Source organism: Gallinula chloropus (assembly GCF_964237585.1).
Source record: "Gallinula chloropus genome assembly, chromosome: 21".
Lineage (NCBI taxonomy): Eukaryota > Metazoa > Chordata > Aves > Gruiformes > Rallidae > Gallinula > Gallinula chloropus.
In genome coordinates this window covers 5,498,630-5,633,284 of record NC_140106.1, presented here as the reverse complement: position 1 = coordinate 5,633,284, position 134,655 = coordinate 5,498,630, and the positions used below count along the sequence as shown (strand labels likewise).

The window sequence follows — 134,655 nt, the reverse complement described above, 5'->3', positions numbered from 1 at the left end:
TTTCCTCTCCCTGCTCCATTCCTGCTGGGCTTTCCCATGGAGACCCCCCCTCCCCACCCCCTGCAGCCCCTCCACCCCGGGCAGGGCTCGCTGCTGGTGCCAGCCAAAGGCCCATCCCAGGATGTGTGTTTTGGGGTGGCACTGAGCACCCCTGGGAAGTGCCCAGGGGACAGGCAGCGGGGGCCACAGGTCTGGCTGAGCCCTGGGCAGGGTTTTCCCTCGCTGAGGGCTGCAGGCAGGGTGGAGGGATGCTTCCCACGGGCAGGATGGGCTTGTTTACCAGGGGCAACTTTTATCTGCACAAACAGCCCTTTGGGCAGGCGAAGGGGATGTGGGTTTGTCCTTATCTCCCCTGGCAATCGGGTGGGGGGGGAATGTAAACACGGATGGAGTGGAAATGCCACAGCACAGGGACATCCTCACCCGGGCAGGATGGGGGGCAGGGGGGTCGCTGCAGTGGGCAGCAGCGCCCTGAGGGACATCACCCCATCCCACATGGGGCTGGAGCTGGGTTTCCCAGCCACGGGAGGGGCTGGAGAGGAACCATCCCGCTGGGGAACCCACACAGAGAGGGAGAGATGAGGGGTGGGGTAAGACAAAAGCCATCAGTCCCGCTGCCCACCACGCAGAGGTTTACACATCCCCTCCAGCTCCCAGTTTATTTTCTTCCTGCCTGCAGCAAACTCATCAGCAGCCCCATTAGTATTGGTGGAAGTGCCCAGGGATGGGCAGGAACTGCCCCTCTCTGCCCGTCCCGGGGGGCTGCTCTCACGCCAGGAGCCGCAGGGCAGGAGGAGGAGGAGGAGGAGGAGGAGGAGGAGGAGGAGGAGGGGGGGGGGGGGGGGTGTGGTCCCTGCTGGCAGCTCCTTCATCACATGTGCCGCGTGGAATTGGGCATTTCATGACTTACAGTGTGTTTTCCAAGAGCCACCAGGCACGGGTCCCTCCCTGGGAGCCTGTGAGGGCAGCAGGGGCTTCACACAGAGCCACCCCCCGCTCCCCCGGGTGGGGGGATGAGCACCCCTCCTGCTCCCTGAGTCCGTAACCTCCAGTCACAGGAGGGCAACGAGCTTCCCAGCCCTGGGAAAGGGCAGGTAAAAGGCCCTGGAGACGAACACAGTGGAAGGAGCTGGTGCTGGCAGCATGAACACTGGGGTGCCGATGCCTCTTCCTTGCAGGGAGCACCAGAGAGGCAAGAGCTGGTGTTTGGGAGCATCTCACACCCCCCTACCCCAGCCAAGAGCATCCCTGGTCCCCTGTGTGCTGCTGGGAGCACCAGTTCCACTGGGACCATGGCGCTGTGGCAGGGCTGGGGTCCCCACATCCCCCCCATCTCTTTTCCCAGTGGGTGTTGGTGCTGGTGCTGTGCACAGACCCTCAGACGTCCCCATGAGAGGCGGCACAGGGGCCCTGCCCCCTCCCCCCCAGAGACATGGCTGACTTGTCTCCTGGGGCTGGTTGTTCCCTGGCCCTGGGGCCAGGTGGGTTCCTCTTTCTCTCTTTCTTTCTCCTTGCTCTGTTTTCCCAGTCTCCAGCCCGTGTGGGAAATGGGAGCCAGAGATGGATGAGGAGGAAAGGCTACTGTTAGTGCTCTGGGCTGGGCATCCCGCACCAGCTCCCCCAGTGCCAGCTGGTTCCTGGGGGTTGGAGCTCTGTGATCCTTGGGGTCCCTCCCAGCCCAGACCAGTCTGGGATTCTGGGATTCTATAAGGGGCTGGTGCCCTGAAGCAGCATCTCCAGAAAGGGCATTTCGTGGGATTTTGAGCACATGGGATTTTGCAGCCAGTCCTTGCCCACACCCTGATCCAGCACACACACCTCACACCCCCCCACACCCCCCCCGGGCACCGAGGGCAGAGGCTCTGATGAAGCAGAGACTCCTGCCCCCCCTGCTCCACCCTGGCCAGGATGTGCCCTTAGACCCTGACCTCCCCCCTCAGCTCCTTGACCCCGTAATGCTCCATTCTCTGGGAGGAGGAGGAGGAGGAAATGGCAGTGGACCTTTTTATTTGGTGGCAGCATGCCTTGCTGGGCTGGGGGTCACTGCTGATGTCATCCAGTGAGGCCGGATATGTTATTTTCCTGCCCTGGTAATCGATCCAGCAGCTGGCACAGGGCAAGGGCTCCCTGCCTGGCACTGCAGCCTTTCCAGGGTCCCTGGGGGTCCCTGCCTGGCACTGCAGCCTTCCCGGGGTCCTCGGGGCTCCCTGCCTGGCACTGCAGCCTTCCCGGGGTCCCCAGGGCTCCCTGGGGAGCAGAGCCCTCAAAACACCCATCCCCACACCGCAGCCGGGCAGGACACCACTGCCCTGGCCACACAAAGTTTGCCCCTGGAGAAAGGGCTCAGAGCCCCTCCAGGACCCCCCCCCAGCACCCTCCCCCACGGCTCCCCAGGACTGAGGTTGGTCCCCAGGGCTGGGGCAGTGCCCAGGAGCTGGGTCAGTCCCGGCTGGATGGGGATGCCCGAGCCGGGGGGGGAAGGAGGGAAGGGGGCGAGGCTGTACCCGCCGAGACCCCGGCCCAGCGCGCTGTGCCGCAGCCCGGGGGGGGGGCTGGGGGTTTGGCCAGGGCAGGGTCCCAGCGGCAGAGCGGCCCCAGCCCCTCGCCGGGGCCCGTCGCTCCCGCAGCCCCGGCCGCGGCTCCCGCGCCGCCGGCAGGTGTCGGGCTCGGGCCGGGGCCGCGGCGCTGCGCGGGGCACGGGGCAGCTGGAGGGCTCGGGCCGGCGGTGCGGGAGCAGGGCAGGGCCAGGCCCCCGCTGCCTTGTGTCGGGAGCGGCGGCATTGTTGGGGTCTGCCCGTTCCCGGCTCGGGGAGACCCTCGCCCCCCGTCCGGCAGGCAGGGTGGTCCTGGGGGTGGGGGGAGCCGGCTCTGCCCAAGGCTGCTCGGAGAGACCTAGTGCCGGGGCTCTGTCCGCAGCCACCTGCGCTCTGCCCCCCACCCAACCTGGGGGTCCCGCACAGCGAGCCCACCCGCCCAGCCGGCCTCCCTCTGTGCTGCAGCTGCTCTGTAAACGTTTTAGATAGTAAAGTTTTAAGGAAAAATAACGAAACAACTATTTTTTCCCAATGCCTCGAGGCTTGGGCAGCCCCGTCCGGAGCAGCCCCGCTCGGGGGGGTCCCGACACCCCACCCGGGCCCCGGAGCAGCCCCGCTCGGGGGGGTCCCGACACCCCACCCGGGGCCCCGGAGCAGCCCTGCTCGGGGGGGTCCCGACACCCCACCCGGGGCACGGCGTGGGGGATGCCGGACATGTGTGCGGACGCTGTGTGGCCCCCCCATCATCCCGTCCGTCACCCCCTTGCCCCGCCCCGCGTTTGCTTCCTGCCTGCCGCGGGGGTGGCAGAGCCATTTGGGGTGGGGGTCTGCCTCCCGGGCGGGCACATCTGTCCCCGCAGGGTTCACACGGCGACCGCCCGCGACCACCCACAACGGCCACCCGGCTGCACGCCCCCGCCGTGGGGGAGGCGCTGGGACCCCCGCCGGGGGGAACCAGCCCCCTGGGGTGGCTGCAGGGCGCCGGGTGCCCTGCACGGGGAGGGGGCAGGGAGCGACGCCCCCCACACCCCGCGGGACCGGGGGGCACAAGGACCCAACGTGCGCCTGGCTTCGCCCCGCCCCTTTCCCCTCCAGGCCACGCCCCCCCGGCAGCGCCCTCCTCCGGCATTTCCCGTGGCGCCCCGCGGCGGAAGGGGCGTGGCTTGTGGCGGAAGCGGCGGGCAGGGCGGGAGCGGCGCTGCCGGTGCCCGTGCCCGTGCCCGTGGCGCTGCCCGTCCCGCGCCATGTCGGGCCGCTGCTGCCAGGGCCAGACGCCCAGCTGCGCCATCCCGGGCCCCGGCAAGCGCCTCTCCCTGCCCGACGGCGCCCCGCTGCCGCCCGGGGACTACAGCACCACGCCGGGGGGCACCGTCTTCGGGACCACGCCGGGCGGTGAGCGGCGGCCCGGGCCGGGGCCTCGCCCCGGGGGGCGGCTCCGGGGGGCGGCGGCTGCGGCCTTGCTGGGGGCACAGGGCGGCCAGGGGGGCTGGGGGGGTCTCATTTGGGGGGGGTCGCTCTGGCTGTGCCCGGGGCTCGGGGGGGGTTGGGGTCTCCCCCTGGGGCGGGGGGCGGCCCCTCCTCCGGCCGGGGGGCTGCAGGGCACAGGCAGGGTGTGAGGGGGGGCTGCAGGGCACAGGCAGGGTGTGGGGGGGGTGCAGGGCACAGGCAGGGTGTGGGGGGGGTGCAGGGCACAGGCAGGGTGTGGGGGGGCTGCAGGGCACAGGCAGGGTGCGGGGGGGGGGGCTGCAGGGCACAGGCAGGGTGTGTGGGGGGGCTGCAGGGCACAGGCAGGGTGTGGGGGGGCTGCAGGGCACAGGCAGGGTGTGAGGGGGGGGCTGCAGGGCACAGGCAGGGTGCGGGGGGCTGCAGGGCACAGGCAGGGTGGGGGGGGGTGCAGGGCACAGGCAGGGTGTGGGGGGGGGCTCCGCGGGGGGGGCGGCAGCAGCTGGGGGTGTCCCGGGTTCGGTGCTGCCCCTTTGCTGGGGGGGAGAACCGGGGGGTGGGGGGGTTCCCCTCCCAAGAGCCGTCCGGAGCCCGGCGTGTGCCCCGGCAGCGAGCTGGTGGTGCTGGGAGCAGCCCCGTCCCCTGGCTCGGGTTACTCATTAATTCTGGCCGCTGACATTTGCAGTTTCCCCGGGCACTGAGCACACCCTGGGGCCTCTGTCCTCGCCCCCAGCTGCCCCGGCGCGGGCTGGCGTGGCCCTGCCCTGGCCGGGAGGCCGGCGGGGCTGGTCCTTCCCCCTCTGCCACGCTGCCGGGCTGGATGGTGTAGAGATTCCCTCTTGGGGAGTAACCTGAGAGCTGATCGCTGCCTGCCGGGGAAGAGAGGGCTGTGGGGGGACCTCACTGCAGCCTAACAGTCCCTGCAGGGACCCCAGGAACAGGAGGGGAATGGGCTTGTTAAAGGGCAGAGACTGGCAGGACAAGGGGCTGGAGTGGAGCTGGAGGAGGGAAGGGGGAGAGGAGAGACTGGGGGGAAGTTCTGTGCAGAGAGAGTGGTGAGGGGCTGGAAGGGGCTGCCCAGAGAGGGGGTGGGTGCCCCGTCCCTGGGGGTGTTCAAGGCCAGGTTGGATGGGGCCCTGGGCAACCTTGTGTAGCTCCAGGCTGGAGGTTGGTGTCCCTGCCTGTGGCAGGGGAGTTGGAGCTCTGTGACCCTTGGGGTCCCTCCCAGCCCAGCCCAGGCTGTGAAGCAGGGGGGCTGTGAGTCCACAGCCTGTGAGCTCTGTGTTTATGGCAGCTGCACCTGAAGTGTCTCCTGCCCCCACGCAGCAGGGATGGGACACACAGAGCTCCCAAAAGGGCTGGAAGGCTCTGCAGCTCCTCAGCTGCCTGTTTATGTTGGGTACTTTGGCTTTCAGGACAAGTGGCTGCTGTTCCAGATGGTGGCATGGGGTGAGGGGTGTGTTCCAGCTCCCTGTCCTCCCCCTTATCAGGGCTTTGAGGTCATTTATTATTCTTTTTCCTGCACCTTTAAGAACCCCCCTGCCCTCCCTCCCCATGCTGCTGCTACACAAACCAGCCTTGTGAGCAGCTGGGGTGATGAAACTGTTCTTGAAGTGCAGCCAAAAGAACAGGCTCAGATGGGAGGAGGTGGGTGACGTGTGGTTCGTCCCTCTGACCTCCCCAGCCCTTCAGCACGCGGCACTCAAAGGGTTAAGCATCGGAGGGAAGGGGAAGTTTCCTCCCTGAGTCACTTGCTGGGGGGTTTCTGTTGTGCTTGGGCTCTAAAGCTGGGCTGGGGAACCCAAGTTGTTGTGTTGTTCTTGCCAGATGTTCTGTCTTCCCCACGCTCCTGACTAGCACCGGGGTAACTCCAGCCTGGAGGAGAGGAGAACAGCTCTGCAGGCTCCACTCCTCAGCCGGGAGGAGCAGGAGAGGAACGACCCATTAACAGCAGCTTAATGAAGCTTTCCAGGAGTCCCAGCTGGTTGTGTCTGCTGGGGAGTTAATGAGTGGCCCGGGGAGCCCCGCGGGGGGTGTTTGCTGTTGGGGTGTGTTTGCTGTTGGGGTGTGCAGTGTGTGTGCAGCTGGCACAGCCCACAGCCCCCCCGTGACTGCAGCCTGGCTGGGCACAGCCCGTGCCCCAGGGGCTGGCTGCCTGCCCTCAGCTCTGGGCTTTGGGTGCAGCCTGTAACCCCCCAGTGACTTTGCTCTGGGGTGTGTTTAGGTGGCTGTGTGGAGGACAGGCAGTGTGTGGAGCCCACTGGAGGTGGCCTGAGCTTTTCTGTGTGTTTAATCTGGAAAAAACCCAAACCCTCAGGAGACAGAAGCGAATGGGGTTTGTTGTGTGAAGCTTCTGACTTGTTTTGGAGGCCAGCTCGGGGCTGTCACCTCTGCAGTCCTCCCCGTGGCTGTAGCTGGGGGTGGGAGTGATTGGGAAGAGGGCTCAGTGCCAGGGCTGGAAACCCCCAGCAGCGGGGCTGGGGCACTGGAGGCTTCTTGAAAGGTGGACTCCACAGCCAGGGTGTGCAGAGGGCCTTTTGGAGGCACTGCTGGCTCAGGCTGGGGCTGTTGGAGCTCTTGGTGGGCACTGCTGGTGGGTGCTGAGCTCTGTGCAGCCAGCAGCCCCGCTGGGTCACTTGGCAGGAGCAGGGGAACACTCACTTTGCAGTCACTCATAGGTCAGCTTTCTCCTTGACTCCTCCCTCTGCTCTGGCCCTGCTCCTGCTGACCAGACCCTCAAGCTTTCCCCCCAGGGTGCTCCCCTGAGCTGGAGTTGTGGGGCAGGTCGCTTTGGAGCCTCCTGAGGGGTGGGCTGGTGGGAAGGGGCCCTTCCCAGGGGGCCACTCCTGTCCTGTGATGCTCCAAACCCCCTGATCCCTGTGGGGCTTGTGAACGAGCTTCCCTTCTCTGTGCCCTCTGAGACAGGGTTTGGTGCCAGCCTTGATTTTCCTTTTCCAGGCGCCTTCCCAGATGTCCCTGGGCTTTGCCATCCCCTCTGGAAGGGATATTGGGGTGATGAGATCCCCCCTCTGCTGCCCTCAGAGGCAGGAGCTGTTCTCCCTGCAGCAGTGGTCTAATAACCCCCCCCAGCCCCAGCAGAGAGGGACAGATCAGGGTGATGCTGTGTGACCTTTAAGCAGAGTCTGTGCTCAGAGCTGCCTCTGTGCCTCTCCTGGCTCCTTGCCTGCTTGCCCAGGGCACACTTACACGTTGGCTTGGGGTGAAACCCACGTGTGGGCAGTACCCAGGGAGTCCTGGCTGAGATGCCCAGCGAGCACTGGGGCCTTGTGTGGGCACTGCTGGCTCAGAGCAGCACAGCCACGCTGCCTGTGCTCCTCTGGGGAGCAGGGAAGGAGTGAGGTGTGCTGGATGCTTCTCCAAACCTGGTGTTTCTCCCTGAAGGGGGGACTCAGCCCAATTCTCTCTGGGCTTTGACCTGGGCAGGGAGGTGCCTGGGGTGGGGGTGAAGCCACGGTGTAGCTGGGGTATTTTAGGGCTCAGAGCAGTTCCCACAGGGTGGGGTACTTTTCCTCCTGGTTTAAGGGACAGCTTTTGGTGCAGACAGGGTTTTGGGTGTTGGGAGGAGCCCCTGCTGCCCTGGAGCTGTGCCTGCTGGCAGCCAGGGCAGCGTCCTGCTTCGGGAGCCTGGGGGGTGTCTGCTTCCACAGCACCTGGGTGTGTGACAGTCACAGAGGAAGGGGAACCAGGCATAGAAGCTCTTCTCTGCCTGAACTGTGCTCCAGATACCCAGCACACCACCCCCCCCAGTTCTGGGAACCTCTGTCCTCACCTCCCAGGAATTCAACCTTCTGCTCCCAGACCAGTCGCCCCCCCGCCCCGTGCTGGGATCCAGCTGGTTGGTGCTGGGTTTGGTCTCCCCCTGGATCTAGTGAAGCAGCTGAAACCCAACCTCTTTCAGTGAGAAGGTTTCTCAGGGGGGTTGGCAGCTCGTGAGCAGAGTTGAATTGGAAGGTGATGTCACAGAATCCCAGACTGGTCTGGGTTGGAAGGGACCCCAAGGGTCCCAGAGCTCCAACCCCCTGCCACAGGCAGGGACACCAACCTCCAGCCTGGAGCTACACAAGGCTGCCCAGGGCCCCATCCAACCTGGCCTGAACACCCCCAGGGATGGGGCACCCACCCCCTCTCTGGGCAGCCCCTTCCAGCCCCTCACCACTCTCTCTGCACAGAACTTCCCCCCAGTCTCTCCTCTCCCCCTTCCCTCCTCCAGCTTCACTCCAGCCCCTTGTCCTGCCAGTCTCTGCCCTTTAACAAGCCCATTCCCCTCCTCTGCTTTCAGATGAAGCAGGTGTAGCGTTCCCAGGTCCTTGTTCCTCTGCATGTACCTCCCTCCAGCTCTAGATTTTTGGGCAGGAGTTCCCTTACCCTCTTGCTAGAAGGGGCACAGAGCAGGGGGGGCTCGTCCCCCGGAGGAGACGTGCCGGCTGCCCCTTGGGAGAAGCAGAAGCCTGGTGGTTCTCTCAGCACTCTGGGCTGAGGCTGCGGTCTGTTTGCAGGGATCCCTCCTCCTCCTGTGGCTCTTGAGCTCTTTCCAGCACAGTTCCTTTCTAAGGAACGGGCTGTACAGTGGTATTCCTAGAAATCCCTGCCTGGAGCCCAGCTCTGTTCCCTCAGAGGCTGGCTGGGATGTGCTGGAGTTGGCTTACTCCACCTAGGGCAGGGAGAGTAGGTCTGTAGCCATTAAACAGGCGTTAACAGCTCTCCCCCTTGTGTAACCCTGCCAGCAGCCAGCGCCTGGCAGAGAAAGGAGGAGAGGAAATGGCTTTAAAATTGCCCCCGGGGAGATTTTAGGTTGGATAGCAGGAAGAATTGATTTACCAAAAGGTTTGTCAGGAATCAGAACAGGCTGCCCAGGGAGGTGGGGGAACCTCCAGCTCGGGAGATGGTGGGATTCTCTCTGCACACAGGCGTGTTGCTGTTACTTGGTGTGTGCCTTCTGTGCTGCAAAGGGCTGTGGAGATGCTGAGGGGACTGAACATCCCTCTGACACAGAGGGGCTGAGGGACTCGGGGCTGCTCAGCCTGGAGATGGGAACCTGAGCAGGATCTTCTAGTGCTGAGAAACCCCTGAGGGGTGGGCTCAGGAGGAGGGGTCAGTGTGTGCTCAGGGGTGTCCAGGGACAGGACAAGGGGCTGTGGGCACAAACTGGAGCAGAGGAAGCTCCACCTGACCCTGAGGAGGAACTCCTGTGCTGGGAGGGTGGCAGAGGCTGCCAGGAGAGGTTGGGGAGTCTCCATCCAACTCCGGGGACATTCCAACCCTGTGATCCTGGGTGCTGCCCCGGGCAGCCTGCGGGAGGGGACCCTGCTCTGGGGGGGGCTGGGGGATCTCCAGAGGTGCCTGTGAACCCCACTGCTCTGTCAGTCTGTGAGCTGCCAAAAAGAAAGGCCCCAGGCTTTCAGTAAGGCAGCAGGGAAGGGGCAGCAGTGCGGGGCAGCAAGAAGCCCTCCCGGCGTCCCTGTGCGCTGACAGCGCTGTCCTGCCCGCCAGGCACCAGGATCATCTACGACCGCAAGTTCCTGATGGAATGTCGCAACTCGCCGGGCGCCAGGACACCCCCCTCTGACCTCCCAGACATTCCAGGGGTGACCAGCCCCGGCGGGGAGGAGCCGAAGCAGGACAGTGGCCACGTCCAGCACTGCGAGGAGAAAGCGAGCGCAGGTGAGAGCCCGGGGAGCAGCCCCAGAGCGGGCTGGGCTGGGAGGGACCCCTGGGGTCACACAGCTCCAGCCCCCTGCCACAGGCAGGGACACCAACCTCCAGGCCTGGAGCTACACCAGGCTGCCCAGGGCCCCATCCAACCTGGCCCTGAACACCCCCAGGGACAGGGCACCCACCCCCTCTCTGGGCAGCCTGTTCCAGCCCCTCACCACTCTCTCTGCAAAGAGCTTCCCCCAGTCTCTCCTCTCCCCCTTCCCTCCTCCAGCTTCGCTCCAGCCCCCTTGTCCTGCCAGGCTCTGCCCTTTAACAAGCCCATTCCCCTCCTGTTCCTGGGGTCCCTTCAGGGATGGGGAGGCTGCAATGAGGTCCCCCCACAGCCTTCTCTTCTCCAGGCTGACCCAGCCCAGCTCCCTCAGCCTCTCTCCATAGGGGAGCTGCTCCAGCCCTCTGAGCATCCCCGGGGCTCCTCTGACCCCTCTCCAACAGCCCCACATCTTCCTTGTGTTGGACTCCAGCTCTGGACACAGGACTCCAGCTGGGGAGGGCAGAGCAGAGAGGAGGCAGTGGGATGCTGGTTCCCAGCAAGGCAGATGTTTGCACATGGGATGGAGCCTGGAGATCCCTCTGAGCCACCCTCAGGACTCTGACTTCTTGCAGCACCAGTGTGCTTGAAGTTACAAGGCAGTTAGCTGCGTGTGGTTGTTAGTAATGTGACTTCTTGGTTAGCTGAGTGTAACTGCTTCTAATCACTTCATTGTCTTTAATTTAGTCTTTGGGGAACTGCTACTGGGTTTGTAGTCCCGTGGTGAGAGAAGGGGTGCAGCTGCTGCTGCCTCTCTGTCCTGCACCACTCAGCAGCTGCTTTCCACTGCTGAAACCGATCAGGTTACAACTCTGAGTAGGGTTGTGGGGAGGAGGGGGGGGGTTAGTATCAGCCTGAGTTGTAAATTCCTTCAGACTTGAGGGGTTTATTTTTGACACCTGAAGCTCCTGGTGCCCAAGTGACGTAGCTGGGACCTCACACCCAACTTGTGCGTGTCGGTGATCCCAGCCACTCTCTTGGCTGTGCGGGAGCTCGTGGGGGTGTGTGAGAGTCCCCAAGGAGATCTCAGGTCACTCCATTCCCACCAGCCCTTCACTAAAGGCACCATAGCAGCACCAGGAGCAAGTGTTACTCTAGAACAGGCTTGGGTTTTTTCAAGCTCTTGAGATTTGCTTCTCAAAGTGACCTGAAACTACCAAGTGTGCTGCTTGACTTCTCTAAAAATAGAGATCTGGGTGCCCCTTGCCCGCCTCCGAGCTCGCCCTGAGCAAACCCTTTCTGGACTTTCAACTCAGAAGGGCGATGGGATCCTGGGCTCCATCAGCAGAGGGGTGGCAGCAGGGACAGGGAGGGCAAACCAGGGTGCAGGCTGGGTGCCAGGGTGGTGGTGACTCTTCCCAAGCAGCCCTGTCCTTGGGAACAGCTCATCGCTGCTCCCGCTGGCATCCCGTTGGCATCCCATCTCCCTGCCTGAGCTGCCCCAGCAGCTGCTCCCATCCAGACTTGTGAAATGTGCATTTGCCTCTTCAGTAACACAAGCTCAGGGTGATTGTCATCACCATCAGCCTTCACATTCCTTTTTATGAGGAAATCCAGGGGTAAAAATAAGTTATTTAAAGGGCAGCCCTGCTTCTGCTCTGGTCTGTCTGGGAGTGGGATCCCTGCTGTGGGTTCCTCACCAGGCTTTGTGCCCCAGTGTGGATTTTTTTTAAGTCCCAACTGCCACAGCTGTGGAGAGCAGCTGGGGGGTGGTTCCTCAACAAAACATTTGCTATTTCAGGTGCAACTCTGAGGTCTCACCCCCTGTGTTTTGTCCCTCTGCCAGGTGAGGAAGAGCAGTTTGACATGGACATCTAACACGTGTGCCCGGAATGCTTTCCAGTGAAGAACCAGGACCTTCTCTTGAGGATTCCCACCAGCCAGGCTTAAAAGCAGCCCATGCCTTGAGTGCCTTCCTGATTCCTGGGAAAGGCAGCCTCTCCCCTTCCAAGAACAGCTCAGTGTCCTGCTGTGGGGACAGAGTCTCAGCCTCTCCACGTGCCTGTGACTACCCCAGCGCAGCCCCTGCTGCCCATGGGCCCTGGAGTGCTGGAGGAGACACTCTCACTGATTGGTTTTCTTTTCATTTCCAGATAATGCTTTTGTTAATCATTTTAATACTGTAAAAGTTACAGAAATACTATCTAAGGGAGGAATAAAAATCAGTTTTGTTGAGTCTCCTGAGAGGGAGATTGATGCAATAAATCCAGCTGGTGTGCCTTATTCATGGTGCTGAGGCTCTGCTGACACGCAGGGCAGGGTGGCTCAGGAGCAGTGGGGCCAGCAGGCCCAGGGAGGAGGTTCTGCCCCCTCTGTTCCACGCTGGGCTGGTCCAGCCTGGAGAAGAGAAGGCTGCAGGGAGACCTAATTGCAGCATCCCAGCACTTCCAGGGGTCCTACAGGGGAGTGGGAGAGGGGCTGGTCAGCAGGGAGTGCAGGGCAGGACAAGGGGAATGGCTTCAAGCTGGAAGAGGGCAGGGGTAGGTTAGACCTGAGGAAGGAATTCTTTACTCTGAGGTGGGGAGGCCCTGGCACAGGGTGCCCATGAGAGGCTGTGGGAGCCCCTGGATCCCTGGAGGGGTTCAAGGCTGGGTTGGATGGGGCTTTGGGCACCCTGGGCCGGTGAGGGTGTCCCTGCCCATGGCTGGGAGCTGGAGCTAGATGATCTCTGAGGTCATCTAAGTGTTCTGGCCCTCTAAGCCTGGTTTTAAGAGGAAAGCTTTCCTCTGGAGAAGTGATTTTTGCTGTGGGGATGTGTAAGTTCAGTTCGAGGAAGGAGGATGCATATTGGGGCAGGGCCTGAACCTCAGACTTCCTAAAACACAATGAGTTGTCTCTTCCACTCACCCTTGGCAGATAGCATCTAAATACCTGCTAATTAAGCTCAATTGTGGCATTATGATATGCAAGCCTTTAATAATGAGTAACAGGAGAAACAGACACAAAGCAATTGCTGCAGATAAACCTGCGTTTGGGGGGGAGATAAGATGAAGTGTTTCTCTGAAACCTTAATGGGAAGAGATTCGAGTTTAGTGCCCTTGGGTGTCACCTCATGGGTCTGCAGGGTGTCACCTCATGGGTCTGGCAGCTCCTGAGCAGCTGCTGGTCTTGCTGGGGTGGGTGTCCTGAGAAGAGCTGCTGGAGTCTGTGCTGTGCCCTCCAGCTGCCTCTTTCTTGCTATCAGGAGGTTTTCAGATGGGGACAGCTCTGCCCCATCGACCTGTTGCTGGGCCCCAGGTTGGATTTGGGTGTCCTCAGAGCCCCCCTGCTCTCTGGCCATCGCAGCAGAGAGGCTCTTACAGAGCTTTACTGTGGTCCAAAGCTGTGCCAAGGGGGGGGTGGGATTGAGAGCCAGCAGCGTGCCCAGGCAGCTGGGGGGGACACCAGCATCCTGGGGACATCCAGCAGGGCCAGGCCAGGGAGGGGACTGGGACTGTCCCGCTCTGCCCTGCGCTGGGGCAGCCCCACCTCCAGCCCTGGGGGCAGGTTTGGGTGCCACAGGACAGGAGGGACAGGAAACTGTTGGAGAGTGTCCAGAGGAGGGCAGGGAGGATGGGGCAGGGTCTGGAGGGGAAGGCTCCTGAGGAGAGGCTGGAGTCCCTGGGGTTGTCCAGCCTGGAGAAGGGGAGGCTGAGGGGAGACCTCGTGGGGTCTGTGGCTGCCTGCCGAGGGAGCGAAGGGGCAGCGCCGATCTCTCTCCTCTCTTTGGGGACCAGGGACAGAACCCCAGGGAACAGGGTGAAGCTGCCCCAGGGGAGGGTCAGGCTGGGTGTCAGGAAGAGGTTCTGAGCTGAGAGGGGAGTCGGGCACTGGCACAGGCTGCCCAGGGAAGGGGTCACAGCCCCGGGCTGAGGGCAGGAGGGAGCTGGATGATGTGCTCAGTGCAGCTCTGACTGGGCTGGGCTGTGTGGGGCCAGGAGTGGGACTGGATGGGCCTGATGGGTCCCTCCCAGCTCGGGAGATTCTGTGATTCTCCAACTTTAGACTAAAAAGACCCCATGACAGAGTTAGGGGTGGTGTTGGCAAGAACTAAGTGTCAGCTCAGCGCTGAAGCTCCTTCTCCTGCTCTGCCCCAACCACAACGTTCCCAACCATCGCTCCAGTGGGCAGGGGTGTCTCTGTGTCCCTGAGACCAGCACCCACTGCCTGCCAGGCTCTGCACCGAGCTGGCTGTGGCCTCGTGCCTCTGACTCATGGGGCTCCAGGTGTGAACCAGACCCTCGTGGTGCTGGGTTCAAGTGCCGGTCCGAAAGGCGACTGCACAGGGGGTTTTGGGAGGGAGTCTCAGCTATTGCAAGCCAGGCTTGTAAATTCTGTTCCCTCCCACCCCCCCTACCCCACGTCCTAGAGGGTAACAAGTGTTGTAAGTGTTAAAGTCTCCTCTCCATGCCTGCCCCAGCTTTGCATCGGTATCTGCGTGCTTATGTAGATCCCAGGGAGCATCAAAGCACCAGGTGCCTGGGAGAGCAATTCATAGCTGATAATTCTAAAGGAGGGCGAGCACCCTGTGAAGCACCCAGCCAGGTGCAAGGAGGGGGTCCGGGAGGGTCAGGGCTCCTGCTGGCTTCCCAGCACCCGGGGCAGTCGCTGGGAGCAGAGGGAGTTGTGTCCCAAACCTGTGCCTTGCCCTCCTCCGCCTGTGGCGTGGGGCAGCGTGGTCTCAGCATCACCATTGCAGCCCAACCCCCTCCCTGACAGCCCCAGCTAGAGCCTCATCCCTCAGCTCAGCGTTTCCAGGGCAGATCCCTGCCGGATCAGGGTTTGTTCCTCACCCAGCTGAGAGCCTTTCGCCAGGGCTCAGCCCGGCAGGAGGGGATGAAGCGGTGGGTGGCTGCCTCCCTCGGCTGGGATGCTCCAGGGGGGTCTGAGGGACAAGTGTTGGCTTTCTCATTGCGGTTTTTTTGCCGTCCCTTCCCCTTTCCATCCCACCCAGGCAGAGCAGCAGGCCCAACCTGCCTGCATCCTGCTCCACGTCCCGGTCACGGGACTGCCCAAGCTGGCCTGACCCAGCTCGTGCCTCAACACGCCGCCTGTGCAAACATCACCCTGGGCCTTTGATAAGCCCTTGGCTCTTGTTTGTTCTTGCATGTTCTTTCCTCCCGTGTCCAAAGTAAACCGTGCCTGTGCTCCTGTGCTCCCTGCCTGACCACGTGCTGCTCCCGAGGTGTGGGCACCGGCTTGGGCACAGGCAGGTGGCAGCCACAGGTCCCTGCGCCGCTGCCAGCCCCTGTCCTGTCCCTGCTCAGCACAGGCAGCGAGAGTGGGGTGTGAGGGTCTGGCCTGGAGGGAGCCAGGAGGCAGGCAGGGCTGCAGCAGGCAGGACAAGGGGGCTGGAGTGAAGCTGGAGGAGGGAAGGTTTAAATTGGATATTAGGGGGAAGCTCTTTCCAGAGAGAGAGTGGTGAGGGGCTGCCCCTACATCCCCCCCACTTGCACGCACTGAGGCAGAGCTCCCATTACAGCCAGGGTGCTTTTCCTGCCAGAAACCCTTCCCTGCACTGGGAAGGCTCCATCCTGCCCCTGTTGAGGCGTTAAGGATGCCAAAGCCAAGGCAGCCCCTCCGCACAGAGACACCCCCCCAGCTCCCCAACCCTGGTCCCTGCCCGTGCAGGGTGAAGCCTCCACATCCCCCCCCCACCCCGGGCCCCCCCCCTCCCCATCCCACCGGCCCGGCCCTGGGATGCTGAGGGGTGGTGCTGCTCCCTGGAGAGGTGCAGAGCAGGGGGGTGGGTGCTGTCTGCAGGAGGGCAGGACCCCCATGGCAAGGCTGGAGCTGTGTGTGTGTGTCCCTCCCCTTTATTGCCCTGCGTGTCTGGGCTCCCTCTGTCCCCAGGCTGATGTGTATTGGGGTGCCCTGCTCAGATTAGGTCTCCACTCACAGCCCAAGCCTAACAAAGCCAGGCTTGCTAGCAGATACCTTGCCTGAGCACAGGGTGAAGCTTTATTGGCATCGTCCACACTTTGATGTTTTCCTTACTGTCTCCTTGGAATCTCAGCCTTTATTTTTCCTCTTGGCTCTTCCCAGGGAACTGGGGGCCTGCCTCCCCCTCTCCCTCCCCTGCTGCCTGCCCCCCCTGTCTCCCCCCCGCCTGCCCCCCTGTCCTCCCACCCCCCTGACAACTTTTGAACCCACTGCTGGGTCTCAAACCGGTTGATGGAGGGGCTGAGATCACAAAGATACAGCTTCCAGAGGCTGGCGGGTGGGGAGGGGGTCTGGGGGGGGTTGGGGGTGAGGGGGTCCCTGGGGAGGGGGCGGTGAGGAGCGTGGGAGAGACTGAAACCCGGCTGGGGGGACAGTGCTTGGAGAGGGAGCATAAAACCTGCCGAGGAGGGGGAGGGGGGGGGAGTTTAATTTTCATTTCACGGAGATTCCGGAGCTCTGGATTCCTGCCCACATCTGGCGGGGTGAGCCCCTCGCTGCCCTTGACAGGTCCTGCAAATGACCCTCTAATGCCGGGCTGGTCCCAGTGTGAAACGCTGTCGGAATATGTAAGCGGCACAGGGGAGGGTCTGCGGGGAACCAGACACGCTTTGTTTACCCCAGCGCTGGGATGTGGATTGGGGATAATCAGGCTGGGCTGGGATGTGGAATTGCAGCTGTTGGTCCCAGGAGGGGAGGGACAAGGGATGACCCTGTCCTGCACAGCCCCCCCGGGCTGCCTGCTGGTGTCCGGATCGGTACCCGGGGTCCTGCTCATCCCCTCCTGCTCAGCCCAGCAACGGGGGACCCCACGTGTGTGCTGTGTCCCCCATCCCCAGCAGTGGGAAGGGGCAGCTGTGAGTGTGGGGGTGCCCGTATCCCCGTCCAGGGCTGCAGCAGGGGCACTGACCCTCGTTGCCCCAGGAAGAGCATCCCCAGGGGCACCCACGACTGTGGGCATCGTCTGCAGCTGGAGCTCTCCTGCTCCCAGCCCCAGCACCCCTTTGGGTGGGTGACCCAATCAGGAGCTGCCTTCTCCAGCTGCCACACATGGCTTCAAGTCATCCCCAGATGGGATGGCCCTTCCCCTTGTCTCCAAGGGGCAAATAGAGGTGCAAGACCCCTCAGCCCTCCTCCTCAAAGGCTGCAGGTGCTTCCCTGCTTGCTCTTGAGCACCCCCTCATCAGGGTGGGAACAGCTTCTTCGCCCTGTCACCCCAACTTTCCTCAGCTCACAGAGCTGCTGAGCATCTCTTGCATCATTTGAGGGGACCCCCCATGCTGTAGCACCCGCTCTGGGTGTTACTGCCAAGCACCACTGGCTTGGCTGGCACGTTGTGTGGCAAAGCTGGTGACAGCAGCCAGTGAGAGCGCTCAGGGCAGGCTGCACCCAGGTCCCCGGGCAGGGAGAGCCCCTGGGTGCTGCCATCACAGAGGGATGGGGAGGGGAATGACGCCCCAAGAGACCATTCTACAGCAAAAAAAAAAGGGGTGTGGGAATCAGCAGAGTCTGCAAAGGGGGTTAAATATATATATATATATAATTTATTGATGGATTAAACAACCACGAGCCCCATCCAGCAAGTCGTGGGAAAGCTCTGAGCCAAGCTCTGGTTTTATGGAGGACAGCAGGGATGTGCAGGGGGGGTAGGTGGGTTTTGGGGGGGCTCAGAGCCACTGAGACCGACTGTGGGGCTGCCTTATTTCATGGAGCATCTCTCCTGCAAAAACCTCCTCGGCTCCTGGTGACTGGGTGATGCTTTGGAGAGGGATGCAGGAGCCCCAGGTCCATGTCTCACATCACTCCCTGCGTGATCCAGGGCGAGCAGCGTTATGTGATGCAGGTCGCTGCCTCCCCTCCTGCTGCCAGCTGGTTCCTCCTGGGTCCATCCCTCCCAGGACCAAGCTGCTGCTGCTCTGGCCACAGCTGCTGCCCTGCTCCAGCAGCACCAGCCCTCAGCTGCCCCAGCACACAGGGAGGTGCCTGATGGCCTTCCCAGCACTGAGCCTGGATCCATCCCTGTACCACAGCCCCGTGGTGCCACAGAGCTGCTAAACACCTGGGCACCCCACTCCTCCCCTGGCACAGCCAGAGCTTCACCAGCCCACGGGCACGTAGCATTCGGAGGTGACTCTGTGTGGGGGGGCTCAGTGATGCCCCAGACTGGCTGCTGGTCGTGGGTTTGGGTGGCCAGTCCCTGGGGATGCTTTCTGGGCAGAGATGTGCCCCTTGACAGCAGGGGAGGAGCTCAGTTGCAGCCACACTCCTCGATGATCATGTCCTCGTGGTGCCGGACGACGATTTCGCCTTCCTCATAGTAGAGCATGGAGAGGGGACTCATCCTGACCGGGGAGCAGGCGGGACAGGGCACCTGGTTGGGCTTGTAGAGCTGCAGCAAACTCTGTGGGGAGACACGGGGAGGGCAAAGCATCACCCCGCTGCCACGGGCTGGTGGGACCGGGGGGTGTGGAGGGAGGGGTGTAGTGACCCCCTTACCTGTATGTAGGCGTGGTTGGTGGGCTTGAAGGTCTCATCCACGGGTGATGGACACTGCCCCTCGCACCGGTAGGCGTTGTACTTTTTGGGGTAGACGATCCAGCTGCCCCAGCCTGTCTGCTCGAAATCCACCATCATGTCCACCCTCCTGCACAGGGACCTGCCCTCCTCCCCCGGGACGGCGGCAGCAGCAGCAGCAGCATCACTCACTTTGATCCTTTGCTTCTCCTTCCGATTCCTGCGGTGCCGGCGGGTCCCTGTGCCCTGGGCGCTGCTGTCACGCATGACGTGCTTGGACGTCTCCGCTGTCCTGATGAGGCTGTGGTCTCCTGGAGACTTGTCCGTGGAGAAGACGAGCAGCAGGACTCTGTCGGTCAGGTCCTGGGGCAGGGCTGGCTCCCTGGGCCCAGCATCACTCCAGGTGGGCATGGTGGAGCTGGCGTCACCGGCATCCCGTCTCTCTCTTCCCAGGGGCTCGTGATGCCCAGGGGCTGTGGGTTGGTGCAGCCAGGACCGGAGCAAGCTGGTGACCTCAAAGACTTTCCAGGAGGCTTGGGTGGAAGAGGGGCTGCCAGCCACGGTGCCCAGGAAGAGCTGGTGGGCACAGGTCCCGGCACCCCGGCACCTCTGCCGCCGGCTGTGGTAGATGTCCAGGGAGATGTGGTGGGATGGGGAAAGGCCGGGCAGGCGGACACGGAGCTCGGCCAGACTCACCTCCTGGCTGCTGGAGAGGGAGGACATGTCGAAGGAGAGCGCCCAGCGGGAGCCGTTCTGCCGGGAGCCTGGAAGCCAAAGGGCACGGTGAGGGGACCGCTGGCTCTGCCAGCGACTGCCAGAGCTGGAGGGGACGGTGTGCCTGGTGCTGCCAGGCACCACCCCTGCGCGGGAGCCCGAGGGTTGGAGCACAGAGCCAGAGACAGCCCCGAGGGCTGAGACCCAGCAAGAGCACTGGGCAGTGCTGGTCCTGGGGAGAGGGACGCTCAGGGACAGTGCCGGTCCTGGAGACAGTGTGCGTCCGGGATACAGGGATACCAGGGGATGGTGAGGGTCCCGGGACAGGGACGCCCGGGGATGGTGAGGGTCCCGGGAATGGGATTTCCGGGGACAGTGCAGGTCCCCGGACAGGGATGCTCGGGAACAGCGCAGCTCCTGGGACAGGGATGCCGGGGACGGTGTGGGTCCCGGGGCAGGGATGCCTGGAGATGGCGTGACTCCCAGGATAGGGATGCACAGGGATGGTGTAGGTCCTGGGACAGGGATGCCCGGGGCCGCGGCCCCACTCACCGTGCGGAGACAGGCTGAGGGCAGCGGCGGCTGCGGCGCGGAGCGGGGCGGGAGGGGAGCGGAGCAGCTGCAGCATCAGCGCGGGGCAGCGCGGCGGGACGCGGGGCGCTGCGCGGGTCGTTGCGCGGGGCGCTGCGCGGGTCGTTGCGCGGGTCGTTGCGCGGGCGGGTGCGCAGCCCAGGCGGAGCAGGGCGAGAGCGCAGAGCGCCAGCGCGGGCGCGGAGCGCAGCGGGTCCCGCATGGCTGCAGGGGCCGCCCGCAGCCGCCCTATTTGTACAGCAGCCCCGAGCGCCGCCCCGGCAGCCCCCTCCCCGCGGCCCCGGCCCCCTCCCGCCCGCCCGCCCTCCCCTACTTCTCCCCGTCCCTCTTCCATCCCTCCGTCCTCGTCTCCATCCCTCCCTCCGTCCCTATCCCCATCCTCCCCCGCCTCCACCCCCCATCTGCCCCCCGCTACCCCTCCCTTGCTCCCTCCCTGCTCCCCATCCCTCCCCCCCCCGCAGCCCTATCCATCCCTGCCTCAGCCCCCCAATCCTTCTACTCTTCCCCGTCCCCATCCGCCTCTCCCGGGCTCGTCCCTAACACCAAGGTCCCGCCTTGCCCCGGGGGGGTGGCGGCCACCCCGTCGCTGTGCGGGGACACTGCTGTCCGCAGCACCACGCGCTGTCTGGGACCCCTGGGGACGGGTGGCCACGGCACATCCCCCACCACCACCACCCCCCGCCTTGTTTCCCCTTCTCGTAGCGCCCGGAGCAGCACCGGGGGGGGGGATGCTGAGCAGCCCCCGACCCTCCCCGCCGAGCGCACGGGGTGCGGGACAGGCCAACGGGGCTCGTGCCGCCGGGCGCGGGGCTCGGGGGGATGGATACCGGCCGGGCAGCGCAGGGAGGGCGAGCGGCAGCATCCCGGGGGGCGCCTGGCCCAGGGACCACCCCCGGGGGACCCGGCGTGGCTGGGGCAGCGGAGCTGCGGGACCAGGCTCGGGGATGCGACAGGTGAAGCCTTTGGCCTTTGATGCTGCGGGGCGAGGGCGGGCGGCGCGGGGGACACATGGCTGCGTGTCAGCGCCGGTGACAGCTGTGCGCGGCCACCGGGGCTGTGAGGAGCCGGGCTGGGGGGTCACCGCCTCCGCCGGGCCTCCCACCAAGAGGCTCGTGTCGAGCTGCTGTGTGGGGGGGACGCTGCGGGGGGGAACGTGCGGGTCCGGGGCGAACGCTCCGGCCACGGACAGGAGCCTGCGGGGAACGAAGCTGCGTCCGGCAGCCCCCTCCCCTCCTGCATCCCCCCGCCGCCGGCATCCCCCCGCCCCTCCGGCATCCCCCCCCGCCGGCAGCCCCCCCCGCCGGCAGCCCCCCGCCCCGTCAGCATCGCCCCCTCTCGCCGGCATGGCCCTGTCCCGCCGCCGATATCCCCCCGCCCGCAGCCCCGGCTGGCCGCCCCCGAGCTCTCGGGGCAGGGGGTTGGGGGGTGTGTGTGTCTGGTGTGTGCCTGGCTGCGTGACGTCACGGCGGGGCGGGTGACGTCACGGCTCCCGGAGGCCGCCGGCAGGTGGCGCTATCCCCGCGCCCGCGGGGGCTCGGCGGCGGCGCGCGTGCGTCTTCTCGCGAGAACGGCGCCGTCTCGCGGGGGAAGATGGCGGCGGCGCCGCCGGCTGGGGTCCCTCCTCCCGTGGCCGAGGGCGCCGAGCCCGCCCCGGAGCCTCCGGCCGCCGAGCCTCCCGCCCCGCCCGAGCCGGGCGCTGCCGACGCCGAGACCGGGTAGGCCTCTCCCTTCCCGGCGCCGCAGGGCCGGGCCCCCGCCGCCTCCCCTGGGCGCCGGGCACGGAGCGGGGCCGCCCCGCCCCGCCCCTCGCCCCGCAGCCGGGCGGGCGCCGGCGGGGGGGCCCGTTCCGCGCCCAGAGCCGCTCCCTGGAACCCGTTTGTGCTCCCGCAGGGGAGATGCCGCCCCGGGGGATGTCAGCGCCGCCGTGGAGACCGAGTCCGCCAGCGGCAAGGACCCGCTGGTAGGTGCGGGGGGCCGGGGCCGGGGCGCTCGGCCCCGCAGCACAACCCGTGCGGCGCGGGCCGTGGAGCTGGGGCTGCGGCACCCGGGCTCCGGCCTTCCCCGCCGGGGTCGCGGCGGGGCGCGATGCTCGGCCGCTGGGGCCCGGTGGCCCGGCTGCTCCTTGCTCCCGGCTCCCGCCCGGGGGCTGCCGTCCCATCCCCTCGGGCGCTTTCCCGAGGGATGCTGACTGGGGCGCGCTGCCTGGTGCCCGCGCAGGTGGCGGGGGAGGTGCAAGGGGCTGGCACAGCCCCTGCAGAGGGGCGAGCACCGAGGGGGCTCTGGGGGAGGGAAGGCGTTTCTGTGTAACAGAGAGGTGCCCAGCAGCAGCTGGTGTGCCAGGGGTTGGGATTGATCATCCTAAAGGCCTTTTCCAGCCTTGTGATTCTGTGATGAGCACCCTCAGTTTTCCAAGGGCGAGGGGAGGACGCTGGAGGGGAGCAGGTAGCTACTGAGAGAGCAAAATCTGTGCCTGTTCCCGTGGTTGGGGGGAGAAGGACTTTCCGTTCCCCTGGCCCCAGTTTGGGTTCTGCAAAGAATTAGTCTGGAAGTAAAATCACAGAACATCAGGAGTTGGAAGGGACCTTGAAAGATCATCCAGCCCCACCCCCCTGCCAGGGCAGGGTCACCCAGACTAAATCCCCCAGGAACACATCCAGGTGGGGTTTGAATGTCTCTGGAGAAGGAGACTCCCCATCCTCTCTGGACAGCCTGTCCCAGGGCTCTGTCACCCTCACAGTGACAAAGTTCCTCCTTGTATTCACACGGGATGTGCTATACTCAGGCCTGGCCTATCCAACTAGTTGTACCTAACTACAGAATAGCTCCAGCTCACAGCATCTGTCGGGGTGGGGGGGTAAATATTCCCTCTAAACTCTCCTGTCTTGACAGGTTACTGCACAAAGCTTCTGTCCTGTCTCATTCAGTCAGTCTCTAAGGCAGCTCCCAAGTCTGATCTCTGCTTGTAGGAAGCAGCTGGTGACAGCTCGGAGGTTTTGGATGCTCAGGCCGGCTCAGTGGACGAGGAGAACGGGCGGCAGCTCGGGGAGATAGAGCTGCAGTGTGGCATTTGCACGAAGTGGTTCACAGCAGACACCTTTGGCATCGACACCACGTGCGTAAGGGCTGCTCAGTGCTGGGCACCAAACTTGGGGGAGCAAAAAGACTCCGTTCCCCAGGAGCAGGATCTGGCTCCTTGGACGCCTGGAATCCAGCGTGTTGTGGAAGCCACACGGTGGGGGAGTGTTTTCTGTTGTGTTGTGGGAAGAACATCGAGCTTTACACAGCTGGCAGTGTTTGTGTTTGCAGGCTTTAGCTTTAAAAACGTCTTGGTTGGAGCTCAGGACTGTCAGAGCCCCTGGATGTAATGCCTTAGTGGCTCACAGTGCTCTTGCAAAGCTTTTGACAGGCATTTTTGGTCATGGTCAGCAAGAGAGAACATCTTCCTGTCAGTGGAAAGCAAAGCCAACTCTCTTTCCAGAGCCTGCAACTGACTTCAGAATGCTTAGAAACTTAATGTCTTCTGATGCACTGTGTCCCTAACTAATTCATTAACTCAGGTGGAGCTCCTTGTCTCCAGAGCTTCTGGGTTGATGCCTCTTAATTTGCTGAATGAATTCCAGGACTCCTCTGAAGTGAGGTGACACTGAGCTTTGATTCCTTTGCAAGAGCTTCGTGGCTTTTCTCAGTGCCAACCTGATTTGATGAAGATATCATTGAGCCAGTAAAATGTTCCTGGTTTTGGAGAGAGAGAGAGTTTATTATTTTCTTAACCTTGGAAGAATTGATTCCTTAACCTGACACCATAAGGTGTACACAGGGACCCTAAAAGCCAGCATGCTCTCTTCCAGGTCGTGCCTGCCCTTCATGACCAACTACAGCTTCCATTGCAACGTTTGCCATCACAGTGGGAACACCTATTTCTTAAGGAAACAAGCCAGTAAGTATAAAACCACTCTTGTTTTGGGGGAGTGTTGCAGTTTGGTGAGGCTGTGCTGCTGAGAAGGGTTTTTTAAGCAGCAGTTAGAGTTTTCTGCCAGCCTAAACTATAAACAACAAGCAATTCAAGGCCAAAGTCGTGGCTAGGGATGGTCACAGCACCTCTGAGAATAACATATAGGAGAAAACAACCTGCAAGCAGCTGCATTTTGCCACTGGAGGAGGGAGGGAGAAGATGTAATGAGCTGTGCAGACACCAAGGGCAGGGGGGGAGGTGACTCAGGTGCTGGAGAGAAAGATGCCCCTGGAGAAACCCATGGAAAAGGAGACCCCACCTGCAGCCTGTGGAGAGGATCCACGCTGGATGGAGCAGGTGGAGACACAGAGGGGATGCTGTGACGTTGGAACAAGCCCCTGCCAGCACTTGCAGCCATGAGGAGAATCAGAGACACAGAGAGGAGAGAGAAATATCTGCATTGGAATAGGTTTGCTGGGGGAGGCTTGGAATCCCGTGGAGGACTGGGACTGAGAGACACTGTGATAGAGAGAGAAAGCCCTGTGGGAAAGGACTCACATTGGAGAAGTTTGTGGAGGCCTGTCTGCTGTGGGTGAGACCCCAGGGTGCAGCAGGGGGAGGGGGTGCAATGAATCTCTCCCCACCCCAAGCTGAGAAGGAAACCAACTTGCAAGGGACTGACTGAAGCCCCATCTGCCAGTCCCTGCCCCCCTGTGCTGTCATCGGGGGGAGGAAGGGAGTGAAATCATGGCTAGAGTGAAGTCTGCTAAGAAGGGAGCAGGGAGGGAGGTTAGAGGTGTCTTAAGATCTGGACAAGGAAAACAGCTCATGAGGAATTAACCCAGAACCCCATTTTCCCCAGTCCCTCCCCCCTGTGCTGCCATCAGGGGGAAGAAGGGAGCAGGATCATGCCTAAAGTCTGCTAAGAACTAAGAAGGGGAGTAATAGACTGACTTTGGTGGGTGTCTGGCCTCCAGCCAGGGCTAAACAACCACAGGGAGGCAGTCCAAGAGGCTTCATTTTATCTAAACTCATTGGGATGCTTCTGAAACTTACCCATAATCACCCAAAAATACCAGCAACAAGTGTGTGTGTGGCTTTTCCTGATGGTGTTTTGCTGCTTCTGTTCAGTGAGAGCTGCTGGGTTGGGATAGAATTTGTGAGAGTGTTACTCAAGATAGCAGGGGTGTAGTAGGTGCTGAGTACTTGAGGGTGTTTGGTCTTCCCTGTGAAGCCTCACTCAGGCTCTGGTCTGGTTTTGTTTTGAAGATCTCAAGGAGATGTGCCTTAGTGCTCTGGCCAACTTAACGTGGCAGTCGAGGACCCAAGATGAGCACCCAAAAACCATGTTCTCAAAGGATAAGGTAGGGCTGGTGTGAAAAAGTCACTGTGAGTTTAAGTTAAACTGCGACTTCATAGTAGAAATCCAGACAAATGCCAGCAGCAAGACACTGTTAAGACTCAGTTATTTTAATTTTACAGGATATTATCCCGTTTATTGATAAATACTGGGAGTGTATGACCACAAGACAGAGACCTGGGAAAATGACTTGGCCAAATAATATTGTCAAAACTATGGTAAGTATTCAGAGTTCAGTTCCTGGAGGATTTTCTGTGGAAGATCTGGTTGTTTGCTGAGGTCTGGACTTAGAGCTAAAGGGTGAAGGTGTACTTGATGTGCAAACTCCATACTATCAGTAAATGCCCTGGTTTAATGAGCTTGATGTGGTCTTACCCTGAGCAACTTCAACTTCTCTATTTTAGTGTAAAGAAAGAGATGTATTCTTGGTGAAAGAGCATCCAGACCCAGGGAGTAAGGACCCAGAAGAAGATTACCCCAAGTTTGGACTTCTAGACCAAGTATGTCATCAGGGGTGAAGGGGAAGCATGACCTGGGCAGTTGGGGGAAGGGGTGTGGGCTCTTTTTCCTGGTGGCTTACACTCACTCAGTGAGTAAAACAGCTTCAGCTGAGACTTAGTGTGAGTCTGTGTTGTGGCAAGTGCTGTGTGGGAGCACTCAGTGCCTGCAAGTGCTGTGCTCAGGCTTTGAGGGATAAATCCAGCTGAATCTCCATCAGCAGAGGGGTGGCAGCAGGGACAGGGAGGGGATTGTCCCTCTCTGCTCTGCCCTCCCCAGCTGGAGTCCTGTGGCCAGAGCTGGGGCCCAACACAAGGAAGATGTGGGGCTGTTGGAGAGGGGTCAGAGGAGCCACGGGGATGCTCAGAGGGCTGGAGCAGCTCCCCATGGAGAGAGGCTGAGGGAGCTGGGCTGGGTCAGTCTGGAGAAGAGAAGGCTGTGGGGGGACCTCACTGCAGCCTCCCCGTCCCTGCAGGGACCCCAGGAACAGGAGGGGAATGGGCTTGTTAAAGGGCAGAGACTGGCAGGACAAGGGGGATGGGGTGAAGCTGAAGGAGGGAAGGGGGAGAGGAGAGAGTGGGGGGAAGTTCTGTGCAGAGAGAGTGGTGAGGGGCTGGAAGGGGCTGCCCAGAGAGGGGGTGGGTGCCCCGTCCCTGGGGGTGTCCAAGGCCAGGTTGGATGGGGCCCTGGGCAGCCTGGTGTAGCTCCAGGCTGGAGGTTGGTGTCCCTTTCTGTGGCAGGGGGTTGGAGCTCTGTGACCCCAGGGGTCCCTCCCAGCCCAGCCCAGGCTGGGGTTCTGTGAGTCTGTACAGCAGGCAGGTTTTTCATGCCTTTCAGGATCTTGCCAATATTGGTCCTGCGTATGACAACCAGAAGCAGAACAACGCGGTGTCGACGAGCGGGAGCTTGAATGGCAAGTTCTCTGACCTGGTGGTTTTGGGGTTTGGGGACTAAGCCCTGGTTTCCCAGCCCTGCAGATGGGTGTCCATGCAGTTGTGTCCCTTGAGCTGCTGTGGCTAACCCTGTCACGTGGAGGTTATGCTTATTGTGTGCAAAATAGGTTCACCTGGCCTCTCTGTGCCTTCCTATAGAGACAGGTTAATCCCACCTTGTTCAGCTTGGTCCTTCCTGGCAGCAACCAGCTCCAGCAAGATGCTCCCAGGAAAGCTGAGCAAGTTTTCCTCCAGAATGACTTTTAATTTACCTACTTGTGTTACTCAGACTTCCTATTTCCCTCACTCCAAGGCTTGAAAGCACTTGGGGGGGCAAGTATTTATACTACTGGGCTTTGTAATAGCTGCTTGAGTCTCACTGTCGTGGCTCTTGGGGGACTTATGGCTGTCAAACAGCTGTGCCTGGCTCACTGGGGTTGGGGTGTTTTATTCCTTAATACCTGGAAGACTGACAAACATGTGGTGCCACTTCTGTTCTTGCAGGTGGAGCCTCTTTGGGAGGTGAATATTTAACCTTTTTCAGCTTCTAAAACTTAAGTATTATTGTTTGCAAAGCTTTTTTTGCTCAGTTGGCTGAGGAGCTAAAGTCAATTACAAATCAAAAGCGTGCCCTGATGCAAGTGCAATAATACTTTAATACAGAATGACAGCACTCTTGTAATCTTCAGTAGTTAGAAGCTTTTAATGATCATATTCTGCCCTGCTTGACTGCTTTGAAGTTCTGTTTTTGCTTATATTTGGTTTTACTTTGTATATTTTGGCCCAGTATTGTAGTTTTCAATCTTGATGCCTAAATAAGCAGCCTGAATCTATGAGCTGATGTGATATTCTGGTCATGTAGGTAAATAAGTGGTGACCAACCAGACTGTTTTGTCCACACTAAAACTACCAAGTGTGGCTGAGACCGTGTCAGGTTTGTGCAGAATATGGTGTTCCTTCAATGTTTGAATCCCTTAAGCTGTAAGGAGGGATGCTGGTAATTTAAAAGCTGACTGTATTTTGAGTTACAACCCAGGGTGTGTGGTTTGTGAAGGTGTTTATCTTCCAGTGTGTACAACTTCCACCCCTTTCCTTGCCAATTAGCAGCGATTCCTTTTCAAACCACTGATAACTGAGTGCTGGAACACAAAGTGACAGTGCTGCTCCATCACAGCCTTGATTTTTTTCCTCCCACTGAAGAGAAACACCTCAACTGCTTCTCATTTTCCCCTCAGCTTAGGTGTATTTTGTTTTATATAGGTGGGGAATTTTAATGTTAAGTGTTTATTACTGGCATCAGAGCGTTTCTCCAGCGAAGCATGTCACAGGGATGGTGACTTGGCTTAGAACTGCCTAGTGTGTGCTGTAGGTTTGGTTTTCCTGCTCCTCCTGCAGAAAGCAAGCTGAACTGTGACTGGAATCTCCACCAGAAGCCCCCTAAAAATGCTTCTGAAGCAGATCACCATGCTGCTCCCTGTTGATGGCAGAAAAGATTGGTCACCTTTTAAGTTTAGCTGAGCTCATTTTGTCCACTTAGCTTCCCCTCCAAATGGAGACACCTCAAAATTCAGCCAGAAGCTGCATTAAAAGGTCTGGATTTTGCTGTGCTTGCTCTGAGTAAAATCTGGGTTGGAGTAGGAGAGAGGTGGTACCTGAGCTGCTTTTAGTTTGGCTTTTTGTGCCCCTCTGGCTGTGGAGATGCTGTGCTCACAGGCTTTGTCTGATCAGCAGCTGCTCAGTGCCCTGTGGTTGTGTGTTTAGGGGGAATGGCTGCAGGAGGCAGTGGGAAGGGCCGGGGAGCCAAGCGCAAGCAGCAGGACGGAGGGACCACAGGAACAGCCAAGAAAACCAGGAGGTGAGAGGAAAGATGATGTGCTGGCTCAGTGCTGGCATCTCTAGCTGGGTGGGGTGGAGGGACAGCTCTACTTCTCCTGCTTTAAGCTGCTTTCGGTCTGTTTGGAAGGTATAGGGGGAATTGTGGTGCAGGGAGGGGATGTTTTTTGGCAGCTCACACGCCCGAAATCACTTGAAATAGGTGTGAGTGTGCTCACGTCCCTGAGAGCTGTGGTCCTGGGTCAGCTCCTGACTGAAGCAGCCACCACGTGTCGCTGACCTGTCCTCTTTGTGTTCCCCAGTGACCCCTTGTTTTCAGCCCAGCGCTTACCACCCCACGGTTACCCCTTGGAGCACCCCTTTAATAAAGATGGGTATCGCTACATCCTGGCTGAGCCTGACCCCCACGCTCCCGACCCGGAAAAGCTGGAGCTGGACTGCTGGGCTGGAAAGCCTATTCCTGGGGACCTCTACAGAGCCTGCCTGTATGAAAGGGTGCTCCTGGCACTGCACGACCGAGGTATGAAGCATCCTCATCGTATCCACCTTGTACCACCAGCTCCTCTTACAAGGGGCTGCCTTTTATCACCTCTAATTAGCCATTATCAATATTTCCCCACTAATTACCTTAAGAGGTACAGATGTTAAATCCACTGCCCGGGGGGGGGTGGGGTGTGTTTTGACATCACTACCCATTAGACATCCCAAATGAATTGCTTGTCCTCTCTCCTCTGCAGCTCCTCAGCTGAAGATTTCCGATGACCGGCTGACGGTGGTCGGTGAGAAGGGCTACTCGATGGTACGAGCCTCGCACGGCGTGAGGAAAGGAGCCTGGTACTTCGAAATCTCCATGGATGAGATGCCTCCAGACACAGCTGCCAGATTAGGCTGGTCACAGCCCCTAGGTAAATAATTCTGCCAGGTATTTCTTAGGCTCTTGGATTTGTTTCCCAGGTAATTTAGACATCTTCTCTGCTTTTCTGAAGGGGAAACTCTTTCTGCAGGGGATCTGTCGTACGGGCTGGACCCTTGATGCTGTTGTGTGCTTGGTCTTGCTTAGCTTTCTAATCAACCCATTTGTACTAGTGCTGCTCTTGTTTCTTAATTAGGTGTAATCACTGCTCTGAAGTGGGGTGCACAGAGGTGCCCCTGCCATGCTGCGTTCATGAAGAAACATTGGTGTCTTGCAGGGAACCTCCAGGCCCCTCTGGGATACGACAAGTTCAGTTACTCCTGGCGCAGCAAAAAGGGAACCAAGTTTCACCAGTCCATAGGGAAACACTATTCGTCTGGCTACGGCCAGGGGGATGTGCTGGGGTTTTACATCAGCCTTCCAGAAGATACTGAGACTGCCAAATCCCTGCCTGACACTTATAAAGACAAGGTGAGGTGTGGAGTTTGCTGTTGGGGAGGCGGATGAGTGGAAAACGGGTCGCTGTGGCCTCATGTTTGTCCACTTTGAGTGTGTCCCCTTCCCATCCTGCTGCTGGGACCTGGAGTTCTGCTCTTAGGTTGCTTGATAACAGGTTTTCTGCCTTGTTTCTGAAGGGATGGGTTTCTCTTCTTTCAGGCTTTGATCAAATTCAAAAGCTACTTGTACTTTGAAGAGAAGGACTTCGTGGACAAAGCAGAGAAGAGCCTGAAGCAAGCACCTGGGAGCCAGGTGAGTTAAGGGGTGGGAGGGTGCAGAAGCCCAGGAAGAGCAGCTCACAGTGTGTATTAATCACTTGCATTTAACAAGCTCCAAGAGAGGCTGATTATTACTTTAATAAAAAAGAAGAATGCTTTTATGAAAGCAACACTAAACCTGGACTAACAAACGGGGCTACACCCTTTGCTTGTAACATCAGTAGTTACCTGGCATCAGGGAAAGGGGAGAGAAGGTTAAGCTGCTCCTTCAGGATAACTTTGTACCTCACGAGTAAGGCCATGAAAATTAGCAACAATAGGGGGAAAAAAATCCCTTAAAATGTTTCTTTTCAGATCATATTCTTCAAGAATGGTGCCAGCCAAGGGATTGCCTTTAAAGACATCTTTGAAGGAGTTTATTTCCCTGCTATTTCTTTGTACAAAGGCTGCACAGTAAGTAAGGTTATTGATTACTGGCTTGGAAAGGTCATTTGGAACTCTGGTGTAGTTTTAGTGGGTGCTCTGGGAGCGTGTCAGGCAAGCAAAGAGGCTGGGGAGGAGTTGGTGTAGTGAGGTGACTCTGGGATGGTGCTGCTCCTCCCTTGCCTGAAGTAGCTTCACCACTTAACGAACACTTGTGCCAAGGGTGTTTGTTCCTGGGGTCTTGCACAGGGTGCAGGTAGCAGGGGATGAAGGGTGAAGACTCCAGCAACCTGCCTGTTGTTCTGGAGCTGGTGCCAAACTCTGTTCTCCACAGGTTTCTATAAACTTTGGACCCTATTTCAAGTATCCACCTCGGGATATCACCTACCGCCCGGTGAGTAATAACCAAAGGGTTTTACCCCCCTGCTTTGCATTTCCAAACAGTATGTAAATAAGAGGGGGGGGTGGGGTGGGAGTTGATCTGGACCAAGCCTGTGTATCTCCTCTGCAGTCTTTGGACAGTGTAGCCGAAGGGATTGTGTTTAAAATTACAGCCTAACACGTAGCTACATCTTACCTGAGAGCAGGTGCTGTCCTGTTCCTCCTGCGGGATGTAGAGCCCCTGTCCCCACCTGCTCTGTCACTGAGAGGGTTGAGATCTTGTTGAAGGAAACATGGGCATCCCCCCACCCCACCCCAATGTCTCCAGGGGTAAACAGCCCTGGCAGGTGGCTGTCCCCTTTGTCCTGAGCCTGTGCTTCAGGTCTCAGGCTGTCTGTCTGTCTGTCCCTTTGCAGATGAGCGACATGGGCTGGGGAGCAGTGGTTGAGCACACGCTGGCAGATGTCCTCTACCATGTAGAGACAGAAGTTGATGGCAGACGAAGCCCACCCTGGGAGCCGTAACCGACGCGGGCGGCGCGGCACCAAAAGAAGGACAACAGGCATCCAGTCAAGTGGCTTTTATTCTGGAGGAACATGCATCACTTGGAACCATCACCCAACCAGCAGACACACCAGAGCCCCTGATGCCAGGCACTCTGTGTTTGTCACCTGCTGAAGAGCCACACTCTACCACCACCACCCCGGAGCCCGAGTGAACGCAGTTCCAGTGTATATTGTGCTATTTGTTGGCAGCTCTTGGAGTCTCCAGTACCTTTTCCAGTGTAGCTAGCTGAAAAAGCAGCGAGTTCTTGTCTTGAGGTAACTTCTCACATGCTGTGCAGTCGTTTCTTCAGTGAGAGTGGGCTGGAGTTGGACCGTCCTGCTGTGTGTCCCCTCGCAGAAGCAACGCTGACACTTCTGCTCAGTTGTAAGCAGCAGCTTCCACCCAGGAGGATTGTGTTGTAACAAGACTACTGCATGTAAGACTGAAATTGGGGCTGCTCTATTTTTTTTTTTAACCCACTCCCCCCAAACTGGAAACCAGTTTAAAAAATAAAGCTTTTTAACTCTTACTTCTGTTTTGGGGTTGTTTTTCGTCACATGCCTTGTTGTAAAGGGGAGTTTAAACTCAAGAGTAGCTAAGCTTCTGAGATCTCTCAGGCTGAAGAGCTGCTCCCTGCAGTGACCAGTTACCACTGCAGAGCTCTGAATGAATAAATAATGTGACACTTTGTGTGTCTAATAAATTAGAGCTGGTTCAGAGGGGGGGAGAAGGAAATCAAAGGTTCAGGTAAGTGCCCTGTGCCTGTTTTGGGGGAAGACAGGGAGGTTATGCCTGGTGTCTGCCCATAGCTCATTAGTCAAGGCTTTTTTAATTAAAGCTTTTTTATTTAATTGAAACTAAGGAGTGAGGGAGGCCAAGGGGGCGAGTACAGGATTTGCCTCACCTCGGGCCCCTGTGACCTCCCTCAGTGCTCAGTTTCAACACTCAGCTACTGAAACTACGTATTAATTAGGGGTGATGCTACTAAAGGCCTTGGCTAATGAGCACAGGCTCTAGTTAGAAGGTGTCTGACTTCCCCCCCCAAGGCCAAGATTCCCTCCTCTCCCCCAAACAGGAGGTTCCTACGCCTGCAGTCAGCAGTTCACAGCCACAGTCCGGGCCAGGCGCTCCCGAAGGTGGTTGGCAAAGTCAACCTGGGTCTGGGACAGGACCTGGTTGATGATGGCCTTGGGCAGCCAGCCCTGGAGAGGAACAGACAGAGCCCGTGAGTGGAGCCTATGGCAAACCCAAACCCTGCTTTCTACTCCGAAAATAAGCACTCCTCACCTTCAGGTCGATGCTGAGGAGCCAGGTCAGCTTGGTTTGGGAGGGGCAGCCGGCCAGCGGGCGCAGGATCATGCACGTGGGGCCGTTCTCCGCCCTGCGAAGGACGGGAGGGCAGGGGTGAGGAAGCAGCTGGCGGCTCCTCAGCCTCCCAGCCCTGCTCCAGCACTTACTGGGGGACTCTGTTCCTAAGGACTGAGCCCAGGCCAGGAGCCCCTGCGTGCTGGTGAAGGTGCTCACCTGACAAAGCCCTCCTGCTCGGGCATCGCCCCGTACTGGGTGGCCATGCCGGCCAGCACGCAGGTGGAGCCGCGTCGCTTCGCGCACCGGACGCTCACAAAGTCCCTGGGCCCGACGATGTTGCCAGGGGTGGCTGCTGCCTTCTCGTGGGTGATCACCGTGTCCTTCCCGATCTTCTGGAGGATCTGGAGGGTTCGAAACACCAACGTTTGTGCGAGGGAGTTACTGGGGAGCCGGGTCAAAGCTGCTTCTGAGTACTGTGTGTGTGAGCAGGTGTCCCGCAGCGCTTCCAGGGAGGGGAATGGCCAGTGTACCCAGGGGATGGCATGTGAGCATCCCTGGCCTCACTGGGACCGTGTTTCTCCTATTCCACACAAGCTGTGGAGCAGCAAAACATTCTTTTCCCCTCCCCACATGTAGTACAACACCACAAGCTCAAGCAGAGCTGGCCCACGACCTTGTGAGGCTGATGTGGAGCCCTCCTGCCGCAGGCTCGCTGCGATGCCAAGCTCCATGTCTGCAGCAGGGAGCAGACAAGAGATAGTCGGGCTTTGGCTTCCCCATCCCCAGGGAAAGGGGGTGGGACAGCAGCTCCATCACCCCCCAACAAAACGGTTCTTTGCCCTTTTAGCAGCCCTAGGAGCATCAAGAACCAGCTCCGATGCGCAGCTCCCACCTTGACTTCTTCCACGTTGGGATTCCAGTCTCCCATCTGCTCCATGTTGTCCACCAGCTCACTGTAAACCGTGTCCAGGGGCTGGTCCACCACCACCTCGAGTCGGAACACCTTGCCCACGTCCGGGAGCACCTTGCTCAGCACTTTGTCTCCATTGCCCTGCGGAGAGGAAGGTGAAATTCACACCCCTGAAGTCCTTCCAGGAGAACTGCACCCCCCCCCCGTGACGCTGAGCACCTACCACCACTGTCTCTGTCTTCCAGCCGTCCTGGTCCTCAAGGATGCTGAGAGATTTCTGGAGGGCTTCCTCTCCTTGCTTGATGTAGGACATCTCCATCTCGCTGAAGGGCTTCTCCTCCAGCCTCGAGCCTGCCCAGGAGCAGATGAAAGCCAGAGTGAGCTTTAATCTACATGAAATCTCCGTGCCCTGACCCATGACAGTCACCACCCTGGGTGAGGGGGGAGAGAGCCCGGACCCCCATCTGCTGGTCACTTACTGAGCAAGGAGCTTCTCCTGCGGACCTGGCTGATCCAGGCGCTGGGTCCTGCGCTGCGGCAGGCGAGCCTGCTCAGCTCCTGGCTGAGGGCCACAGCAGCTTGTCTTCTCAGACCTGAGAGCAGAGAAGCATCACTCACCGGGGGTCCACAGAGGGCTTGCTATTTGCGGTAGGGGGTGGAGGGGGGGGGGGTGGGGGGGTCCATTTAAACACACTGCGTCCAACAGGCCTCTGCTTTCCCCCTTTGCCCCACAACTTCCCTGTCTCTGCTCCAGCCCTGAGCCACACATGGTGGTGAAGATACTGAGGAGCAATCACATCCATGCCCAGGAGAGGCACAGGAGTGGGGTACCAGACCACAGATCCCTTGCAGGCAGTGGGAGCGTTGCCTACTGCACCCCTCCCCATGCAGCAGGGGCACATAGCCCCCCCCGCCCCCCCCAGGACCCCAGAAAGGAGTTGTGGAGATGGGAAAACACAAACCCCAGGTACCAACCCAGCACAGGGCGAGGAGAGCATCCCCGCAGCCTCCAGCCTTCTCCTCCCCCAGCCCCACCAGCGCAGCCCAGCGCAGGCAGCCCACAGAGAGGGGCTCCCCCAGCCCTGTCCCCCCCTCCCCATCCCCTCACCGGTCATGTTGCGCAGGTGCCGGTAGGAGATGGCAGCGCAGAGCTTGAACGTTGCAGGCATCATCTCCCTGGTCTAGATGGAGCTGCTGGGCTACGAGCCGGGTGTCTCTGCGGCGAGGGCTCCTCTCTGCCCCGTCCCTGCGAGCGCTCTGCCTTAAGTACCCGTGCTGAAGGATGCTGGCTTGTCAGCAGCGAGATAAGAGCCATCACTTACGGCAGGGCCCTGGGGGCCAAGGCCAAAAGCGCAGCTCCTCGTGCATCTGCCGGGGCTGCGGGGTCACTGCTGCTGCGCCCGGTGAGCAAACACACACGCAAGTGTGTTCGTGCATCGTGCTGGCACCATGGAGCCCAGCCAGCCCCCAGCTGGGGGGGCACAGGAGGGCAGGGGAGCAAGGTGCAGGGTCCCTGCCCGGCTCCACAGTGCTTCGTGGGCAGGCAGGAGAATCCTGCTGTGCGTGGACCTGGGGACACAGCTCCTCAGCCACGGGGAACACCGGGTAACGATGGATTCTGATGGGTAACAACAGGCAATACCAGCACCATCTCACCCCAGAACAGCCAGGCTCAGCCCAAGCTCTAAGGACACAAGAACTGAGGCAGCCTATATCCATCCCCCTGCACCAGACCCCTGCAGTGGCACGCTGCACCCCCCACCGAACCCCAGGGGAGCAGAATGGGACCTCCCAGCATTGCTGGCACCCACCAAGGTGTGTGGGACCGGCGCAGCAGGGAACGTTAAGGACAATTCCCACACGTGCCATGGACGAGAGCGTTTGGGACAGCACACGGCCCTCCCCTCACCCCGTGCCAGCACCCTGCTAGGGGGCTGGGAGCCGGGGGCAGCCCCGTACCCCCAGCGCAGGCCGGTCTGTCCTCGGCGGTGCTGGGCGCGGTGGGCACCAGCGATAAGGCTCAAGGATGAAATGACATCTGCGGGATGAGTTACGGCCCCAGAGCCCGGCGCTCCCGAGAACCCGTGAATCACCAGCTGCTTCCTTTGACGTCAGCCCCCTGCACCCTCCTGCCAGGAGCCTGACCTTCCTCCCCGCTGTCGCAACCACTTGGCCAAGGGGGAGGTCAGCCGCTCGCTGTGCCGCCTGCCCAGCCCTGGGGAGCCCCCTCACCTCCCCTCCAAGCCCCCCCCCGCCCCAGAGATGACTTGGGTCCTACCTGCCACCCGGGACCGGTCCCCGCTGCTCCCCAGGGTGGCTCCTCTCCATCGCCTGGCTGCTGCTTCTCCATCACGTGCAAGATAAGACCCCTCAAGGTGCAATTAGATGGAGGTACCGGGGTGGGGGGGATGCCAGCAGGAAGCCCAAAGCTGCACCATCCCCTTCCTGAAAGTTCACTGGGAAATGCCCACAGTGGCCAGGCACCCACTCACCAACTGGTGCTGCAGCCCTGTGTGGGGACACAGCCCAGGGGCCCCAGCGCTGCTCCCCCTGTTTCCATGCCCAGACCTGACATTCCTGTATGTGGAAGGGAGGAAAAAAAAATCATGGGGGCTTGAAATCCCTGCCAGGAGCTCCTGACCCCCACCCTGGGGCTCCCAACCCCCAGCCTGCAGCTCCCACCAGACCACATGCAGAGTACGTGGGGACCCTTTGGGATGGTGTGTGCACTCCCACAGACCCTCACCTGGCCAGCAAGGTGGCCTGAGCACCCCAGCCAGGGGATGCAGCACTGGGGACCAGGGTGGGGGGGAGATCCCCTGCCCCCCTCCCAGCTGAACCAGTGAGGCCTGCTGTTATCCCAGCTGGAGCAGCCGCTCCCAGGCACAAGGCCTCGGCACAAGGACGCGCTGTTGTTTGGGGGAAGAATCAGAACATCCCCAGCTGAGCTGCCCCTCTGGCTCCAGGCTGGGGGGGGGCACAAGCTGCTCTGTGCCCCTCAGGAGGGGACACAGGGACAGTCACCAGAGGGTCCCTGGAATGGCAACACCAAGACCCACAACCACTTGTGCCAAACACCCGGGACCCTGAAAAGTCCTGGCAGGATGAGGTCCTGGATGCAGTGCCTTGGACCCTTGGATGGGGATGCTGAGCTGGGTCCTGCAGAGGTGGGGGTATGAGGGGAGGGGGGGAGCATAGTTGCATCCTTCACACCAGCAAGGGGATGTCCTGCCCAGGAAGATGGCATAGCCCCACTATGGGATGGGCACCCAGCACCCTCCCACCCATGTCCCATGGGCAAGAGAAACCTCTGCAGGACGTAAAACAGCCAAGAAACCCCCCCACAACCTCCCTGACCCCCAGGAAGCGCCGCCCCACATCCCCCTGTATGGAGTCACCACCACCACAATTTGGAGCTTTCAGCTTAAAAATTTACACCCAGGTGCTCGAGGTACAAATATTTACAGCTTTTTACAGATGTACAAAACGGGATCGAATGTAAACCAAAGGTGCTGGAGGCAGAGGGTCATCAGGGCCCAAAGGCGTGGGGACAGACAGACAGACCCCAGGCGCCCCCAGCATGGCTCCCCCCAGCCTGTGTGCGCTCCCCCTCGCTCGCCCACGGGCACCACCTTCCCCTCACACCCCCAAGCCCGCGGGCGCTGTGCCCTTGTGCACCCCGTCATCTCCAGGGGGCAAGGCTGGGACACCCCCAGGCTCCCTGAGCTGGGCGGAGGGAGCCCCCCCCCCCCCCCCCCTCCACCCCCTCCCAAACCAGCCACATGGGAGACAATTCCCTTCTCCGGGCCCGTTTCACATTGCGGTGGCCAGAGCAGGGAGGGGGAGGCTGTGTCCCCTTGGGGAGGGGGGTTGTATCGGGCAGAACCCCGTCTCTCCCACTGCAGGGACCCCGCAGCATGGCTGGGGGCGGGGGGAGCCAGGGACACCCCCCCCGCTCCAAGGCTGCCTTTGTTTCTATTTGGAGAGCAGAGATAACCCAGAGCCTCCCCCTGCGCCCGCAGAGGTCACACACTGAGCCAGCGATAAGATAACGGGCTCAGACGCTGCAGAAAAAGGTCCCTCCCTGGCCCCTTCCCCGGGGGTGGGGGGGCAGATGGGGGTGTCCTGCAGCAGGAGCCCCCCAAGAACAGGTTGGGCACACCATAGGGCTGGGAGAAAGGGGGCTGCAAGGGTTTGGGTCGGGCTCTGCTCCCACCCCGGTGCCCCCCGGTCACTCCCTGCCCACGCCGGCCAGCCCGTGCCAGCATCCTGCATCCCTGGAGCGAGGTAACCCTGAGAGGGTAACGGGGGGAACTGGGGGCTGCTGGGCCCCAGCAGGTCCCTCGGGATGGTGAGACGGGTCAGGATGGTGCTGGTGCTGTGGCTTGGCTGGAGGGGTTGGCTGCTGGAGGCTGGGAGTTCACTGCAGCCGGGTTGGGGGGCTGGATGGCGGTGCCGATGCTGTAGTCAGCTGGCTGTGAGAGACAGGCAGGGAGTCAGAGGGGTTTTAGGGAGACTCTAAGGCACCCCCTCACCCCATTTCCCCCCCATCCATCTCTTACGTGGCGTCGGAAGAGCCTCTGCAGAAGGCTTCTCTTGGGGGGCTCTGGCAGCTGCCTCCAGTCCAGGTCAGGCGAGCGGGTCCCGCTGGGTCCGAACACGTTGAGGTCCTTGAAGCACTCGGTCTCGATCATCTGGGATGGGGGCGGGGGGAGTCAGGACATCAAGGGGACAGGAGTGGGGCTGGACCCCCCCTCTCCCACAGTGCTCCACACCCCCCCTCCCCGGCACCTCGTTCTGCCAGGGGATGGAGACGCTGCCGGTGGCAAACTTGGCATAGAAATGGTTGTCAGTTTGGTCCAGGTTGACACCCTTCACCGTGGAGAACTGCTCGATGTCCAGCACATCCTTGCAGTAAACTGCCCGGGGCTGCAGGAGCCAGAGACACTCAGGAGGTGGGGGAGGGGGGGGCTTCCCCCACCTCCCCCCACAGCAGGAGCCCACCCCCTTACGTCTGGCACGAAGGAAGGTGTCATGATGCCGGCTTCCAGGCGCTTGAAGTTGATGGATTTGAAGAAGGGATGGCGCTTCACCTCATCCGCCCCATCGGCCCCGCAGCCCAGCCGCTGCCTGGGGTCCTTGGCCAGGAGCTGGGCAGGGAGGGACGGGTGGTGACCGTGGGGTGGGGGGGGATGGAACCAGCCCAAATCACACCCCCCTTGCCCAAAACCCCAGGGTCCAGCCGCTCACCGTCTTGCAGATGGCCTGAGCATCCTTGCTGAACTTGTCTGAGTAGGGCTCCTGGTCCTCTCGCACCCGCTTCTCCACCTCCTCCCTCTTCACCCGCTCCTTGCGCGCGCGGAAGGGCGACTGCCCCTCGATCATCTCGTACACCAGGCAGCCCAGGCCCCACCAGTCCGGGCTGAAGCTGTACCGCTCATTGTTGATCACCTCTGGGGCTGTGAGGGAGCCCCGAAACCCATCAGCAGCCAGGCATGATGTGGCACTGAGACACCCCCTACCCACCCCCCCAGCCCTGGGCTACCCAGCTGGTGCTCAGGCCCCACGCTCACCCATGTAACCGACGGTGCCCACGCGGCCACGGATGGTCTCACCCTCAGGGATCTTGATAGCCAGCCCCAGGTCGGAGATCCTGATGTGGCCTGAGGCAGGGAGGGGGCTGAGGGCATCACCCCCCGGGGAAGGTGCCCTGCATGGAGAGCATCACCCCAGGGAAAGACCATCCCAATCCCCACCTACTGCCCCCAAAACACAGCCAGAGACCCATCCCCAAAGCTACAAGGCAGAGCCAGATCCCCTCCTCACCATCATCATCCAGCAGGATGTTCTCTGGCTTCAGGTCCCTGCAAGGACAGACGGACGGGACAGCTCAGCACCGAGCGGTCCCCACCCAGCCGCCCCGCCAGCCCCCTGCCCGTCCCTCACTCACCGGTAGACGATGCCCTCCTGGTGCAGATGCTGGAGCCCGCAGCAGATCTCAGCTGCGTAGAAGACCACACGCTCGTCCTCAAAGCCCGGGGTGCCCATGTTGTAGATGTGGAACTTGAGGTCGCCGCCGTTCATGATGGTCAGCACCAGGCACAGCGCGTCCTTCGTCTCGTAGGCGTACGCCAGGCTCACCTGTACACCCACCCCCGGTGTCAGTGCCAGCTTCAGGACCACCCCCCCCACCACCACAGCCCCCCCAGGAGAGCGTGACACCCACCACGAACCGGCTGTTGACCTTCTCCAGGATCTGCTTCTCGTTCAGGGCCATCGCTTCCCCTTTCCGCTTCTTGATCCGCTTCTTCTCCAGCTTCTTGCAGGCATACATCTTCCCTGTGGCCCGCACCTGGCAGGCACACACCTTGGGCGGGGGGGAGCAGTGATGGGGTGAGCCCTCCCCAGCCCATCATCACCCCCCTCCTCCTCTCCCCATGGCTGTACCTCTCCAAAACCACCTTTGCCCAGGATCCGGTACTGCCGGAACGTGTCCTTGGTGATGGACTGCCTGAAACACACAGCCCCGGGCACGTCAGCCCTGCCACCCCCCCAGGCCCCCCACCAAGACCCCTCAGACATCCCCCCCCAGACTCCCCTGCTCACCTCTCCAGGTACTTCCACTGCAGGAACCGATCGAAATACATGCTGACCTGGTAATCAGCAAAGGGGTCCCCGCTCAGGTACTCGTGCAGGGGGCTGCGGGGAGGGGGGAGAGGGGATGGTCAGCACTGCCTGCAGCCCCCCCCATCCCCAGGATGCCCATCCCCAGGCAGGGCACTCACCGCAGGCAGCAGCTGAAGAGATCCTTGCAGGGGCTCTTCTGCAGGTCCTGCAGGCACCGGCTGGCGTGGGGCTGGCCGACCTCGGGCAGGAAATCAGGGGACTGTGGAGAAGAGCAGGAGATGCACACCCACACCCTGGGTGCATCGCTCCTGCATCCTGCCCGTGATCCCACCCTGCTGATGGGGGCCATTGGGATGCCAGGAGGGCAGGGATGAGGCTCTGCGGTCAGTAAGGGACTCCCATCTCCATCCCCATCCCCATCCCTATCCCCATCCCATTGGCCTGTGGAGGGGAAAAGCCCCCCCAGGACTCACCTCCTGCTTGAGGAACCGGCAGATGATCTCCTCACCCATCTCTTTCCGCTTCTCATCCGGGGACAGCTCGTAGTCTGCCTGGGATGCCCAGGGAGAGGACAGTGATGCAGACGGTGGCACAGGGCACAGCTCTGCCCTTGCATCCCCCACCGAGCCCCCTCCCCATCCCAAAACATGGGACTGGGCAAAACCCCAACCAGCCCCATCCTGGGGATAACACCTCTGGCATGTCACCATCCCCGAGCAGGGCCGGCAGGGTGGCACCCCGTGGGGTCCCTGCGCGGGGCCGGCAGGGTGGCACCCCGTGGGGTCCCTGAGTGGGGCCGGCAGGGTGGCACCCCGTGGGGTCCCTGCGCGGGGCCGGCAGGGTGGCACCCCGTGGGGTCCCTGAGTGGGGCCGGCAGGGTGGCACCCCGTGGGGTCCCTGCGTGGGGCCGGCAGGGTGGCACCCCGTGGGGTCCCTCACCACGGCGTCCAGGAAGCGGATGCAGCGCAGGAGCTCCGGCCGCGTCTCGCAGAACTGCCGGAAGAGCAGCCGGCCGATGGGCTGCTTCTGGCACAGGCTGCTGTAGTCCTGCTCTGCAAGGGAAGGTGGGATGTGCCAAGCACGTGCCATGTCCGGTGCGGTGCTGGGGGCCCCGTGAGCCGGTTCTGCCGGTTCCCAGTGCCATTTCCCAGTGCCCTCCTGGCTCACCCAGGCCCTTGCGCAGCTCATCGCACTGGCTGATGTGTGGGAACCTCAGGATCTCCCTCCACTTCTTGCTCCTGCCTTTCCTCTTGCCACCACCTCCTGCAGTGGGGAGGGAGAGGTGAGGATGGGCATCACTGCCCCAGACAGGGTGGGGGAACGGATGGCAGAGCCCCAGTCCTGCAGAGCCACCCGCTTTGGGGTTTCCCCCCACCCCCAAAACCCATCGCCCGCACACCGACAGCATCAGGGCTTTGGGCAGCTCACACCCGCAGCTCTGGAGAGGGCAGTGACCCCAGTGGGGACCCCTGCCCCAACAGCCACGGGGATCCCCACCGGACCAGGGCTCCCAGGGCAGGAGTGGGATCCCCCTGGCAGCACCCAGTGCTGGAGGAGGCTGAGCTCGGTGGGCACAGGCTTCCCCCCCAGGCCACGCAGCAGGCTTGGTGCCGCTCCCTCCCTCTGCTTTCCTGATCTCCCCACCGAGCTGCTCCCCTGCCATCCCACACGAGGATGGGGGACTCTGGGGGAGCAGAGGGGATGTATCCCACAGCAGATGGATGCTTGGTGTCTGAAGCCATCCCTGCAGGGACCTGACACCAGCGTGGCTCCGAGCTGGGGGCCGGCCAGCGTCACCCCTGCCAAGCCCGGTGACTCGGGGGCCGGCCCGCGGGGCGCTGCGGTGCTGGGCTCCGGTGAGGCCGGTGTTTGGGCCGGGCAGAGCTTCCTGCCCTCGCTTCCTCCAGCAGGAACAGCCTCACAGCAGCCTCGGCACCGGGAGGGCGTGGGTCCCCAGGCACCACGGGGCTCACCACAGGGACCAGCTCCTGAGCACTCAACGCCTGAGGAAGAGGAGCACCTGCTCCTCTCACCCCACAGGGCCTGGGTTGGGCTTCCCTGGCCAAAGGGGGGTGGGGGGATACCCAGGCAAGGACTCTCCTCACACCCCTGGCAGCCCCCCAGCCTCACAGGGATGCTCAGAGGCTGTGGCTTCGTGCTCCATAGCACGCTCCTCATGCAATTCCCACCTCTCCCACAGGCTCTGCAGGGACCAGCCCCTGGCACCCTGCTCGCCACCTGCACCCCAACACGTCTCTTGCAGGGATGCTATCTCAGTCGGGCTCTGCCGAAGCTCGCTGGGGGCTGGGCAGGACCACCCCAGCCCACACCCCATCTCCCCCCACCCCAAGGTGCTGCCCTCTCCTCGTCTTCCCAGGATGGAGCTGGATCCCAGCTGAGTCGCACTAAAGGCTGGCAGCCCACCCTGACCCACCATGGGGCTGCAGGTAGGGTAGGGGGCTCAGGAACAGCCCCCCAACCCCACCAGCATGGACCCCTTGGTGCTGGGCAGCAGAGCATGGACAGGAATGCCCTGGAAGCATCCAGCCCTTCTCCTGCAGCATCCACAGGCTGGGAGCAGCGGGCAGCTCTGCCAGGGCATCCCACCTTCTTCCCTCCAGCACCAAGCGAGCACCAGTGTCCTGCCAGGCAGCGGGATGCAGCAGGAAAGGTACAGCTCCCCCTGCAAGCGAACCCACACTGGGGACCCCCCCAACAAGGATTCTGAGCCCGGGTACCAAACAGCATGGTGCCCACAGGCAGGAGCAAAGCCCCACAGCAGGCAGGAGCGTGACCCCCAGGCCCCCCAGCACCGGCTGGCGTGCGGTGGGATGGCACCGATGCCCAGCTGGGTGTGGGTCCAGCTGCCCCCACCTCCCTGCCAGCCATAAAGCCTTACTCACCACCTGTTATCATGCTCCTGGGTTTTTATCCCGGGCACTTCCGTGGGTGGGTGAGTCTGTCTGGCTCCCTGAGCTCCAGGAGCCCGCGGGGGCACCAGCTCTCCCTTGGAAGCTCCAGCTCCTCTCCAACAATCGAGACCCCAAACCCAAAGCCTGACTCATGTACGGGACCACCAGCACCCCCAAAAGCACTGGGGGCACAGGCTGAGCCCCCCCTGCCTGCCCCAACGGCAGATTTGGCCAAACACAATTACAGCTGCTCCGGGGTGCCGGGGTGCACGAGGCCAGCCTGCAACCCCCAAACTCAGGGACCCCCCAGCCACATCTGGCGGGGTCCCAGCTCCCTGCTGAGGTGGCTCCAGCGTTCCCCACGCCGCCCAGGAGGGAAACAGCCACCCAGCCAGAACCCTGCCCTCATCCCGCTCTGCTTCCCGGCTTCCGGCGCGGCCGTCGCACACCGACATTAACCCGTTTGGCACCCGTGACACCAGACGCTCCTGAGGCCCAAACCCCCCTTCCCGCCAGCTCCAGCTCACAGGGGTGGGCAGCGCGTTGTCCCATGGGACCAGGGCAGGGCCCAGCACCGGTGCGAGACCTGCAGCTGCCACAAGCTCCCAACGCCCAACCTCTCCCTTCCCGGCCGAGGCACCGGCACCTCTCCGTCCCCCACACAGCTGCTGGAAGGGGACCACCACGGGGGAAGGATCCCCTTAGGAGACAGGCTGTCCCAAAACACAGGGGGTCACCGCTGCACCGCCCTGGCTCCCGCCGAGCCGGTGACTCCCAGGCCGTTTGTGTGTCCGGTCACAGAGTGACGAGGGCGACGGTTTCCCAAAGGAAACCAAAAGCAAACAAAGGCGCCTGCGCTGCCCCAGGAAGCCCTTAACCCAGCCTGGCTGCTGCTGGGGTGCCGACACCCGCAGCCATGCGGCCCCCCAGGCCTCACCCCAGCTGCCGGCACGGCTCAGGCCGGGGCGGTGGCACCGGAGCGGCCGTGGTTGGATTCCTGGCAGCGCCTGTTTTCGCTGGGGCCTGCACCCAGCTGTCCTGGCACGGGCAAAGTTTCGCTTGTGAGAGCCCCGTTCTGTGACAGACATGCCCTGCCAGCACGGACAGACGGGTGGACAGACGGACAGATGGATGGACAGGCGGAGCGGCTCTCGGCTGACCCACGTCCTGAGCCCCGGGGTGGCTGGGTGGCAGGGGCTGCTTGGGGAAAACACACCTAAATCGCTATTTTAACCCTCTGCCCCACAGCCCCGGGTCTGCGGGGTGGGTGGGACAGACGGACGGACGCGTCCCGAGGCGCTGGGTACAGGCAGCAGTCCCCTCCGAGGGACTCGGGCGACGCCGACCACCACGAGCCCACCCGGCCACCCAGCACCACCCAACGCAGAAGGGTCCGCGGAGGCGCCCAGGGAGGGGTGATGGAGCCGTCGGGAGCGGGAACCGGGATGCAGCGTGGGGAAGGGGCGCGGGGGGAGCGCGGTACCTTCGCGGGCCTTCAGCAGGACCGTGTTGGCCACGATGTTCTCCAGCTCCATGGCGCGGCGCGGGGCGCGGGCAGGGGGCGGCGGAGCAGCCCCGCCGCCCGCACACCATGCCCGGTGCGGCGCTGCCCCGGCCGGCGGCGCGGGGCGGTCCGGGCGCCTCCCGCCCGCAACCGGCCGCCTCCGGGGGAGGGGAGGGGGGTGTGCGTCACTGCCGTGACGTCACGGGCCGCCCCCTGGCGTCACGGGATTATGTAAGGGGCAGCGCCGCGCCCCGCCGCACGGGAGCGCCCACCCGCCCACCCCCCATCCCGGGGCTTCCTGGGCGGGGGGGGGGGGATGCGCCGCCTCCTTACGCCCCCTCCCTCCATGGGTGTGGGGGCTCTGACACCCCCCCAGCAGTGGGCTGCGTCACATCAGCCTTCCTCCACCTCTTCCTCCCCCCGCATAGCCCCCCACAGACCCCAGACCCACAGGGCAGGGAGCTCCATCCCCCCCAGCACCGCCGGGCTGAGCCTGCGGGAACGGACCCTCCCCCCCCCCCACCCCACACACACCCCGCAGCCACGGCACAGCCGCCCCCCCGCTCCCCAAAGCCCACAGCACCAAATCCAAACAGGCTGTTTCCTCCTGCAGAGATTCCCCAGCTGCAGGATCCCCCTCATCCCCCTGCCCCCCCCCCCCAAACCTTCTGCTGTTACAGTGAGGAACCCCATTTCCCTATTTACACCTCCAAACCCCCCAACTGCCCCCAGCCCGCACACCCCCCAGGGAGAACACATTTATCTCCCCAAAAGGGAGCAGCCCCCACCACAGGGTGCAGGGAAATGCCTCTGGGGGGGGCTGGGGATTTTGGGGGGGGGGGGGCAGGGGGCAGCCCTGCCTGTTTGCTTTCCAGGAAGGCTGCAGTCAGACCTGTTCGCACTCAGGGAGCAGAGCTGGGCTCATCCTGCAAAGAAACCAGCTGCTTTCAGAAGAGAAACCTCACTCATGGGGACGCCCCCCTTCCTGCCCACGCACCCCCACAGCCCCCCTCCCCTTCCCTCCCTCCTCAGCACAGGCGTTTGGCAGGGAAGCTTCCCAGGGACGTCCCTCTCCGCTGGCTGCCAAGGTTCCCTCTTCCCCCTCTCTTCCCTGCGTGCAGGAGGCTCCCACAGCCTTGGCAGCAGCCCAAAGCCAACCCAACCGCTGCCACCGCCGCGGCGCCGGGAGGATCCCGCCTGGCGCCGTCACCCAGCGCCCTGAATGGGGCTGGGACGAGTCCTGATGTGGAGGATTCTCCTACCTGCTGCGGCCAGGCTGGCTCCTCCAGAGCACCAGGGTGAGGCGATGCTGCTGACGCTGCCGGATGCCCCAAGAGCCATCAGATGCCCCAGGATGCTGCTGGATACCCCAGATGCCCCAGGATGTTGCCGAATGCCCTGGATGCCCCAAGAGCCACCGCATGCCCTAGGATGCTGCTGGATGCCCCAAGAGTTGCCAGATGCCCCAGGATGCCCCAAGAACCACCAGATGCTCCAGGATACTCTTGGATGCCCCAGGATGCTGCCAGTCCTGAGCCAGCCCCGCTGTGGCAGCTCTTCACCAGCAATGGGATCAGCTGCTGGGAAGCAGCCCCAGCTGAGGGGAGCCAGCCCTTCTTGGGGTGAGGGAGTACCCTGGTCCTGCTCCCCATCCCAGCAGGAGCGATATCACCACACCCTAGAGCAAGCCTCCCCCACGGCAGGAACCCAGGGTCCTATTTCCCCCCGGGGTACAGCACCCAGTGGGGATGGGAATCAGCACAAGGGTGGTTATCCCAAGAGAAGAGGAGAGCACCAGGTCCTGGAACACAGGCAGAGCCGTTGAGATGAAGGATTTATTTACACATCAAGGGAAAACTCTCATCCAGAGTCACGTGAGGAGGGAGAAAAAAATCAAACCAACCCAAAGGACCAAGTGATTTGTTTCCTGAACACAAATGTTCCTGCTCCCCAGAGCACCTGGCCCCCTCAGAGAAGGGCCAGCCCCCTTCTCTGCTCCACGGAGAAGCCGAAGGCATGGTGTCTTTGCAGTTACCTGAGTCACAGAGAGGGGGGGAAACCCAAAAAACAACCCAAAACCAACCAAAACCAAATTCCTGCCTTGCCAGAGATGCACCTGCAGGCGGGCAGGTGACAGAGCAGCCCCTGGTCTGCGGGGAGGGAGGGTCCGAGGGGCAGCCGGCCTAGAACTCATCCAGGGTGTCTGCCCGCGGCACGGAGAGGCCCCGCTCCCGCAGCACCTGCACCTTCAGCTTCTCCGACTCCTGCTTGGCCTGCTGCTCCACCCGCTGCTCCTCCAGGATCTCCTCGATGGAGACCTGCTGCAGGGGTGTGTCACTCTCCTTCTCCAGGTCCTGTGAGACAACAGCCCGTTCAGCATCGCCAGGGTGGGGCAGCTCTGGGGTGTCGTGTGTTCCCCCCCCGCCCAAATCCATCTGCCTGGGCTTTGGGGATGTCCAAGCACTTCCTACCAGCTCCCAGCTCCTGGGGAGAGCAGGTATCACTGTGCCAGCTCTTGCCAAAGCTGTCAGTGTGGGACAGCCACCAAAGCAATCAGCAGAGCTGTGGCAGGGCCTGCTTCCTAGCTCAGAGGCAGCCCAGGGGTTTGGCCCCATCCACGCTGGGGTCCAGGGCCACAGTCACAGGTTCGGCCCTACAGGCTTCCCCTGACAGCCCACGCTGTGCTCTTTGTCCCAGAGCCACAGCTCCAGGATGGCACCTCCATCCCTCCTCCTCCTCCCATGGATATGGGGTGAGGTGTGCATTTTTGTGATGCTCCAGCCTGGCCCAGGCCTGGGATGGGGCTCAAGGTTTACCCCCCCCAACAGGACAGCAGCTGGACATCACAGTAGGCAGACAAACCTCATCTGCCTCTCCTCAGCGGTGCTGCTTGGGGTCACAGCACCACAGACACCCCCAGCTCGGAGCACAGTGCAGCTGACATCCCTGGCAGCGAGCAGGAGGAGCCGTTACTCACTATTTCCCCGAGCAGGACGACGTTCTCCCCTCTCACCACGAAGATGCCTCGAGGGATGTCCCCATATTTCTTGCCCACATGGATGCGCTCCACGGTCTGGTGCAACACCAGGTTGGCTGCAAGAGAGAGGAAAGAGGGAAAGAAAACAACCTGTGTGGTGCTGGGGTTCTGAGCTGCCAAAAGCATCTTGTCCCAGCGAGGAGGGTACTACAGCACCGAAGGCACCGGCTGTCTCCACGGATGGGGCCGCTCCTGCATCCCGAGGCAGCCTCTGCCCTCCAGCTCCCACAGCCCGCGGGAGGAGGGCAGCGAGCGCAGCCACCGGGCAGGGCAGCACGGACACACTCCTCCTCCTCCTCCTCCTCCTCGCCAGCCCCCCTGCAAGCCGCCCGGCACCAGAGTGAGTGCAGAGCCCGGCCTGACCCTTCGCAGCCCCCCCAGGCGGGGACGTACCGAACTGGTCGATGCTGCGCAGGTACCCGATGAGCGTCCGTCTGTCCCGCAGCAGGACCAGGTGCTTCTCTGCGGGGAGAGAGAGCGAGAGGAGGGGGCCGGCCAGGCACGCGCCAGGGGATTCACACGCCCCGCCCTAATTACAGCCCGGGGGGTCAGCCGCGGACACGCGCGGGGCCGGCAGGGCGGTGCGGCTGCCGGCCCGAGCTGCGCCAAGGGGGGCGAGGATGCCTTCGGCGGGGCCCCCGCAGGACTGGTACCCGCGGGGGCGGCTCAACCGCCCCACGGGGAGCGGCGCCCGCAGAGAACGGGAGGCCCAGCGGGGATGGGGGGGGAGGTCTCCAGGGAAAGGAGACATCCGAACCCCCTGCCCGCCGGGTCAGCCCCCCGGGGACCAGCCACCCCGCGGGGGGCGGGGGGGGCAGGGGAAGGGGGGTCGGTCCCAGCCGCCCGCTGCGGGCAGGGCCGGGCGCCCCGGCGCACTCACTGTCGATGTCCTGGATGAGGCTAGCCGTGCCGGGCATGTAGTTCATGGTGCCGCCGCGCCGCCCCCAGCGGAACCGCCGCCATGCGCCGGAGCCGCCGCCGCCCCGGAACCGCTCGGCCGCCGGACGGGACCCGCTAAGGGTGGGGCGTTGCCCTTTTAAGCTGCACCGCCCGTGCGCGCAGGGCGGCCTCTGATTGGTCAGCGCCGGTGGGGCCCGGCCGCCGATTGGCCGCAGGGCGGGGCGGCGGCCATTGGCGGCGGGGTGGGGCGGGGCGGCGGCCATGGAACCCCGCGACCGCGCCGCTGAGCTGGGCCCGGTGTGGCCTCCTGGGTCCCCCCGCCCGCCGGTGGCGGCGGCCGCGCAGGTACCGGGGAGGGTGGCGGGGAGGGGAAAGCGGCCGCCCCGGTCCCGACCCGCCCGTCCCCGGAGGGGCCGGAGCAGCCGCCGCCGCCCTCCATCCGCTCGGCCTGCGGCGGGGCCCCGGGGCGCGGGCCCTTGCCGGGGGATGCTGCGGGCTGCTCGCCGGGCCCGTCCCGCGGCGGCAGGGCTGGGGGGGGCAGGCAGCGGCTCTGCGCACCCCCCGCTAGCGGGCGGACGGGTTTCGCTCCTCCCGGCACCACCGGGACGGTTCCGCCCCCGGCCCGGGGTGCGGCAGCAGCGGGAGGCCCGAGCCCGGCAGCGGGGGGAGGGGGTGGGGGGTCTGTGCAGCCCCCGAGGGCGCCCGCGGCGAGCGGCCGGGGACCCTTCGCCTCGTCTCGTCCCTGCCGGCCCTGGCGTGTCGTTTGTCTCCCCGAGCCCGGCTCCCGCATGAGCTGCCCCGCCAGCCCGGGGTTCCGAGGGGATGAAGCCGTAGAACCGGCCAGCGGGGCCGAGTCTTACCCCCTATCCGGGTCGAGGTGACGTTTCGAGGCCGTGTTACCCTAACGGGGGCAGCACCGGGCCGGTGCTGCCATCCTCCGAGGGCCGGAGCTGCGCATCGCCAGCCGGGCCGCGTCCCGGGCCGGGCTCCCCGTCCCTCCCTCCACCCGCACAGGGCGCTGCCTCTTGCCCAGCGTGAGCGCGGGGCTTGGGGGGCTGATCCCGGCCACGTCCCCCTCTTCCCAGGCACTTAGTGCCCAGAAAGCCGCGTTGGAGCAGGAGAGGCTAAAACAGGTCCAGGGCTGGAGCAGCTCCCCTAGGGAGAGAGGCTGAGGGAGCTGGGCTGGGTCAGCCTGGAGAAGAGAAGGCTGTGGGGGGACCTCACTGCAGCCTTCCAGTCCCTGAAGGGACCCCAGGAACAGGAGGGGAATCAGCTTGTTAAGAGGGGAGATAATGGCAGGACAAGGGGGATGGAGTGAAGCTGGAAGAGGGAAGGTTTAAATTGGATATTAGGGGGAAGCTCTTTACAGAGAGAGTGGTGAGGGGCTGGAAGGGGCTGCCCAGAGAGGGGGTGGGTGCCCCATCCCTGGGGGTGTCCAAGGCCAGGTTGGATGGGGCCCTGGGCAACCTTGTGTAGCTCCAGGCTGGAGGTTGGTGGCCCAGCCTGTGGCAGGGGGTTGGAGCTCTGTGACCCCTGGGGTCCTTTCCAACCCAGACCAGTCTGGGATTCTGTGATTAGCCTGGGATGAAGGAACCCCGTAACTAAATCCCGTGGGAAGGGCCGGTCCCCATTCCCTAGTCTGCTGCTGGGCTGGACCGGAGCCCTGAGCTCTGTGCCCCAGCCCCATCTACCCCCTCCCCTTTCCTCTGCTCTTCCCTCCTCAGGCAATGGATTCTCCCTATGCGAACGGAGCCTACAGCCCCCCGTACCCTCCGGTTCCCAGCGCTGCTCCACACTACGCTGGCCTCCCGCAGACCCGGGGGTACTACTGCTCCGGGCCCCCGCAGCCCCCCTACCCTGCAGAGTCCACCAGCATGTACCGGTCCTCGTCACCTGTTCCCCCCTGGAGCTACACCCCGCCGGACTGTCCCACTGAAGGCTCCTCGCTCAGGAGGCAGCAGGTTCCTGGCTATTCCCCACCAGAGGTAAGGGGCTGAGCACGGGCCACAGTGATCCCCAGCCCTGGTGCTGGTGTGGATGCTGAACTGGTGCTTCCCAGGGCACCTGGAATTGTTTTATGGGGATGCAGCGGAGGGAAAGCCTGCAGAGCTCCTTCTGAGGGATCCACCAGGTCCTGATGGTTGCTGTGCTGAGGGCAGCTTGCCCTGCCTGGCTTTATCCATATAAAAAGTGGTGGTTATCCCATTGTTTGGACTCCAGCTGGAAAGCAGGAGGCGAGGCTGACGCTCCCAGGGCTGCCTGGAGGGAGCAGTGCTGGGAGTAACACCTATTCCCTCTCTTCCTACAGACCCCAGCGATGCCCATCCCACCCTATCCATACGGAGACAACCCAGGGGTCACACCTCAGGGACCACCGCCCCAGCCCAGGCTCACCGAGGACACGTGGGGTCCCCCCACCCTCTACGGGGCGCAGCCGCGTTACGCCTGGGCCGCTGCTTCGGCGCACGGGACCCCCTTCGCCTCCGACCCGCACCCACCCTGGGCTGGCAGCGGGGCTCCTTCCCACGCCCCCACCTGGGACTCAAAGGTACAGCTGATGTTCTCACCAGGAGCCCGTTGTGGGGTCCTGGCTGTGGCTCGATCCCCCCAGATCACACAGCCTTCCTTAAAACCCCTTTCCCTGAGCGCGGCCGGTGTAGGTAGGGACGTAGTGCCAGCTGCATCTCTTCACCTCCAGAAGACCCAAATCCACAGCTGTAATTCCAGAAAGGAGCCAGAGAGGCCAGGTGTCTCAGAGCAGGTGGGTCAGACCTCGTCCCTCTTGCCCAGCTCTTCTCTCAAGCACCAAACGCTGTCAGAAATCCTCCAGCACGGCGTGGCAGGCTGCAGGCTCTAGCATCCCTCTATGAGGGCTCAGTTTGGGTAGGGGCATCCTCTCCTGAGGACTGCTTTAAGCCCCCAAACCCCCCCCCCATCCCCTAAAAAATCTAAGGAAATGATGCTTTTGCTGGGGTCAGTTCATCTTGGTTTCCTCTGGGTTTGCTTGGGGGTTGGATAACTCTCAAGTGCAGGATCAGAGCCCAAGTCCCCTTCCCACCCCATTTCCACCAGCAGGAACCCCCTTAACACCCTTTCTCTTCCTCCCTCTGGCCGTAGGATGTCATTGCTTACGACAAACCCGAGCCGAGCACCAACCACCACCACGACTACTATCCTGATGGTGACCACCAGCCCTCAGGGACACCGAGGAGCGAGCCCAGGCTGGCAGCTCCTCTCAGCACCAAGCCTCAGCCTCCCAGGGTGCAGTACAGCGCCCAGCCCCAGCTGTACACCGCTGCCTCTCGCAAGCTTTTGGCTGGGAACCGGGAAGCTGGTGGCTTTAAACCCAGCCACCAGCTTCCAGCTCATTCCTCAGCCGTCCAGCCAGAGATTCAGAGAATCCTCCACGTCATGGGGGAGGCTGGGCAGCTGGAGGAAGAGGTGGATGAATTTGTAGGGAGAAAGACAGATAAATCCTACCGGCTTCTGGAGGAGATGCTGACCAAGCTGCTGTTGGAACTGGATTCCATTGAGACTGGTGGGCAGGACGCTGTTCGACAGGCCAGGAAAGAGTCTGTCCACAGAATTCAGGCCATACTGGAAAAACTGGAGAGAAAGGGATTGTGAAAGCCCATCCATCCCCCCTCCTGCAACACACAGCTGCTTGTTGAGGTTCCAAAGGGTTTCAGCTCTGTCCATCTCAGCTCTGAGGCGTGCTAGTGGCAGTGGGGCAGCAATAAGCCCCCAAATACCCGGAAAAAACCCAACCCAACCAAAAAAGCCAAAAGGAAGCAAAACAACCCCCTCCCCAGCACACCAACCGACCCAGACACCCAGCCCCACAGCTCACCCGGCGTCAGATGCATGGAGAGGGGCCTGAAAAGGGAGAACTGAATGGTTGGGTTGTTCCAGCCCCACCTGAGGTACTTGTGGAGGTCTTGGGGAAGAAGGGGGGCTGCATCCTCTTCATCAGCAGGAAGGAAATCGCTGTACATAGCTCCCCAAACTGGGTCTGATCTGGAGCTGCCTCCGGATGTGGTGACTGCAGTGTGTGGCCACCAGCTGCGACTCCGGGCTGGGCAGTCAGCACCACACACATCTTCAGCTTCAGCTTCCTCACCGAACCCACCTGTGTGCCCTCCTGGGCTTCTGGGTGGCTTCAGTGTGCCGGAGGAGCGACGTGGCAGATGGGAAAAGCCCATCCCTGGTGTCACCATGGAACCCAGCCTGGAGACATCAATCCTGCCCCTGGAAAGGCTGGGATGCAGGAGGAAGGATGCTTGGAACCGCTTCCCAGGTCACTCGGGTAAAAGAATCCACATCTTAATCGTAACGTCCTTCTGCACCAAGCTTTGTGTCCCCTGGGGCTGTGCTGGTGACACTGGGTGGTGTGGAGGGAGGGGACCAGCTCGGCGTTACCCGCCCGGTTACACCACCTCCAGCCAGTCATTGCTGTGTGTGGTGAGATAATAAACCCTGATGACTTTTAAACCTTGCTTTGTAATTAAGAGGTCTCAAAGTCTCTGCTTCAAGGAGAAGCCTTGTGGCTCAGAGCTGCCTGTACCCATAGAATCCCAGACTGGGCTGGGTTAGAAGGGATCACAGAGCTCCAACCCCCTGCCACAGGCAGGGACACCAACCTCCAGGGCTGGAGCTACACAGGGTTGCCCAGGGCCCCATCCAACCTGGTCCTTGAACACCCCCAGGGACGGGGCATAAAGTCAGGGTTAAGGATGGATGCAGCTGGGTCGCACCTCGCACCCCTTGTTTGGTGGTGCTGGGGTACAGTGGCCCCGGTTGTGTCCCAGGGTGCTTCAGCTCTGGCTGTAGGCTGGGGGGCTGTGTGTTTTGACAGGGGTCTGGGCATGGCTGAGGCTCTGCATGCTGACAGCACGCAGCAGGTCCCAGGTGCATGGAGCCTGCCCTTTGTGCCTCCTTGGATGTGTCCGTGGTGGCACGTGGTGCCACAGCCCTGTCTGATGGAGCCAGGAAAGAGCTGCATGTCCCAGGATGGGTTTGCATGGCTGGGTTTTATTCCTCCTCTTGCTGGGCAGAGAACAGCCAGGCTTAGCTCTCCATCCTGAGCTCTGGGGTGCCAGGCTGGGTGGCTCTGTGGGGATAGACACAGCAGATCCCAGTGAGCACGCTGAGCCCTGTGCTGGGTGCAGAAAGCAATGGCTGAGTCCCAGTGAATGGCACCTTTCTTTCCTGGACAAAGGCAGCAGTGTCAGCAGCATCTCCAGGAATTCATCCATGCTTTGGTGTTGCTCCTTTTCTTTGTGAAGGTTTTTTGTGGTTAGGGATGACTCCCACACTGCCAGCCTTGCTCTCTCATTAAGCCCCAGAGCAGCAGGGTGGTGTCTCTCCCCCTTTTTGTTTTATCTGATGGTTCAAAGTCTGGTTAAACACTGCCTGTAATGTCCTGAGATGTTCCCCAAGAGCCTCCCGTGGGTTCACTCAACGACCTTGCTCCAGTAAGAATTTCATTTAGGTTTTTTGAAAGGGAATCTGGGTGCTAAAATCCATCAACCCCCCCAAAGAAACGCTTGGAGAGGGGGTGGGAGGCTGAGTCCTTGTGCTGCAGGGTTGCCAGCTGACTCAATGCTAGACCCTTTGAGTCCCGTTCTTTGGATCCTTCAGCATTCCCTGTGAGCTTTGTTTCCAGAAGGTGATGGAAACGTAGAAGAGGGATGTGAGGTACCCAGAGGGACCCCAGAGCTTTGCTCCCTGGTTCAGCACCAGATCCAGGCTGTGGTCTTGTGGTGTTTGTGCTCCTGAGGGAATTACCAAAGAACTTGTTTCTTCTTTTCTTACCACGTTTGTTCTTCAATCTGCTCAGCGTGGCTGTTGGGATAAATCCTGCCCTGTGTGCGGGATCCAGGCTTCAGCAGAGACAGTGACATCCTCCAGCTCATCAGTCGCTGCGTATTGAGCTGGCCAGCATGGCTTGGGGTGCAGGCAGCACCCCCATCACCCTCCTAACAGCCCAGGTTTGCCAAAACAGCCCCTCTGTAACACTGAGCTTTACCCCTGGCACACGGAGCGGGGACAGAGCGGTCACCAGCCCTAGGACAGGGCTGCTCCTGGCCATGGACCAACCATCCCGCTGTCGCTCGGGTAAGGTGACAGCAAAGAGGGGATGGATGGATGGATGGATGGATGGATGCATCAACCCTGCTGCTTGTTTGAGGACATGGTGGTGCCCAAGGCGCCACAGCAAGTCGCTGCTTATGGGTACATGAAAAGGAGCAGCCACCAGCCAGCTCCAGAACCTCTGGAACTTTATTTCTGGGTTTGTTTCAGCAGCCAGAGCCGCATCGGGAAGAAAACTGATTGTCTGTTGCATCCCAGTTGCTCTGGTACTCGTTTCCATACCCTGCCAGTCACCAGGGATGAGAGGTAAGTAGGTTCTGGGAACAACCCTGATACCTGCAATGCAGCTGGGGAGGAGAGAGGAGAGCAGCGTGCGCTCAGCTGCTGTGTCACCAGTGCTCTGTGGGCTGGGACAAAGGTTTCCTGCTGTGGAGATGTGGGAACGACACCTTTATCTGTTCTGAGAGAGGCTGAAAGCACCTACGTGGCACCTGAGCCAGGGAGGATCAGGGAGGGAGGGAGAAGGAGGAGGAGGAGGAGGAGGGGTGGGCTGCTGCTTGGAGCCTATCAAGGTGATGTGTTCCTTGCCATTAATTTCCTCTTCCGGAGGTTTGTTCCCTGCGGGTGGGAAGGACCTGGCAGAGGGATGTGGGAGCCTGTGAAGTTAAAAGCACGTGGAAGGAGCATTAAAAAGTGGCTGGAAGGAGCTGGCGTCGTGCAGCGGGGCTGGTTACTGGGACAGCTCTGTGGGGAGAGGTGGCTGCCTGTGTTTCTGTGCCCCTCGGGTGGGTTTTCTGTGCCCCCCACCCAAAGCTGAGCTGAACTGAGAGCAGGGATCAGGCTGTGCCTCCACAGAAACCTCCTGCTGTCCTCACCTCATCCGTCCCCACCGCATCCCCTGCTGCTTTCCATCTCCTCCAACGCTGGACCAAAGTGGGTCACAGCTCGGACAGGACCCCAAGGGAGAAAGATGCTGCAGCAGGAGCTGTGCCAGCCCCGAGCTGGCCCTGCACAGGGTAAGGCTGGCAGCTGTTCCCTCTACAGATGCAAACCCGAGGATTTTAGCACTTCTGGATGCTTAATCTTCCTCACTGGAGCTGCTGTGGTGGAGGTGAGCACTGGGCTGGCAGCTGGTTTATCTTGCAGCATCCCCCACATCCCACCCCCCCCGAATTCCAAGGCACATCTCAGTGTTTATCACAAGGTTGGTCTCTACAGCAACCAAACTCCTCACCCCGGGGTCGCCTGTCGCTTCTCCCAGCATCAGACGAGGTGAAAGGGCTGTGGAAGGATTGAGAAACAGGCGTTTCATCAGCATCTCCTGGGCTCTGCCCTACGTGTGAGCATCACTCCACGCTGCACGTGGGAGGCAGCTGGCACGAAGGCGCGTGCACCACACACCCCTACCACCCCCTACCCCCCCCGCATCCGGCTTAGGGGTGTAATGACCAGCCTGAGGTCGGGACTTAGATCTGGGGAGCCCTAATTAGTGCTGGTATCGCCCGCCATGGTATTTGGGCAGGGAGCCACCCAGGGCACGGGGGGGTTGGAGGCATCCTGAGGGCTGTGGGCAGGGCTGGAAGGCAGGGCTGTGGGCAGGGGTTTTGGAGAGGGACTGCAGGCAGGGACTGCAGGCAGGGACTGCAGGCAGGGACTGCAGGCAGGGATTGCGGGCAGGGATTGCGGGCAGGGGTCGTGGGCAGGGATTGAGGGCAGAGGTTTTGGGCAGGGATTGCGGGCAGGGGTCACGGGCAGGGATTGCGGGCAGGGGCTTTGTGCAGGCGCTGTGGGCAGGGGTCGCAGGAAGGGATTGCAGGGATTGCGGGCAGAGCCCGCCCCGGGCCCGCCCGCCCGCTGACGGCGGCAGCAGCGGGGCCGGGCCGGGCGAGGCACCGCCCCGGGCTGGGCGGTCTCCGGCACCGGGGCCTGCGCTGCCGCCGGGGCCGCGCCGCCGGGAGAGCCGCCTGGGCAGCGGGGGGGCCGCGGGAGCAGCCGGACAGGTTTGGGGGTCGGGAGACGGGACGGGGTAGAGGATGGGGGGGGGGGGGGCGGCACGCGTGTGCGCCAGGGCCGGCCGGGCTGGGGGGGTGACACCGGGCCCGTCCCCGTGTGTGTGTCCCCCGCCACCCCCCCCCCAGCCCCCGGCAGCGCGGGTGGGTTAAGGGGATGGGGTGTTTGGGGTGTGTGGGGATGGGGAGGGGGGTGCGTTGTTTTGGCGGCGGCGCGGGGGTCCCCGGGGCTTTCGGGGGTGACCCACTCGCGCCTGTGCAGGAGCAGCAGCATCATGTCGGCTCGGGAGCAGCAACAGGCGCAGCCCCCCCCGGCCGCCCCCTCCGAGGCTGCGGAGCTGGACGCTGCCAACAGATACGAAGCGGTGGTTCCCCACTGGTTTTACTGCAAGGTCACCGACTCCCGGGAGCGGTGGGTCCCCTTCAGCACCCAGGACTCGGACAGGCTGGAGGAGGCTCACGGAGCAGGTAGGGGGGGACACGCCTGGCAACCCCCAGACCCACCCCCATCCAGCTCCAAGGGTCTGGAGGGTGGGGGGTATCACAGCCCTGCTGCCCTTCAAGTTTAAATACCCCAGCCCCTGCTCTTGGAACCGCTGTAAGGCCTGGGAAGGTCAACCACAGAGCATCAGGTGCATGTCTGGCTGGGTATCCAAGGGAAATTCCCAGTGCATCCACAGCACCCACCTGGGACATGGAATTTTCCCCACAGGGATTTTAAATTGGGACTTTTTTTTTGGCAATGTGCCTACTTGTACAAGGGGTAAACACACCGGTAAGGAAGGTGTTGGGAGGCACTGAATGATCTGACCTCATTCACTTCAGGATGCCCTGAATCACCTGTGGTGATGCTGCCAAGCACCCTTCTTGGTGTGGGCAGGAGAATGCTGGCACCATGGCAGGAATTCCCTTGGGGAGATTTCTCTGGTGTGGACGCATGGAGCTCTGCCCACCCTCCTGCTCTGCCTGGGCAGCGGGGTCCCCTCTGCATGGTACTGCTTGTGCTGAGCCCCTTGTGCTTGTGTGTGACTGTGTGTGTGTGTGACTCACTGCCAGGGCTGTGCCTAAAGCACGGCTGTGGGCAGGGCACCCCCTGCCCCAGGGTTGTTCCCATCCTCCCTCTCCCAGGAAGCTTTGGATCTGAGGTTGTGCCAGTGATCCTCAGTGCCTCGGCTGGGTGCATGGTGTGTCCACGCTGGGTCTTTATGGAGCTGTCTGTTTTAGAGGGAGATAAATGGCTTGGAGATGTGGAGATCCACCCAGGGGATCCTTCGGACGCGCTTCCCAGGGCCGCAGATTCAAGTTGTACCATCTAAGCAAGGCAGGAGGGCCTCTGTGAGCCTGTGCCTAAACTAGAGAGGGATCTGCGTGTCCTACCTGCTGCCTCCAGGGGAGGTCTGGCTCTCCTTGGACACCCAGCAGTGCTGATCTCTGTGCTTGGCTACGGAGAACACCGGTGTCCACTGCCCCGTGCTGCCCACGGAAGGCGATGCAGTCCCATCCCTGTGTGTATCTACAGCTGCTGGTAGCGTTTTCCTGCCCCCCCTCGGGATTCACCTCAGGCCTGGGTCCCTGCAGGGAGGGCCAAGGACGATGCGGTGGTCCCGACGTCGGGCGGCCGGTACGACGTGCACCTGAAGAGGCGGCAGCGCGTGGCGGTGTACTGGGAGGAGGAGGTGTCCGAGGTGCGGCGCTGCACCTGGTTCTACAAGGGGGACAAGGACAACAAGTACATCCCCTACTCAGAGAGCTTCAGCGAAGAGCTGGAGGTAAGCGCTGCCTTGCCCAGCAGCATCCACCTTGTCCAGAAGCACCCTGGCTTCTCGCTGGCCCAACCTCCCAAACTCCAGCAGGCACCAGAGTCAGGCCTGAGGACGTGAACCGCAAAGAGGCTTTGGCACAGTGTTCCACAGCTGATTAACGTAACCACAACCCCTGCTGCCATCTCCCTCCCTCCCTCTCTCCCAGCCTGCCGTAGCCAGGCAGCATCCCCTTCCCCCTGCCTTCGTCCAGCCGTGTCGGCATCCTCCGTGCAGCTCTGGCCTTGCAGCCCTGCTCTCTAACAGCTTTGCTGTGCTTTATTCCTGCCCCTGCCTGCTCTGACTTCTCCTAAGGAAACGCAGCCTCCCTGTGCTCTGAGTTCCACTGAAGCCCAGGGAGCTGTGACTGCGAGGAGAGGACCCAGGGACCCAGTGGCTTTGGTGGGCTGCGTTGCTGATGGCTGGAGAGCTTGCTTTGGAGCAAGACACACATACAAACATACCTGTAGAGAGATCTGTGCGTCCTGGTGTAACAAAGCACAGTTCTGAACTGGGGGGGGGGGGGGTGAGGTGGGGGCTGCTTGGAAGCTCTCTAGCAATCAATGCTCAGGGTGGGGGTGTCCCAAGAGGCTGAGCATCCCCCAGGAACCCTCTGCTGGCTCACAGGGTGGTCTGTCCCTCCCCCAGGAAGCTTACATGGTCGCTGTGACCCTGGATGAGTGGAAGAAGAAACTAGAGTCTCCTAGCAGGGAAATCATCATCTTGCACAACCCAAAGGTGAGCGGGGCTGGGTGATCTCTGCATTCAGCAGCAAGGACATCCCCAGGGGCTTGTCCCTTGGGTTGGCTTCACGCTTCTACCGAAGCACGGAAGGGTGCCAGTCCAAGGGGCATTCCCTGTGCCAGAGCTGAGGGTGATGCAGCTGAGCCCACTGCACATCCAGCTTGTCTGCTCCACACACCTTTTGCTCTCCCAGGGCAAAGGGCTGGTGCCAACACAGCCAAACGCTGCGGGCTGGTACCGCCCCGTAGCACTTACCAGCTGTAGCAGCAGAGCTACTCCTCTGTGTAACCACAGCGCAGCTTAATGACAGCTCTTCTTGTTTACAAGCTGATGGTGCACTACCATCCCGTTGCCATCTCTGATGACTGGGTCTCAAGTCCCACGGAACAAGGTCGCCCTCGGACTGTGAAGAGAGGAGTGGAAAACATCGCTGCTGAGATCCCCAACGGTGAGCTCGCTTCTCCCTCCCGCCCTCTCTCTCACCCCAAGCTGTGGGGTCTCTTTTCCAGCCCCTTTAATCTCAAAAAGACTCAGAGAAGCTTCTGTGACCCTTGAAATTTGAAAATTTGGTGCTGAAAGGAAAGGGATAGTCCCCAGAAACCTCCCCAGCACCAGAGAGCCCACAGCATCGCTGGACGTGCAAGCCGTGGGGAGGAGGCAGCGTGCTTCCCATGCTGAGCTGCTGAACGCACAGCAGAGCAGGCAGCGCCCACAAGGTCTCGGCCTGGGTCCCTGTAAAGAAGGAGACTTCCTTTCCCTAGTAGGGACACAGGGTTTGTTGCTTACCCACATGCTGTGGATGTTTTGGGGGCATGTGCTCCCCCCCATCTCTGATGCTCTGCCCCCTCCCAGCTGTCCCCATGTGTCTGGTTGGACCTCAGGACGTGTCCCTGGTGTGTCCCTCCCATCAACCCCTTCACCTTGCACACGTGCTTGCCTTTGGGGTGGTACCCAGGCAAACTGGAGCGTGTGGGAAGTGGAGTGCAGGTTGTAACCCCCCCGAGAGGCAGCGAGGCCGGGGCTGGGTGGCTCAGCACCGGCAGCTGCACCGAATCCTCCTGGTCCCATCCTCTCCCTGTGCCCCAGGGGTGTGACCTGCGAGGACCACCCGGTCCTGCTGGCCTGAGGATGGTGACAGGAGAAGGGGGATGAGCCACCTCGCCTTCCTCTGCTGTCCTGGGCCCATCCCAGGGTGGGCAGCTGGGTTTACCAGGTTTGGAAGCTAACCACCAACCCCTCAGCACGGCAGCCGGGCGCTAAGGGTGGGGGGGGCTTGTCTTCATGGTGAAGCTGAGGGTGGGAGGCTCCACTCCCACGGAGCGAGTCGGTGCCCCAGAAGTGACATCTCCTGGGTGGCCCAGGCTCTGAACTGCCCTTTTCCTCCCTCAGGAGAGCCGCTGCAGATCGACCACCTGGTGTTCGTGGTGCACGGCATCGGCCCCGCCTGCGACATCCGCTTCCGGAGCATCGTCCAGTGCGGTAGGTGTGAGCACAGCCGGGCTGCTCTGGTAACCACGCAGCGACCCACCCTGTACCCCCCAGCACCTGCACAGACCACCTGAAACGCTGCTGGGGGAACCTCACTGCAGCCTCCCCATCCCTGAAGGGAGCAGAGGAACAGGAGGGGAATCAGCTTGTTAAAAGGGGAGATAATGGCAGGACAAGGGGGATGGAGTGAAGCTGAAGGAGGGAAGGTTTAAATTGGATATTAGGGGGAAGCTCTTTACAGAGAGAGTGGTGAGGGGCTGGAAGGGGCTGCCCAGAGAGGGGGTGGGTGCCCCATCCCTGGGGGTGTCCAAGGCCAGGTTGGATGGGGCCCTGGGCAACCTTGTGTAGCTCCAGGCTGGAGGTTGGTGTCCCTGCCTGTGGCAGGGGGTTGGAGCTGTGTGACCCTTGGGGTCCCTCCCAACCCATGCCAGTCTGGGATTCTATGATTCAAACCACCCCATTGGCTGAATTGACTGTTGGGGACCCAACTCTCGCTCACCCCCTAAATCCAGCCACCATCTGGAAAGGTTTGGGCAAGCACTTCCCATCGCTGCGCCTGTCCCACTGCATCCCAAAATAGTGACTTCCCCAAATTGGATACAGATTTTTTCTAAGTAACTGTCTAAACCCGTTAAACTAATTAGTAACCTGCTCAGGCTGCTGCTGCGACGGGTTAATCTCGCTGGGTGCAGCCAAACAGGCAACACCCCACCCAGCCATTTCGGACCAAACCCAGGGGTGCTGGTTCTGGCTCTGGAAATCCACCCCTCACACCCCCCCCCCCCGGGGTTGTGAATGCCTGGAGGTCAGGAGAGCGTGTGAGAAGCATCACTGGTCCTACATGGAGCATCCCTTGAGGATCCACATTGGGTACTAAACCAAGGCACTCCTGTTAGTTAGTACTCACTCCGAGTTCTGTGGGACTCAGGAAGCTGCCTGGAAGCCCAGCACGATTTAACTTGCAGGGATGAAGGGAGCTGAGATTTTTTCCCACAGCAGGCTGGCTTTAGCTCCTACGAGACACCTCCTCTTCCAGGCAGTGCCTCCTCCTTCACGTTCCTCTGATGAGACCACTTCCAACGCTGCTGACCACGGGAAATGAAGGAGATGGGTCCCCCCCCCTCCCTCCCCAACTAAGTAATTCCCAGTTCATCTCCTTCCTTAGGATTCCCTTCCCATCTTATGCACCTTTCCAGTGGATTTTTGTCTTTAAATAATTCCTCCAGGCCCTTTTCTTACCCCAGCTGCTGCGTTAGAGCCCGGCCCATGCACCAGCGGGATGGTAAACACACACATAAGGACAGGGAGCCTTCCCTGATCTTGTAGTTAAAGATTCAAGGTCTTAGGGGAGCAGCAGCAGCAGCAGATTAAGGACCCTGGTGGGATTTGGGATTTTCCCCCTCCTGGTAATGACCTTTTCTTTTATCTTCTTAGGCAGTGTGGGTGCAGCAGGCTTGTCCTGCAGCCAGGTGGGATCCCTGTAAGAGTTTGTGTTCTCTTCCAGTGAATGACTTCAGGAACGTGTCCCTGAGCATGCTGCAGGCCCACTTCAAGAAGGCCCAGGAGCAGCAGCAGATTGGACGGGTGGAATTCCTGCCTGTGAACTGGCACAGCTCCCTCCACTCCACAGGGGTGGATGTGTAAGTGTCCTGGGCAGCCCCTGCCTCTGGTGGGGATGGCTGAGAAACCCCTGCGGGGTGGGCTCAGGAGGAGGGGTCAGTGTGTGTTCACACTGCTCCACCGAACCCTGAGGAGGAACTCCTGTGCTGGGAGGGTGGCAGAGGCTGCCTGGAGAGGTTGGGGAGTCTCCATCCATCTCTGGGGACATTCCAACCCTGTGATCCTGGGTGCTGCCCCGGGCAGCCTGCGGGAGGGGACCCTGCTCTGGGGGTGGGGCTGGGGGATCTCCAGATCTGAACCCCACTGCTCTGTGATTCTCTGAGAGCAGGCTGGGCTCCTGGGGAAGGGAAGAGCCAGGCTCCTTTCCCCTGCACACAGAGGCCAGGCTCCTCTGAGCTCACACTTTGCCTTAGGAACGTGGGGGGGTGCGTGGTGGGGGGATCATGGGCAGATCTGTCTGTAAGTCCTGCAATTCCTTCTCCTTTCCACCCCCCCAGCGACCTGGAGCGAATCACCCTGCCCAGCATCAACCGCCTGCGTCACTTCATCAACGACACCATCCTGGATGTTTTCTTCTATAACAGCTCCACCTATTGCCAGACCATCGTGGACACGGTGGCATCCGAAATGAACCGCCTCTACCAGCTCTTCATGCAGAGGAACCCCCTCTTCAAAGGGGGGGTCTCCATTGCAGGGCACAGTTTGGGTAAGGTCCCAGCACCGTGGGAGCAGAGAGGCTGCTGGTTTGTTGTCCCAGGAAGGAGACAGCCTGGGGCTTGTCCCCAGTGAGACACTGATGCTGCATCACCTTGCACCTGGTTTTTAGGGTCGCTCATTTTGTTTGATCTCCTGACGAACCAGAAGGCTGCTCCAGAAGAGGAGGAGGAGGATGAGCACAGCACAGAGGTAGGGGCTCTGCACAGACCCGCGCTGTACCCCTGCGGCACTTTCATGCCGACCTCCTGCTGGCTCTTGTTCCCAGGGATGCAGGACAGCCTCCAGCCAGGGGGGTGTTGAGGAAGTAAAAGAAATCCTGAAGAAGCTGGAGCTGTCTGAATATTGTGCTGTTTTTGAGAAGGAGAAGATGGACAGGCAGGCACTGGTAAGGAGCTCTCCCATTCCACTGTCTCTTCCGTGCTGCAAAGTCAATTCAGATGCTTACTGCTGTCTGCACGAGACAAATGTCTTAAAAGCTTTGCAGCTTGCTAAGTGTTAGGTATTTTTGGGCAGCCTTCATAGTATCCTAGAATCCCAGACTGATCTGGGTTGGAAGGGACCCCAGGGGTCACAGAGCTCCAACCCCCTGCCCAATGTCTGAAAGCTGCCTAAACGTGCTGCTTGACTTTATTCTTGTTGCTGACATAAACACACTTGTGTAAATACTTCTCTACACTGAATAGGTAATCTTATAAAATCCACAAATGTCTGATTTTGGCTGTGATATGAGATGCATCTAGTAAACACCACCCTGGAGGCACCTCTTATTTCATACTGCAGTGACAACTAGTGTCTGAAAAGATTTAGAAGATACAACGATCATCCTGCCCTGAGTCCAGAAATGATTGCTTCCTAAAAATAGTGATGTAAGAAATCCCTGGTCTGGATATGACTGAACTACCACATGTTAGTTCTGGGCCAGCCAAGTATCTTTTCTGTGGTTAGTGGTCTGCAAGACAGTGCAAAAGGCTTCAATTTTGATTCCCTGCTTTGCATACTCCACCAAACAGACAGCTGTGTTCCTGCCTGTGTAACATCTTTCATCTAAGACTCTCCAAAGATGCTCAGCAGCCCTCCCAGTTTGTGCTGAGCCACTTGCACACGAAGCCTCTCCGAGCAGGGTGGCAGGACAGACTTGGGGAGGAGAGAAATCCCTCCACTAACACCCAGGTTCCTGATTTTTCTAGTCCCTGTGCACGGAGAAAAACCTCAAGGAGATGGGAATTCCCTTAGGACCACGAATGAAGATAATTCACTACATGAGCTCCAAGGTGGAGATGCAGGTTTGTCTTCCCATCGCTCTCAGGCAAGGATCAGCCTTCCCTGGTCCCCGGGCATCGCTTCATCCCATGGCCTGTGAGGATGCTCACAGAGTGGGAAGGGCTGGAGGGAGTGATGCCAGCTGGAGAGGTGGGCAGCTGGGCAAGGATGGTGGTGCTGGGACCGTTCTGGAGGATGCAGGATGCTGGGGAGCTGGGTGTGCTTGCTCATGGGTGGGTAGGATGGAGCCATGCTAATGGGGTGTCCTGGTTGTGTTGCTGCAGGACCAGAGCGCAGCAGGTCCTGGGCACAGCAGGGAGAGAGGAGCAGAGCCAGGATCCCCACTGCAGCGCGACCCAGATGGCTCAGACGAGGGCAGGAACTGCCAGTACCGGGACGTGGCCTTAGGACAGGTAATTACTGAGCTCTGACTGCTCATTAACACCAGCATGGGGTTTGTCTCACTGGCTCTCCCTCTCTCCTAGGTGTCAGCAAACTACCCCCAGCTGAACTACAAGCCCAGCATCTTCTTTGCTTTTGGGTCTCCCATCGGGATGTTTCTCACCGTGCGAGGAGTGAAGCGGATCAACCCCAACTACAGCCTGCCCACCTGCAAGGGCTTCTTCAACATCTTCCACCCCGTAGGTATAAGACCTGGCGCCTTCCCGGGCGAGGTGTGTGGAGCACGAGCCCCAGCTCAGCCTCCTGTCCCCATCCCCCCGCCCCCTTTCCATGCAGTTTGACCCGGTGGCGTACAGGATTGAGCCCATGATCGTCCCAGACCTGGAGTTTGAGCCCATGCTGCTGCCCCATCACAAGGGCAGGAAGAGGATGCACTTAGGTAAGGCAGAGGAGGCAGCTCCTTGTGTCCCCCCCCCCAGCCTGGGGAAGCTGCTGTGAACCCCAACCCGATGTCCACCCCACCTGACGCCCACCCCTCCTGCCTTTCAGAGCTGAAAGAAGGGCTGACCCGCATGAGCGTGGACCTGAAGAACAACCTGCTGGGGTCCCTGCGGGTGGCCTGGCAGTCCTTCACGCGCGCCCAGCTGCCAGCGATAGAGGCAGCGACTGCTGAGGCCGAAACAGAGGCAGAGGCCGGCACGGAGAAGCAGCCAGGTCAGGGGGGAGGACGGTGTGGAACCAGCGGGCTGGGGCTCCCTGCAGCCACCCAGTGCCAAACCTAGGTGCTGATGCCCAGCAAAGGGCTTCCTGTTGGGCTGTGGGTGCTGTGGCTCTGCCAGGCTCTTGATGATGGGGAGAAGAGGCAGCCAGGGCTCTGGGAAGGGGAGGGTCTTGACACCCACACACCACTCTGAGCCTGCCAAGCCTGGCACCCTTCTCAAGCCGTCTCTTCCAATAGTGTTTCCCAAGGGAAAGCCCTGGGTGGAAGGACAGAGGGGGAAGGGAGGGCACAGCGGCCGTCACACCGCTCCTCTTCACTCCTTCAGATGCCAAGCCAGAGGAGGCACCAGTGACAGTGAAGGAAGAGGCCACCTCCATTAACGTGGGGAGGCTGAACGGGGGGAATCGCATCGACTACGTGCTGCAGGAGAAGCCCATAGAGAGCTTCAATGAGTATTTATTCGCGCTGCAAGGGCACCTCTGCTACTGGTAAGCACCTGCATAACCCTGCAGCTTCAGATCTGTGTCTGATGGAAGCAGAACGCTGACACCTTTAAAATCAGTAGGAAAAGGCTCTGCTAAGGATGCAAGCGGTGCTCCTGCCGGCGGTGCGGATGTAGCGGGTGGGTAGGGATGGAGGAAGGGTATTGGTACTGCCTGTATCTACCCCATGGATGTCACGGATGGAGAAGAGGGAAGCATCTGCCCCTCTAATTGCTGTGTCTTCCCCTCCCAGGGAGTCAGAAGACACCGTCCTGCTGGTTCTGAAGGAGATCTACCAGACACAGGGAGTTACACTGGATCAGCCTCTGCCGGGGAGCCACTGAACAACCCGCGCTGCTCTGGCTGCTTCACGTAAGTCACTTTGCTGACACCTTCCCCAGTTCCTAGGACACCTCAGAGGATGCCCAGTCCATCCAGGGGGATGAGATTCCTTATTCACAGCGCCAGGTCAGGGTTTTTCCTTTGGCCCATCAGCACCTTTGGCTGCTTTCCCCTTACCCCACACGTAGTCAGATGCCAGGAGAGCAACCGGCTGCCAGTCAGGCTACGGTCCATCCGATCCACTGGCTGGATCCATGGCTGGGAGCCCACATCTCGGGGGGCAAAACATCTCTTGCAGGCAGCCAGCAAACCAGATCATGGCCCCTGTGGTTCTCACAGCACACTTTTCCCCCTCCCACTGCTCATGACTGGCTGAGGGGCGACTCAGGATGAGGAGCATCCCTCTCTCCTCTCACCCTCGAAGCTGGGAATTGCTGGATGGGGTGGCCGGGTTGGGAAGGGGAGGAATTTTGGTCTACCCTAGCACAGCTGCTCCCATGTCCTTTTGCTTCTTTAGATCCAATTCCACTGAGTACTCACCAGGAAAGTCCAGGTTTCCTCTCTGCCTTCCTCTGCTCCGCTGCTGTGTCCCGCATGCCGCTTCCCAAGTACTTTGCTGCTGCCTGGAGATAAAGGATGATTTTCCTCCAGTTTGGGGAGGGGCAGGAGGGGGAAAAGACATTAGGGGGAAACACTTCTGTGCAAACACACACACACACACACACTGTGACTCCCTGTGGCACCGTGTACTTTTAACCCTCCACCTTACAAGTGACCATCTAGCTCTTCTAGCACCGAAGCAGAGTAGCTGTCTGGGCTCAAACCGCCATCGAGGGCCTGATCCTGCTCCTGGCATAGTGAGGACACTGGCAGCTGGTGACCTTGAGGAATAAACTGCCTTAAGTGTGCAGCGTGGGGATGAGCTGGCGCAGCCTTGTCGAGTGGAGATCGACATAACATGGAGCCCTGGGATGGGATCCCCCCCCCCCCGGGGCACAGGTATCCGCTGTGAGGCGAGCAGGACTGCATCCCACCAGCTCTTCTCATCTCCCCACGTCGCTGCTGCATGGCCAGGGCTTCCATGGGTCGTGCCAGGCAGGACTGCCCCAGGAAACAGCTCTTGGGAGCAGCGTGTTGGTGCATGCTCCACCCTGATCGCTCATCCCTGCTGCAGCACTTCAGTAGCAGCTTCTCCATGTCCTCACCCAACCTGTGGCCACCAACCAACCCAGGGACTTCCCTGAGGTGCTGCCAGCATTGTCCATAGGACCACAGCCAGGGTAACCCTGGAGAGGGGAGGCTTCACCTCCAGATCATGCTGCTACTCACCTGGGGATGCTTGTCTGCAGCAGTTTGGAGGCCAGGAGGGACAGACGTGTGCTTGGACAGGGACATGTAGCAGCACTACCAGCCTGCTGCAGTGTGGCTTCCAGGGTGGCTACTGGGATGTCCCACCAGCCAAGCTCCAGGCATTGGTTTTGGTTTTAAATAGATGGAATGTGAAGCCGTGGGGTTCAGACGCTGCATCCCACCGAAGAACCACCACCAGCTCTGCCTGTGCTGTGCTAGCTCTGCTCCAAGGGGGGTGGGGAGCCCCCAGATCCCTCCCCAGAACCACCCAGGCTGGCTCACCAGCCATGTGGACGCTAGAGACACATCAGGGTGCTGCTGTGACAGCCTTTGGAAAGAGCCAAACCACTCTCCCCTCCCTGATTGCCCTGCAGGGGGGTCAGGGGCCTTTCTCCACAGCCCATTCCTTCGTGTTGTGTGTCCCTCCTTGTCCTTACATAATTTGCACTATGGGAAAGGTCTCATTTGCAGCCTACACCCCTTGTTGCCCCCAAAAGGAACACAAGCTGCTCTCTACCTGACCACAGAGAACCCGCACGCTGCTCGGTCGGCGCCTGAACTAAAGCATCTCCTGCAGGAGGAGGAACAGGAACAGTCTTAACACAGGACACTCTCATCAGCAGCTTCTTAAGTTATGCACTTTGTTAAAAAGCAAGTTAAATAAGTTTTAAATGTTATTTAATGTCTTTTCCAGTAAAAGCCAAGATAAAGAAGTGGTGTGGGCACATTTGGGAGGGGAGGAGGGGGGTGTGAAGAAGTCACGTGTGGATAGTTTTAGGGGAAATAAAGCTCCTTCCACCCCTGCTGCTCTCGGGTGTACACAGCCTGAACTGAAGATGATGGGGTGGCATTTCCAGTACTTTCAGGTTCCTGATCTCAGCAGAGGCACGTGTGTCTTGCTCTGCCACAGCCTCACTGGTGCTGTTCCTGGTGAATGGGAGATGCTTGATCAAGGACACACGTGTCTACGGAGCAGCCCGGTGACTGGTAACTACTTACAAGAGTCCTGCTGGGCCTGGGATGTCCCAGCAGCATCTGCCCTGCTGCTGTGTGAGGAAAGGAACCAGGATGCAGGGGTATGAGCCCTTCTGAAGGGATGTGCTTCATTTCTTGCTGATCATCTTTACAGCCCCATTAAAGCTGCAAGGGAAGAGAGAGAAGTGAGCACCCACCTAGAAACCCCGCAGACACCAGAGGGAAGGGCTTGGACAGTGTTCAACCCAAACCTTGAAGTCAAGTTACCAACACCACAGCTCGTTTTAAAAAAAATAACTTCTTTATTTGGCAAATTAGAGAAAAACCCCACCAGGGCTGGCACAATGCAAGCAAGCAGTGCTGGTTCCAGCCTCTCTCCCTCAGTTAATCTGCTCGCTGCTCCAGGTGATCTCAGCTGGAATGGATTTACACCCAGCTGGGAGCAGGACCAGCCCTTCTCTGCCATGTGTGTCCCCCCCTGAGAAGGGATGTGGCTGAAGGGTGACAGAGCCGACACAGGACAGCTGCTGGACGGGGCACACGGGGTTGTCACATCCTTCCAGTTCTCTCTTCAGGGTTTCTCATACCTGGGTTGTTCCTCCCTCTGGTTTTCAGGCTTCATAGTGGACCCAAAGTGAGGGGTGGCTACAAAATCCAGGTCAGTGAAGCAGGAGGACTTACCGGTGCTGAGGGGAACGCTGGCTGGGGTTCAGGTTCACCCTCCTTTGAGCCTCTTCTCATGGCCAGCCTCCCCAAAGCCATCCCCCTGCCCGAGCTCTCAGGGAGCAGCAGGACAGAGCCTGTCACTACACGACCAGGTGGAAGCTGGGAGCTCCAGGCTTTTCGTGGTGCCCTGGCAGTAGTTTGGAGTGGTGCAGAAGGGGTTTGTGGCACCCAGAGTCTGCCAGAGGAGGGTAGTACTGCCTGTAGCACAGGTATGCGAGCGCAAAGCCCATCGCTGAGCCCACCACCACGTCTGCAGGGGAGACAGAGCAGAGTTAGCTTCTTCCCTTTGCCCTCATCATCCTGCTCAGTGAATTCTCCAGCCTGCTCAGAGCTGGGCTGGATTGGTGACCTGACCCCTGGTAAAAAACTAAGCTTGGCCTGTAGTTCAAAAGCAAGGAGAAAGGCAGCATCAGAGAATCACTGAGGCTGGAAAAGACCCCCAAGAACATCCAGTCCAACCATCCCCTGAACACCCACATCACTCACTAACCCACACCCCTGAGCCCCTCATCCAACCCTTCCCTAAACACCCCAAGGGACGGTGACTCCCCACCTCCCTGGGGAACCTGTTCTGATGCCCAACAGCTCTTTGGGAGAAGAAATGTCTCCTCATTTCCAACCTGACCCTCCCCTGGCACAATTCACAGCCATTCCCTCTCATCCTATCGCTGGGTATCTGTGAGAAGAGGCTGAGCCCCAGCTCCCCACAACCTCTTTCCAGGGAATTGGAGAGAGCAAGAGGGTCTCTCCTGAGCATCCTCTTCTCCAGTCCCAGTTCCCTCAGCCTCTCCTCATCAGACTTGTGTCCCAGCCCCTTCCCCAGCCCCATCACCCTTCTCTGGACACACTCCAGGGCCTCCATCACCTTGTAGGCAGCCGAAAAATTACCATTGGAGGAGTAATTAAAAACCCCAAGTTGCCACCACAGGCTCCTGAACTCCTCTGAAGCATCACAGACCCCCCCCCACGCTCAAGACACCCGCTGCACCCCCCAGCCAGACGCAGACCCACCTTGCCAGTGGTGCTTGTAGTCACAGGTGCGGGACACGGCGATGAGGGTGGCGAGGAAGAGGGGGAGGAGGAAGGCGCAGAGCTGCAGCGCCCTGCTGCCCCGGCCAGGAGTGAAGCAGTGCAGCTTCCCAGCTATGTAGAATGCTGAGAAGGAGAGACCAGCGAAGGCGACTGGAAGAGAAAGGTGTTGTGTCATGTCAAGAAAGGGCTCCAGGCTCTGCCAGGGCCCTCAGCTGGACCTCCATCTCCCACCCCACTGCAGGGATGAGAGGGCACATCTGCCCTGCCTGTGCGAGCCAAGGGAAGCACCAGCTTGAGAGCGACAGAGGAGCTGTTTAAGTTGGTACTTAGACAGTGTCCTCCCCTCCCAGCAGCTGCAGACAGCTCCAGGTTTCTCACCCCACTGCCTTGTAGAGGGCAAGTCAAGCCCCCCCCCCTCAAACTCCCAGGCACAGGAACGCAGCCAAAGGTTTGGATCCCATGAAAACAACCCCCAGCTTCAGGGGCTGTGGGGGACAGAGGGAGCTTACAGGAAGCGTGCCCGCTGGGGAAGCTCTTGCGTCCCTCCGTCACCACGCCAGGGTCGCCTGTGCACACCAGCTCCACGTTCGCTCGTCCATCGGGGAAGCAGCGGTAGAAGAAGTCTGGCCGTGGCCTGGGGCAGAGAGCAAAGTGTGTAACCCTCAGGTGTGAGGGGTTCCCAGGAGGTATCCGAGCACCCAGAGCCCCCTCCCCCCCCCAAACACCCGTGTCCCAGCGCAGCTGCAGCCGCCCCACACAGCTCCCTGCGTCCTGCCAAGGGGAGACCTGGGCGCAGAGCGATGCAGAACGGAGCATCTGCCTGGGCAGGGAGGGCTCGGTGGGTGAGAGCCAGGCTGCAGCTGAGCAAGCCCCTCTCAAAGATGCCCAGAGACAGCAGGTCCCCACGGGTGTTCTGTTCTAATATCTGTCTCAGAACACATCCTTTGCAGGCTGAGTATGTCCTTCTTCAGGTTGTGGCCCTTGCTCCTGCAGCTCTACCCCTGTGTGGACACATCTCCCCTCCCTGTGGCACAGCTCAGGACGGGTGTTTCTCACCTCCCCACAACAAGCTTCAGTGTGTTGGTGAAAACCCCATTCAGGGCAAGAGCAAGGCTGGCAGCTAGGAGAGAGCAGAGAGGTCATGGCAGCATCAGCCCTGCAGCTTCCAGGCACAGGCAATGTCCAAAAATTAAGCCCAGCTTCCAGACCCCCTGGCAGGGGAGGGAAGGACTCAACTGCAGGACCCCAGCAACGGGGCAGACCCCCTCGGGGAGGGGCTGTGGGTGTCTGTGGGAAGGAGCAGCTCACCCAGGCAGGCTTCCCATGTGTCTTCTTGGTCAGCGTGCATCAACACCCTCGCCAGGACAATGAGCAGTAGGGGAGACAGGAAAGCGATGAACTGCCAAAATGAGAAGGTCCTTAGGTGTCTGTTAGGTCACTCCTTCCTGCAAGCTCACTCCTCCTCCTGCCTCTGCTGCTCCCTTCGCAGCACCAGCCACAGCACCTCATCACTCCCCACCCTGTGAGGGCAAGGATCAGCTCTGTGTCAGCAGCACCCATCCTGCTCGTCAGCACAAAACATCCCAGAGCTGCTGATTCAGGGAAAACCATTCCCAACGTCCCATCAGTGAGTGTCACTGCAGGGTTTCACCATGGGGACGCTGGTGACGTGCCAGGCAGGCTCCAGGAGGAGTGGGGTGGGGGTCTGCCACCCCCAAACTCTGCCACATGTCATGCTTTACCCCACCAAATCTGAACGCTGAGGGTTTATCCTTGAACACTCAGTGGCCACCTCTTGCTGAGAACCACAAGTGCTGCTTGCTAAGGAAGAGGATGCTTTGCCCAGCCCAGGAGCCACACAGCACAGCACCCCCCCAAAACAGCCCTGGTTGAGAGGCACAGACTGACTATTCCCTGCTCAGAATCCAAGGCTTCACAGTTTTACATGAAACCCTTTTAAAAGAGCCCAGAGGGAACGTTTTCATGATAAAATGATAATAAAGCTTTGCTGAAGACAGCTGCTTTCCAGCCAAGTGCTCCCTGACAGCGAGAGACGCTGTGCCTGGCAGTCCTCCTCCCCTGGCCATGATTAAGGAACAACCCTGGAAAGTCCCCAGTAGTTTTTATAAACTCAGTAAAAAAAAAAAAATCCCTGGATAATAAAGGCTGAAAAGACCATGGAAACTACAGGTCTCTGAGCTGCAGCCTGGCTCTGGAAGGGTGGTTGGTGATGGTTTGTGGTGAGAGCCAGACCAAGGGGCTATAGAAAACTGCTGGACTTACAAACATGGGGACGGTGGGGACGTGATCTGCTTCCACGTAGGGGTTTCTGTAGAGCCACATCTCCTCAGGCTGGACCACGCGCTGGAACGGCGGCAGAAACTCCATCACCCTGGGGAGGAACAGATGGGGGAAGGGAGGTTTGGGGAGCACTGGCTGTGAGGGGGAGGAAGGGGAAGGGAGGAAGAGGAGGAAGGGGGGGGAAGAGAAGGAGGAAGGAGGGGGGAAAAAAGGGGAGGAAGAAAGGAAGGAAGGAAGGAAGGGAGGGAAAAGAGGAGGAGGAAGGGGGAGGAAAGGGGGGAGGGAGAAGAGGAGGAGGGGGGGAAGAAGAGGAGGAGAAAGGGTCTGGGGAAGAAGAGGAGGAGGAGGAAAGGGGAAGTCGGGAGCTCCGCCTCTTCCATCCCCGCTCCGGAGGTGCCCCCGCGGGTTCCGGTAGAACCGTTGCCGGATCCAGGGCGAACCTCCCCCCCCATCCCCATCCCCATCCCCATCCCCATCCCCATCCCCAACTCACGCGAAAGAAGCCAGGAGCAGGACTCGTACCCCCACCTCCACCACCAGCTCCCTGACACCCCCAACCCTCCGCATCACCCCACCGGCCACCCCCCCCACCGCTTCCCCGCCCCGCCCCCGGGCGGCGCCGACCCTCCCTCCCGCGACCCGCCTCCCCGGGGCGGAGCAAGGGGGGGGGTGGCTCCATCCCTCCCTCCATCCCTCCCTCCATCGCTAAAAGGGAAAAGAAAAAGCCTTTCCTCGTTGGAACATCCAGAACGATTTATTGAAGTCAACCTCAAGCAAAAAAAACCCCAAAAGTTCAAAAAAAAAATAGTCAGTGGAATGTCATTTAAAAACCCCCCTTTTTCCTCCCCCCCCAACCCCCCCCAACCCCCTCCCCCCAAAGCAAAACCACATCTGAATCCCCCAAAAGGATCTGTCAAATAAAATTAAAAATTAAAAAAGAGAAAAAAACCCAACAAAGGGGAAAAAACCAACAGAAACCCCCCCAAAAAAGGCGACATCTCATTAAATATAATGTACAAAAATTATAAGGTGTTTCTACCATCACACACACGCACGTTTCAAGTAAGAAGCTAAAATATTACAGGCAAATTCTAGGTACTGGTCTAACTAGTCGGGACAGTAAGCTTAGCTATGTACAAGGTTTAAACCAAGCTTTACAGGCTTCACACTATGCAAAGAGAACAGAGGCCGAACAACAAAACAACCCCCCCACACACCCCCACCCCAACACCCTCCCCCTCTCCCCTCCCCAATCCCACCCCCCTTTGCCCCCCCCAAAATATCATATATCTCCAAGTCTATGCGGCAACATCAAGTCATAATACAAGTAATGCCCAGTGGAACACGGCCGAGGGGGGAATCAACACTACCCCTTCGTTAGCGTCCAGAGCTTCTAATCATCAACTCCCAAAAACTCTTTGAATGACTTCAGTGAGTATCTGATGCTTTGCTATGAAAGACTCGAGTGATAATTAGTTATTATCCCCCCCTTCGTTAAAATAAGGTTTCACAGAATCTACAAAGTTTGTTACAGATTAAACAAGGTCTACGGAGATAACGACTCTACGAAGGTCATCCTCACAGGGAAGAGAGAGGAGGTGGGGATGGCAACGGAATCTGCAGGGATCTGTGCTGTGCAACATCATTTTCAGAAGGGGTTGAGGGTCTCAGGGCACCCCTCCCCTCACCCCAACCCCCTTACCCCCCCACCCCAGCCAGCTGAACCACTTGGTGATGGGCTCGTTTGCTGTGGAATGCAGAGAAAAGGGAAGTAAAAGTGACCTCAGGATGAAGATACAGCTCAGGTGGTGAACAGGAACCATGGTGGGGAGGGGGTTGGGTTCCTCCCCCCCTCCATCCAGCCTGTGAGTTAAGAACTGAGAGTGCAGTGGGGTGTGTGTGTGCCCCCAGAATGGGTGTCTCATCCCTGCCTCCCCCATCGCAGCCACCTCATCCCCCGGAGCTGGAAGAGGCATGGTGAAGGAGAACCCCTCTCTCCTCTCACACAGGACACCCCCTTTTCCCCCCTCCGCACACCAAACAGCCACTGAGTGATCAGCTTTGGCAAAGGGATCCACGTTTCCCCTCCTGGATCCCACACGAAGCACAGGAACCTGCTATGCCAAGCACAGGGCTTCAGCTGAGCTACTCCCCAGCCCAGCCACACAGCCCCTCACAGGGGTAATAACGCCCCGAGCTGGGTGCTCAGGAATACAAGAGATTAACAAACAGCTTTTATTTTTTTAAATTTACCCTCTTTTTTTTTTTTGGCCTTTCCCCCCCCTCTATTTCCTCAGAACACCATCGTGAACACATCCCAAGCAGAGGAGTGCCAGGCTAAGTGCAAATGTTTCTTTGCTACACAAAGAGAAATGGCAAAGGGGAGGGTGGGGATAAAGGGGTTAAAGTGGATGGCAAACTGAAAGCCAAGGGCCAGCGTTGCTCCAAGGTCTCTCCCACACCACACAGGAGTCTGAGACAGCAGCTTCGGGGAGGGCGGGGGGGGAGGGGGGGGGTGGGGAGAAAAACCACCCCAAAACACACCAAAAAAAAACCCCTTCTCCTGTTTTCCTGGATTCACCAGGAGAAGAAGAGGAACTCCAGGGAAATTGGAGAGGTTTCTCCATGTAGTATACAAAAAAAGAGTCATGTATAAATAAAGAAACAAAACAAGCTGTGTAAGGAACCGCAGAGCTTCAAGTACATCAAACCCTGAATTCAATGAGGCAGAGGTTTCAATGTTAAAGTGACTACTTCGTACCAGCATCAGGCATCCCCCCCACCCCCTTCCCCTCCCCTCCCTTCCCCACCCCCCATATTTCTGTTAAGATTCAATATATACAGATTTTATGCTCGCTGCTAATTAGGTCTAAGTAATTTGTGTCTTTTCCCATTCTCTCCTGAAATTAATAAGGTAACAAGAAGGTTTCCTCAAAGAAAGGTTAAAATTCCAACATATTCCAGCCCTGTTAACTCCATTTCATCTCCCAGACCCGTGGTGGTGACCAGAGAAGGTAATTTGCTCCTTAAAATTACCTTTGACATCCTCCTTCCTGAGCTGCAAACCACCTTCAAGAGTCCACTGGGAGGATGAGTGGATGCTACAACCCCCAAAAGCTACAATAACTAATGCTTGCACCACGTATTTAAGGATAAGCCAGGAGTAAACCCAGCCATTTGGCCAGGGTCTGGAGAAGGTTTGTGCTGCCCTAAGGTGCGAATGGGAGAGTAGAGAGCTCCAAGTAAACAACCACATCCCGATTCGATGGCGGAGCAGCTCAGCCCCCCAGAACCCACCCTGGGTGCTCAAAGCAGCTTGTCTTTAAACCAAAAAAGGGGAACAGGGTTGGGGGTGGTGTGTGGGGGGGAATGTCTTTAACCTTCTGGTTAAAGGAATGACTGACAGGCTTCAAGCAGCAGATGGCAGTCCCTCAGCTGAACTCATCAGGGCTAAGGACACATCTCCTTTCAGAGCCCACACAGGGGGTTTCACTGAGCAGCTGACTCCCCTCTGCTGATGCCAACTCATCAAACTTCCTCTTTTCCTTACAGAGGGAACTGCCTTACCACTGCTTAGTTTGCAGAATGGGGTTAAAAGGTGTATTTTTAAGGTGTTTGGCATCCAAAACAAGCCCCTACCCTTACCAGGGCACCTGGAATCAGGTATTTTCTTATCTCAGAGCATTAAAGTTTCTAGAAGATTCACTTTCTCTCCAAATCCAGTTCACATTTTGCTGTTCGAGCTTATAAACCAACCTCCTATCTTCCCTTCTAAGTCCAAGCCTAGTTGTTTTAGGGGGTTTTTGGTGGAAAAAGCAGCACCTGGAAGAAGTTAGAAAGCAAAGGTAACAAGACATCAAGAGCCATGGCACAGGGGTGGCAGCCAGCCCTGATTCACAGCACTCCAGGAGTGACTGAGCCTCCCATGAACCATCACAGGTCTCACGTGGGGACACCCAAAGGGGAGGGGCAGGAAGGGGGGCCTAGGACCACGCTACCTGTGACGTTCAGAACGCTCGTGCTCCAAGAGAAGAATCAAATTCAATCCTTTAACCAACACCAAGCCTGACAAACACCAACACAAACACATCAGGCCTCCCAGACACTGCCCCAGGAGCTACTTGGAATTTCCAAAGGAGGTTCAACCCCCCCAGTAAGAGCTTAAAAAGAGACATTTATCACACAAACTGTTCAGAAAAAAATAAAATGCTTTTTTGTAATTTTTTTCCTCTTTTTTTTTTTTGTGGTTTTGTGGTTTTTTTCTGTAAAAAAATACCAAAATATAGCACTGCTTTCCAACAGGATTAGTGTTTTCAGACATTCAATGTACGGCCCACAAGATGAAGTGCTTTAGAGATCCCACCAGCGCTCCCTGCACCACACACTGACCCAGCTGCAGTTACGACACCCCAGACACCCCAAAATCTGTAGGGAAGGCATCTGCAGGCATTGAGATGAACTGGCAGGTCAGTTAGATGGCACAGTAGCTGCTTTAGGAGATTGTAGTGTGGTTTGTAATTAAATTGCACACTAAATTGCCCCCACTACTCCCCCCTGTATGTAACTTTGAGGACAAGGAGGACACCAGCCAGAGGCATGACATGCTCCAAGATCCCCCCTGGACTTTTTCAGCCAACTATTTCCTTGAACTAAGAAGTCTCTCTGTTCCTCTAGGTTTATGAGGCAAAGTTCATTAATTCAAAAGGCTTAATTAAGCCAGATGCCAGCAACGTTAGCAGAATGCTAGCACAAAGTTAGCCAACACCAGTACAACAAGGTGAAAGTAGGCTCTGAGGCTCCCAGGGCAGGGGCAGGAGGATCTCCAAAGCCCAATCCCAGCCTGGGGAAACTTGTCCTGTCAGGCTCCTCACACAAGGAGAGGTTTTGATAAGAAAACACAGAGCTGGAGCCTATGGAAGCCACATAAAAAGCCTCACTGGAGTAGCCTCTCAATGAACAGAGGAAATCTAAGAGAGAAAACTGTCTCATGAGCCTGAAGTTGGCTGCTGAGAATATGGCCTGTCACCCAGACACAGAAAATACCCTGTTCAAAGAAATGCAGAGACAGTTCTTAGCTCCACTAAGATTAAAGGTAGAAGGTCTCTCAGCACAACAATCTCAACACTCAAGCCAACCAACGTGCACAGGGGCTGGGTTCCAGTTTCCTCTGCAGCTAACAGGAGCCTGAGAAGGTGGCAATAAAGAATCCCACTGATAAAGCTGCCATGAAACAAGCAGGGACCTGGCAGGTGACAATACACACCCGCAAAACAACCCTCCATCTCCAGATGCCAAGGGCAGAGCTCCCACTGGCACGGTTAAGCCTTCGGTTCTGAGCGTGCTGCAGTGTGTGACTGAAGCCAGGAGGGCTCTCCTAACTACAATGATTCTTCAAATCAGGGATAAAGAAGTTAATCACTGCACAATGAAGCTCCCCTCCCGAATTTCCAGCTGTCTGCAAACACCCAGAGTAGCTCTGGAGCAAGGAACCACGATTTCTCCCCTCCTTACCGCTAGCTCTTGTTGTTACAAGCACTTCTGAGATGCCACACACCTGATTGCTCACACGTTTTAAGATAGTAGCTGTAAGTGAACCTACCTTCTCAAAGTGTCTCTGAAAGTAAAATACTGGAATGGAGGCATGGTCAGGGTCACCTGGTCTGAACCCCACACGTGTCTTTTTGGCATCTCAGAGTGAGGAGGCTTTATTCTTTCCATAAACTACACACAGAACTAAGGTTGGCTTCACCGTTCTGCTTTTAAAAGACACGCTGAGTGATCAAAACCAGGTCTCCAACACCCTTTCAAAATTAAATAAATAAATATGTTGCTATGCTTTGCTTTCTGCACCCCAAAGAAACATCTTTCCAACAGAATATCCCTTTCACTGGCAACAGGTCTACGGTTTTTCTTTGAAGGCCAAGACGTTTTTGGTTTTCCAACGGTAAGAGCTGCTGTAGCACATTCAAGGGTAAAAGAAAAGACCAAACAACAAAACCCAAACACCACTGCCTGCTTCTGCTTGCTAAGACTAAATGGTCCCGTTCCCAGTTCACACACGACGGCTCCGATGACAAAGACTGAATGTGTCAGAGCAGCCTCTTCAAGTCCATCGCCTGGTTTGCTGCTCCTCTCCCCTTCCTGGGTTTGTTCTGTAACCCAATTCACTCCTTTCCTTCTTCTACAGGATTCTGTGCTTCCAATTTGCACTTTATCTTGCTCCAGTACTCAGGTGCCACAGGAGACTTGGGGTCATGGGCGGAGCAGCAGAGGTGGCCATCCAGCGCCGATGCCACCAGCGCTCCCTTCTCGTGCTCTTTGCAGAAGGAGTGAGGGCAGAACTCACAGAAGGAAACTGCAGGGTTGCTACAGACGTCACACTGGTGCCACGGACATTCCCACTTTCCTGAGGGAGAGAGGGAGGGAGGGAGGGGAAGGGAAGAGAGAGAAAGCAAGCTGGAATTAAGTGTGTTTTGGGGGCAGCACCGTCCTTTAATCAGACAGAATCACCAGGTTGGAAAAGCCCTTTAAGATCATCAGGTCCAACCGTTCCTGTCCTGTGCTGAACCAGATCCCTGAGCACCTCATCTGCCCTTTTTTAAACACACCAAGGGAAAGTGACTGAGCCCCTCCCTGGGCAGCCTGTTCCACAGCCCCACAACTCTGCCAGGGAAGAACTTTCCCCTCACATCTGCTCTGCCCCTGCCCTGGCACAGCTTGAGCCCATTGCCCCTTGTCCCATCTCCTGTCCCCTGGCTGCAGAGACCATCGCCCACCTCTCTGCACCCTCCTGGCAGGGCAGGGGAGGTGGTGATAAGTCTCCGTATTGATTTGTGCTTGGCAACCTTGGGACATCAAGATGCTGTTCATATTTCAATCCAAGTTAACATCTTGATTCAAGAAAAGCGATGCAAGGCCACCACTGAATTATTACAATGCCTCTCCCTCCATCAATTCTTGTTTAGGAACTGTATTTCTAAGTAAAGGTGGAACTGCAAAAGCAAAGGCACTGCTTTTTGTGTCAATAAACACTGCATTTCAGCCCAAACACTGTCTTGCTGCAGGGAGAGAAGAACAGGAAGCCAAGTGATCCCTCTTACCAAAAGGTGGTTGAGTCAGGTTAAGGCATAGGAGGTGGTATGCTTTGGGACAGTCCTTTTTATCACACATGACTAGCTCTCCCCCATCTCCACACTGGAAACAGTTGTCTTCATGCATCTGCTTCTGTTCTGTTTTTATTTTCCTTTTCTTTTGCTTCAATTTTGCATTCTTCACCTTCTCTTCATTCGCCGTTGCAAATGCTGTCTAGCAGTCACAAAGATCAGAGCACACAAAGGTCACTTTATAAACCCCTTGCATGAAAACAAGGAGGAAGAGGAGGAGATCACCTTTGAGTTGCTATGGGCATGAACCTCATTTAAATTAAACCTACCCCAACAGTTTTCAGCTATAAAAACCAGAAATGCCCATCCACATGTACCTGAAATAAAGCTGTTTGAGCAATTCCCTTCTCCCCAGGTGCAACAGCACCACAGCATGCAACTAAAACCTTTAGAGAGACTTTTCAAGGGTGGAAAGGGTCACACAGAGCCAAGTACAAATTAACTAAACCAAAAACCTCTCTTTGCCCTACTCTCTCTCTGGATTTGTGAAGAAAGGCTTCAATATTCAGCCACGTACCTTGGGACGCACTCCTAGGAAACCACTGCAGTTTTCTGCTCCACAATGACACTCGGTCCTACCATTGCCCAGGCAATCCAAATTGTAATTAAATGTTAACTCCATTCCTAAAAGGTAAAGAAAACCAGTTCACCCACACCAACACTGAGGAGAGATAGGTGACAACAACAGTTCATTGGCATTTATCTCCTCGGAGCCTGTGAGGTCTAGAGAGGTGTGTTTTAAAGGGAAAGCTTGAAATAGAGCAGTGATTTCACAGACTTTGAGAGGAACAAGTTCTGCCCAGATCAGACAGAAGCAGCAGCTGTATTATCACACAGACCCAATTAAAATGAAAATCAGGTAGAACACTTAACATGGAAAGATAATGCTGCACCAGACAAGCACTGGTGAAAGCACAAAGGCTCTGGTAAGCGTTTACATGACACAGTTAATTGTGCTTGGCACTGAGCTACATGCTTGGCTTTAACAGTAGTTTTCAGCTTCAAACTATTTCCAGCCAAGATCCCTGCTAAGACTGGAAATCAAATATTTGTCTCCTCTCCAGCAAACAACAAAGTTCACACCGAATCACAGACTCACAGGGGTTGGAAGGGACCTGAAGAGATCATCGGGTCCAACCCCCTGCCAAAGCAGCTCCCTAGGACAGGGCACACAGGTCAGTGTCCAGATGGAGCTGGAATCTTTCCAGAGAAGGAGACTCCACACCCCCTGGGCAGCCTGTCCCAGGGCTCCCTCACCCTCACTGGGAAGAAGTTCTTCCCCAGGTTGGTGCAGAACTCCCTGTGCTCCAACTTGAGGCCATCGCCCCTTGTCCTGTCCTCAGAGACACTGAGAAGAGGCTGCCCATGTCCCCCTGTGTCCCACTCTTGAGATATTTATAAACATTAGCAAGGTCCCCCCTTAGTCTTCTTCTCCAGGCTGAACAGCCCCAGGTCCCTCAGCCTTTCCTCACAGGGGAGATGCTCCAGGCCCTTAACCATCTCCATAGCCCCTCTGGACTCTCTCCAGGAGATCCCTGGCTGTTTGATCCCAGGGAACCCAGAACTGGACACAACACTCCAGGTGGGGCCTGACCATTGCAGAGTAGAGGGGGAGGATCACCTCCTTGAAAGCTGCTTGTATTAAGTGACAAAAGTATCCAGGTAAAGCCAGTGCCACCCTTTTACCTGCAGGAATATCACAAAGAGCAAACAGTCCAACTCTAATGTCGCCGTTCACCGTCCACTTCTGTGTTTCACAGTTTGGATTACAACTATGGTTCATGAAACGAGAGTAATTCCCCTTGGGGCCAGCATCTATTATTCGGTCCTTCAAATAAGAGCACAAAGACATAGTTAGAACTTGTAAGCACAAAAAGGTTTCCTGCCCACAAATGACTACTAATGGCTAAGGCAGCTCAAAGACCTGCTTATTTTAAACGAGTTAAGAGTGGAAAGTGTCCTCTGCGGAGTTAGTCTCGTGAAAAAGCACCTGAATACTTGTGCTTACAGAAGGGAAACAGGCCCAGAGTGCACAATGCAAGACACAGGGCCTCTCTTTCATCTCCTCACCCACTCCATCCCAGCAAAGCACCCATGTTATCCTCCCGCTGACACCCAGGTGCGAGTAGGAGGGTAAACCCCAAATGGGGAACGCAGCTTCCACCAGCACATCCCCCCCTAGTTTCAACCACAAACACTTTATATTGAAGAAGACATAATATTTACCTTTGTTACAGTTAACATATAAAAATTGGTTACTCTGTTTTCATGGGCACGTTTGATCCGCAGCCTGCACTCTTCTTCATCAATCAGCTCACCCACGTATTCATTCACAAATTCACCCTGGAAAGGAACAGGAAACACTAAGCAATCCATGCCCATTGTGTCTTAGGATGATAAAAGGAGAACAGTACAGAAAACAAGCCTTTCCTATAAAAAAATACTCTAATCTTCCCCTAAAAGAATTAAGCTTTAGCCCTCTAGTAGCCAAAGGCTGCAGTGTAAACCCCACAAAGAGCTATCATGACTTTTATCCTTCGTAGTTCTACCTTTTTAATGCTCCTTTTTGTCCTGAGACCCCATCCACGTCGATCTGTCTTTATGATTTCAGCATCAGGGTAAAGTCTTTTGGTGAAACACTGGTTCTGACATCGCTCTCCTGCTGGGCACACCTGTGGATGGCACTCGTACTGCAGCATCCTGTTCAGACACTCGGACTCCAGGCCACAGGGGTTCTCGTCTGACGGCTTGCAGTTACAGCGGGGGATTTCTGACAGGTCAGCTACCTGGATCTGAACCTTCCCTATTACCTTGTTGGACTGGGGAACAGAGGAAACAAAGAGTAAACAATGGAGGCAACACACAAAGGATACAATCAACTGAAAGTAATGACTAGGTTATTAGTTTTCCTCTAGACACTGAGCTCTACATGTCTCTTGCAGCTGGGAAGGGTGATGGGATCCTGGGCTCCATCAGCAGAGGGGTGGCAGCAGGGACAAGGAGGGGATTGTCCCTCTCTGCTCTGCCCTGGGGAGGCCCCAGCTGGAGTCCTGTGTCCAGAGCTGGGGCCTCCAGAGCAAGAAAGATGTGGGGCTGTTGGAGAGGGGTCAGAGGAGCCACGGAGATGATTAGAGGGCTGGAGCAGCTCCCCTATGGAGAGAGGCTGAGGGAGCTGGGCTGGGTCAGCCTGGAGAAGAGAAGGCTGTGGGGGGACCTCATTGCACCTTCCAGTCCCTGCAGGGAGCAGAGGAACAGGAGGGGAATCAGCTTGTTAAAAGGATAGACAATGGCAGGACAAAGGGGAACGGATTAAAGCTAAAGGAGGGGAGGTTTAAATTAGGTATTAGGGGGAAGTTTTCTACAGAGAGAGCAGTGAGGGGCTGGAACAGGCTGCCCAGAGAGGGGGTGGATGGGGCTGTGGGCAACCGTGTGTAGCTCCAGGCCTGGAGGTTGGTGTCCCTGTCTGTGGCAGGGGGTTGGAGCTCCGTGATCCTTGGGGTCCCTCCCAACCCAGACCAGTCTGGGATTCTATGAAAATCACTGGTGAGGTAGACTCTGGATGAGCCATCGGTATACGCCAGTCCAGTGCCAACAAAGTTGCAATAGCCAGCATGTATCCAAGACACCAGAGATGAGCTGGGAACCATCAATATCCTACCTTAGGTAACACTGGTCTTCACCCCTTAACACTCTTTCACAAGTACTCAGCTAAAGGAACGTGTTGTGGTATTACAAGACAGAACAAAAGGTTCTCGAGCAGCATCCTTTCTCTGAACTGTTAATATCAGTTTAAAATCCACAGCTTCTTCATGCATGGAGTAAAAACAGGAAATGAAAGAAGCCAACTCACTTTAATGTGTTTATAAGGTGGAGGTTTCCTTGAATTCCTTTCAATTTCTAATGCCTCCTTGCTTTCTCTTTGTGCTTTCAGCTCCTGGAAGCGCTTTGCCGCTTCTTCAAGCGCTGCGCAAGGGAGTTCAAGATAGAAAGCAATTAGCACCAACAGCTGTTAATTGGATACATACATATATGCAGCACAATTTATTCTTTTCAAAGCTAAGAATAGAACTCTATAAAGAACAACACGAGCTGAAAAATGAGACATTGCAGTATATCATGAATCTAGCATCAGGTACTCTTCAGGAGGTATTGCTATTGAACAATGATCCCATGCAGCAGAGCCCACGCACTGTCTTAACATTTCCCAGCTTGTGGAAGAACTGAACTTGCCCACGACAATACACAATGAGTAGGCACTTAAAGAAACACATTTTAATCTGCAGTCAAGGGATCTACATTTAAATTTGCAAGTTTAGGTGAACACAGAACACTAGTCACATAATTCCCATGCAGGTTAAGTGGTGATGGAGACACAAACACGTGGAATTTTTGTCATAAACCACTATAAACTTTGTTTGATTTTACCTTTCTTGAAGGTCTTGTTAATACTAGTTTGCCCCTCAGCAAAGCTTTTATCTCCTTCAACATAAGGGAAAACTCTGCCCTGGTGTACCCAATAGTAGTCATGTGAACCAAAGAAAAATACTGGGAAGTCCCCGATATCATGTTTGAGGCCCTGTATGTTGAGAGGCACAGACCTGGGATTGCAGATCTCTGCTGGCCACCACCTGAGAAGTAGGAGAAAATAAAGAGCAGTGTAAGATCCTTGAACCACAGCGTCAGCTTCTGAGTTTGCCTAACTGGATTGAGCAATGAAAACCAGTTTTCCTGTCTTAAAGAAATTAATTCCCTCTGTAAGCAGCCCAGGCTCCCCCTTCACAACGCCTGGGGAGCAGAACATGAGAGGAGTTCTCACTCCAGATTTTGGAAAAGCCTTTTGAGAACATACGTGGCTTGAGGTCCTGGAGTGAGTCCAGAGAAAGGCAACCAGGCTGGGGAAGGGGCTGGAGGGCAAATCCTCTGAGGAGCAGCTGAGGGAGCTGGGGGTGTTGAGCCTGGAGAAGAGGAGGCTGAGGGGAGACCTTCTCCCCACCTCCCCTGCCCTGCCAGGAGGGTGCAGAGAGGTGGGCGATGGTCTGTTCAGCCAGGGGTCAGGAGATGGGACAAGGGGCACTGGGCTCAAGCTGTGCCAGGACGGGGCAGAGCAGATGTGAGGGGAGAGTTCTTCCCTGAAAGAGTTGTGGGGCTGTGGAACAGGCTGCCCAGGGAGGGGCTGAGTCACCGACCCTGGATGTGTTTAAAAAAGGGCAGATGAGGTGCTCAGGGATCTGGTTCAGCACAGGACAGGGACGGTTGGACCTGATGATCTTAAAGGGCTTTTCCAACCTGGTGATTCTGTGATCTCAGGGCTATACAACAGCCCCCAGTTTTCTGTGCTGCTATTGCTCTCTACAGAGCAAATGCAATTGTGCATTCATCACTGCCTGGAAAAATCAGGAGAATTTAATTTCAGGGGTGACATCAATGTCTGACACAAAGTAGATGAATTCTTGTATTTCTATTTCTCATTTATGAGGACTGAGCTGCTTTGAGTTATCTTCCTGTAATTCTGTAACACATTAAAAGCCATCCAAAGCACTACCCCCCCCCCCAAATTGCCAACTCGCCTGTAATTTCCAAGCTTGACCCAAACGATCTGCTTGTAACGAAGCTTCTTGCCAGCTTTACAGTCATTGCAATTCCAGCATCCTTCAGGCATTTCTATGTTGAGACACTCAGGGTGAAAGGAAGCTGGGCAGGATTCACAGCACAAGAGTTTCCCACCTTTAAACAAAGAAACCCTGCTTGGTTTATAGAAGTAAGGATTTGCTTCCCCCTAGACACAGCAATCAATGTTTATTTTAAAAATCACCCATTTTACATTCTCATTTGCCCCAGGGGAAATTAAAAAACACCCCACAAAAAAGAAAGGGATCAAGTCAAACTTAACAATGTTGGTTAAAAAAAAAAGGCTGCAGTGCAATAGCTTAATGGACAAGCTGGGACTCTGGATCAAAGATACAATAAAGAGTAGCTGGGGATTTTTGGAACATGCAGTAAAAGCTGGCAGGAGAAGTGGCATTCCCAAAGGAAGCACCACACCTGGAAGCAGCACCACAAGCTTTTACTTCTTTGAAGGTCCAAACATGGGTTTATTAATTTGGTGATGGCCAAAACAATGAGAAATAAGCCCATTTTTGAAAGGAAGGCTTTTTCAATCAACACTGTTATGACTGAATCCCCTCCAGCAGTCAGTTGTGTGCCTTCAAACCCCCGCAGCCTATAGGTTGATCAATGCTTTTCTGTAGCAAGGACATCAGAAAAGAATTGCTAATGATAATCATTCTTATTCCACAAATAAAACCACGTTTACCAGTATGAGCCCAGTACACAAAGCAGAATGAGACACCAGACGAGCTTGTCCCCATCCCAAAAACTCCTTCTGGGCACAAAGGGGAATTGTAGTGCAGAGGAGAACGTGGATTTCTGCTGATTTGGATAAAAGTCATTCTGGCTGGCTTATGTTTTGGAGATGTATGGAATGTGGAGAGCCACAGCACATCTCTAAGGCACCGTCAGCAAACAAGGCAGCTCATACTGTAAGACTGGGTGTAATGTTTTATATATCTAAGTATATAAAATATATATACATTTTTATAGATTTTTGCAAAAAATTAACACTTTTTTTGCATCCCAAATGGAAAATCTGGGAGCAGCTTGAGAGTATTTCAAGCAATTATCAATAGCAAAAGAAGGGTGAATATGAACTTCCCAACATTTATCAGAATATCTTATCCACCTATAGACTTTCCAAACCATCATTGCATTGATTGTTGCATGTCACCATCAGCATTCCTTAAACAAATCAGTTGCATGACCACTACTGTATTTCCTCTGCTAAAACCAGCCCAAATCCAGCCACGTGGATTTTTTTCCAGAGCTCCCCAAACCCAGAGTGAATTTTTAACTTTTAAAAAAGATATATATATATATATTCACCCCCCACACCAAATGTTGTTTCAGAGGAAATACAGACCCAGTGTAAATTACCAAACCCACCATCCAACATGGTAAAATGCCAAGAGATGCAAAAAAAAAAAAAAAAAAAAAAAAAAAAATCAAACAAAAAAAATCAAAACACAAAACTCTTCAGTGCTAAGCAAGAAAATAAATCAAACCCAAGCCTTCGCTCTGAGGATGCAGTAGTTAAGGTATTGCTCAAGCTAAGCAGAGGGCTCAAAATAATTTTTGTTTTCAGGAATTAAGGGGAACTACAGAAAGCCATCGATCTAGCAAGGTTGAAAGTAACCTAACTTTCAGAATGGATAATTAGGCACCGTTTCTGAACACTCTCAGGAAATCAAATTTCTGTGGGGAATAAAATATAACACCTGAGTATTTTGTACAGACAAGAGTTCTGCCCCCAGAAGGTATTCGTTACGCCCCACACTGGAATGAAGTGGTGGATCAGTCCTGGAGTGGTGGGGGTTCTGAGCAGGACAAAGCCCCTTCACCACCACGTAGCATCTCCCACACACAGAGCTGCTTTTTGGGGAGGAAGAGGGGAAGAAGCATGGGCTTTCCCAGGCTGGCAGAGGTGGAATGTGAGGCCTGAGGACTAACAGACACAAACCTCGCTGCCTTCCCCCTTCAGACATGCCCTGGATGGCACAGGACCCACCCACCGCCCTTCCATCTCAAATCCCTTTCTCCTCTCCAAGGTCTGAAACAGAACATCCCCCACCCTCTTCTTCCACACATAAAATCAAGGTTAAGAAGCTGGTTTACATCAACCTGGGAAGTGAAACTGCACCAACATCAAGCTCTATTTGCCTCCTCTTTGCGCTGCTGTGTACATAGCATCCCTGAAGCTGGAAGAGCCTGGGCCAGCTACAAAATGATTTAACCTCTTTCAAGGAGAATTTAGAGACAGCAATTATTTTAAGCCCTTTTGTAATTAAAAGAATAAATTAAAAAGAAAGGAAAAAGTTTGCCAACAACATGAACACGCTCACAATAATCAATGAGTGAAGTTTACTGAAAAGCAGTAAGTGGTGCTTGACAAGCAGACATTTCTTGTTTGATTTTAAAGAGAGAGAAATAATAGAAAAAGCCAAAGTAAATTAAAGAGAAAGAAACTAATTTGGTTACCTTTCTCACATTTCTTTTTGGAAGCTGACGAAGGAGGAGGAATCATAGGTAATTTCATCAACTCAGCACGATTTGATTCATTCAGTAGGTAGTGGGACTTATAGGCATATGAACTGAACAGGGGGTCTGAATGATCCTGCACTACCAACCCTATACGAAACAAACAGAAAGAGATGAGTTGCAATGAAACTACCCATGATTCCATAAAGGAGAAAAGAAAAAAAAAATGAAGCAAAAACACCTCTAAATGCATATATGTGTGAGTGAAAAAAAGGTAAAATGAAGGAAAAAAAAGAAAAGTCTTGACAGAAAGTTTCTTCGCTAAGAAAGAGGTTGTGTGTGGGGAGACTGAATTAAACCAGACTGGGGAAAACTGAGGATGAATAAGCTGCTTCTAAGTGGAATTTTAACTGTGCTTTTACCCTTTGTGTGTTTATAGAAAAGCACAAGGAAAGCAAGCACCTTTAAATCTGTGCCCAACCCTCCCTCCCAAATGGGAAACTCCAGCTAAAGGGAATAGCTGGGGGCTGGTGGTCACTGCTGGGGCCACAAGCCAGAGAAGCAGATGTCGTATGCACCAGCTCACCAACTCCCAACCTGCCTCTAAGATCTCACCTATGCCTTTAGAGGAAAAAAAAACCCCACCAAGGTGAGGGGAGTCAGTGATTCTGCAAGGCTCCAGAGGGGAAAGAACAGAGAGAAGTTCTAACCTACACTGTCAGTTTTTCCATAAAGCTCCACCAGCCCTCTCACTGCTGCTTGGAAGCAGTCAAGCACTTAGTTCTCCTCCATGCCTTCGTGTTTGCAGTTCTCCTTCCTTCCCCACCATCAAGTTTTTCCCCTCTGTTGTTTTCAAGAGCCAGGGGGAGAGCCCTGTAGCTACAAACCAGAAGCATCTGGCCAGCAATTTGTGGGAAGAGCAGAACAAATGAGAGCCAAAGAGGCTGGAAAGATGAACTACCCAGCTAGCCACCAGTTCCTTCCCTTGTGGGACACGTGCAGGGCTGAGAGCTGTAGAGAAGCTTTTGAACTGGGGTGCCTAAAACCCTGCTGCAGGGAGAATGGCATCAGCCTACCTGGAAAGTGTGTCCTCAGGAGTACAACTTGCACATGCAATTAGGTAAACTATAACATGCTTAACGAAGGTTATTTTGGGAAGGTAAGTCGTCTTAAAATTGCAAGGACCTCATGACAGGCAAGTCTGTGGGGTTTAGAGTGTCTCCTATCCCTATTTTCTCACTGTGGTAATGTTTTGCACACTGAATACAAAGCTTCTCCTCCTGGTATCAACTGCAACTAACTCAGGAGCCATTCTCATGGACAGACACCCAAGTACTTCCTAAAGCATTTGGTTCTCCCTTTCTTTCTGAGCAGGGACTCTCAGTGCTCCTGCAAGATGCTGTTCTCACCTTATGTTCCTCACACTGGCCACATATGACTAGCCAGGACTCAATTCAACCCATCCAGGGGAGTTTGCTAAATGTAAACCTCTGCTAAATGTAAACACTGGCTCCTGATTCCAGCTACACTTAGTAGAAACAAACCCCACAAGAATTTTCTAGAAGAACAAGTACATTGTGGCTGTAAAATACAGAGGATTCAGGCAGTGGTTTGTAAGTTTTCAAGTGCTCCTAAGACTTGGGGAATAGACAGGACTGGGAATTCCATCTGCTGGGAGTTCAGAGGTCACTTATATTGCCAGAAGAAAACACAGACTTGTGTAGTTTCATCTCTGATGAAGTTAGATTTAGGGAATTACTAAAACAGTGTCAAATGGGGGGAGGGGGAAGAAAGAAAATAAAGGGCATGGGAGAAAAAAAATAGGCATGAAAGTTTCCTTTGGCACTCCATTTTTTAATCCTTACAGACAAATGCAGGTCTGCATCTTCAGCAAGCACTAGGCTCCCTTCCTGTTACTGAGTTTCTGAATCCTAAATTCTGCCTTCTGTGCTGTGGCTGTAAGATGGATGCCAACAGCAGGGATTCCTTTCCAGAAGGCTTTTCAATCAGCTCAACCCAAAAGCAGGAGGCAGCCTCTGGGGTTTTTTTTGTGTCAGAGTAGCCAGATCTTAGGAGAAAAATTTCCCCAAGGAGACTGGCCTTCATACCTACCTGTAACAAACTACTGCAGGTGTGTAGAGGCTTGAGGAGGCTGTTCTACAATGTCTGGATCTTAATTCGAGCTTGGAGCATCTGCAGTAGCTGGCTACAGGAGCACAACTTGTTCCTATCACACTATGTGTGTTCATACTGCAGCATGATAGTGCTTGGAAATCAGCAGGAACCAAAATATTTAGGATAAATCCAACAGAAGCCTGTCATTGCTTTCCATTCACATCTTGCACAAACACACCTCTCCCAGTTGAGACCCACTGGCACCAGCATGGCTCTCAAATCCTATGACCTACTATCTATTGTAAGATCCTATGACCTACCTCACGCAGCAGCAGAGCAGCAGGTCAAGACATCATCCTGACATCATCCTACTGTACAGAATTCTTCACATTATACTTACAGGGGCAGGCCAAGGGACCGTTGGACCTTGCCAAGAGACATTTCTAATCTGACATTCAAACCAGGGAAGATCCACAGAAACTCTTCTGTCTCAAACCTATATCTGATCCTGGTACCAGACTGACTCCGGACAACTGAGATAAAAAACATAAAACCAAAGTGCTGAAAATAGTATGGAATGGCTCTACCTACCAAAATTATTGTTTATAATGAGTCTACTCTAGCAATCAACATCTTTCTGCCTGTTTAAGTTGGGCTTTAGGATGGAATTATGGGTTAAATTAATGAGGGGAGGCTTCTCTCAGAGGAAGCACCTGATGCAGACACCCCAAAGCACCCATCTCCCAACAGAACCACACATTTTCTGATAGCTCTGTTTCAAAGACAGTGCCACTGCTTTGGTTTTGTTGGTCAGGCTATGCATTTGTAGGTGTAATACTATAAACAAACACCAAACACAGAATATTTATAAGGCTAGCTAAAAACATAGACTAAAAGAGCATAAAGGACACATACAGCATCAAACTTGCATGTGTACATCTGTGACTCACACCACACAGATCCTGCTTTGGAGCAGCCCCAAAAATGTTTGAATAAGCCCACAAAATAGAAGTACTAACACATGCTGTAAACATCTTGTTACGCTTTTGTAAGGCTGATTCTGAAACTTATTTTCTCTTTGAGATTCTGATTATTATTATTATTTATTTTAAACTTGGTTCTTTGTGACAGCTCCTAAATTAGTAGGAAATGAAGAAAGGGAAGGAAAGGAGAGAGGCAGAAAGGAAATTATTCTGGTACCATCTTTCCCTTCCTGTTCAAAGCTCTTTAAGCTCTGCTCATCTAAATTCAAGGCAACCTTGCCCACACTAAACCTCCAACTGAATGAAGACAAAGTGAAAACAAGTAACTTCAGGACTCATCTCACTTTGGCTTCCTCCTTAGTGACTTGAAAAGCTACTGAGAAGAATACATCCAACAAAGTACTGAAATACTCTGTAAATCTTGTTGTTATTCAAGCACCTAATATAATGCTTTGATTTATCTGAGAGATTAATTGCATTTTGCACTGTGTGACTAAAGCAACTGACACACTGGAGCTTTTAAACTTGCAATCAGGCACAACACAAGCGACTTTAGGGCCATAAAAATAACAAGTGGGGGGAAAAAAGGGGGGAAAAAAGGGGGAAAAAAAAGAGAACTTTGGCATGAGAGACTTGTTTATAGGGTACTGTGAATGTTTTTCAAAGTTCTCAAATGTGATGGTAGTTATAAATTAAAAGGGTTTTTTCTAGTTCATGAGTAAATCCTCCCTTTTAACCTTAACAATTTAAATAGTTTGAAGTTTGTGAGCAGTGAAAGAATCCCCCTTCTGCTTAACAGAGTGAGTAACAACACAGCATCCATTCTTCCAGCTTGCAAGGGCTGGAACTGGGGGCTCAGCATCCGCTTTTCCTCCTGGCAACACAAGTAAGGCCCTTCTGAGTACCTCTGGCTGTTTCTGAGTATCAAATGTTACAGATCAGAATACCAAGTGGAAGTCTCATGAGCAAAAAAATCATCATCACAGGCAGCATTTCAATCCCAGAGAGCCCTAAGGGAGGGCTTTTTTCTTTATGAAATACGTTACTTTTATCACTAAACTGCACAAGTGATCACAGGAGAACTGTAAAACAGGGGAAGAAAAACCAAGTGTGCTCACCTCTTGCACAAACGAAACAAAAGCCTACATTTACAGCTGATGAGGAGTGATTCCTTTTGGAATGGTTACTACAGATGAGAATGTGGGATGACACAAACAAGCTTCCTGCAGCAATACAGCCATCTCCTGAGTGATAGGCAATGGGGCATCTGAAACATCTCACCATGCGACCTGTTCAATATATAAAATGCAGAGAAATGCACCATGTCACCCTGGAGTCAGGATATGGGAGAAGTCACCACAGAGAGATGCAAGGCTGGTTTTTATCCCAATCAGAGTACTACATTTAAAAGAAACATTTACATCTTTAAAGGTAACTCTTCACTTTTTACTTTAAAGCTCAGCTAGGAAAAAGCACATGGTTTTAACCATTCCAGAATCGACTTGTTTTGCTTCATTATTCTGGTTCATTTCTAAAAGGGTTCTTTATCTCTTGAAATATCCTCGTTCCAAAGGCCACTATCAACATTCCTTGGCCTTGCACTAACCCTTGGCTCCCATTAAACCCAGCCACAGAACACGATTCAAGTGCTGTGGATCCAGCAGGCTCAGGGTCTTAGCTGGCTCCCCACCCACGACAGACTTAAGTTGGCAACTTCATTAAGAAGGAAGCCCTTATTCCTTGCCGTGCAAGGAACGCAGGGGAGAGCTCTATGCACCGGTACTGGGATGATGCATTTGCGTTTCCTCCTGCTGTTCCAAGCCAGCTGTTCTCACCTTTGCTTGCTTTATGAATGTCCTTATCCATGGAGCAGGCAGTGCAGCAATGCTGCGGGCAGCGGAACCCTCTGGACTCAAACAGGGCCGTGGCAAACTTGCGAACACAGGCCTCGTGATAGAATTTACCGCAGGCGCTGACGGAACACCGCTTCACGTCCTTCCCAGGGAGCTTGCAGGAAAAGCACGTGTGTTCTCCTGGGGAAGGAAGGGATAAGGAAGTCTGGCTGTGAGGGCAAATTCTTTCAGGTACAGGTGGTGTTAAAAAGCATTCTGAAGCACACAGAGCTACAGAATCAGTCACAGAATCACAGGGGTGGGAAGGGACCTCCAGAGCCCATGGGGTCCAACCCCCTGCCAAAGCAGGGTCCCTGGGACAGGGCACACAGGGCGGTGTCCAGACGGGGCTGGAATCTCTCCAGAGGAGGAGACTCCACAACCCCCTGGGCAGCCTGTCCCAGGGCTCCCTCACCCTCACTGGGAAGAAGTTCTTCCCCAGATTGGTGCAGAACTCCCTGTGCTCCAGCTTGAGCCCATCACCCCTTGTCCTGTCCCCACAGACACTGAGAAGGGGCTGCCCATGTCCCCCTGTGTCCCACACTTGAGATATTTATAAACATTAGCAAGGTCCCCCCTTAGTCTTCTTTTCTCCAGGCTGAACAGCCCCAGCTCACTCAGCCTTTCCTCACAGGGGAGATGCTCCAGGCCCTTCAGCATCTCTGTCCCTCCTCTGGACTCTCTCCAGGAGATCCCTGGCTGTTTGATCCCAGGGAGCCCAGAACTGGACACAACACTCCAGTGGGGCCTGAGCAGGGCAGAGCAGAGGGGGAGGATCCTCTCCTGTCACCTGCTGCCCACACTCCTCCTGATGCCCCCCAGGATCCCATTGTCTCTCTCAGCCCCCAGGGCACACTGCTGGCTCATGGCCACCCTGTCATCTACCAGGCCACCCAGGTCCTTCTCAGCATTGCTCCTCTCCAACAGCTCACCCCCAGCCTGTACTGATACAAGCAGTTATTCCTTCCCAGGTGCAAGACTCTACACTTACTTTCATTAAACCTCATTTTATTAAACCCACACTGTTTTGAGAATAAAGCTCCTTCCCTCCAACACGTAAGCTGGTTACTATAATCCTAATTGCTGTTCACATCAGAGTCCCTCGTTCTCAGGAGATCCCTAAGCAGTTTATTACTGTTATTTTTTTTAAATCAGGCATTTATTTGCCAAGTGGAAAATGAAGATCTGGCCCCTGAGGTTAAAAAAGTAATAGAATAACCCACTCCCAACACCTAGAAACTACTGTTCCAGCTTGCTCTGACCAGACTGCAGGAAATCCCTCCCCGTTTTCAGCCCTGGAAACACACTCACCATTTTTACACTCGGTGCAGATGAACTTCTCCTCAGGCACTGACTTCAGGCCAAGACACTCCAGGTGAAAGACGCTGCAACACTCACCCTCACAAGACACCAGGGACTCACCAGAGCTCTCGCAGATCTTAAACAAGCAGACAGCTAGTCAGAGAACAGAGGGTATCCCACATACTTATATGCAAACGACTACCAGATATTAATGAAGAATAGAAACTGGCTGATACCTCTTCAGAGCTGAGATCAGGTAGGAGAACTGGCCTACATCCCACAGCAGATTTGGTAAAGTCTCTGGGCTGAAGACAATCCCAGCACCTCCTACATTTTGCTCTCCTAACAGCATGAGACTGGGCAGTGATAGGAGAGACACTACAGGAGCTGCCTGGTCTCTTTTCTCATGCACCTGCGGAGCAAGACCAGCTTGTCCCCTTACTATTGACCAGGAAACTGGCTGAAGATTCCAGGATTTTCTCCCCAAAATATGGGGAAAGTCTCCCTCCACCATATCCTGAAAGGCCATCTGGAATCTTCTAACAAGGCAGAAAATAGCATCTACTTCTTCACCTTGTGCTAGTAGGTATAGACTAGATACCACTGTCTAGCTTTTGAGCTCTTCAATGTGCAGGAAGGCTAGGAATCATTTCCACAGCATAAAAACTCTCCAAAAGCCTTGATTGTTTTGTCCAAGTTACCAAATTATGAGATATGGTTAATACAAAGTAGCATAATTTGAAGAGTCTGTCAAGCTCAGACTAACAGAAATGGATGACACACCTTCACCATTCATTTCTTTATGGCACCATCATTTACCTGACAAACTGTGTCTTTTTTACTTGTTCCAGTTCCTCTCCTGGATAAGCTCGAGTCTACTGACTGCACATCAGAAGCATCAGCGTCGGCAGTAGCTGATGGGCTGTCTGAACGCTTTCCAAAACTACCCTACAAAGAGGAAAAATCCAAGGCACTCAAACAAGACACATCCAAAGGACAGCAGCATTGTGAACAAACATTTACAGCCATTGAAAGACCTTTCAATACGCCAAGAGATACAAAGGTCCTTGAGAGTTGCTGGACTCCATCAGAATGACACAAGAGGTGCTACCTTCCTGATGTTATCTTTTACCTGTGCAAGGAGAATCACAGAATCACCAGGTTGGAAAAGACCTTTAAGATCATCAGGTCCAACCGTTCCTGTCCTGTGCTGAACCAGATCCCGGAGCACCTCATCTGCCCTTTTTTAAACACACCAAGGGCCTGTTCCACAGCCTCACAACTCTGCCAGGGAAGAACTTCCCCCTCACATCTGCTCTGCCCCTGCCCTGGCACAGCTTGAGCCCAGTGCCCCTTGTCCCATCTCCTGTCCCCTGGCTGCAGAGACCATCGCCCACCTCTCTGCACCCTCCTGGCAGGGCAGGGGAGGTGGGGAGAAGGTCTCCCCTCAGCCTCCTCTTCTCCAGGCTGAACACCCCCAGCTCCCTCAGCTGCTCCTCAGAGGATTTGCCCTCCAGCCCCTTCCCCAGCCTGGTTGCCCTTCTTTGGACTCACTCCAGGACCTCAATGTCCTTCTGATGCTGAGGAGCCCAGAACTGGACCCAGCACTCGAGGTGCAGCCTCCCCAGTGCCCAGTCCAGGGGCACAATCCCCTCCCCAGACCTACTGGCCACACTGTTTCTGACACAAGCCAGGATGCCCTTGGCTTTCCTGGCCCCTGGGCACACTGCTGGCTCATGTTCAACCTGCAGTCACCCAACACCCCCAGCTCCTTCTCTGCCTGACAGCTCTCCTGCCAGTCTCCCCAGCCTGTAGTGCTGCAGGGGGTTGTTCTGTCCCATGCGCAGGACTCTGCACTTGCCATGTTAAACTTCATCCCGTTGGTCTCAGCCCATCGGTCCTGTCTGTTCAGATTCCTCTGAAGAGATTCCCTACCCTCAGGCAGAGGGTACCATAAAGATAGCCAACTTACTTCTTCCACACACCTTACACCAAGATACAGCAGCATTCCCAATTCCCAAAGAATTTAACACGCTTCCAAAGAGCAAACCAATGTCATCCAACCCAATGTTTTGCCAGACCAAATAAAAAAGGAGGAAAATTTGTAAAGAAAGGCTGTATCTTTTTTTTTTAAACATCAATACAACATGAGGGAACTAGAAAGAGAAAGACTTGGCTTGATTTTTGAGACAGTAAGAGGTGAAATTTGTAGAAAACACAGCATTCAATTTACAAATATGGGACTGGAAAATCGTCTATACTGAGTCTGAAGGAACAAGTCCCCATGAGAAACATTATGCCTTTACCTGTAGATCATTGAGTCCTCTTGAATCAGAGTCAGAAGTGTCTCTGTAAGCTGAGCTCGTCAGTTCTACGTCCGTTGAGGCACGACTCCTTTTCTTTAAAGGTTTACAAGAATCTGAAATCTCGCTGGCACCTTAATGCAACACACTAAAATTAGTTTTAATGTATTTTCTTACCTTTCTGCTTAAAATTAGTAAAGGAAAAGGAAAAAAAGATGAGATAGCATGAAACTGTACTTTATTTTCTAGCCTTAATTATTTTAATATGTGCTTATTTCTCCCTGAAAAGCTAATTAGTTGAAATTCACCTTAGGAAAAAATATTTTGACAAACTGGTAAACTTGACATCATGGAGAACGCTACTAAATCATCTGTCCCAGGACAAACCCTTAGGAGTTTATCTCTTCATCCTTCATCTTTAGCATACAGCTAAGCAAAGACTTTTAAGACATGCAGGAGGACTTATATTATGTGCTGAGAGCGTATTAACACTCTTTCCAACTAGCAATTCACAAACACCATCCAAAAACCAAACCCCAAAACCCCCCCAGAAAGCCCTCACAGGAGAAATTCAGATCAGCACCTATCGTGTACATCACCAAAATGAATTAAGGCCTCTGCTGTCTGCACAGAACAAACCCCACTGCTGAGATGTGATGCACCAGGGTGAACTATGTTTACTCTCGTCTGTGACTCACCTTTCTGCAATCCTGTCTTCACTGCTGCCAGTGGAACCATTTCAACCTGTTTGAATAGGAAAACCCACAGTTAAAACCAGAGGAATTTCTCTCCCTAGTATTAAAAAGAAAACATGTAAGTTTAAGCGATTAGCATCTCTGAACTCAGATGTAGTCTGTCATCCCCTTCTCAGTGCGAGCCTTCTTGTCCTGCTGGATTTAATCCTAGCTGCCTATGCTGAGACAAGGCAGCCAGATGTTCACTAGCAAGGTCCTTTTTCCAATCATTCCCTCAGGGCATGAAGATGACAGGGAAGCTTTATCCATATCCAGCTGGCAGGAGTGGGCTTCGTTTTGGCAGACAACCCTGAAGCTTTGGGAAAACCCCACACCTCCGCAAGCACAAGTTCCCCTCAACAGGCACAACAGGTTAGCAAGAGGCTTCATGCGCGGCGGTTTCTAAGGTGCTTCCACCAAGCATGCACTGGAGAGCTCCTGGGGAAGAGACTTCCTCCCTGTATAGAGCGCTGCAAGGCGCCCAGCCATGGCGAGAGGGACGTGGCGCTCGGCGCTGCAGAGCTCTATACAGCTGGAAACTCACGGCCAGTTTACAGTCCTGCACAAGGGCTTCGAGTTCTCCATCCTACAGCAGGAGGGTGAGCTTAGCAACTGCTCTGCCAACGCACACGTAACACGTGAGGACTTGGCAACCACATCAGAGTTACAGAAGAAAGCTGTTTGCCTAAAATCCTGGGTTTTAAGGTTAAGAATTACAAGTTATTCCTTTACAATGTGGTTTACAATAGGCATGTAGAAAGACATTTAGTAAATATTTAAGGATTATTCTCTAATTTTTTTAAAAAATATTTTATTTTGTTGTACAATAGGTAAAAACATACAATAGAAGGATTTGTATAGGATACATTTCGTAATACAAATATAAAATCTAAACAATCACTTTTATTTCTCCACTAGTCACTGTAACAGTAGCATTAACATTTTGTTTTTCCCATTAATTGTACTCGTTTCCAGTTATCATTTTTATACCAACTTGTTGCAGACTAACGTGGGAATCAGGTGCAAGAAAACTTAACTTTGGGTAACAAATATTGTTGCATGATCGTAAAAAGTTAGTAAGATTGGTGGGTTTTTTAATATAACTTAATACATTCAAGGTTATGCTCATTACAGTGCATCTGTGTTTAATTTTTAGTCCCATACTTTTCCTGAGAAAAGCACTTTTAATGTTCATAGTCTTAGCTAGATAATATAAGCAAGCAAAGCTAACTGGGATCCATGAAGTTCATATTGTTGGTTCTTATGCCTTCGTTAAATTAAGAAACATTTACAAACAGAAAAGAACTCATTTGAAACTAGGGAGGGCTGCAACACCTTGTGACAAGAGGCTTATGGGACTATGTCAGGTATCTTGTGCCCAACATTTAAGTTGTTGTGAAGTTTCAGCAAGAAACTTTCTAGTTAAGAGCTTTCCCCTGCCCAAGATGTAAATGCCATGGTATCAAAGGACAACATGGGGAAAATAAAAAGGCAGGAAAAGCAATGCCAACTGGGTCCACTTTCAGTCTCTGAAGTGAATGAAGTGCAAAACAAAGTGTAAAGGGCAAAGAATAAATTAAAATAAAGAGATAAAAGCAATTTTTTCCCCTTCCCATATAAATCTTTAGCCTGACTGTCCCTTTTTAAAAATTCTCACTGGTAAAAACTATACTATGAAGCGTTTTTCTTATATAAAATTCTCAGGTTTCATGCAGAGGGGCCCTTGGAGAGAGAAAAATCAACCGTGTAAGGAAAAGAACCAACAACTTTCAGAAACTTGTTAAAAAGGTGTATTCAGTTTTTAATATTAACATCCATCCACTGCACTTCCCTACTCATTTCCATGTGGAATATTTTATATTTTTTTGTTTTTTAAAGCAACAACATTTGTGTCTCTGACATCCAGATTAAAGGAATGCCCTGTACATGTTAGATCTATTTAAGGAAGAGGTCAGGAAAAAAAAAAGGTAAAGCCCAGAAGATCTGTTTTGCTGATGTCTGCCAACATAAAAGTCTGACTATTCATCTTTAAAGTGAAATCATTCTTAAAGTCCATTTTCAAAAGTGGTCAGATTAATCAGTCTAACTTCATTTGAAAAACAAAACCTCAATACAAACCAGCAGCTAAATCAAAAGAGTGAAAGGAAGGAACCTGGTTGCAATTCCATCAGGTAGAACTTACTGAAACAAAATCATTTTTGCTCATAACAGAAATCTCAAACATGGCAGGTTCATTAGAGGAGTCTTGCATCATTGAGTTCCCATTTTCCATAGCCTGACTGATACTGTGAAGATGCCAGTAGCAGAGTCACAGCAATGGTATTGACAAGGGGATTTCATGAAGGATAGTCCAAAACGAAACCCGATGGGGGAAAAAATGGAGAAAAATAAAAAGGCACCAATATAAGCCACAACATTTATGAATACAATATATTTTAACTCTCTACATGGAGGAAGCCAACCTGCTCCTTTTTGATCTTCTTCTTTGGCACAACTTCAGTGGATTTCTCAGACTCTGAGCGGGTTCGAATCGATCTTCTCTGTTGCTTCTTTTCTACAGAACCTGAAGAAGGAAAAAGGTTTCCATTACATGATTCCCAAAGGTTTCCATTACATGATTCCTTGAGATTTCTGAGGTACAGTGAGATGTTCAACACCAAACCAGATAAAGTAATGAAACCAAGACTTTTTTTCCTCTTTTCAATGTTTTATTTTTAAATGCAGTTCCAAGCTATTTGCCAACTGGTGCTGTGGTTGCAGACAACATGTTTGGATTCCAGAGATAGATCAGCTTCAGAAAAATGACACCAGTAACAGAGGGAAACAAAAAGCTGGAATCCAGTTTAGGGCAAACAAGTTTCCATAAGGCTCCTCTCAAGCCCAGTCTTTAATTTGGTTAATCTTTAAACCACATAGTCCATTCTTTGGTGTATCCAAAGGTATCCACCATCAACTCCTTGAACTAAAACAAGTTAGAGATTTAAGACACAAAATACAGCTTCAGAGTTTCCCTCCAAGCAGCAGTTCAGTGCTGCTGCTCTGTGGGGCACGATCTGCTCTCTGAACCAGCTAACAGGAGAGCTTCAAAGTGAGAAACTCCTTATAACACATCAACAGGGGGTCTGAACATGCAGGGAACCATTTGGAGAGGCAAAGAATAACTCAGCACAAACAGAAGCAGTGATCATGACGTGTTATTATCATTAAGAAAAGGGAAAACACTACCATGGAAAAAGAAACTCAGATTAATGAAGGTTATTAGGATGTTTCAAGAGATGGAGCTGCTTGGATTTTGGCAAAATCAGAAGACCTCCCTATGCTACAATCCCTCTGGAAAGGGCATATTGAGAAACATGGACACACCAGTTAACACCACGTACAACCTTTGAAGCCAAGTAGACAGAGCTGCACTGACAGAAAACGGCAATCTGAAGATTTGCCATCATCTGTCCTGAAGCAGTACTCGTTTTGCAGGTTTGGGTGTCTCACCTGAAGAAGACAGGGACGTAAAATACTTTGTATTCTTCCAAGTAAAAATGCAAACTCTTGGGACCAGGAATTAGCTTACTGTGCCAGAGATACCCACTGTCAGAAGGTGTAAACCTGAGCTCTCCTAGTTAGGAAATCACAAGAGAGCTAGGCAGGCTTTAACCAGATGCTAAGGAAAAGCCTTTTACAAGGACTCCAGGAAAAAAAGAATAAGAAGATTCATCTTGATACATCAGATGAGCATTTTCATCAAGGACACATGGCTCAGGAGTATCTCAGTAACCAAATTTCCCAGCTGAAAAAGTTGTTGTTTTCCAATAACTGTATTTCTGAGGGGGAAAAAAATGTTTTTTCTTCAAGGGATAAAAAAAAATCTTCTAGCTTATTAACTAGTTTATAATAGCAAGGAGCTATTAAAAATTCAGAAAGTAGTAATTGGGCTCAACATCCTTCATGTTGGCACACGTGGAACAATGAGCTGCATCGTGTGAAGCACACAACACTAAAGCTAAGGGCCATCTTTTATCACCTTTCTGTTCAGCCAAAAGTCTCTGGAAGCAGCTTAAAGTAAATCTGAACCAATGCAACCAAACAGTTCATTCAACCAGTGATGTGTTTTCTGCCTGTGCTGTCCCAGGGTAGCAAAGGAAAGGAGAGGCAAGTCCTGTAACAGAGGAGGAACTCCAGAATCAGCACATCTAGTACTGATCAATAGTATCAATAGTATCAATGCAATGGCACTTTGTCCTCTTCCCGCTCTCCAAGGATCCATGCATCACCTCCACAACGTTCCTATCCCATCTTCACACTTATTTTCATCCAGAGTTTCAGGATAGATTCCAGACCATCAATCTACCTCACTACTGGCCAGGGCAGGGCAGGTTAATCCCTTTTCAGCTCTATGTGGACACCAGAGGCACTCTGAATTCTCACAGTTGTTCTCTTCTTATCAGATTTCAAGTGATAGAATGATTTTTTTCCCCAGCATTATGGAATTCTGTGTATCTAAGTGCAGGTTATCAACAGGGACTCCCAGAGTCAGGCTGTACCATACTTTACCGTAAAGGTATTCTGAAGCTCCAGCGACCTTAAGTCTGAAAAAAGGACTTTGCAGTTATGTTCCGTGAGAGGGGACCGGTAATGGTCTGGAAATGGCTTTGAAAGTGACTGTTTGGAGTGTATACTGAAGTAAAGCTCATGCACTCTATAGGGTGTTATCAGGTGGAGTTTTACGTATCCAAAAAACCTAAGGAAATGAAAAAAGAGAGGCTCAGAATTCTCACCCCCCCTACGACTGAAGAGCCATTGGGAAGGTGAAGCCTTTAGTTCCTGAGAGAAACAAGACAGTGACCAGCTCTCCTGCTGTGAGGGAATTAAAGTAGAAACAGCTTGAAAAAACCTGACACAGGGACAGCAAGTAGAACTGGAAAGAAGAACCACTGTGGACAGCAGCAGATGAAACCCCCCGCACACCAGAACATCCAGAGTGCTCAGCCTGTATTGGGAAGTCCCCAAACACAGGCTGTAAACCAGCACATAGAGAATTGAGCCTACCTCATATCTAAAGGACAGAAAGCAAAGGGTCTTTGCAGAGAACAGTGATCCATATATGTTGATCATTGAGGCTTTTAACTTAGGATCTCATTGTGTTTGGAAAGGGAGAAATAACCAAGCAGGTGGGTTGTTAAGGCAGAAGTGACACTTGGCAACGTGATGAGATGTTTCCCCCCCAGAAGAAAAGGAGGGGGGGGTTAGCATGTGCACTGTAATCAGTCTTCTCTCTTTTTGTGCTTCCACACCACATCCTACCACAAGAGAAAAATCAATGTGTTCTGCTGCAACTTAAATTGACTTTTACATGCCCCATGCCAAACTATGTTTGAGCCCACACCAAGGATCACACTCACAGCAAAGCCACGCAACAGGGAGTGAGGATTTGACACGGCCTGTACAGAACCTGTGGCTGAAAACCAGAAGTCAGTCTAGGGTCTGAAGGAACTTGAAAAGCTCTTGGTTTAGGATGACTCAAAACTGCCTTTTTCAGGAACCTCCACCCTTCCACCAAAGGGGATCTGTCTCCTCCTGAGGAGGAGGAGGAGAGGACATATCACAGACAGATCTCTCGGGTGGGGAGAAGCTCAATCCCTTTGGCAGAATTCCCATTAGCTGTTTCTCAAAAACCAAAACATGAAAAAACCCCCTTGTTTTTCTGTTGCAAGTCTAAAAGCCACTCATCCAGTTTGTCTGTCTTGTTCTTTTATACTACTTCACTACAAACTCAGTTTCAAACAGTTTCAGGCTTTCCATTTTCAATCTCAAGATCCATTATGTGCTTCAGTGGTTCTTCTCCCTCAGACAGCATCCTTCAAAACTTAGTGCTTTACAACGGGGCCCCTAAAATCCCTTTAGAAGACAATAATTCTCTCACTTTGCTGATGGAATTAGTTGAAGTAGGTGTTTTGGTTTTCTATCCTTCACAAAAGTCATGCAGGAACTCAAGGACAAAGTCTACGAAAGCACTCATCCTGATTCACTTCCAGAGCCTCTTCCTTTGATCCCAGCATTGCGTTTTGGTGCCAAAAGCTGTCACAATACTCTGCTAACACACTTCCACTATGTTGTCTTCCAGAACAAGTTGCCATCTGCTCCCCACAAGGCACCCATCCTCCTAATATGTTGATTTAAACACAACAAGTTGCAGAGGCTAAAAGTTCAGAGGCCAAACCAGCTAACCCCACCCCAAAGACATCCTGTGTTCCTCACATTAGCCACGCTTGTTACAACCATTATGTCAACAGAACGATGTTAAATAATAATTTTTAACTAATGTTACAACCGGTTTGCTGTTTGATTTTGATTGCTAATGTGCAGAGAAGGACTCTGCAGCTTGGCCTACCTGTTGACCCAGAAGTTGTTTCAGGAGAGGACGCGCTTTGCACCGCTGCTTTTTCATTTCTCTGATTTGAGGAAGAATTAAGTTTCTCTTGTCCTTTGACGCTTATTTCTGTTTTGTTACCAACTCCCTTAAAAAGAGAAAGGAGAAAAGAGTCTCTTAACCTATTTACACGTGTGCTGTTGCTAACAGGCATGTTGATCCACCCCCAAAGCCTCACCCCAGAAACATTCAACACTCTTCAACGCAATAAACACGCGTGGTATCTACTACTGAGCTGCTCCCTCGCAGAACTTTCCATCCCTCTCAATCTCCCCTTACACACAAGGCAAAAAACCCACCCATATTCCAGTGACTTTTCTAAACATTACCTTCTCTCTAATGCTTAGGATGAAATAAATACCCTCCGGGCAGAGGCAGAAGAAGGAGGCAGAGAAATAGTCCTAAACCTTTTCCTTACACTGACTGTGAGAAGCTGCTGTGCACCTGAAGGAAGCTAGGAGGCAGAACTCATTTAAAAAACTTTGTTACACAAAAATGTAGTTATTACTCTTTTTTTTAGTACATTAACAGTTTTTTCACCTCATCTGTTCATCAGCAATCCACTGATTTGAAGATTTACAGACAATTCATGGATTATTTTGCTGGTGTTATACACCTTTGCTGTTTTGAAGGTTTTATGAGTAAAAATGTGACCACCTGTAGGGAGCTCCTCTGCCACCAGTCGGAATAACTGCCAGAGACTGCTGGGTGCACCGAAATGAAGAGTTCAGTGCACTAAAAGGTCTGTTGGCACATTGGTTTTGTTAGGTTTAATCTCTCCAGTGAAAGGAGCACGGACTGTGAAGGCCTGGTGGACATGGGTTTAAGCTCCACAGTTAAGACTTGAAATAACTGATAAAGAAAAGCAGAGGTGCTACACAGAGTACATACCTTAGTGGAATAAACAAACTGATCGATGAGTTTTCCATCCCCAGCAGCGTTCTGAAGGGCAAAAACCTGTTCAATTTTAACAACTGGAGACATGTTACATTTTTGAAGATCCAAGTTGTGCATGGTTATGGAAGCTGGCAAGGATTTTCTAGCTGCAGCTGTTTTCCAGGCGATTTTCACAGGAGGTGGCTCCTCTTCTTCCACACTGGACTGCCTCCGTTGGCTCTGCCTTCGCGCCTCGGCGTTTGAGGGCGACGCCGCTGCCACGTTGGCGTGTTCTGGCTGGGGGTTCAACGCTGGCTTCGGTCGCCGGTTCTTCTTGGTCTCTGATTTAGAAGTAGCAGTCTTTTTGGCTTTTGATAAAAGCTCCTCTGGCTCTTTGTCTATATAAATAAAGGTGTATTGTTCTATCCTTTCTTCCCGAGTCATTTTCAACGCTTTCTCAGCGTGGGCAATACCAATATCCCACTGAGCACGCTCCCTTTGTGGCCTCGGTTTGCGAATCTTAAGGAACAAAGACAAGCAGCTAATTACACTGAAGATTTTGCCACATAACAGCACTTCAAATGCAACTCTGAGGTTCTCTACATCTCTCAGGCAGCAGATTTACCTGTGCTTTCCATTTACAGGGTATTTTTTGAAAGGCTGACAGAGTACAAGCAGATACTCAAGCTGGATCATAAGACCATTGAACAATTTTTAAAAGTCTGCCCTGAGCTACAACTTCACTGAAGACAAAGGGGTAATTCTGTTGCAAGACAGAATTAATCCTAATTCACCTACTTTTTAAATCCTCCTTAGTTTTCTAGAAATGCTTTGTTTTCTTCCACATCAGTATTTTGATGAGCATAATTCTTGACTGAAGTAGCTCATCTATCTACAAAGCAAACAATTCCTTTCCAAGAAAATCATGGAAATGAACATATTCATTGGTATCAGGGGCTGGAACAGTGTCCTTTAAGAACTGTATTTGCCAAAGAACAAGTTCATAGCAAACACAGAGGCACTGTTTTTATTTCACATTCCACTACAGATATAAAATTATCTCCCAGGATGACTACTGGCATGAGGAACTGACAGAGTAGGGTCAGCTATCAGCCTGCTCATGTGAAACTCGTAAGAGTATGGAAACATTCTGGTTATCTTTGTGAGAAACCCTTCTGCCAGTGAAATGCAGACAACCCTCTACAGGGTAAAGAGCTGCAGAGCTTCAGAACTGCCCCACGAGAGTGTCACTTACACAGGCACTGCAGATAGAATTATAGAATGGTCTGGGTTGGAAGGGACCCCAGGGGTCCCAGAGCTCCAACCCCCTGCCACAGGCAGGGACACCAACCTCCAGGCCTGGAGCTACACAAGGGTGCCCAGGGCCCCATCCAACCTGGCCTTGGACACCCCCAGGGATGGGGCACCCACCCCCTCTCTGGGCAGCCCCTTCCAGCTCCTCACCACTCTCTCTTGTTATCTCTAGATAACCCTCCAGGTAATTTGTGTACATCATACCTTCTGTTTCTCAGAGTGGTTGCTGGCTTGCTTAGCAGCCTCTGCCAATAGCTGCTCATACTGTTTGTGTCCGTTGTACTCCCGGACCCGCTTCTCGTGCACCCAGGCCCTCTCTGGCTGGTTGCTGAAGAACTGAACGTGGTATTCTCGGGCACCTGAACACAGAAAGGTCTAGTCAGTGGTTTTACCAACATCACTTTGCTGGTTTAGCTTAGGCTCTCCTCTTCCACATCACTCAATTTCTGCAGGTGGAAATGCCTGGCTGAAGTTTAAAAATAAGATGGGCTTACACTTAGAACAGGTGGGATGGGCAGATAAATATACCCTGCCCATACTGAATGGTCTCTAGCTTATCAGGGTAAATACAATGACTTGAGAAGAGTGGGTGCATCTGTGCACAAGCTCATCTGCAGAGGTAAATTACTAAGCACTAGTTCTATATATTTCTTTTTTATCCTGTTTAGGATACACATAACCAACTCCTCCTGCAAAAGGAGTTCAAAGAGAAGATATTTTTACTACAGGAACAACTACAGACACTTGATATATTATGGCAAAGATCCTCCTCCCTTACCTCTCGTGTTAATTTTGGTATGAACATCAAGCTGTGGGTCACAGGAAACCATGCAAGGCCACCATGGGTATGTTCCCACCTTGGACCAAACCAGATCTCCAACCTGAAACTTTACATCATGGGTGAGTTGTGTTGGGAGAGAAGGCAAGAACTGCTGGACCTGCAAAGAAAAAGCAAGCTTAAAGTCACCAAACTGAGCACGGTATCCACAGGGAATAGTTACTTTTCTCTCAGGTATCCCTGATGTTTGATAACCTAACAGGAGATAAACATTTCTTACAAAGATGAGAGGAGTTACAATGACCCAAGACAGTCACTGACAAACAAAGACACCCAACAGCAACCTCTACCACCCCAAGAAATAGTTTCTGCTTCCTAAGTTGATTAAGAGAGTTGATTTGGGGATAAAATAAAGCAAGAAATACATTATGATGAGAGATGTTCTGATGCAGTAATGACTAATAGAGTTTCCAAGAGACAGAAACTGATTTATCTGACAAAGTAAAGGACCCATGTAATAATTAGTCCAAAAATAGTAACACAATAGAAGGTCAATTAGGGTATGTACTAACCGGGGCTTCCTCCAACGCTGTATCTTCTCTTGGTCTCTCTGATAGCATGCTAAGCCTCTCATTTGGTCTCTAGGAAATGGGGAACAATGAAGGAAGAGAAGGAAAACAAACACAAATAAGGTAAGGGGACAGCAAAATAAAAAGCATAATAACGAACCAGGCAGAAAAAATAACTCAGAGAGAAAGGCAACCATGAACCCAGAAAACAAGGGTATGGGGGCTCCTTATGCCCAGCTCCAAACATAGCAGCATCACAATCAAAACCCATCCTTTTGCCCCTGAGCTCTTTACCATCACACTTACGTAAAACAACGTTCTCCTGTAGCAGATGATGGAAGAACACACACTCAGGGACAGTAAACCCAAATAACTTTCCACCTAAATTACTATACATCTTCAAAGAAACAGAGTAGAACACATGAAGGATATCATATCCAGAGCAGCATGATGAGTTGCACTGTAGGCCAGTTATTTGCCTAAACTCTATTACAAAAATTGTTTTAAATACACAGTATGAAAGTTGTATAATCAATGTTGAATTGTATTTAGCTGACAAATGTATTTGGAGGATTAAAAGTCAACAATGTAAAACCTAGAGAGCATTTACAAGCCAGGCTGAGGCACAGGCAGTGTATTCTGTGGGAGTAGGACAGGGAAAGGTTTTGGCAGAAGAGGGATCACCACTCAGCAGATGTTAACACACAGTGAGCATGGTGATGCAGCAGGTGAGCAGGTAAGAGGTGGGCCATGAGCTCTCTAGAGAGACAGAGCCCTGACATTTTACCACAGCAGAGATGTCAGTAATCAAAGGACTCAAAAAGCAGCAAAAAGAGGAGCCAGACATGCAGCAAGTAACTAATAATGCTGTTAATCCAAGTTACACCTTGTCCATTTAAAACAAAGACCCCAGGTTAGTCAGTTAGCTTGGTGGAGCTGGGAAACAGGCGTGCACACATCATCCAGAACAATGCAGGTCAGTACTTAGAGCTGTCTGTAGAAAACGATCATTTAAGGCTGATCACATTAATATTTGCTGGCCAGAACCCATTCTCCCCAGTCCAGCAATGACTCCCACCTCTCTCTTGCAGCAGTGAGTTAGTGGAAACCACCTCTGGCAGGAAGAGCCAAGCTGATGAGACAGATCACAAACTTCCAGCTCCTCACAGAACACAACTAACGAGCAGTTTAAAACAAGTATTTAGAGCGTAAAGTTCAGCAATGTTTTCATAACATTTTCATTTCAAACCAGCCTTTTAAGTTTGAACATCTCCCCCCACCAGTCAGTGGGGTTCCAGAGAGGTTACAGTGTCAGAATGAGGAAGCAACCGCAGATCAAACAGCCGTGCCGAGTACCAACGTGTAGAACAACCACAGGTAGAGCAGAAGCTTGCTTTGCTCCTATTAAGATGCTCCTAAGTTACAAGTCTCATACCATTACTACTAAAGACAACCAAAGCGTACATGACAGACAGATGTGAAGATGAAATCATGCAGTGGAAAGCCAAATAACTGCGACTGCACTGGATAATTGATAACAAAACCCACTAACACAGAACCCTGTTGGGGTCAGAGCGATCTGCCGGCTGAAAGAAGCGCAAACAACGTGAGAGATGTGACTGCAACGCCACCTTGTGAAAGGGAAACAGAAGCTGCGAGGGGGACAGAAGCAAGGCCAAGATTTCTGGTGAATTCTGGATGACACACTGACTAGAGGCTTGGAATCTGAGGGGTTTTAGATTAATCTGGGAAACACAGCACGCTGGAAGAGACAGAAGATTGTGTCCTTGTGATAACCAGTGTCAAAGACTCGACTCAAGAGTCACTGGTAAGAGGGAGGACAAAATGGGAAGGTAAAGCTGACAGACTGATGTGAGGGTGACTGAAGTCTGGCGAAGAGGCCAGAAGGCCTGGACAAAAGAATGTCTTTAGCTGAACTCTGAAAGAACCACACTCACTGCAGTTTAAGTGAAACTTGGGGAATAAATGAACGATCACAGCAACAAACGAAGGACAGATGGACAAACACCACTGGAGCAGCCAAGGCATTCAGCAGAGCTGATTGTGAGAACAGACCCACATGCAGGCATGAGGCCTTTCGGGGCGCTGCCTTCCCATTACAGCTGCCTCCCAGTACAGGCTGCACACTGGACACGACAGTTCCTACAGCCACTGAATGTGGCTTCAAACAGCACTTCTGAGATCCACAAAGCAACACAGAAATTGCAGTCATGGGTGGCTGGGTTTTTAGTTGACAGTCCATTTGTCACTTGGATTACAGTGTTAATTAAGACCTTACTGAGCTTCATTAGAATGAACTATAGTGACCAAGTATAGCAGAAGCTCAAAATCTTGGTACATCACCGACTTGACCTCTGGAAGAGATATTCTTACTAGAAAGGAGATAGAACAGTTGTAAAACTTGTTAATATTCCTGGTAAGGAGGGGGGTGTGTGTGAAATCAGCATGTCTTCCATTAAAAACATCAATAATAATAATAATAATTATAAATCAAGCACATGAACCTGCTATACTGGATCAGAGTCCTGATCCCTACGGGACAAGAACTGCTCCCAAGCCTACCAAAAGCAGCACGGATCAAGGGGTTACACAGCCACAAGAAACTCAGCTGAGTTTCCCCTGCCTGAGCTGGGGAATTTCTGCCCTGGCCAGATTTAGCAACTTCCCTGTTCCTGGCACTCACCACCCCTCTCTGCTACCCATTCCCCTCAAATCATGAAACACAGGACCACGAGTACCGCAGAGCTGGCAGGAATAAGCTAGAGAAAAACAAACAGGAGGAGTGAAGTGGCTTTTAAAATTGAAGAGGGGAAGAAAAAAATAAAGGCTGAGAGTATCAAAGCCCAGTGATTTGTGTCTTTGCTTCCTGGAATCCAAGTTAAACCACCACAGATGTATCCATACACCCTGTGTATCACAGAATCACCAGGTTGAAAAAGACCTTTAAGATCATCAGGTCCAACTGTTCCTGTCCTGTGCTGAACCAGATCCCTGAGCACCTCATCTGCCCTTTTCTAAACACACCAAGGGTCGGTGACTCAGCCCCTCCCTGGGCAGCCTGTTCCACAGCCCCACAACTCTTTCAGGGAAGAACTTTCCCCTCACATCTGCTCTGCCCCTGCCCTGGGGCAGCTTGAGCCCAGTGCCCCTTGTCCCATCTCCTGTCCCCTGGCTGAAGAGACCATCGCCCACCTCTCTGCACCCTCCTGGCAGGGCAGGGGAGGTGGGGAGAAGGGCTCCCCTCAGCCTCCTCTTCTCCAGGCTCAACACCCCCAGCTCCCTCAGCCGCTCCTCAGAGGATTTGCCCTCCAGCCCCTTCCCCAGCCTGGTTGCCCTTCTCTGGACTCACTCCAGGACCTCAATGTCCTTCTGATGGTGAGGAGCCCAGAACTGGACCCAGCACTTGGCATTGTTAAACTTCATCCCACTGGTCTCACCCATTGGTCCAGCCTGTTCAGATCCCTCTGAAGAGCCTCCCTACCCTCAAGCAGATCAACATTTCCTCCCAGCTTAGTGTCATCTGCAAACTTACTGAGGGAACATTCAATCCCCTCATCCAGGTCACTGACATATCCATATACCCTTTGTATCTACAACCAGACATATACCCTGTGCATGTACATAACTCAACAGAAACTTTAAGAGACATCTATACACACTTTCCCAAAGTTTGCTGAGTCAACTGACACTTCTAATTTGCCTGCTATTGTGGTTTGTATGCTTTTGGCCAAAAGCTCCACCTTCAACATTATCAAGACAGTTCAGAGCAAACTCTGAACGTGCTAAAACACTTAATAATATCTAATACCTTAGAATATTCTATAACCTTTCCTAACATTCACCTTTTTTTTTAATATTCAGTCATTTCAGCAAAACTGTGTTGTCCTAGAAAGAATTCCTAGCAATCCAACACAGAGTATCTTAGCAGTAAATAAAGCCTGAGGACTTGGGCCTTGAACAGGCTGCCCAGGGAGTGGGCTGAGTCACCTTCCCTGGATGTGTTTAAAAAAGGGGTAGATGAGGTGCTCAGGGATCAGCTTAGGATGGGAATGGTTGGACTTGATGATCTTAAAGGTCTTTTCCAACCTTGTGATTCTGTGATTTTAAGTACATACACAACTAAAAGTAAGGAAAACACTGCCAAAGACGGATACTCCATCAACAATATCAGGTATACAGGTGGCTGAAACTATTACTCCACTTACATTTTGTTCCTCTGGTTCTAATTTGGGAATTTTGTGCGACTTGCGCTCTTCCGACCGGGAAGAATCGTGCTTGCTGCTCTTTTTCCTTTTCTCTTTCCTCCCTTCGTGTTTTGCTTTAGCATACTCACTGGCTTGGACTTCATTTAAAAGGTCCCCACAGAGAGAGGACTCGAACAATTCCCTGCCGTTCTGGATAGTTTTGGTTATTTTTAATTTGATTTCTGGTGAGCCAGTCTTCTTTGGAATCCCCGTTTGTGAAACTGGAGGTGGTGGTGGTGGAGGTGGCAGTGGTTGTGGAGGGGAAGGTTTTTCCAGAACTTCGTGGGGTCTCGTGTTAGAGTTTTCCATTTGGTAATACTCCGGGGGGCTAAAGTTTCTGACTGTACCAAAACCATTGGCTGAACCGTTGGGGTACTGACTGTATGTCTGGTATTTGGCTTGGGGTTCGTACATATTGATTGTTGGTGGGTAGCCATTGGTGAGGGGTGGGAGGTCCTCCGTGGTGGGCGTGGGGTACTGAAAGCCTTGCTGGAGGGCTGTCTCGTACGGCGCTTGTCCACCATCTTCAGCAATGTCACTGCTGGCATCAAAGGCATCCTCTTGGCGGATGTTGGCTGAGTCAATGAGTTGAGGTGGTTGCTGAATTGTGTTTCCCATGATCCCTTGCATGAAAGAGAAAGAGAAATCCATTGTTCTGCTCCAGCATCCTTAGCTTTCCCTTTTTCTCATAGGGCCTAGAGGCAGGGGAAGGGAAATAAGAAGTCAGTATGAATTGAAAGACAATAATTAAGCAAATTAAATCACTGGGGAGAAAAAAAAACGAAAACAACCCCAACTCTACAGATTAAATCCTCCCTCCCCCTTCAGTAGCCACCCTCTCACGATTTAGAGTGGCATTACTGACTCTTTAAAAACAGCTCTTGAAGCATTTCTGCACAACAGCTTTTTTACACAACCACGTTCTTCTTTTCCAAGGCATTTCAAGAAATGTTATAAGCACCCATAAATGCTTTGAAACTCTGGCTTTATGGCAAAAATTCCAGCAACTCTCTACAGGCCTCCTAGTGTGGCGCTAGGAAGTGTTATTCTAACGCAGAGAACCAAGACAGCTGATGGATGCTCAAGTTCTCTTGATATCACCAAAGTCACTGCAAACTGAACAAGCCAGAGAAACCACAGAAGGGCCACTCAAAGAGAGAAACCTCTCTCCTTCCTCCCCACCTCCTTGCCAAAACAGAGGAGCAGGCCTTAGGCCAGCAGGAGCCCTAAGCCACAGGCTTTTCTCAACAGTGAAACAATTAAAGTGAGTATGTCATTCCACCTCAGCTGCTCGGAAAACCAGTTTATACTGTAAGTAGGGTACCACTTCAATGGGGTTTCCCAACCTCTTCCCTCACTAGAAAAGCAGAGGAGAGTTTGCATCTCAGCAGCTAAATGAGCAGGACCTCCCTGCCCCCACCCCCCCCACACCCCTCCAGCTTATTTTAATATTAAACACTTGGGGCTTAAACACTACACGGTTCTGAGGGAGAGAAAAAGAGCCTCAGTGTCGAAAGACCCCCAAAACCCGAGGTTATTCACAGAATTAGATCACAGCTGAGAAAACCATCACATGCTTTCCAATTTCTATTGCATATTGAACCACCAAAATCAGACTGAATCCAAAATTCCCAACCTCCTAAGCAAAGTATTTCCAAAGCTCCACTGATGGCTCTGAGAAAGCTGCTGCGTTCACCTATATAACCTCGATGTTCAACAAGAAGGGATATACAATGACCTAACCATCAGGTGAGAAACACAAAGTTTGCTTCCAAGCAAGGTCAATTTAGCCCTTCCAAAGTCAACAGAGCTCTGTATTATTTATTCTGTCTCCGTGTAGCCACAAAGGAGGGTTACTGTGCCCTTTTGGTCAGGGTTTGAAATGACATTAACACATCCCACAGATGCTTCTCAGAAGAACAGTCTACATAGAAGCCTGCCCACATCTAATTCTCACCCTCCCAATGCAATCTCCGTACCTTATCTAATAGTTTTCAAGACACTAAGAATATTTCCCCTCCTCTGAGACTGCAAAAAGAAAGGGAAGTTAGAACAAGCTAACAAGAACTTCATCAGATTTTTGCTCTCTGTTTTGTGGACTTCATCCTCAGATTATATTGATGCTCATATTCCCCTTTACTGCCCAGGCAAATTTGTCACTGTAATTAAGTGACTTAGGAAAACAATTTAACAGCACAAGGCAAAATTCACTAATTGCAGTAACTTTTCAATCTCATGGCTGTAAAGTCGTGTTTTCTCTCCAGCAGCAGCACATCAGCCACTAAACTAACACCAAAAGCATGTTACTGTTGAGAGGACTGTACACAGAGCAGGCAGGACTGAGGATCAAGGTCAAAACCACAAAACCACCACCCATTCTAGGAAGAGGAAGTGGGACTGTGTGTACTATTGACCAATTAATTTACATCTGCCAAACTGAAGAGCAAACAACTGATTTCTCACACTAGTGGGAAACTGTAAGCTAGGCTGCTTTTGTTTGTTACTGAATGCAGGTTCAAGCTTTTTTTTCTTTTGAATATTAAAAAAAAAATCTGCCATGCTAACACATCCACAGGCTCACAGAACTGTAGGGGTCTGAAGGGACCTCAAGAGCTCATCAAGTCCAAGCCCCCTGCCAAAACAGGGTCCCTAGGACAGGGCACACAGGAAAGTGTCCATACAGATCTTGAGTATCTCCAGAGAAGGAGATCCACTGCTGGATGGACAGAGTAACCACAGAAACAGTTGAAGACAGTTTAGAATTAGTCTCAAGTTTTCAGGCTTTTTTTTATTGCTGATGTTTTAATAGTAATTAAATCACTTTACCCAACTACTCTGGAAGTAAGACCATCCATTTAGTTTAGTAGAACTAAGCACCAGTTAAATAAGGGATCTGTTAAAGCATTATCACACCAGGACCCAACCTTTGGTGTGGCCACACCAGAACTATAAAAACCAAAACTCAATTTGCAGAAAGTGAAACTCTATAAACCAAAAAAAAACCCCACCCCAATTATGCAGCATTCTGTGCTTCACACAGAATGTAACTGCTAATGTCACACTGCATTTGAATAATGATGCTTTATGTTTTTGGGCTGATAACTCTGACTAAGAGTAGAAACCATGTATGAGGTCGTGCTGGAAGATGGTAATCTGATGTGGTGACCTTAGTGCTTTTCATTTCTCTCTCGATGGGGAAAATAGAGGTTGGTAATTCCTTTAAAAGACATTTTTCCCCAAATACAGGTTCTCTGGCCTTACTTACAACAACAAATATCAAGGCAGACTACTCATTTCACTAGAGTACAGCTCTTCTAATGAGCAAGTATCTCCTGGTTTAAGAGGAAAAAAGCTCCTCACTGCCACTACCAGAGCAACTAACACTCACCCAGCCAACACTATCAGATTCAGAGCCTCCACAAATTCCCATTCTCAGGACATTTGCATTCAGAAGAGCACCTTGAATATGTCCATCTGTATAACCACCTCCTTGTCATCCAACTCACCACGTAGACTAAGAACTTGTGCCTTAACTGTTGCATCAGGGAGAAAAAAATACCTCTCTCTTACCACTGTGACTTGTGGATCACCACGATTTGGTCATCTGGCTTGTTCCCCTGGCAGCAATTTAACTGCATGTTCAGGTGAACAACTTTACAGACATCCTGAGCCATTGCTGGGCTGGTATGAATTCACTTAAATCTTCCTAAGGATTCCTCTAAAACTGAGCAGAGAGCACATACAGAACACTGTTTGTGCAATCCCAGCCAAACATTTCAGTCTGAGCAGCACTAAAACCACACTGACAGCCTAGGCAAGGGGTTTTCTGCCCTAAAAAGCACCACCCTATCCCACCACACTGAAATAAAACCAGTTCTTTTTCTACTACACCAGCACCTTTCAATCCTTCTTTAAAAGAGCTTTAAAAAGTTGGGATAAACCCCAAAGCATTTTGCTCAGCATTGCACTGGGACACGAAGGTGTATTTATTCTCTGGGATGCTACATGTGTATACCTGGCTGATTACAACGTACTGTATCAGGCTATTCCCATTCACCCATTCTAATTCCATCTGTAAACATCATTCAGAGGTTGATGAGGGATTTACCAAAGGCTGTTTATGAGCCTCAGCCCTGTTCCAAATAGGAAGAACTCCCTGTCACAAGGCTAAAGCATTAAGCTGTGACAACACCACAGGCTCACGTCTGCCCAGGTCTACAGGAAGATGTAAAACTTGATCAACTCAGCCAGCAAAAGCTTTGGTGGACATAGACAAAGAAGAAATGCTCTCACCAGGACAGTTTTATTTCCTCAGAAGGGCTGAAATGAGGTACAGCAGCAAAAATGCAGTTTTGCTAAGTGTTGAGAAGTTCTCTGCTGGTATCTTGGTATAGCTATCCCACTGTAGTGGTATTAAGGAGACCCAGTCAGGGTATTAACAGAATTCAAAGGCTGTATGACAGTGTCGGGTCCCTCTTATCTCCTCCACATCCAGACCTCCTGGTCAAAGTCTGCCCACACTGTACCACTCTTCCCAGCAGCGAGTCCCCTGCTGTGACAGTTCCTAAAGCTGTCCCTGCACTCTCTTCCACAGGCACTAACTGAAATCACCAGTGCACTTTGTATCATGACAAAAGATGAGGATCAGTCATCTTCAAAACACTCACACTGGGTTTACAAGTCACCAGTGAAAGAAAACAGGTTTTCTTTTAAAAAAAGTAATTCCTTTCTGGAACTCAGCTGTGTAGAACAGACCTGGATGCTAGCCTATGCCTTACAGTCAGGACAATTCATACACCAGCCTCATTATCTTCCTCTACAGGCTGCAGAAGCAAGGAATATTGCTTCACCCAACTTCTACTCTCAACAGTCTTAAAACACACGACGCTGCTCTCCTCCCACAGAGCTTACATCATCAAGAGCTTCTTCCTTCCTAGCCTTTTGCTGTCACTGGGGTTAACACACCCAGATTTTCCCACCCAGTTTCCTTTCCAAACCTCTGCATCAGTTGTTCTTTTCTCAGCTGCTGCCCAGTGAAGCGGCATCAGGGCTGCATTGAGCCCCAGAGACACCAAGTAACAGAAGGAACCCATGAATCCTGAACACACAGGAATCTCAAAGTTTAAACCTAAGGAAAGATTCACTTTGTAGGAGTCACTCCCAAGCTCTAACACAAACAACACTCCATTATTACTGAACTATCAACAAGAAGCTCAGGAGTTGTACCTGTCCTTCCTCAGCAGAGAAATGCTACCAAAAACCACACGTGGATGTGATTTTCAGTCATATGTGTTAACCTTTCATAAAAGTATTTCAGAATAAAGTCTTCTCACTACAGCTGTGATCCCACCACTAAATTACTGTATCAGCCTCCTCCAAGCTGTAGAAGGTCAAGTCTGGCCCACAAGAGATACCGTGCTGATAGGACACTGGAGCTCTACCAACAGCTAAAGAAACAAATCATTTCAAGGTTTATGGGAAATAGATACTTACAGCAGCTGGGATACAACTTGAAATCAACAATACCTTCAAAACTGCAACTGAATTTCCCAGTGAGGGAAGAAGAGTTAGTTCTCCAAAACCAGGAAGCCAGCATTCTGTCCTTGCCTTTTCCCAGTGCTGTGGGACCTTCTGGCTGAGCAGGGAAACAGGACTGTGCGCAGGACACTCAACAGAAGGACACTGTTTGAGCAAGTATTTTCATGTTGCCCACAGGAGAGTCACATTCAAAGTGTCAGAGGAAAAAGGAAATGAGGAAAAAAAAAATATATAAGCAGTACAAGGTAAGGTAGGTCAAGCTAGCAGAGCTCCTACAGTGCTCTTTCAGACATCAACAGAGTCTGTTTCACTTCCCACCCCAAGCTTCTCAGTTTGAGTGTAAATCAAAAAAAAAAAAATTCAAGGTACACCTTAAACAGGGAGTGCTCAGTCACAGGAAAGTTTCAGAGAGATTAGGAAACCTCTGGGATCAGTTTTTCCACTGACAACTGCAATTATTTCAAGCCATTTTTAGCATGAGTATTCTGCAAGTTCAACTTCACTCTCAGATGCTTCTGAGAGGTTCTCAAACACTGCTTTCATGCTGCAGGAGACTAAACAATACCTGGCTTCTCAGTTTATCAAACAATTCTGAATGCTGCTGATCCTATTCATTATTGATGGAAGTTCTTCTAATTCCCAAAGAGGGAGGTTTGCACAAAACACAGCAGTGCTGTAGGACTTAGCTCTGAACCACACAAATGTGCATCCATCCCCCTCCCATGACTGCTCAGTGAGTAAAGGCTCAAAAAAAAGTGAGCAAAGTTGCAGTAACTTCACAATGAGTAAGAGGAATTTCCTAAATGTCAGGAGTACCCACCACCAGTCACCACCAAACAGGAGCATGGGGTAAAAACTCCAAGCATGAGGCAGGAGGACTCTCTCCAAAGCCTGCTGGATGCAGGCCTGGAGAAACTGGCTGTACCCAGCCAGAAGCAAAACGACTGAGACCCGGGGTGGGGGGTCTGTGCACCCCCTGCCCAGGGAGGGGTGTGTGCACCCCCTGCTCGTTGCTACCAGCCAGCAAACCCCGCTCAGACCAACGCAGATGCCTGTTAATCTGAGGCTGGTGATCACCGACACATCTACTGATAAGGAGCGTAGCATGAACGTTGTTTTCAACCAAGTTTCCACAAAACCTTTTCTAACTGACTTCCCCTTCTCTGTTGACAGCCACCATGTGGGTGGCCCTGCTTAAAGCAGCAGGCTTAGGACTTGTTAGAAGGAAGATGTTTTACATAGATGGAAAGTATCTGCTGGGAGAACAGAACTTGTCCCACTGTCTCACTGCCCAAGTTGAAAAAGCAGTAACTGGAGTCGATCTTATGTGGCCAGCGAATGGCTTCACTGCCTGGTCACCCTGAGCTGGACTTTCTGTCACAAGACTTCAAAGCTGAAGCTCTTGACGCACAAACGACAACCCAGCTCCTGCCCACGTAGACCTGCATCAGACAGGTTCAAAGCCTCACTGCCTACCATCTCCCCTTCAGCACCCAACTCACCACACACACGTTTACAGCCATTTTCCACACTGCTCCATTCCAACTGAACCTAACCTGCACTGGTACCAGTCTTGTCAAGGGTCTAACCCAGGCAGACCTGGGTCTACTCTCAACAGAGGTGCTCTGTGTTCTACAGACAGACAGACATCTGGCTGGAACAGGCTGGGTTGGTCAGGATTTTTAAGTGATGCAACTGATTTCTGTCATATTTTCATTCCTCCTTTCCAAACCCTCACGACTGCTGAGCCAGAACCACAGGAGATGCAGAACGTGGCTTGCACAGAAGTTCAGCACACACACCTGCCACCCAACTCCTCTCTAGAGCTCAACATACTCACCCTCCTTCTACCAGCTATGCCAAAATCCTACCCAGGGAGCCGCCTTTATCAACTGTAACAGCATCCAAGTTCTATGAACCGTAGACAAAGAATAAAATCATTATTCCTATTGATTCCTGCATTCCTTCTTTGCAGTCTGCTTTGCCCTGTTTTGTTCTGCATGTCCTTAAGAAATGCATGGCAAGTTTGATTTACATGTTGTTAAGACAATGCCAAGGTTTGGGGTTTTTTCTGAATTAGCAGAAAAATCGTAGCCTGTGGATTTCTACTGCCTTCAGCTGGGCCGAGCAGTCTCTTCTGGCAGGCACTGACGGTGAATCAGAGGCCTCTTGACAAACTTTAAAGCATTGTGGTGAGGCTGACTACTTCCCTGTATACCTATTTAAAGGTGGTTTTTTTAATGCCAGAAGAAACAGTCATGTCTGTTTGGGTAAGGCCACTTGTAAGAAGTTTCCTGTGGTGACATGGAAAGAAGCAACAGGGGCAGCAGGAACAAGAGTTCTGTGCATTTAAAAGGAAAGGGAAAAAAAAAGGAGAAAACAGTTTGCCTTGAAAATGCACTTAAGAGTATTCATTTGCTTGTAGAGCTTTGGGATTCAAATAGGAAACGTGGGCAAACCCCTTTCATTCTTTGAGAGGGGTCAGGGATTGATATTCCCACAAAATCAGGAGTGGGATCTCTGGCAATGCCAACTGTTTTAGGAGTCATGACGTGCTTTCACCTACCAAACCCAGCCTAACAACTGCAGCGTCTCTCACGTGAACCGCTCCAAACTCAGGCAAACTGAGACACGCAAAGCACAGCTCCACCAAAACAAAACACAGAGCCTTTGATCAGCACCCCCCACTCTCAGCCTGTAACTTCACAAAGCACACGCTCACTTTCTGGAGTAAAAGCTTCTCAAGCATTTATTCTTTATCAAATAAAAACCTAAGTGCCAAGACATTCTCTACAACAAGCCAGGCACCAAAACAGGCTACAGGGGGTTCCTCCAAGCACGATTACAGGCTGCTTTACGTGGTCTTTCAGGGTGGTTGGTACACACAGAGCTATGTTATCACTGAAATTTCTTTTCAACAGATGGAAAATCTTAAACCTGGGTTAAAACTCCAGAGGGTACTGAGAGTCAACACAGCGAGGCACAGAACAAAACAGAACGCGAGGCAACAGTCCCCAGAACCAAACACACGCACGAAATCCACAAGGCAGCGAACCCTTCCCTTCCCAACAGCAGGCACGGGGCCCTTTCCACGGGAGAAGTTGGCGAGCCCGCAGGTCGGTCCCGCGGGCAGCTCGGCACCGTGTCGGGAGAGCGCGGAGCCGGCTCCAAGCCCCGGCTCTCCCCACCAAAGGATTTGAGGTTCGCAGAGAGCGACTCGCCCCGCGAACAGCCCCCCCCCCCCGCCCCCGAAACCCGCTCGTTACCTGCCGCCGGCCGGAGCGGGGAATGAGGAGGAGGCGCCAGGGGCCCGCCGCTTCCCGACACCCCAGCGGGCGGGACAAGCGAGCGGGTCCCGCTGCGCCTCAGGGAGCCCGGCCCGGCCCGCTGCGGCCCGGCTCAGCGCCTCACGGACACGGCGGCCCGCCGCCGCCCAGCCGGGCCCGACCCGACCCGGCCCGGCCCGGCCCTGCCCGCAGGCTCGGCTCGGGACGACCCGGGGCCCGCCACCGCCGCCCGTCCTCCCTCCGTCCCTCCGCGGGGGCGGCCCCAGGGGCCGCGCCGCCGCCGCAGCAAACATGGCGGCCGCGGCCCCTTTAAGCCCGGGCGGACCGGCACCGCCGCGGCCGCCCCCGCCGCCCGCCAGCGCGGCCGCCCGCCGCCCTCACCTTCAGTCTGTTCCATTCTAACTGCCCCCGCCGCGTCCACCCAGCCCAGCGGAGACAAAGGCCGGCGGCGGGGGCGACGGCAGCGGCGGGCCTCCCCGCCTCCTCCCGCAGCAATAGGCCGCGACGGAGCCCCGGCCTCGATTTCCGCGCCCCCGCCGCTGGCGTCGGGCTCCGCCCCGGGAGGCCGCCCGCCCCCCCACCGCCCGCTCCCGGCCGGTGCGGCCAAGGGGAGGCGCTCGGCGGGGCGCGGGCGGGCGCGGGCGACCGCTGGCGGCGGGGGAAGGCGGCGCTCCGTGCCGCTCTGCCCGGGTCCCGGCCCCGCTTGCGCGCCCTCCGCCTCCGCCCCCCCCCCCTCCCCACCCCTCCCCTCCCCTCCCGCGCCCCGCCACGGCCGCGGCCGCCGCTCACCGCGCAGGCGCGCGCGCACGCGCCCTCGCCGCTCCCCGCGCTCCTATTGGCCGCCCAGATGGCGCTCGCCACAAGGCACGACGGGAAGTGTAGTCCCGCCGGTCGGGCCCGGGCTACCGGCTGAGGCTGAGGCGGGCGGGCACAGGCTCGGCGATACCCTCTGCTGCAGGGATCTGCTCCCCAGGACGGGCGCTTCTGGCTCCCCAGGCGTTGCTCTGCACGGCCCGGAATGACAGGGAGGCGCGAAGCCCGCCTGCGGCCCGCGAATAAACGGCGCTGAGTGGTGAGGCGACGGCGGGTCTGGCAGGCCCGGCGCTTCCCGGCCCGACCGACGGCTGCGGGGTGAGCAACAAGGACACCGGCTGGTGCCCAGCACCGGACACCGGCACCCGTTCCTGTGAAGCCCGGCGTGTGCCGGGGCGTTAGGGAGCCCGCCAGGCCGCGCCGTGCCCCTGCACCACTGTTGGGGATCGGGCATGGCACAGCCGAGAGTGGCACAGGCTGCCCAGGGGGTGTGGAGTCTCCTTCTCTGGAGAGATTCCAGCCCCGGCTGGACACCGCCCTGTGTGCCCTGTCCCAGGGACCCTGCTTGGGCAGGGGGTTGGACCCCATGGGCTCTGGAGGTCCCTTCCCACCCCTACAACTCTGACTGTGACTCTGAGACATGTGACATATCTTTAATTACCACCAGGCAATGCAAGGCCTAGGATAAAAAAATACCAACCCCAAATTCAGCTGGAGAGACGCTAACGTGGCCCACAGAGCCTGGGTCCCAAGGCTTGGCATCTGGGCTGGATGGAGGCAGAAAGCGCTGTCATCCTCGGTGGTTTCTAATCCTGTTTTGGCTGAAAAATTCTCCGCTGAGATGTTTGCAATTAATTCCCCTCCTCCACAAAGCCTCGGATCTGTTCTTTTGCAGAAGACAACGCAACCCAAGCGCACACAATAGATCCTTTCCTGCAGCAAAAAGCACATGAATGTGCAAGGGGGGGGGGGAGGAGGGGAAAACCAACCCCTAAAAAAGAGAATGGAAAGCAAGAAAAGCACAAGGGAATGGAAAGTAAACAAGATGGCAAGATAACATGACGTCTGCTACCAGCAGGAGCAACGGGGTGGGGGGGGAAGGCAATGAACCAAGTAGAATTAGGTAGAAAGAGACATGACCCAACATGAAAGAGGAAGCCGGAGAGATACGAGCTTTGCGAGTCACTGAGCAAAGACTGAGCAACGATTTCCAAATTCACAGCATTTCCTGGCTTGCAGAGGCTCGGAGCCCACGACGAGGAGGCGTTTTTCTTGTCAAGGGGGGGTGGGAATTGCTGTAATAAAGTGAATTTAAACAGCGATTCTCCTCCTCCTTCAAGACAATAAGGCACCGAAAATGGAGGTGATCTAAAAAAGGCTTTCTCTCCCTCTTCTCCTCCCTTCTGTGAACTCTAAATGCTTTGATATTAAGCATTAATAATAAGTTTAATATTAATGGGGGAGGTCCTGAAGCAGCCAAGGAATGGGGATACATCCTCCTCCTGGTTCCTTTGGCCAACTAAGTGCCCTCTGACAGGCAGGAATTAAGAGTGTCTCCTCCATTTTCTCTCTTGTTCCGTTTCCTTTCACGTTACCTCTTCCTGCTCCTGAGAGCCTTTACTGGAAATGATGCAGACGAGGAAAGAGCAGCTTCTCCTCCCTCAGCCCCTGAAGAAGGCTGGGTGATCCATGGCCATGGCCAGCCCCCAGCGTGGAGCAAAGGAAACCCAACGTTAATTAGCTATCTTTAGGAGGATCGCAACTCAGCCTGTGCCTGAGGAACCCCAGCCCTTGGATAAGCATTTCTGTTCCTTGGGACCTTCACATTTCCAGCTCTGGGAGATCCAGCCAGCCAGCAACCGCAGCTCCATCAGTAACAGAGCCCAGCATTCCTTATGCACCACACGCTTGAGCGCTCTACAATAACCCCAAAGCAAGAGGAAAACAATACTCTGGAACGACCAAAGAGGTGCTGTGCTCTACCCCAAGAATGTTCCCCTGCTAATTGCTTCCAGTGCCCCAACTCCTGCTGCCTGTGTGTTTCCAAACACTTCAGAGCCGAAGCCTGTTCCTGGACAATGAGTCCGTGCCTGGTGCTGCTCCCACGAGAAAGGGGGTGACATTGCTAAGGGGGCTGTGAAGAGCCACAGCAGGCGTGTGGCACGGATGCAGGGGGCCCCTTGGGGCCTGGAGTGGCTCCCGAACTCTTCCCCGCTGTGCTCCAGGCACATCCTGCGTGTGGATGCACCACGCTGCTGGTCCTGGGAGTGCTGGGCAGGCTGTGGCTGGGCTGATGAGGTGTGTGGCACGGCACAGCACGGCACAGCTCGGAATGGCACAGCACGGCACAGCATGGCACAGCACAGCACGGCACGGTATGGCACGGCATGGCACAGCACAGCATGGTATGGCACAGCACGGCATGGCACAGCATGGTATGGTGCGGCACGGCACAGCATGGTATGGCACAGCACGGCACAGTATGGTACGGCACAGCATGGTATGGCACAGCACGGCACAGCACGGCACGGCACAGCACAGCATGGTATGGCACGGCACGGCACAGCACGGCACGGCACAGCACAGCATGGTATGGCACGGCACGGCACAGCATGGTATGGCACAGCACGGCATGGTATGGCACGGCACGGCGCAGCATGGTATGGCACGGCACGGCACAGCATGGTATGGCACGGCACGGCACGGCACGGCACAGCATGGTATGGCACAGCACGGCACGGCACGGCATGGTGCGGCTCGGCGCGGCTCGGCCCATCACTGGTTCCCCTCACATCTCCTCAGGCTGAGCCCGACGGCGGCACCTCCTCTCTCTCCCTCTTACGTCACGCCCCAACCCCTCCCCTGCCCAGCGATGGCGTCACGCACCGCCCCGTGACGTTACCCGCCAAGGCCCGCCCTCTCGCACGTCGCCGCCGCCGCCCTCGCAGCCAATGAGAGGCTCGTCCTCGGGGCACCTCGGGTCAAGACCCGCCCCTCCTCGCTACCATTGGGCGGTCGCCGGCGCGGCGGCAGCTCTGCCTTCCCATTGGCTCCCGGAGAGGCGTTGTGACGCGCGAAGGAGAAAGAACCATAGAGTGGCGCTGGCCGAGCTAGAGCGTCGCGCGATGGGACAGCCCGGGAGGACCGGAACCGGCGGTGAGCAGGGGCGGCAGCGCCCGGGGAGGGGCAGCGAGACGGGGGGGATCCAGGGGGGCGGGGGGGGCACCGGCCCGGGGGCGGGCGCGGCGGGGCCGTGACGCAGCGGTGTGACGCGCCACAGGCCCGCCCGGGCCCGCGCCCGGCCGCAGCGCTCCGCTCCCGGAGATGAGGCGCCCGGCCCGGCCCGGCCGCAGGATGCTCCTCGCTGTCGCCCGGCGGAGGTGAGCGCGGGCCCGGCCCCGCTGCCCGCGGCAGGTTTCTCCCCTGGGGCTGCGGCTCCCGCGCTTGCCGGGGCGCGAACGCAGCCTCGGAGCGGGGCTGTTTCCAGGGCCGCCTGGGAAGGGGCAGGCGGCCAAGCACGAGCAGCTGAGCTGGGCTGCCAGCGGCTGGCCAGGGCTGCCGGCAGCCGCCGAGCTCTCTGCCCTTTATAACGGGGCGTGAGCCGGCTCCCTGCTCGCCCCTGGTCAGGGTGCAGCCTGTCTGCTCCAGCAGGCGCCGCTGTGGGAGGGGGGGGCAGGAATCACAGAGAACTGGGTACCCAGAGGCCTGGTGTGAGGGGAAGGGCTGCTGCTTTCTCTTTGACTCCAGCCGGTGAGGTTCAGCCGGCGCCGCTTGCAGACAGGCTCCTGCGAGGCCGGCCGAGGCCCGGGGTGACTCTCCCCCAGGAGCAGAGCTGTCGACACGGGGCAGGCTCGCAGTGCTTTGTCCATGGCTGAAGGTTGGGAGTTGCAGATGCTGAGCTCAGCTGGGCACTAAGAACACGAACGCGTAATGCTTCGGTCCCGAGCCACAGCACACTACTCCTTGCTTAAACACCTCTCCAGTTTCAGAGGCTCCCCTCTCCCGGTGCACTCCAGCCCTCCATACTCTCCAGCAGTTGCTTTTGTCAAACGAGTGGGTTCTTTTTCAACCTGGACTCCTGTAAGAGACTCTGGAAACCAGCCCTTGCTGCTGTCCTCACGGCTGGGCACTGTCCTGCCTCACCCACCACCTCAAGCCGCACCAACGCTTCACACATCCTCCTGCTCACATCAGGAGCTCCCAGATGAACCTCCTCCCCGCCCAAGTGCTGCAAACCAGGGCACCAAGCTGGGTAAAGCTCCAGCAAAACAAGTTGTAGAGACTCCTGGGGGAAAAAGGTCTTTACGCCAAAAGGTCGTGGATGAACTGAAACATTATTACAGTGGGTTCCACTTGCTTTGGATCGACACCAAGGTGGCTGCCAGGATGGTGTGGAGGCTCTTACATGGCCAGGTCCTCACTAGGAGGGAGAGACGAAGGGTAAGTGCAGACATAATGAACCCATTGCTAAAAGCCTACGGAGAGAGGCTGAGGGAGCTGGGCTGGGTCAGCCTGGAGAAGAGAAGGCTGTGGGGGGACCTCACTGCAGCCTTCCAGTTCCTGAAGGGAGCAGAGGAACAGGAGGGGAATGGGCTTGGTAAAGGGCAGAGACTGGCAGGACAAGGGGGATGGAGTGAAGCTAAAGGAAGGAAGGTTTAGATGAGATATTGGGGGAAGATCTTTCCAGAGAGAGTGGTGAGGGGCTGGAAGGGGCTGCCCAGAGAGGGGGTGGGTGCCCCGTCCCTGGGGGTGTTCAAGGCCAGGTTGGATGGGGCCCTGGGCAACCTTGTGTAGCTCCAGGTCTGGAGGTTGGTGTCCCTGCCTGTGGCAGGGGGTTGGAGCTCTGGGACCCTTGGGGTCCCTCCCAGCCCAGCCCAGGCTGCATTAAGGGGCTTTCTGCAGCACAGGGAGTTGAACCACTCAGTTCACCCCTTTCTCTTCTCTCTGGTTGAGCAATACTTCCTGCTGTGCTCTTCTCTCTGCAGTTGCTGAGAACTTGTGCAGATCTTTTCCGGCTGGTTCCCTTCCTGGTGTTTGTCATTGTCCCCTTCATGGAATTCCTGCTACCTGTATTCTTGAAGCTCTTCCCTGAAATGCTGCCCTCCACGTTTGAGACGGAGTCAAAAAAGGTCTGTGTCCTTGGTGAAAGCCTTAGGTGCTGTACTCCTGCAGCTGCACAAGGAGCCTTTGTTTCCTGCCTGCTGCTGTGAACAAGCATCAGCTTCACACACACAGCTGGTTCCTCACCTGTTCCAGTACAGGACAGGAGAATTTGAAGACTCTACTGGATACAGGGATACATAGGGTGCATCCAAAGCCTCTTTGCTTTCAGTACTGAAGCCTTATCTCAGCTCTTTCCCAGAATCCCCTCCCTTCCCATTTTCTAATGGTGTTTTATTTCCTCAATGAAGGAAGAAAAGCTGAGAAAGAAGTTAAATGCCAAGCTGGAGTTAGCAAAATTCCTGCGGGAAACCATTGCAGAGATGGCCAAAAGGAACAAAGCAGACACAGGGCAAGGAAAACAGTTCTCTTCTTACGTGCACCAGGTAAAACAGGCTGTGCTGCTGGTTTGGGTGGAGAATGTGGGATTTGTAGAAAGATTACAGAGAGATTTGGCAGCATGAAGCTGCCTGTTGGGTGTTACTGTCCTACTGACTCTGGCTTGTGAGCTCATCTGTCAGAGCTACAGAATCACAAGGTTGGAAGAGCCCTTTAAGATCATCAGGTCCAACTGTCCCTGTCCTGTGCTGAACCAGATCCCTGAGCACCTCATCTGCCCTTTTCTAAACACATCCAGGGAAAGTGACTGAGCCCCTCCCTGGGCAGCCTGTTCCACAGCCCCACAACTCTTTCAGGGAAGAACTCTCCCCTCACATCTGCTCTGCCCCTGCCCTGGCACAGCTTGAGCCCAGTGCCCCTTGTCCCATCTCCTGTCCCCTGGCTGCAGAGACCATCGCCCACCTCTCTGCACCCTCCTGGCAGGGCAGGGGAGGTGGGGAGAAGGTCTCCCCTCAGCCTCCTCTTCTCCAGGCTCAACACCCCCAGCTCCCTCAGCTGCTCCTCAGAGGATTTGCCCTCCAGCCCCTTCCCCAGCCTGGTTGCCCTTCCCTGGACTCACTCCAGGACCTCAATGTCCTTCTGATGGTGAGGAGCCCAGAACTGGACCCAGCACTCCAGCTGCAGCCTCCCCAGTGCCCAGCCCAGGGGCACAATCCCCTCCCCAGCCCTCCTGGCCACACTGTTTCTGACACAAGCCAGGATGCCATTGGCTTTCCTGGGCACACTGCTGGCTCATACTCATCCTGCAGTCACCTAACACCCCCAGGTCCTTCTCTGCCTGACAGAGACAAGCATTTCCACCCTGCAGTGAGAGTCTTCCCTTGGGAAATCCTTCAAACAGTCACTCAGAGACACAGTTTCACTTTGAACTCACTCCACTTCCCTCCAGAGGCAGGGACACGGGAAGAGCTTCCTCCTCAGGCAGGGAAGAGAATTCCCAGGCTGATTCCAGTTACATTTGGCCTCTGATGCCTCTGCTTCCTTTAGATTCCTCACACTGGCCACCAGCCCAGCACCCAGGAGATCGTGCGCTTCTCCAAGCTCTTTGAGGACGAGCTGACCCTGGAGCACTTGGAACGGCCCCAGTTGGTGGCTCTTTGCAAACTGCTGGAGCTGCAGCCCATTGGCACCAACAACCTGCTCCGCTTCCAGCTGCTGCTGAGACTCAGGACTATCAAGGCAGATGATGAGGTGAGTTTAAAGCAGCAGAGGGGTAACTGCTTGGGTGGAACACACACTTTTCACAGGCTCAGGTTCTGCCTGCTCTGAGATGTGTGTCGCTGCCCACGCTTCATCCTCAGGTGTGAACCTTGTCATTGATGGGGGTTGGATTCACCCCATGAGTGATTCCAGGGAAAAAACAGTGTGAGAGTTCACCCTCCTGCAGCCTGGCTGCCTTTGGTGACCCTCCCAAGCATGGCACTGTGGTTATTGCCCCTGTTTAGAGCACACTTACATTTCTATTTGGGTGTTGTACTATCACAAAATAGAGATGTCCCAGTTCTGCAACAATTATTGTGTGGAAACACCAGCTTGTAACCAACTGAAACCCACGTAAACCCATCCTGGGTTCATTCATCCTGGAGAAGGCCAAAGGAGAACCTGCTTGCTGGTTATTTAGAGGATGGAACAAGCATGACAGGTGGAATGTAGAAGGGAGAATCTGCTGGTGGGGTTATTTAGAAGATGGAACAAGCGTTACAGGTGCACAGGGGGAAGGACAATGGGTCATAGTTGTGAAGTCACAGCAAGGGAAATTCCAACTTGCTAAGAAAAAGAAAGCTACATTCAGGGAGTGGGTAAAACAGTGGAAGAGATTGTCTAGAGGTTGTGAAATCCCACCTTTCATGGGTGGGATGAATCATCTACAAAGCCAGTTCTGTCTCATCTGTGTATTGGTAGGTCATGTTTACCTAACCAGGCTGTTCTTGGGGCTCAAACTCACCAAGTCCATCAAGGTTTTGGTTACTCTGTGCCCAGGTAGGAACCTTGCTTTCCATTTCAGATGATCTCCAAGGAAGGAGTCCATGGCCTGAGCGTGTCTGAGCTGCAGAGTGCCTGCAGAGCCAGAGGAATGCGATCGCTGGGGCTCTCAGAGGAGCAGCTGAAGGAACAGCTCACACAGGCAAGTACACCAGGGTCTGGCCTTGTTTGATAGGGTTTCTGCTAAGATGACAGCATGCAGTGTTCAGAGAGAGCAGGCACAGTTTCTCTATGAATTCATGAGTCATTCTAGATGGATCCTCTCCAGCATAGCTGAGCTTTAAGGCAAGAAGAGTCCAGATTGTGTCCTGTGCTAAAGAGAACACCAGGTAGCACCTGGGCCAGAGAGAAGCAAGATGAAACGGGGGGGGGGGGGGGGGGTGTGTGGAATATGTTTTAAGCTTCTATAAAGTAGCTGAGACTTAAAGTAGAGCCAACACTCCTGTCAGTAAGCATTCAGACTGCTTTCAGGTGCTGTGGATAAGGCAGAGCACTTAGCTTTTGCTGCTGGCTGACTCAGTGATGTTGCTGCCTCACTACTAGCTGGAGATTTCCTTTCTCAAAACTGTTCAAAACTATTTCTTCTCATTGTCAGAACTGCAGTAGCCAAGCTCAAGATAGCTTTAAGGTCCTTAAGGGCAAAGAGTGCTATGAAGTAAGTACTGAATGAGAGCAAACATGAAATAACTTTGCCTTCTGTTTCCTTCCAACAGTGGCTGGATCTGCACTTAAAAGAGAACGTTCCCCCTTCCCTGCTCCTGCTGTCCCGTGCCTTGTACTTAATAGATGTAAAGCCACAAGCTGCTCCAGTCCCACAAAATAAGGTGAGTTGTTTGACTGAAGCTTCCAGGTTAATAGTTTAACCGTTATAAAAAGTAAAGCAGAATGATGCAAATCTTGTTCTTTGGTCCTCCAAGTGGGCTGAGGTTATAACTGCACCCAGCTCTCTGTTCTCCCATAGATTGGTGGAGCTGCTGAAATGGCAACGACCCTTCCTGAAGGCCAAGAGACCCTCCTGGATCCTGCCCCTGTTGTTCAGGGAAGAAAGGTTAGGAAATAGCAGCCTGAGTAGGAAAAAGAGTGTGTAGTGCTGTAAGCTTTGGGAAGAGTTTGGGAACAGCCTCTCCAGAGCTAGGCAGAGACCAGTTGCATCCTCTGACTTAGGAGGAGATCTGCTGTGGCACATCTTGTCCTGTTGCTGGAAGCTTCTGGTTATTCAACACCCTGTTCCTGGCTTCCAGCAGGAGCACGTACAAGCTTCCAAGTTGCTTTGGTTGCATAAACACAGAGACTTCAGCCCAGGTGCATTTAGCTCAGAGAAACCTGTTAAAGGTGAACTGGTTTTCAGCTCTCTCAGTGAACTGGGGCTGAGTTGGCCAGGTCAATACCTAGAGGAAGAAAGCCAGAGCATGTGTTTCTCAGCAGAAGTGAATTCCTTCCATCAGTCCGACCTGAGAAAAGCAGCAGCAGAAATTAAAGGAGGGTATTGTGTCAGCTGCTTGAAGTATTTCCAGATCTCTGTTAAATCACAGGGGAAGCAATGGAAGTGCCAACACACAGCGTTGCAGGGAGTAGCCTTATTCAGAGAGGACAAGGGACAAACCTAGCTCAAGTTTTGTTTTCCAAGAGGCTTCTGTGACTTAAAGCTGCTTTTTCCTTAAAGGATGAAGAATTCTTATCTCAGCCAACAGAGACATTGCTGGGCTCAGACGTGTCAGTTCAGCCTCCCCCACCAGAGGTAAACAGCAGAAATCTCTGCCTCAGGGTGTCTTGAATGTTAAAGCCAAGGAGTAACTGGAAAAACTGTGGGCAAGAACTGCACTGGGAGCTGTTAAACACCAACATGAGGCTAAGAAACCACAGCCAAAGCAGGGGGAAGATGCTGGTGTCTCCTTTCCTTGTTCTCCCTTAATACTCTGGGACACGAGGACAGACAGACCAGCCTTCCCTCAGAACTGCCACAGTGTTCAGGGCCACTTCATGTCTTTAAAAACCCTTCTACTTGCCCTTTTGCTTAGTTATTTTTCTCTGAATGTTTGATTTCAATTTAGCTGCTTACATACAGATCATGGGAGCCCACTTAGAGGAAGTTTAGGGCTCCAGGCTGACTTTTATCACCAGGAGAACAGCTCCTTTACCCCAAATAACTTTATTCTTAGGCAACTGCTGCTCCCCAGAGCAGCTTCCTGGATTGAGTGGAAAGTTACCCACCCAGGTTTTGAATTTTAAGCAGCATTTGTTTCAGGATTGCCTAAAATCTGACCCTTTCTCTTACACCTAGGCAAAAATGGAAGCATCTCAGAGCAGCAAGGCTGGCGCCAATGGAGCCTAGCCTGGAGCCAGCAAGGACTATCCAACCCCAGGAGAGAACAACTTTCATCTCTGCACCTCCTTGACAGGACAGAGTGCTTTTCCAGGAGGTTTTCCAGGATGCTGTGCTGCACAGGAAGGTGTTGGTACCCCTCAGGCACCTTGCCCTCTGCCAGCAGCTTGTGCCAGCCTCAGACTGGCAGGGCAGCACCAGCTTCTCATTTCTACTGGATCCCCTACCCCACCACTTAACTTATCTTGTAAATATGTTAATAACAATGCTGCTGGCTGGGCTGTGCTCTTCCTGAGCAGGCAGCCTGCTCTTAAACCTTAGGAGAGGCAGCTTTTTGTTGTTGAGAAGGCTTGAGCATGGGATGAGCTGGGCTGTAGTCCAGTAAAGCCTGTTCCAGTTTGAAATCCTCCACAGGAACATGCCCCAGGGCTTGCTGCTTGTCCTGCTCCGAGCTCCAGCTCTGGATCCTAATTAGTGTGGTTTAAACCCCTAACCAGTGTGCCCAACGTCACCTCTAACTGGTTTATTCCTCTCTCCCTGAGGAGAATAACCATGGCCAAGGCAGGACCAGTGCTCCTCAGTGGTGTGGTTGAACTGAACTGCTCAGGACATGAAGAACTCTCTGGATGAGCAGAGAGCAGCACACAGGACAGCTCCAGCTGCACTGAGCCTTCACCAGCCAGAGCTGCAGCAGGTGCCAAGCACTGTTAGAGGAGGCAGAGATGTGAGATGGCAACCTGGGGACACACAAACACTTCCCAGGTCTGATGTAAGGCTTGATTAAACCATATCCAGCTCAAAACTACCCTTCAGCAAGTGCTTCCAGGCTTAACAATGCTTTACAGAATGATTCCTCACACACTCTGGCTTTTCAGCAGGCTCTGTAGGAGAGGAACTGAAAAGCTCTTTTTAGGATTTGTTGGTTTATTTTTGTCTACTTTATCCTAGGTAGATGTTCAGATGTTACATCGTGGGTTTTAAATCTATATTTATATTTACTGTCAAGTTAGACTTGGTGCTAATTAGAAGGAGGGGGCTTTGCTAGAGGTCAGCTGGCCTTTCGGATGCTCCTGACTCGAAAGAGCCGGTCACCGAGGCGTTAGCAGCGCGTTAGCCGGGTGCCATCAGGCTCTGACAGCCCGGAGACCCCTCCCGCTGTACCGGCCCCTGTACCGCCCTCTACCCCGGCGGCGCTGGCACAGCCGCTCTGCCGCCCCTGCTTAACTCATCGTTGTGAAGGAAACCTGAATCTCAATAAAATACCCCCCTGGCTGCAGCGTGGCTCCTGTCTCTGTGTAGCACCGATGAGGTGTTGCCAGTAGCTGTTGTTCGCCGCAACAGCATCGCCTTTGGCTGCCTGAGGGAAGCCTTATCTCCTTGGTAAGGAGCTCTGTCACCCGAGCAGAGCTGTGACCCAACAGCTGCAGCACCTGCCTTGTCTCTCAGGGGGTTTTGTTCCCCAAAGGGAAGAGCACCCACGTTTGGCACAAGATTTGGCTGCTGGTGAGTGCTGGGATTGGTGCTCGGGGGGTGAAGAAGCTGGAGTAACCTGCACGTGGCTTCAGGAGTATCACAGAATCACCAGGTTGGAAAAGCCCTTTAAGATCATCAGGTCCAACTGTTCCTGTCCTGTGCTGAACCAGATCCCTGAGCACCTCATCTGCCCTTTTCTAAACACATCCAGGGTGGGTGACTCAGCCCCTCCCTGGGCAGCCTGTTCCACAGCCCCACAACTCTTTCAGGGAAGAACTTTCCCCTCACATCTGCTCTGCCCCTGCCCTGGCACAGCTTGAGCCCAGTGCCCCTTGTCCCATCTCCTGTCCCCTGGCTGCAGAGACCATCGCCCACCTCTCTGCACCCTCCTGGCAGGGCAGGGGAGGTGGGGAGAAGGTCTCCCCTCAGCCTCCTCTTCTCCAGGCTGAACACCCCCAGCTCCCTCAGCTGCTCCTCAGAGGATTTGCCCTCCAGCCCCTTCCCCAGCCTGGTTGCCTTTCTCTGGACTCGCTCCAGGACCTCAATGTCCTTCTGATGGTGAGGAGCCCAGAACTGGACCCAGCACTCCAGCTGCAGCCTCCCCAGTGCCCAGCCCAGGGGCACAATCCCCTCCTCAGCCCTGCTGGCCACACTGTCTCTGACACAAGCCAGGATGCCACTGGCTTTGCTGGCCGTAATCAGGTCCCACGAACCCAAGTCGGGACACGCGTGAGGCAGAGACACGGTGACGGTTGGCACGGCCGCTTCCCACCGGCAGAGAGCAGCACATTCCAGTTCTGGTGCCGAAAACCCCTAAAACGGGCTGCCTGGAGCTCAGCCCCCGGTGGTGGGACCGCCCCGGCGCTCCGGGGGCGGCCGGTGCACCCTCCCGGGGCTCCCGCAGCGGCGGGCAGGGCTGCCAGCCCAGAGCCGGGGAGCTGAGGCTCGGCAGGGCCAGGCGCAGAGCTGGAAAAGCCTTTAAAGATCAATGTGCACACCCCTGTTAGCCCGCCTGATGCAGCTCAGGATGCCGGCCCCGGGGTGTAAGCAGCCTTCAGCAGCGCAAGGCTCTGAGCCCCTAACAACTCATCACACCAGTAATCGCGCTGGGATCTCACTCACTGTTGTGCTGCTCCCCAGAACCTGGGGCGGCCTGAGCCCACCTTGGTGTGGGGACACAGCCATAGGTGCCCCCAGCTCACACCCAGCCAGCAACATGCAAGGCTCGAGGCCCAGCTCCCTGGGTGGCATGTCAGAGCCGTGTGTGAGGCGTGCTGGGGCGTGTTCTTGCTGTGAAGGGCTGGCTGTGCCCATGGAACAGCCAAGGGGCACATGGGGAGCCTGGTCCTCACACACAATCCAGCCACAACAACCCACCAGGCAGGTGGAGAAAGCAGTTCTAGCCCCAACACCAACCAAGAGCAGGAGCAGTACCCTGGAACACCCTCTCCACCGAGCCCCTCCAAAGGCACTGGCACAGCTGAGGAATTCCCAGTTCCCACAATCAGCCCTTCATTAGCGTTTCCAGCACTGACCAGGCTTCAAAGGGCTCCTTTCTCCACTCCCGCAGCCCCAGCTGAGCATCAGAGCTGCAGTCAGACCTGCTCCAGCCCACGGAGACAGCACAGACCCCCTGGGGAGAGCTGCCACCCAGCCGCCCCATCCCTTCTGCCCCCGGGGCAGCACACTCACGGGGCACAGGCACATCAGAGATGGGTTTCCCCTGGGATCACTGCCTGCTCGCTGCTCCTGCAGCCGGCTCAGAAGCCAATTCTAGAGCCAGGGGCTGCCCCAGACCCCCAAAAGCCCTCCCAGAAGCAACCCCAGTTCACAGACCTGCTTCCTCCGCTCCCAACAGCTCAGCACTGCTGCAGCTGCAAGCTGGCCCCCCGCAGCAAGCAGCCCAGGAGCCTTCCACCAGCAGCACCATCACCTGAGCAAGATCAGGCCCCCAGCTCCTGGGGGTAACCAGTCCAACCAGGACAGGCTTGGAAAAGCTGTAGGATCAACACTGGGTTGTTTTCTGAGCCACTAAAGCAGAGCTCCCTGGGGTGTCTCAGCACCTGACTTGGTTTTGAATCACAGCAGGTGCCCAGCACCCTCTGGAGAGGCAACAACACCGAGCTTCCCAACAGCCAGGAATGGGATTAGCAGCACCAGCTCCAGAGAAACCCCCACTACCAGCAGCCTTGCTGGAACAAGGCAGGAACAAGCAGCTGGAGGGGGGGGGGGAGGGAGAAGACCCCTCCCAGCCCATTTCACAGCCCTTGTTATGCAGAAGATAACCCACTCCCCAAGAACAGGGATGATGGCAACAAGTAGAGAACAGCCCTGGAGCCAGGGAGCACTTACCTGGGGGCTGGGATGCTCTGGGAGCTGCAGGGTGGGGAGAGGACTCCAGGGCAGGAGCCCCTCTGCTGCTCTGGGCTTAAAAGGACCCACCCATCCCCACCCAGCACCTGGGGGTGGGGGCTCTGCAGCTGTGGATCTGCCTTCCCAGGGGACTCTGGCTGAGCCAAGGGGTCCTGGGATGAGCTGGGCTTTGCTTTGGGAACTGTTCCCACTTTGTAAACTGTGG

General features: G+C 55.1%; 11 protein-coding genes across 11 annotated transcripts; 5 read left to right on the top strand and 6 right to left on the bottom strand.

The window, feature by feature from the left end:
- Positions 1 to 3,712: 3,712 nt before the first annotated feature.
- On the top strand, positions 3,713 to 11,949 carry EIF4EBP1 (eukaryotic translation initiation factor 4E binding protein 1). Its single transcript, XM_084273985.1, has 3 exons — positions 3,713 to 3,926; positions 9,489 to 9,659; positions 11,528 to 11,949. The coding sequence occupies exons 1-3, from the start codon at positions 3,779 to 3,781 to the stop codon at positions 11,557 to 11,559; spliced, it is 351 nt and encodes a 116-aa protein (XP_084130111.1). The 5' UTR covers positions 3,713 to 3,778; the 3' UTR covers positions 11,560 to 11,949.
- A 5,959-nt stretch (positions 11,950 to 17,908) lies between these two features.
- Positions 17,909 to 19,681, bottom strand: NODAL (nodal growth differentiation factor; the record flags this gene model as incomplete). The annotated part of the gene is made up of 3 exons (XM_084274009.1): positions 17,909 to 18,061; positions 18,157 to 18,938; positions 19,441 to 19,681. 3 exons carry the CDS (start codon positions 19,679 to 19,681, stop codon positions 17,909 to 17,911), a joined length of 1,176 nt encoding a protein of 391 aa, XP_084130135.1.
- Positions 19,682 to 21,077: 1,396 nt separating this feature from the next.
- On the top strand, positions 21,078 to 31,562 carry ASH2L (ASH2 like, histone lysine methyltransferase complex subunit). Its single transcript, XM_084274013.1, has 17 exons — positions 21,078 to 21,194; positions 21,370 to 21,439; positions 22,446 to 22,591; positions 23,328 to 23,416; positions 24,701 to 24,795; positions 24,914 to 25,009; positions 25,196 to 25,291; positions 26,127 to 26,202; positions 26,726 to 26,743; positions 27,983 to 28,076; positions 28,357 to 28,574; positions 28,792 to 28,959; positions 29,245 to 29,438; positions 29,625 to 29,717; positions 30,038 to 30,136; positions 30,441 to 30,500; positions 30,904 to 31,562. The coding sequence occupies exons 4-17, from the start codon at positions 23,344 to 23,346 to the stop codon at positions 31,009 to 31,011; spliced, it is 1,488 nt and encodes a 495-aa protein (XP_084130139.1). The 5' UTR covers positions 21,078 to 21,194; positions 21,370 to 21,439; positions 22,446 to 22,591; positions 23,328 to 23,343; the 3' UTR covers positions 31,012 to 31,562.
- Positions 31,563 to 32,127: 565 nt separating this feature from the next.
- STAR (steroidogenic acute regulatory protein) lies at positions 32,128 to 34,441 on the bottom strand (the record flags this gene model as incomplete). Its single annotated transcript, XM_084273794.1, has 7 exons — positions 34,360 to 34,441; positions 33,731 to 33,844; positions 33,475 to 33,602; positions 33,234 to 33,392; positions 32,558 to 32,742; positions 32,321 to 32,414; positions 32,128 to 32,235 (listed from the first exon to the last, which is right to left on the bottom strand). Exons 1-7 carry the CDS (start codon positions 34,421 to 34,423, stop codon positions 32,128 to 32,130), a joined length of 852 nt encoding a protein of 283 aa, XP_084129920.1. The 5' UTR covers positions 34,424 to 34,441.
- Positions 34,442 to 37,002: 2,561 nt separating this feature from the next.
- LOC311199802 (G protein-coupled receptor kinase 5-like) lies at positions 37,003 to 44,343 on the bottom strand. Its single transcript, XM_084273937.1, has 16 exons — positions 44,274 to 44,343; positions 41,046 to 41,141; positions 40,818 to 40,930; positions 40,352 to 40,429; positions 40,037 to 40,137; positions 39,858 to 39,950; positions 39,699 to 39,762; positions 39,478 to 39,618; positions 39,202 to 39,392; positions 39,078 to 39,115; positions 38,825 to 38,914; positions 38,502 to 38,710; positions 38,264 to 38,401; positions 38,043 to 38,180; positions 37,814 to 37,945; positions 37,003 to 37,726 (listed from the first exon to the last, which is right to left on the bottom strand). Exons 1-16 carry the CDS (start codon positions 44,323 to 44,325, stop codon positions 37,613 to 37,615), a joined length of 1,788 nt encoding a protein of 595 aa, XP_084130063.1. The 5' UTR covers positions 44,326 to 44,343; the 3' UTR covers positions 37,003 to 37,612.
- Positions 44,344 to 46,115: 1,772 nt separating this feature from the next.
- LSM1 (LSM1 homolog, mRNA degradation associated) lies at positions 46,116 to 48,339 on the bottom strand. Its single transcript, XM_084273962.1, has 4 exons — positions 48,212 to 48,339; positions 47,725 to 47,793; positions 47,272 to 47,387; positions 46,116 to 46,648 (listed from the first exon to the last, which is right to left on the bottom strand). Exons 1-4 carry the CDS (start codon positions 48,255 to 48,257, stop codon positions 46,478 to 46,480), a joined length of 402 nt encoding a protein of 133 aa, XP_084130088.1. The 5' UTR covers positions 48,258 to 48,339; the 3' UTR covers positions 46,116 to 46,477.
- A 139-nt stretch (positions 48,340 to 48,478) lies between these two features.
- On the top strand, positions 48,479 to 52,717 carry BAG4 (BAG cochaperone 4). Its single transcript, XM_084274001.1, has 4 exons — positions 48,479 to 48,576; positions 49,956 to 50,216; positions 50,540 to 50,779; positions 51,349 to 52,717. The coding sequence occupies exons 1-4, from the start codon at positions 48,493 to 48,495 to the stop codon at positions 51,856 to 51,858; spliced, it is 1,095 nt and encodes a 364-aa protein (XP_084130127.1). The 5' UTR covers positions 48,479 to 48,492; the 3' UTR covers positions 51,859 to 52,717.
- A 3,557-nt stretch (positions 52,718 to 56,274) lies between these two features.
- Positions 56,275 to 66,087, top strand: DDHD2 (DDHD domain containing 2). Its single transcript, XM_084273927.1, has 17 exons — positions 56,275 to 56,324; positions 56,596 to 56,801; positions 57,912 to 58,102; positions 58,781 to 58,870; positions 59,204 to 59,324; positions 60,266 to 60,355; positions 61,869 to 62,004; positions 62,482 to 62,690; positions 62,811 to 62,890; positions 62,967 to 63,086; positions 63,889 to 63,984; positions 64,246 to 64,374; positions 64,447 to 64,602; positions 64,700 to 64,802; positions 64,913 to 65,077; positions 65,410 to 65,572; positions 65,820 to 66,087. The coding sequence occupies exons 2-17, from the start codon at positions 56,609 to 56,611 to the stop codon at positions 65,908 to 65,910; spliced, it is 2,133 nt and encodes a 710-aa protein (XP_084130053.1). The 5' UTR covers positions 56,275 to 56,324; positions 56,596 to 56,608; the 3' UTR covers positions 65,911 to 66,087.
- A 2,425-nt stretch (positions 66,088 to 68,512) lies between these two features.
- On the bottom strand, positions 68,513 to 72,859 carry PLPP5 (phospholipid phosphatase 5; the record flags this gene model as incomplete). Its single annotated transcript, XM_084273891.1, has 7 exons — positions 68,513 to 69,209; positions 69,971 to 70,141; positions 70,501 to 70,625; positions 71,048 to 71,111; positions 71,300 to 71,390; positions 72,275 to 72,383; positions 72,786 to 72,859. The coding sequence occupies 7 exons, from the start codon at positions 72,857 to 72,859 to the stop codon at positions 69,040 to 69,042; spliced, it is 804 nt and encodes a 267-aa protein (XP_084130017.1). The 3' UTR covers positions 68,513 to 69,039.
- Positions 72,860 to 78,012: 5,153 nt separating this feature from the next.
- On the bottom strand, positions 78,013 to 120,446 carry NSD3 (nuclear receptor binding SET domain protein 3). Its single transcript, XM_084274028.1, has 24 exons — positions 120,308 to 120,446; positions 111,063 to 111,796; positions 106,840 to 106,908; positions 106,268 to 106,427; positions 105,694 to 105,848; positions 104,191 to 104,694; positions 103,261 to 103,387; positions 99,338 to 99,438; positions 96,840 to 96,885; positions 96,145 to 96,275; positions 94,658 to 94,786; positions 93,848 to 93,974; positions 92,480 to 92,677; positions 91,763 to 91,933; positions 87,547 to 87,696; positions 85,023 to 85,179; positions 83,881 to 84,083; positions 83,306 to 83,418; positions 82,005 to 82,274; positions 81,682 to 81,798; positions 81,142 to 81,283; positions 79,973 to 80,079; positions 79,393 to 79,597; positions 78,013 to 78,698 (listed from the first exon to the last, which is right to left on the bottom strand). The coding sequence occupies exons 2-24, from the start codon at positions 111,750 to 111,752 to the stop codon at positions 78,457 to 78,459; spliced, it is 4,314 nt and encodes a 1,437-aa protein (XP_084130154.1). The 5' UTR covers positions 111,753 to 111,796; positions 120,308 to 120,446; the 3' UTR covers positions 78,013 to 78,456.
- A 4,527-nt stretch (positions 120,447 to 124,973) lies between these two features.
- On the top strand, positions 124,974 to 131,869 carry LETM2 (leucine zipper and EF-hand containing transmembrane protein 2). Its single transcript, XM_084273791.1, has 9 exons — positions 124,974 to 125,179; positions 125,725 to 125,868; positions 126,151 to 126,285; positions 127,286 to 127,489; positions 128,304 to 128,423; positions 128,995 to 129,105; positions 129,243 to 129,329; positions 129,945 to 130,019; positions 130,563 to 131,869. Exons 1-9 carry the CDS (start codon positions 125,126 to 125,128, stop codon positions 130,611 to 130,613), a joined length of 981 nt encoding a protein of 326 aa, XP_084129917.1. The 5' UTR covers positions 124,974 to 125,125; the 3' UTR covers positions 130,614 to 131,869.
- Positions 131,870 to 134,655: the final 2,786 nt, after the last annotated feature.

Excerpts from the sequence above, each read along its gene's own strand:
- EIF4EBP1 (XM_084273985.1), top strand. The coding sequence starts at position 3,779 with ATGTCGGGCCGCTGCTGCCAGGGCCAGACGCCCAGCTGCGCCATCCCG. Across the intron at positions 3,927-9,488 it reads CTTCGGGACCACGCCGGGCG|GCACCAGGATCATCTACGAC; the intron begins GTGAGCGGCGGC and ends CCTGCCCGCCAG. Across the intron at positions 9,660-11,527 it reads CGAGGAGAAAGCGAGCGCAG|GTGAGGAAGAGCAGTTTGAC; the intron begins GTGAGAGCCCGG and ends TCCCTCTGCCAG.
- ASH2L (XM_084274013.1), top strand. The coding sequence starts at position 23,344 with ATGACCAACTACAGCTTCCATTGCAACGTTTGCCATCACAGTGGGAAC. Across the intron at positions 29,718-30,037 it reads AGCAAGCACCTGGGAGCCAG|ATCATATTCTTCAAGAATGG; the intron begins GTGAGTTAAGGG and ends GTTTCTTTTCAG. Across the intron at positions 30,501-30,903 it reads GGGATATCACCTACCGCCCG|ATGAGCGACATGGGCTGGGG; the intron begins GTGAGTAATAAC and ends GTCCCTTTGCAG.
- LOC311199802 (XM_084273937.1), bottom strand. The coding sequence starts at position 44,325 with ATGGAGCTGGAGAACATCGTGGCCAACACGGTCCTGCTGAAGGCCCGC. Across the intron at positions 37,946-38,042 it reads CCATCCCCTGGCAGAACGAG|ATGATCGAGACCGAGTGCTT; the intron begins GTGCCGGGGAGG and ends CCCCCATCCCAG. Across the intron at positions 37,727-37,813 it reads AGAGGCTCTTCCGACGCCAC|CCAGCTGACTACAGCATCGG; the intron begins GTAAGAGATGGA and ends TGTCTCTCACAG.
- LSM1 (XM_084273962.1), bottom strand. The coding sequence starts at position 48,257 with ATGAACTACATGCCCGGCACGGCTAGCCTCATCCAGGACATCGACA. Across the intron at positions 47,794-48,211 it reads CCTCATCCAGGACATCGACA|AGAAGCACCTGGTCCTGCTG; the intron begins GTGAGTGCGCCG and ends CTCTCCCCGCAG. Across the intron at positions 47,388-47,724 it reads GCGCAGCATCGACCAGTTCG|CCAACCTGGTGTTGCACCAG; the intron begins GTACGTCCCCGC and ends TCTCTCTTGCAG.
- BAG4 (XM_084274001.1), top strand. The coding sequence starts at position 48,493 with ATGGAACCCCGCGACCGCGCCGCTGAGCTGGGCCCGGTGTGGCCTCCT. Across the intron at positions 50,217-50,539 it reads CTGGCTATTCCCCACCAGAG|ACCCCAGCGATGCCCATCCC; the intron begins GTAAGGGGCTGA and ends CTCTTCCTACAG. Across the intron at positions 50,780-51,348 it reads CCCCCACCTGGGACTCAAAG|GATGTCATTGCTTACGACAA; the intron begins GTACAGCTGATG and ends CTCTGGCCGTAG.
- DDHD2 (XM_084273927.1), top strand. The coding sequence starts at position 56,609 with ATGTCGGCTCGGGAGCAGCAACAGGCGCAGCCCCCCCCGGCCGCCCCC. Across the intron at positions 58,871-59,203 it reads TCATCTTGCACAACCCAAAG|CTGATGGTGCACTACCATCC; the intron begins GTGAGCGGGGCT and ends CTTGTTTACAAG. Across the intron at positions 62,691-62,810 it reads CATTGCAGGGCACAGTTTGG|GGTCGCTCATTTTGTTTGAT; the intron begins GTAAGGTCCCAG and ends CCTGGTTTTTAG.
- NSD3 (XM_084274028.1), bottom strand. The coding sequence starts at position 111,752 with ATGGATTTCTCTTTCTCTTTCATGCAAGGGATCATGGGAAACACAATT. Across the intron at positions 106,909-111,062 it reads TAGAACCAGAGGAACAAAAT|AGACCAAATGAGAGGCTTAG; the intron begins GTAAGTGGAGTA and ends CCCATTTCCTAG. Across the intron at positions 79,598-79,972 it reads TCCTAGGAGTGCGTCCCAAG|ACAGCATTTGCAACGGCGAA; the intron begins GTACGTGGCTGA and ends TGTGACTGCTAG.
- LETM2 (XM_084273791.1), top strand. The coding sequence starts at position 125,126 with ATGGTGTGGAGGCTCTTACATGGCCAGGTCCTCACTAGGAGGGAGAGA. Across the intron at positions 128,424-128,994 it reads TGAAGGAACAGCTCACACAG|TGGCTGGATCTGCACTTAAA; the intron begins GCAAGTACACCA and ends TCCTTCCAACAG. Across the intron at positions 129,330-129,944 it reads CTGTTGTTCAGGGAAGAAAG|GATGAAGAATTCTTATCTCA; the intron begins GTTAGGAAATAG and ends TTTTCCTTAAAG.